We start from the raw sequence: 121,896 nt of genomic DNA, 5'->3' as shown, positions 1-121,896 counted from the left end.
ACTTATGCCGCAGAAACACCGACCACACCTTGCTGGTGGAATGGTGGGCCGTACAAGAACTGCCCCGGTAGAGATGAGAAGCAGTTTTGTTTGGAAGAATGAAATTCCGAGGCTATCATCCTAAATCCATGAGCAATAGTGAGACCAGTATAAACTGCTTCACTTTGCAGAGTGTCTTCAGTTTCTTAAAACCTTTAAAACTTATTTCTCCCCATTCGTCTGCCATGCCCCACTTGCTCCAGTCTGTTTCCATTCCAATGGAAAGACTGAAAGGTTATCACTATTCAGCTGTATTGAGAAATGTGTGCGTGTGTAGAGAGGAAAGGTTCTGCTTTGCCAAACACCTGCAACAGTCCCCGGCTTGGACTCCTTCCTCACCTGCCATGCTCTCCCTGTGGCAACATTACATAAAGTCTCCTTTCACCTCCCGCTCCAGCGGCTCCTTCTCCGCTGGGGAACGCGGGGCTGGGTGGGATGGCGGGGTGTGACGCGGGGGTGGGTCGCAGGGGTAGGACACGGGGTGGGGTGCAGAGAACAGGGGTAGAACGGGAGAGTGGGACGCGGGCGGGGGGTAGGGGGGGTCGAGATGCAGGACGCGGGTCTGAGATGCGGGATGCGGGACGCGGGTCCGGTACGCGGGATGCCGGCTCGAGATCCGCGCTCGCCGCTGAAGGGGCGGTGCGCGGGGCCACACTTCCGGCCCGGCGTTGCCGCCTCTCTCTCGAGAAGGGGCGGGGTCGCCGCTGGCCAATAGCGAGGCTCGGCGGGCGCTTGCGGTGGTCGCTGGTTGGTCAGCGCGGGTAGGGGGCGGGGCTCGGTGGCAGGGCCGGACCGCCGGCGGGGCCGCCCCGCAGAGGCGGCGCAGCGCCGCCCGGGACGGGTTGGGGCTGGGGCCGATACCGCCGCCGGGTCCGTACCAGGATGCGGCTGCGCTCGGGGGTGTTCGCCTCCTCCTGCCTCCTCGTGCAGGCCCTGGGCGTCGCGCTGTTCCTCCGCGGCTTCTTCCCGGTGCCCGTCAGGTCTCTGCCCCGCAGAGAGGCCCGTGCGGACTCTCCCGCCGAGCCGGCCCCGCCCGGCCCAGGTAACGCGAGCAGCCGCCCAGCGCGCCCTCTCCCTCGGTGCCGCGGGACACCTTTCTGGAGACGCCTTCGTGCTTCCAGAACTGCTTCCGGAGTAGTGTAGAACTTAGCTGGTTTCCATGTAGTTGTCGATTACTGCCAGCAGCATCTGCTCACTGTGGCAAAAAGCCTCCAGCGTCAGCTGTCATGTCTCTGAAGGGTTTTCCTGTCCTTTTTTTCCCCGTTCCCTGACGCTGATGTTGCCGTCATACCCCTCCTGTTTAATGGCAAGTTGTTTGCGTTAAATGATGCCGTCTCAGTTAAAACACCTGGGTGCTTGCTCTGTTAGCTCGCCGGTTGTGTTGTGCCCAAGAACCATCGTGTCTGTGATGCTTCTGTGTTGTGTGAGCGTCTTAACGCCACCTCGTTGGGATTTTAGCACCTCAGTAGCCACAAAGTGACTGTAGCAATGGAGGTTGCAACGTGCACGGTATCGCTGTCCATTACCATTTCTGTGAAATCACCGCCTTTACAGGTCCTGCTCTGTTCTGTAGCTGAATTGGCGAAACCGAAGTTTTCAAGCGTCTTTATAATGAGGAGTCAGTAGAGGACATGCTGATAATATAACTTTTTTATGTGTTCAGTCTCAAGTTGCAGTAAAGTAGTGCGAAGAAGAGGACTATGTACTTGAAGGAGTGTTCTTTCTTCACCAGTGTTTGGAGCTTGTAGGGTGAAACTTCAGGTTCAGTGGGCAGCTGAATGGAGTAGGAGTTATTTTGCTGGTACAAAGCTCTTACTTGGGACACCTACTTAGTAACTTTGTGGAACAGGACTGTACCTGCAAAACTGGGTCTTCAGCTGCTTGTTATTTGTTGTTATTCTTCCAAAGTGTGTGACTTTTTTTTTGCAGAACCACAGTATATTCTGAGTTGAGAGGGATCCACAAAGATCATCGAGTCGTTACTTGAATTGTGAGATGCAGTGGAGGGAAGAGAAGGTTGTGTAATTTAAAATGTGATGTACTGATACCAATTAAGCAGGAACAATGAAAGAATCTAATCTGGTAACAGACCTGAGTGGATTTTGCTGGATGGCAGGTTGCTTTTTAGCTGGAGTTTACCAAGACTGCCAGAGATGTTTGATAGGCTGCTGTGAGTGAAATGTTACATTCACATGTGATTATTGGCTGGAGACTAATGCAGAGGGAGACTGCTTGGGTGGGACGGAGATGTCAGATAACTGGGTTTTGGAAGGACTGATTTGTGCTGAACAGTGTTAGTGTGCACCACAGGGCTCTACAGGCAGTTTAAATTTAGGCATGTCACTAGTAATCCCAGGTGTAGTAGGCAAAAATAGAGTGACAGCGGAAGAACACTTTCTTTCTGTAGTTCTTGTGTTATGATTTGCTTGCACAGTGATCTCTTAGTCTGAACGATAAGCTATAAAGGCAAGGTGTTGCTTACTAAACACATGATGCAGAAGGCTTTCAACCTACTTTAGGTCTATTCAGGAAAGATTATTTCCCCAGTGTCTCTGTATTTCCTGCATGTTCCCTTTGTGAGTCCTGACTGCCATTGACTCCATGCAGTCTTGCCTGTGGGATGGCTGTAATAGTGAATCCTTGCAGCACCTCATTGTAGGAAGTTTTTGATAGAGAACCTGTGGTTTTCTTCACTGCTTGCAGAAGTTCAGCTTCATTTAAAGTAACTGTTCTCTAAGTAAGTAACCCTAAATAAGCATGCCACGTGCCAAGACTTGCACCATGTGTTGTTTTCACTGTCTTACAATAAGTATTTTCAGGTGGCTTGTGACTCAGAATTCATTTGAACTTCTCAATACTTTGACTTACTGACGAATTACACTGCAAGAGGAACTTAAGAGAAGGATGTATGTGTTTATGATCTGATCATTTTTGGTGTCCAGGAAGCTTTCTTTCACTAAGCAAGTGGATAGGAGTAAATTATGAGAAAGATTTTACCGACAGTACATCCAGTGGTGCCTTCTTGTTTTTCATGGAGAGCCGAAGCATGCCTTTTAGTTGATAATTCAAGTCCTGTTAAACCAAAATTATCAGTTTAATTAGGGTTGCTGGTAGTTAGCATTTTATTGTTTTTGAGATTTCCTTCTTCCCCCTGCTGTGCCCTCCTCCATCATTTTCTGATCTGGAAAAATCATTAGCAGTAACGAGTCTGTGAATATCAGTTTATTGACGCTTATCTGTGTACTCCAAAACACAGTTTCTGAGGTTTTTTTTTGTTTTTTTGGTGTGGTTTTTTTTGAGTTTCTTGTGTTAGACACACCACTATCTGTGACCTTTCCAAATTGTCAACCACTTATGCAGAAACAAACTTTATTCTAAAGGAGTGTAGAAACCCTAGCTTTATGTAATGCATGTGCTGAAAAGTCGATTAAACACAATATTGTCTGAATAGAGGTCTGTGGGTAGGATGCATTCTGCTTCCATTTTGCCCTTCTGTGTGTTTTCCTGGTAAAGAAATGAGACTTGTAGAGGGTGAGCCAAGAGCTTAATGTCATCATGTGGACCGAACTGAATGCAGATCAAGAGTTGCTGCAGCGAGAATTAAGTCTGTGCAAGAGAAGGGTGGCCCTGAAGGCATGACATTGCCTACTGCTTGATGCACAGCAGCATTTTGCTGTGCCTGCCCTTGTACCACGGTCTGGGAATTCTGGAATTGGATTTTGGCCCTGCAGCTGCCATCACCGAACTAGCCTGGCATACAGTCTTCTACCTTGAAGGGAACAAGTGTGCACAGATCTTTTACCTTCAAGTTTCAGTGAAATTGTCTATTTCTTTGTAATTTTCCTGCTATCTCATATTTCTTTGTAATTTTCCTGTTATCTTATGGTGACATTTGATTAAGAGGCATTGCTTGTGTTCTGATGTGCAAAATTGTGTGTTAGTACAAGTGAATGTAGCATCTTTTTTTAAAAAAAGTCTGTCAGATATATGTGTAGTTCAGCTTTAATGAATTAACAAGAGTGAAAGTAGCAGCTACCCCTTCTTATTGCTTTGAACATTCTCCATTTCAAAGCTTTTCCTCAGTTTTCCCAATTTCACATCACACATTCCATTCACATTTTGTTTTACTTCCTAGATGCTTTGTTGGAGTTGCAGTTGTGTTATTCCTGTGCTGGATGGCCTGAAAACCCAGCATCCTCTGATTACTTCTCACGTTGGCTGTTGTTTGCAATTTCTCATTTCCAAATGTAAAAATAATAAAGGAGTTGAAAGCACTCATTTCTGTGGTGAAGTTGTCCTTTTAACTTCTGTCTAGTCTTTGGTAAAATTTGTTCATGGCTTTTGTGTACCCTGTTTTTGTTGCTTAGGAGTGGTTTCCAACTGGACCAAGATTCCTGCACCGCTTTTCAATAAAGTTGTCATTGTGCTGATAGATGCTTTGAGAGATGACTTTGTGTTTGGATCCAAAGGGAAACAGTTCATGCCATATACTACGCAAGTTGTTGAAAAAGGGACTTCCTACAGCTTCATTGCTGAAGCAAAGCCACCTACTGTGACTATGCCTCGAATTAAGGTAAATGATTTTTTTTTTTTTCCCATTTCATTTGAGAAAATTTTGAAGTGTTTGTTTTGTATGCTGGGAGTTGGCATAAAGGACAGGTTTGTTGTGGCTGGATCTCTCTTTGCTGTAGGAGTGCATGTGATAGAGTCCTGATTTGCCATCGCCCAGAGGTTAAGGCCCTAGTGCATAATCTCTTTATTTGCAGTCATGGGAAGGCCAGTAGCTTCTCAGTTGTCAAGTTTCCCACTGGTCTTCTATCCAAGAACATTTTTATTGGTATTTCTCTGTGTTCTTGTAACTTGGATAGAAAATCCAGTTTAGTATTAAATTGTTTTGTCATAAGGATGTTTTTGAAGAGCTTAAAAAGGAAACTGTGTGAAGTTTTATGTAACTAAAAGATTAATTGTGGTGGTATCATCCAGGCTTGTCAGTGATGGATCTGAGTGACACCTCTGCATTGAAGAAGCTGGGGGAGTGATCTTTGTAGGTCAACTAGAAGGCCAGTGAGAGAGTGAGGGGGAAACAGTTTGGTAACTATTCATAGGTGGACTTCATTTCATTTCCTAGATGTGTCTTATTTAGTGTTTCAAATGTACTATCATTGTGAATGTTGAGTCAGTTTACTTAGACCTTTTTGGTGATTTAATGACTAGTAAATGAAACAAATTTCAGCTAAGTCATACAAAGTCATTTTGCTGTCCACTAGTTAAGACAATATTGTTTTTACCTTTTGTAAAGCCATCATCTCTGACATCAACTAGCACTGTATTGTGGCAGGTGAGGTTATGTGTCAGGACAGCTTGTGTTCCTTTACTTTGTTATGTTTCTTTACTTAAAGTATAATTTGCCTGCCATCTGGTTTATTGCTTCCTCCTGCTTACACTGCTACTGTCTTCTGATCCCTGGAAGCTTCTTGTTTAATGTTGTCTCTTTTCTTGTTTCATGTAGGCTTTGATGACAGGTAGCATACCTGGTTTCATTGATGTTGTTGTGAACCTCAATTCTCCAGCTCTGTTAGATGACAATCTGATATGGCAGGCAAAAGCAGCTGGGAAAAGAATAATCTTTTATGGTGATGATACATGGGTTAAATTGTTCCCAAAGCACTTCATGGAATATGATGGAACTACATCGTTTTTTGTGTCAGACTTTACAGAGGTGAGAGGCTTTGTATGATCCCAAGGTAAATAAAGTGAATACAAGCACACAGTGGCAACTTCTAAGAGGGAATGAGTAAAGCTATGCTTGTTCTGAAATAGGCACCTGGCAATTAAATAGAAATTGGATTTACATGTGTGGTTGGTATGGGCACTGTGGAGCTAAGCATTTCAGTCCTTCATGCTGGGAAGTGTTTGGATGATGCAGTTACTGTATAACTTTCCTAAATGTACGATTTTCTTACAAAACTTCTTGTGGTAGGAAGTTAGACCAGTTGCTTTGTTTAAAAATTCCACTATCCACGTTTCCAGTTTCCTATCGTATTTATATTAGTTAATGCCATCCTTAAGTGGCCAATTAATAGATTATCTTGGTCTTCTAGAGGCATACTTCTGTAGTATTGCATCACTTTTGTAACTGCAATAGGAGCAGTGTTTCATTATGTTATCAAAGAAGGAGCATAGAAAGTAAACGAAACAAATTGTGAAAATTCTTGCTCTGGACACACTAGAAGAGTAAATGCTTTGACAATTTTAGTTCATTCTTGAACCTTTATGGTTTGTTAAACCTCAGGCTGTTGACCCACTGCTACTGACATATTTTATTAACATGTGTAAGGCTGTTACAAAGGTCTAAATGGATTGGAAGACGCTTCTAACTGGTTACACTAGTAAGACTTGCAAAAGCTTCAACATGCAGTGGAAAAATGCAAGTATGCTGCTGGATCTGTGATTTTGTGACTCTCAAGCTCCTTAGGCAGTCTTTATCTATCTGAATATAGTCCCTTAAACACACAGCTTTTTATAGATTTTTTTTGGTATTTATATCCAGAGTCAGCAAAGTGATGTTGCATGTGAAATATTATAAGGATTTTTAATATCCAGGGAGAAAGTATGCAACTAAAAATGCATTGCCAACCTAAGCAGGAAAACAGGTAAGTTAGGCTCCAAATAGCACTTTTCAAATAATTTTACTTTCTCACTATGTTGCCAGTTCTTTCACTCGCAGCAAGTACAATCTTCTTGTATTTGCCTAGCAAAAACTGAGTCGAAAAAGCAAGTGTGGGTTTTTTGCCCTCCTGTGATTCCAAGCACTAAACAGAGGCTTTTCCCTGTGCTTACAATACTTTATGTACTTGACAATTTGTGAAGTGAGAGATCAAGAGTGTGAAGGATGAAAGTGGTTTAAGTTTCTGTGGAAGCTTGGCAACCTGTTTGCCTTGTTTGTATGTAATCTGATGCATCGTGACCAGAAACAAGTAATTGGGGTGAAGAATCTCTTTTGTAAGAGAAATATATTTGACTGCCTGACTTTGAACTAATTGGTCTGATTTTTTTTCTCTCATTAACGTTGTGAGTGACTGTAATTCTCATCAACTTCTGCAGAATTTTCATGGGTAGCGCGATCTAATTTCTCCATGTTTTTTACGAGAGAGAAGTTATTTTTACCTTTTAATTGTTTTCCTTTTCTTTGAGGTTGATGACAATGTTACCAGGCATTTGGATAGAGTGCTAAAGAGAGAAGACTGGGATATCCTAATACTACATTACCTGGGATTGGACCATATTGGACATATTAGTGGGCCAAACAGCCCATTAGTGGGACCAAAACTTCGTGAAATGGATAACATACTGAAGAAGATTCATATTTCTCTTCTTTCAAAGGTAATATAGCTTCCTCTTGGATCAGTGTCTTGTTAGTTGTGGACTGACATTAAAATGCTCGCTGGTTGTGGATGGTAGCTTGTTTATTCCTGGACTGAAGTTCTTTTCCTTCCCTTCCCAGGACATTCCCCAGTTAACAGTACCGTGTAGCGTTTTTAAGGATTTACTGGCTGACTTTAGTAACATCTCTTAAGAGCCTCCTCTGAGCAGCTGTGGGAAATAACTCCCTCTTGGTGTGCAGCAAGAGGAATGCATGTCAAAATTCTCTTATCACTCGTGAATTAGGACGGTGGTTGGTGTGCTTTCTAGTAATGAAATTCAACGGGAGGAGTAATGGGCATGTAAAGCTAATGGCTCTAATGTCTACAGTTATGAAGGCATACCTAATTCTTAGATATTTGAGAAATTCAAATGGAAATGGTGGTTGTAAACTACATTTTGTCTTATGCTAAATGCAGCACATCTGAACCTGTTTTTAGATTTGGATATGCAGGTTGTCAGTTACCTAAACATCCGTGTCTGGATGTTGAACTACCAAGTCCTAATTCCAAGCGGCCCGAAGCATTTTTCTTGTTTGTTTTTGGCAACTGCAATTCAGAACAGCTGCTCACAAAATTTCAGTAGTACTTTTAGACAAATGGATACTGTAGTATGAAAGGAGAGATTAAATCCTGTGTGTGGAAGCTTCATGAATGTTGTAGTGGTTTTGCTACAACTTTTTTAGTATGTTTGCTTTTGTCAACTGAAAACCTTTATCTCAGTTTTAGAATACAGGAGTAATAAAGGCACTTTACTTTTTGGGTAGAACAGGTACTGGTAATAACTAGAGATGACAAAAAACGACTTTGTTGTGGATTGACTGTTTATTTTCTGCCATCTTTGATTTGTTAGCTCAAAATTCTTGGGCAGGCCTCACTTATGCTTCTGTTGTTCTCTTTATTCAGAAACATCCACATCGTTTATCAGTCATGATCCCAAAAACACTTGAGACACTAGAGAGTATTAGAAATAGGATTATTTTTTCATATTAAATTGATATTATTTTACCATTTGCAATATTAATAAATTCAGCATGTATACTAACCACTCAGTGAAGGTGAAGAAAAGAAGTGGGAAATACTTCTCTGTTAATGCTGCTGTTCCTGGGCTCCTGATTTTCTTCCCGCAGTGTGATAGCCTTTATTTAATCTTTTGGTGAATTTCTTGAGACTGTAAATTAAGGGGTTTTTAAAGTTTGGGATTTTTTTTGGTGAGTTTTTTTCCTAATATATTGACAAGTCTGTTAGTAAGTATGTGCCTTAACTTCTAAAAATTACTATTACCGCACAACATTTAGCTGCAGACATCTCTTGTTATCTACCCCAGGTGTTGTGAGCAAGTTTAAAAAAATTAAATTCACTTTGAGACATATTCATGTTTGAAAATGATGGAGATGGTGAAGTGATATACATGACTCGTGTTAGTACAATAACTTAAATTTTTTTTCTGTGATTTGCAGGAAGAAGCTTCTTTGCCCAATTTGCTAGTTGTGTGTGGGGATCACGGGATGTCTGAAACGGGCAGTCATGGTGGTTCTTCAGAAGGAGAAGTGCACACACCTCTTCTGTTTATCAGCTCTGCTTTTGAAAAGAGAAGTGGTAAGGATCAAAGAACTTTTTCAGAACTGTCTTGGTTTCCGATGGAATAGTGTTAATTTTCTTCTTAGTAGCTGGTACAGGGCTGTGTTTTGGATTCAGTATGAGAATAACATTGATAACACACTGATATTTTAGTGCTTACTCTGAATCGAGGGCTTTCCTGTTTTCCCATGCTCTGGCAGGGAGCAGGTGCAAAAGAAGCCATGAGGGAGCATAGCTAGGACAGCTGACCTGAACTGGCCAAAGTGATATTCCGAACCATGGAGCATCATGCCCAGTATATAAACTGGGGGCTGCCAATCTCTACTTGGGAAGGGCCTGGACATCAGTCAGCAGGTGGGGAGCAATTTTATTGTGCATCATTTCTTTCTCTTGGATTTTATTCCTCTCCCTCTCTCCTTTTCATTGCTACTATTATTATAATATTTTATTTGTTTCAGTTATTAAGCTGTTCTTGTCTTAACCCAGGAGGTTTACCTTTTCTTTCTGATTGCCCTCCCACCCAGGGTGGGGGTGTGAGTGAGTGTGCTGTTGTGTGGTACTTGGTGTAAGGCTGCAGTGGATACCAGTGCACCCTCATAGTCTGAGAATACTACTACCGTATATGACTGTAACAGTAACAACAACAATAATTAGGTGTAGATTATAATAATTATTATTGTAATGAAAAGGAGAGAGGGAGAGGTATAAAACCCAAGAGAAACAAGTAATGCACAGTGCAATTGCTCTCCACCTGCTGATGGGTTCATAGCCTGACCCCAAGAAGCAATGGACAGCCCCCAACCAACTCCCTCCAGTTTGTGTACTGGGAAAGATGCTCTGTGGTATGAACTATTCCTTTGTCCAGTCCAGGTCAGCTGTCCCAGTTGTGTTCCCTTCCAGCTTCTTGTGTACCTGCTCACTGGCAGAGCACAGGAAATGGAAAAATCCTTGACTAAGGGTAAGCCTTACCAACAGCCAAAACATTAGTGTATTATCAACGTTATTCTCATACTAATCCAAAACACAGCCCTGTACTAGATGCTAGGAAGAAAATGAACTCTATCCCAGCTGAAACCAGGCCAAGGAAATATTGGCAACTCTGATTTATACTTGCTCTAGAATTCTTCCTGAAAAGTACTTTGATTTCTTCTACAGCTATCTGACAAGGCCCATTCTATGTGACCCAAAGCTCTGGTTTTAGCCAAAGCTAGCATCTATATCATGATAAAACCATGAGTTAAGCTTTGTAACCATTGAGAGAATTGTGTATTTTTTGGATGATAATTTTCTATAGTACTGCCCTAGCTGAGTGTTGAGAGCTAACAAGATCTGTTGTCAAGATCCTGGGCTACTGGTAAATAAATAGGTTTAGAAGCAAAATCCTATTTGAAGTGAGTTTTGTCTTTCATTTTCCAGAATATTTCCTTGGCCTCCATTCTTCCTTCTCAGCTAGGACAGAGAAATGAATTAGTTTCTCATACTGAGAGTTAACAGGCAGGAGGAAGAATTGCTCTGTGAAGGGATGAGAGGTGACAGCAGTGAAAACATGACTATTGATGGCTAAGCCTTAAGGAAAGAATATGGAACATGAGTGCATTTACTGTATTGGCCTAGTAGTTAATTTTATATCATTGATGTGAGTTGGTATGTTTCTGAAACTGATTTTCTACTTGTAGATAATAATGAAAGATAAAAGTAAGATAGTTTAAGGTAAGAGGTGAGAAGGAAATGAAGTGGTAGAAAATCTTTAGTCTAATTTCTGTAGTAGTGCTTAAAGAAACTCCTTGACTGAGTGAATTGGTGAAATGTGAAGTGATATTCACCAGAAGTGAATATTTTCCCTTACAATGCTTTCCTCTGCTTTTCATTCTGCCTCTTGCTCATTTTCATCCGATTTCTTTGCTTTTAAAACCTGTTTGCAGAACATTCGTTTGTTTATCTTGCTGGAGGTTCCTGCAGCACAGTAAAGTACATTTTTCTGTCTGTCATTTATAAGACTGTTATTCAACTGCAATAGAAAGCATTACTTGAGGACTCATTGAACTCTTCTTGGGTCTAAAAACAAAACAAAGTCAAGAGCGGACCAAAACTCTTGGATAAGCTTTTGCTTTGTGAATTTCACCAGTATGTGTTGACTGCCAGACCATGAGAGTGTAGATTCTGTAAATGCAATTTCCTGTTCATTGGGATTGCTTTCTGTTAGGTTTAAACTAAAGATGCTGTTTTTATAATACAGTGAAATATATCTCTTCACCTGTCTTTTGGGATAGAGTTTGTGATTTCGAATAATGCCTTTGTAAATATCCAGCAGTTTACTTCTCACTGGTACAATAATTAGGATTCTAGTGACTGCTCCTTATGATCCTACTGTAAACAAAATGTACTGTGGTTAATTTGGTAGACCTCAAAATAGTAATCCTGTGGGCTTTTTGCATTTAGTATGCTGTCAGAGTATTACTCGTGTAGCCTTCTACAGAGATGCGTCACCCATGATTGGCTAAATGCAGTTGGTAGTTTGGCTTTTTTTTAACCAGTTAAGTACTTGGCTTTAAAGATAAAATCTGAAAACTGCTGACATACAGGCACTCATGCAAAGACGCTTTATGGATTATAGATGGCATTCTGTACAAATATGGGATTAATCGGAGCTGGATAGATGAGAAATGAGAGAAGTTCTTATGCTCTTAAAGGGAGCCTTGAGAGTAATAAAAGCTATATAGAATTCTTTCTGTACTGTACCTAAGTTAAAACACTCAGTGCCTGGAGTTACAAGGAGGACAAAACAAAAGCGTAGTAGAAAAACACTGCTACGTAACTAGTTCAACATGCAAAGGAACAATTGGCACAGCAATCTTAAACAAAAGGTTACTTATGTTAATGAAATCATTCACATGTACCAATGTCTGTGGGACTGAAGGTTAATCCTGATAACTGCAGTGAGTTAATGGGATCCTGCACAGAATCCTTTAAAAATGACTGAGTTTGCCTGCATGCAGCTACAGATTTTGAGCCTCGGCATTCTTTTCCTGATCTCTAATTCTGTTTGCCTAGCAACCTGATATTAATTGAATCTTGAGCTGTTGTCATTATATTGAGAAGCTTCTAGAATGCTGTCAACATTATTTTAGATTCTCATTCTTTGTTCATGCATTAAATTAGTCTCCTCTAGTGGTTCCTGCTATTTCTAATGTAAAAGTTATGAAACCCTCTTAGGATGTGGGCTGCAACTTGATGTTAAGGTGATCTCCTGGACCATCTGTTTTCTTACTTGCATAACATTCATGTTGTGTTTACAGTAGTTGTTAGCATTGAAGAGTGATACTGGCTGAGAATTTAATAAATTTTGGATTTACAGCAGCAGAAGACAGCAGCTGAAAAAGATCAGTCAGCTCTCTGTAGACCACTTGAAATAGCTGAGCTAACAGCAATGAAAAAATTTTGAAACTAATAAGGTGCCAGCTGCCTCTGGAGAAATAGAATGGGCCTTTTATTGAAATACCTCTCTCATTTTTTCCCCCCCTGTTCTTTTCTTTTGTTGATTCTAGGTCCTCTAACCCAGCCTGAACGTGTGCAACAAACAGATTTAGCCAGCACACTGGCAGTAGGTCTTGGTCTGCCAATTTCAAGAAATAGTGTTGGGAACCTTATACTGCCAGTTGTTGGAGGCAAGACAATGAGAGAACAACTACGTTTTGTGCACTTGAATGGGTTCCAGCTTAGCAGGTTGCTGCAAGAGAATACACCTGCATATGAAAAAGGTAAATCAGCTATAAAAAAAATGTTACATAGATACTAAAAGAAGATTTTTAATTAAACAGTTTGGACTTTCAGATTCAAGAGTATAGCACGGTGCTGCAAAGTAGCTGTTCATATTTAAGAGCAATATTCAGAGAAATGATACTGAGTTCAGTCTTTGCTGTAACTTACTTTGATACACTGCCCCTGAATACAGCTTTTTTAATGACCAGTAGTACTCCTAGTAGGCAAAAGAGCAGAAATAATGATGAAGGACTAAGATTAAAGGAAAACTGCCAGTGTGGTTAAATCTCAGTGGTTTCGTAACTGCTCTTTGTGAGGTGTCCTACATAGGGCACTTACTCTGAGCTATTTGGAGAATTAGCACAGCGGAGTGAATTTTCTAGTTTAAATAAAAAGATTCTTCAAGTAAAATTTGGAAATAATTTAGGGTAGGTTATCTTTTTATTTCATTCTTAAGTACGAGTTTATTTGGAGTGAGAACCTAGAGAACTGCAGAGTTGTTTATTAAAAATACATGCGTGTGTTTTTGGAGGAAAGAATAAAAAACAAGTGGAAAAAATAACCCCAATCTAGCAAAACATAGTGTTTCGTTAAGAAGCACGATACAAACTGCAATATAAATAAGGAAGTTAATATGATAATTATGTGAAAAAATTGAGTCAGAGGATGAAGGAGAATATTTTACCACAGACCTTAGAAGATGTTGTTATAAAGTGGCTGTGAAGCTTGTCACTTGATTTATAATCTGTTGAATCATTAAAATAACCAGATGAGAATGCAGAGCTGTGTTGCAGCTATGAATAATTAAAATGGATAGCAATGTAAATTTTAGCAAGATGATCATTGTGGGTCAAGAATCAATTATCTTTCAACATCACAGCTTCTAGTTGTAACTAAACCCTGTCCAGGAACCGAACCAAAACTGCCACTTGTGGTAGCAATGTGTCAATAGCAGGACCCATGCTCCAGCTATTTCGATATTTTATTGGGTTTTTTTTTGCACAGATTTCCTCTCTTAACCCATTTGTCAAGTGAGGAACTTGCCCTGTTGGGGGAGTTCAGGGTATGGCTGTGTTGCTGAAATTTCTGTCACAAAACTCCATCTGATGGTGTTTCTTCACGCACTGGTGAAACAGACTGAAATTTCTACCAGCTTCTGGTTTATATCTTCACAAGCAGTCTTGTTTTATTTAGGGTGTTCTAGATGGGCAAGGCTGTTGCTTAATAATTTGGTCTTTATGATTAAGATTGGCAGGGAAAAGTTATGTGCTGTTTGTTTAATGTTGTTTGATTGATGGTGGATACTTCAGGCCGTAGAAATATTAAAGAAAAGGTCACTAACTCAGTGAGTAATATACGTAATTTAAAAGCGTGCTTGAATGGCCTTTTGTTTTGCATGGTTTTTAAGTGAAGATGAATGCCATGCCACCTATCCCACTACAGGCACACACACATGTATGCATATCTGTTGTGATTCCCATAGGAAGAGTTACCTTGCAGAGAAGTGATTATACTCTGTAATCTGATTCGCGTTTGAGAAGATTGCCCTGTTTTTAAAAAGGTTAAAAAGGAGGACTCTGGGAACTACTTAGCAGTAAGCCTCATCTCTGTCCCTGGTAAGATCATGAAACAGATCCTCCTGGAAGACATGTCAAAATGCATGGAAGACAAGAAGGTTGTTAGAGATGGCCAACACTGCTTTGCTAAGGGCAAATTGGGGCTGACTAATTTAGTGTCCTGTGATGGGATAAATGCATCAGTGGACTAGAGAAAAGCTATGTTTGTTATCTACCTAGGCTTCTATAAGGCCTCTCTCAACATTCCTGCTGCTATTGTTAGAGTGATACAGGTTTGACAGGTGGACTCTTTAGTGAATTAAGAAGTTGGATCCATGGCCATCTCTGTAAAGTCAGTGGCCCAGTGTCCAGTGGCTCAGGAAACCAGTAATGAGTGGTGATTTAGTGAAAGATGTCTGTTTTCACACTGCTAGGGGTGAACTAGATGATCTTTAAAGGTACCTTCCCTTTCAGCCTGAACCATTCTATAATTGTAAGTTGGGAAGGTGAAGAGGGAGAGTTGCCCTTTATGTGAGAGAGGCATGGAGCTCTGGGAGTGGATGTTGAAATGGTTGAGAACTTCTGGGTCAGGATTAATGCACAAACCAATATGGGCAATATTGTTATGGGTGTCTAATACAGACATTGTGATTGAGAAGAATTAGTAAGTTTTCAGACAGCTAGAGGAAGCCTCATATTCATCATCCATGGTGCTCATGGGGTGCTTCAGCCATCTTATTGCAGTTCAGGCTAGATAACTGGACAGTGTGGCTCAGATGCTGGGCTCATGTGATTGTTATCAGCAGCATAAAGTCCACACAGGCCAGTACTATTTAACATCTTCATTAATGACCTGGACGATGGGACAGAGTGCACCCTCAGCAAGGGGAGGACACAGTACAAAAGTGGGAGAAGTGCTTGATGCAGTAGGTGGGTCTGCTGTCACTCAGAGGTACCTTGACAGGCTGGAGAAATGGTCTGACAGGAACCTCTTAAAGTTCAGCAAAGGGAAATGCCAAATCCTACACCTGGAAAGAAATAATCCCATGCATCAGTGCGGATTGGGTACTGGCTAACTGGAAAACAGCTTAGTGGTGAACCACCAAGGGGTCCTTGGGGCACCAAGTTGAACACCAGCCAGCAATGCACCCTTGTGGAAGGAAGGCTGATAGCATCCAAGGCTGGATTAGGAGGACAGTCATCTGCAGGTCAACCCTTCCTCTTATCAGCTGTGGGGAGCCCCCATCTGGGGTCCTGTGTCTGGTTCTGGGCTCCCCAGAACAAGAAATAGTGAGAGCAGTGAATGGCCCATGAAGGGTGATGAAGAGATTGAAATGTTTGTCATGGAGAGGCTGAAGGTGATGGGACTGTTCAGCTAAGATAGGCGAAGACTCAACAGGGTTCTTATAAATGTAAGTAATATGTGATGGGAGGGAATAAAGAATGTTGAACCAGGGTCTAATTGGTGGTCCCTACAAAATAATTTGTTTGAATTAAAGGAGCTTTTTTTATGTCAGGTTTGTCAAGCACTGGAATGAGTTGCCCAGAGAGGCTGTGGAGGCTTCATATCTGAAAACATGCAAGACCTGACTGGACACAGATCTGAGCAATCTGCTTTAGCTCATCCTGCTCAGAGCCTTTGATTTTTATTTGTAGAACATCTGGACACTCATCAGAATTGTGCTGACAGGTCTTGAGCTATATAATTTCTGAATGCCACAGGCAAGGTCTGCTGCCAGGTTTTTTGAGGGAAAGAAATCTGAGAAGATAAGTCAGTTAGACATCTCACTCGCATTTGCTGCTGCAATTTCAAGCTTTCCAATGCAGATTCTCAGCTAGTAACAACTGGTGGATCATAACATTTCAGTTGAATGCTCAGAGAAATGTCTGTGATTGGAGTGGAAAGATACTTGCAGGGATAACCTAAGCCATGGTACTTCAAAAAAAATTATTATTATTTTCAACTCTTGAGGTCAAAAACAGTAGGCTTTTCTGAAGGGGAAAACATGGGATTCCTGTGGAGAGTATTTTAATTTACAGCACAGAGGTTATGGCACCAGCTATTAGGACCATGAGGATGATGACTGAATCAGTCATAGTAAGAAAAGTTTCAATCCATTGTAAGTTATAACATAACATATACATTCATTTTTGGTGCCATATGAATTTCCTTTTTAATGCAGTATGATGAAGTCAGACGTCAATTGAGTTGAATCACAGTCAGATGGGAAGGCAGGATGACCTTTATAAACTGTTTCATGAAGCAGCCATGTAGTTCCCTGGATTCAGCTGCTCCAATGTTAAGAGTAAACTGGAACAGTACACAAAAATATCTTCAAGTGTGTTTTAAATATATCTATTAATAAAGAGCAGAATGAAGGCAGGTCAGTAACTTTTTTTTTCCCCTAGTGTTTGTTATACAAATATGCTTTCTCTAGCCAAGAGGTAGTACAGCATTTCATGGGACTCAGATTTTGATTTATTGAGATACAAAGGACTCTTCACAGCTAAATCTGTCTTCAAGTAAATAAAATTTTACATGAGAAACTTGAAGCTTGACTAAGGGCTTTATTATTTTAAAAATAACTTTTTGAAAAATACTAATAAGTGCTAATGTCAGGCCTTAGTTTTTCTTTTGATAGAGATGGACACATGCAAGTAAGGAAGAAGTCTGTAAAAGGAGAATAAAAACAGTGAGGAAGTTTTGGCAAAAGTGGCAAAAGTGAGGAAGCTGAAAGGAGTATCTAAAAACACACTTTGGGTTTTTGAGCAAGTTCATACCTCAGTGTAAGGTAGGCAGCTCTAGGTACCTAGCAGTGCTTTCCTCATGTTCTAAACTTCTCAACATGCATGTGAAGGATAAACTAGGACTTTTTTTTAGAGTCGCTTCACAGTGGACTGAAGAGTCATACCTGAGAACAAGTTGGATGTTGTTATTCAAATGAGTGCCCGTTTTTCAATTTGGGGCTGATCCTGAACTTTTTAGATGCATGTGTTGATTGAAATAATTTTTCTGTTACTGGGACAGTTATATATTGAAACTGGAGAAGTCACCTTTACATTATTCAGTCTATTTTTAGAACTCTTTCTAAGTGATTGCTGCCTGTGACTGTAACTAAGTGCAGTTGTTGTCAGACAGATGCTTGTGAAGCATAGCCATCTGCTTGTGATCAGATGGTAGTGAGGCTCAAGCACAAATTGCCAATGTAATTCTGTGAAAGTAAACCATTGCTAGTGCTTTGGGAAATGTGTAGCTGGGCAAGCTCGCTTTGGATTTTTCCTCAAGTTTAACTTGTGTTACGAGTATCCCATGCAGGAGTGACTTGCCAGTGTTACCTGCCAGTTACCAACAACTTAGTGCCTGTGACCCCCCCTTCTTACTTTATACTTCCTGTGTACAATTGCACCATGGAACAGGTATCATAGGACTTCAAAGGGAAAGTTGGTAACTGTGGTCCTTTATTCCTGTCTGCAAGATCTTTAAATCATTCACTCGTATGTGTGTTTGACTAAACAGTCATCTTACATAAGATGGGCAGAATGAGTTTGGTGGGCAGTAGCATGGAAGGAGGTAGATGAGAATGAAGTAAAAATGCTGAAAGAAATGAAAAGGGAGACTGGGCAAGAAGCTTGAAAAGTGAGCAGAACAGGAGCAGAAGATGTGGAGGGAATTTATTTATGTATCAAAATACAGCTTGAACTCATTTCAGTGTTCTGTATAATGAAATAGTGTCATGTCAAATCTCAGTTTGATTAAAGCTCATTTTAGATGATCCTTTGTGGATGTTCTCAAAAGTATGAATATTTAACTCTTATTTCATGCATACTGTTAGAGAAACTTTGCAGGGAATTCATTTTTCAAAGAACTACAGGAGGGAAATAAAATCATCCATGTGTCCTGGCAGCTCTCCTGATATGCCAGTATTTGCTGCTGGCTGAATTGTACTTTCTAGCAGATACCTAAAAGCCTCCTGCATCGCAGGATCAGCATGCTTTGGAGTCTGCTAGAAGTCCTGGTAGAACAGTCTGGACACTGTGAGTTAAGCATTGGTTTCTAAAATTCTCACTTTGAATTCAGGAGATCACAAAGTGTCTTGTGTGATAAGAGACTTACAAGTGGTAGGCACAATTCTTTCATAACTGTGCAAGAATCGTGAATAGAAATGTTTCATTCATCTTCATTCACTTGAAATAAAATTAAAAAATGATTCTGGATTTAATAATGTACTTTTGCTGAAAAGACTTAACAAAAAATATAGTGGTTTTTTTCCACATCTGATATACTGTTCATCTACCAGGAGTAAAAATGAACTGTAACTTAAGACTTTCTGACACCAAAGTTATTTCAGTTATTGCTTTAACCTTTACTGTCTGAAACTGTACAGCAAATATATTACCCTACCTTTAGCTAAGAAGGGAAGAATTGCAAGTTATATAAAAATTTCCAAATTGACCCTTTTACACTTAGGTTATAATTAATTTTCAAGTGAAATTGCAGGGAAATAGCAAGGACTATTAATCTGAAGTGAAACTAAACATGTGTTTTTTGCAAAAAATACAGATAAATGTGAATATTCACGCACAGCATAATGTTCAGTGAGATGCAAGTTTTTGAAAGTTACACTCTTGCTTTCCATGTGTTGTCAACTGAATTTATATTGTGAATAAATACTATACTCAGTGATCAATATTTTAAAAACAGAATCACAGATTGGGTCGGGTAGGAATGGAACACTACAGGTCATCTAGTCCAACCTCCCCGCTCAGGCAGGGTCCCCTACAGAACTACTCAGGAATGTGTCCGGACAACTTTTGCATATCTCCAGAGAAGGGCTCTGCAACTTCTCTGTGCAACCTGTTCCAGTGCTCAGTCACCTGCACAGTAAAGAAGTTCTTCCTCATGTTTAGGTAGAACTTCCTGTGTTCCACTTTCTGCCTGTTGCCTTCTGTCCTGTTGCTTGGCACCACTGAGAAGCATCAGGCTCCATCCTCTTCACACCCTACCTTCAGATATTTGTATGCACCAAAAAGGTCTCCTCTCATTTGTTTCTTCTTGAGGCTGAACAGGCCCACCTCCCTCAACCTTTCCTCACATGAGAAATGCTCCAGTCCCTTAGTCATCTTTGTAGCCTTATGCTGGACCTGCTCCAGGAGCTCCTTGTGTATTATATGCTGAGCAGCCCAGAACTGGACACAGCACTCCAGATGTGCCTCAGTAGGGCTGAGTAGAGGGGCAGAATCACCTCCCTCGACTTGCTTGCAAAACTCTTCCTGCTGCACCCCAGGATCCCATTGGCCTTCTTGGCCACACAGGAACACTGCTGGCTTATGGACAGCTTGTTGTCCACCAGGACCCCCAGGTTCTTCTCCACAGAGCAGCTTTCCAGCAGGTCAGCCCCCAGCCTGTGCTGGTGCCTGGGGTTACTCCTCCCCAGGTGCAGGACCCTGCACTTGCCTTTGGTGAATTTCAGATGGTTCTTCTCTGCCTGTCTCATTAACCTGTTGAGGTCCTTCTGAAGTGCTGCAGAACCCTCTGGGGTATCAGCCACTCCTTCCAGCTTTCTTGTCAGCAAACTTGCTGAGGAGGCATCTGCCCCTTCCCGAAGTCATTGGTGAACAAGTCAAACTACTCTGGATCCAGTATCGACCCTTTGGTGACACCACTAGTGACAGACCTCCAACTGGACTTTGTGCTGCTGATTACAATCCTCTGAGCTCTGCCATTCCATCAATCCACCTCACCATCCACTCATCCAGCCTGCACTACCAACTAATGCAGTGTTTGTGTCTCCTTTGGTGTTTCTTCCAGAGATCGGCCAGTTGATCATTTCTCACTCAGCTTGTACAATATGCCCAGGATAGTCAGTGGTTCCAGTGGAAAACATTGATTTTGGTGTTTTTCTTTTTTTTTTTTTAAACAACATCTGAAGCATTTGAATTGTTTGTCCTGGCAACGCTTTGCAAAAGTGAATGGATATTTAAATAAGTTTTTCAATTGTTAGAGGTCTTGACATTTTATTAGTTTAGAGATTAATTGCTTTTATTCTGAGTAACTGGCTCATCATGGTATTGCTACAGGAAGATAGTGTGATTTGTAGGTCTGAAAAAAGCTTCAACCCTCATAGGAATTATATTTTTTTATATATTATACAAGCAAATATAAAAATATGATCACAACTCTAATTAATCCTCTTTTGTTCATGGATCCTTTTGCTTCTTTTCTTTTCTCCCACCCCCCAGATCCTGGATATGAACATTTTAAGATAGCAGAAAAATCCCACGGTAATTGGATCAAACTGTATTTAGAGGGGAATAATTCAGAAATACTCTTAAATCTTGGCAAAAAGGTCCTGAAGCAATACTTGGAGGCCCTCAAGACTCTGAGTTCTTCACTAAGCAAACAAGTGGCACAATATGACATGTATTCGATGATGGTGGGGACTGTGATCATTATGGAGGTACGAAAATAGATCTTTCACTGAAAAGGTTAAGTGTACAAAAGTAGAAGTATCTTGGTTTTGACTATTTAATGTATACACTTACTGGTCTTAAAAATTACTGAGTATGAATTCTTAGAGTTGGCTGACATTCTGCTTAGATGAGGTTAATACTCTTTTTAATGATCTGACCTTTATAATGATTCAAGAGCGCTTTTGATATGAACTACTAATGTTTTGGTGAAGCCAGTTACAGCAAATATGTGGATGTGCTACAGCTTAAATTACTCCCCTATTAGTTAGCCTTTTATTTCTGAGTAGCTTTACTGCATTTAAAGAAAAAAAAAAAAGTCTGACAAGTAAATTCCTACTCATTCCTCTTTATCTAACATTGAGTGTAGCTGCTCAAAACAGGCAATACCTTATACTGACAATTTTCACAATTCCAGGAATTGTTTTTCGTGCTGATGGGTTTAGATCCCTGAAATAAATACTTGCTGTGAGGTGCTGGGTTGCCACGTTGTATCTTCTGTAGGAATAAAGATAAGATATGCCATGTCTGGAATTTTAAGTGGATTTCTTCAACTGATCTCTTGGGCAAAACCCGAATGCTGGAAATAGCCTCAAAAGCCTGGAAATAGTGTAATGCTTTGAGAACCATGCTGAAGGAATAGCATGCCTGGACACTGAACTTCTATGTACCAGAGTTTGCACTGACCTTTTAGATTACAAGGTTGTCAACTTCTGTGAGTAAAAGCATTTTTCCATAGGATGGAGGTACCTACTACAAGCTTAGCTTAGTCCTTGAATGTGGTGCTGTACAAGACTGTTACTGTTCAGTGCCTGGAATAGATAACAATATGTGAGCAGCTCATTAATATTTGAGTCTCCTCTGTCCTGGCAGGGCTCTGTGCCTTGTCTCCTGTGCACTGCTCCCTGCATACAGAGTACTTCTGAAATGGCTTTGTGGTTAGACTGCTTGGTGGGGTTTGTCCCTCTGCTGATCACCTCACAGGAATGAGTTCCACTGTGCCCTTGGGTAGATGAGATAGCAGGTTCTGTTCCTGCTCTATGGATGGAGGATCTGGAGGTGGGCAAAGTTCAGTGCAAAGCTGAAGTGCTTATATTTGTTTTTTGTTCCTTTGTTTTGGAAACCTATGGATTCAAGCTGTGGACAGCTGAATCACTGGATTATTTTTTATCTTCTGAAATGCTTGTAGATGTTTTCTGTTTCTAGAAAACAAATCTTAGGTATTATACTCAGTGGGCCTTCGTCAAAGACACATGCAGCTTACTAACCATGGAAATGTTCAAATTTTCATTGAGCAGTGTGTGCTCAGCATCACTGTAAGACTTGCTGCAAAGAGGCTGGAGTTTTTTATTTTCTCCAGTGTAATACTCAAGAAACTGCCTTGCTTTCCAAAATCTTTTTGTCGTGATATGTGTTTTCCACCTTTGCTGAATAAATAACAGTAGTGACACTCACATGTCACTTCAGACTACACCGTGCTAGAAATGCTGTTTATCGGATGAGGAGGATACCTCTGGGACATGGACTGATAATACTGCACTTGCTCAAAAGACCTAAATTTAGTTTTGTAGATAACTAGTACCTTCCTACCGTGAGTGCTGTCTCTGTTTTAGTTTTAAGGGCTGTGTTGAAATGTAAGACCTAAGCCAGTTCGATACTCTGAAGCTGCATATTTTCATAACCAAATGAAATGTGGAGTAGAATGTGATGAAGCAGCAGATGAGTGCAATGCATTTGATATTTTTTGATCTACTTTACTGTATCTCACTGTAATGTGGGAAAAATTTAGGCAGAGGCCTTCACAAGTGGCAGTGAAAGATTACAGGTTGGCAGTGGTCTGTTTTGATCTTGATTTGTTTTAATCTTGCCCTGGTAGAGGCTGATTGAGGTCAGTGTAGTCCAAACTCCATCTGTTCAGCTTGCAAAGCATTTTAGCATGTGGCTGAAGTTTCTTATTTTTTGTAAAGGTTTTCATTGTATTATTCATTTCCACTGCTGCAGTTACCTGAGAGAAACCTTGGAATTCTGCCTGATCTGTGTGCAGGTTACAGCAAAGTTAAAGTAAAACCAATAAATCAAATTAAGATGAGGAGAGGTACAAAAAATAAATACTGGGAGAATTCATAAGCTTGAAATTCAGCATACATTTATGTGATAGTGTGAGAACTTCCCCTGGTTTGAGAAGCTATTTAACTCAGCAGGATCTCATATATGTGTATCTCTCATACAGGAGGTGAATTGTCTTTGATAGGGTGCATGTAACTTCAGGCATTTACAGGTGACAAATAATGGGTCAAATTTGTTTGCTTAGGAACTATTTTGATGTTGGGAGCTCTTACTTTTACAGAGAATAAAGATCATACATCTTATCAGTTACCACAGGTGAGGAGGCAAATGGTAATTTATTAAACTTGGGAACCTGTGTGTCCAAGCCCTTAATAAATGAAAACACCATCTTGGATTCTCCCATTTGTATGGTATTATCTTGCTGGGGGAAAAAACCCCCTACATAGTTCTTCACAGGGTTTTTGTTTGATGAAGTATGTGTACTAGCAGAGTGACATGGATGACTACAGCATGATTTTTTTGTGTGAATTCTCACTGTATGTTTTAGCTAACCCCAATTTTTAAAGTGTTAATTCCCTGTTTCTTTTTTCTAGGTTCTGCTGCTGCTTTTGCTCAGTGTTCCAAAAGCCCTGAGCAAGCGGGCAGAATTTGAAGTGCCCCTCTCCCCTCCACTATTCTCTCTGCTGTTTTATTTGATGTGTCTGATGCTGTGTGCAGTTCATGTCATTGTGTGCACGTCGGCAGAAAGTTTGTGCTATTTCTGCAGTATGTCCTGGCTAACAGCAGTTGGAGTGATGATGCTGATTTCCGCACTCATGTGCGCTATTTTATCTGCTATTGCAAAGATCTTTGAGAATTCCCGACTTCCACTGAAGGTGAGAGCGTGCATTAATTATGGTTCAAAATGTTTTGCTTTTCATGGTGTGCTTTCAGGTAAAATTTTGTTAAGTTTTTCTCTCCGTGTGCCTAGAGGAATTTTTATTTTGTAATGTAATTTGAATAATTTAAAGTTGTAGTTGAAATGTGGTGTTTTCACTGTGGCATGATACCGATTGTATAATAAAGATCACAGAAGTGCTTATTTTGCCATTACTTGAAGAAATGTTCTAAATATTGTAAAATACTTTGCAGTTGACTTCATGAGATCGGAAACAGTTATGCTGTGTACAAATTCTATGTTGTTACACAGTGATGTTTCACAATTGCAATTAAAGCAACATGTATGATACTTTGTAACAACATGCCCCAGTGATGATCTGTCCTTTCCCAAATACAACAGACATTAAAGCTCTGAGAAGAAAATACTTTGCCAGTACCCTATTTTCTTCAGTGCAATTCACTTCAGTATGTTGAAAGTGACGAAAAAAGGAGATGTTGATAGAACTTGTTGTATCATTCTTACTTTTATATTCATCGTTCACATGAGGCTTAGATGTGTCTGATCATTTAAGTAGACTGAAATAGATTAACAGGTCAGCTACAAATATCTGCTTTATCAAATCAGAGAAAGAAGTTTCCTCTCGGGTATAGCTGCTAACAGAATAGTCTTTGTAAGTGTAAATCACAGTTTGGTTTTGGTACTGAAGGTTTTGTGTCAAAGTCGTAGTAATGTTTTGCTGCCAAAGCTAGTGATGCTTGTGTGGGTCTTTTTTTAGAGTCAAATGAAAGGTGAGGGTAAAATTCATCAACATGAATGGAGAAATCTTCTGAATGAGATGTCTTGTTTTACAGTTTGTTAACAGAGTTGGTACGTAGGGGTGTGCTGTTTTTTAAGTAGACTCAGTTCACTTTTGCCATTTCTGATTTGTTCTCCTTAGGGTTCTTATTAGCTTTCTGTATTTTATTGTGAATGAGGTAGAAATTAGTCTTAGAAAAATAATATGGCCTTGGAATAATTCATGCTTCAGTGTGTTCTGTAGAAACCTCACGTTTACTTGCTGTTTTCCATCTTGTTACCAGTTTTTCTAATTTTAGTGGACAGTAGGAATCTAAATATGATGACTTTCTAGACTTGCATAAAATTTACAGACATTCCACTTCAGTAGCATTAAGACCAATGACAACAGGTGATAGGTTTCTTCTCCAGGTGAACAGTCTCAAAGAATCACAGAATCATGAAATGGTCTGGGTTGGAAGGGACCTGAAAGATCATCCTGTTCCAAACCCTTTCTCTGGTCAGGGATATCTTTCACTGGACCAGCTTGCTCAGAGCCCCTCTAGCCTGGCACTGAACACTTCCAGGGATGGGGCATCCACAGCTTCTCTGGGCAACCTGTTCCAGTGCCTCACCACCCTCACTTGAAGCAGATCAGCTGCTTCAAGTTGATTATACACAAATGAAGAGGTTTTAAGCAATGCTTTCCAGGTTTATGTGTGTGTTTGTTTTCTCAAGGCTGGGGCAGAGAGAAATAAAAAATACTCAATTCTCCATCCCAGCTCTGCCTGTGATCATATTCCTACTTGAGATATATCTGAAAATGTGGGAAGCTTGAATATGTCTTATGAAGTGCAGGTAATAGTAATTCTGATTGGGGCAGACATGACTTTTTATTCAGACCTGTAGAAATACCCTTTTGTCCTCCTGTCTTCAGTCCTATTCCATAGGTGACTGGGTTGCGGGATGTGTATCTCATCTCGTCAAAGTCAGGTAGGCTTCATTCCAGTCATGGATAAAAGCAGTGACCTGGTTTTGATTAACATTTTTTCCAGTTTGAGGGCTACTACAGCATGATATTGTGGGATTTTTTAGGGTCACTGCTTATACAAATATAGAGCCTGGAGAAGGTGAAAGGAGCAGCGTATAGTCTGGTGCTGCTTGCAGTGTGGATGTGTCCCAAACACTCACCTCCATTTTTCATCCCCTTTTCCAAAAGAACACCTAGACTTTGGGGGAGAAACTTGTTGTCTTTGTATGCTGCGTGTTGATCCTGAAGGGCCTTCTGCCTGAGTTAGGAGTACCACTTATGCTGAAGTGACTCTAAATCCAAGTGTGTGTGACCACAGTGCGAATCTGTGGATGGGGCCCACTTCTGAAAGAGCTATGAAGCCCTGATCTTCTGATGGCAGGAGTAGAATCCTGAATCACGGTCTTGCCAGTTAAAAAAAGCTAAAAAGCCTTTTCCAAGCTCAAGCTGTACGATAAAATGTAGGTATTTTAGAAGTAATTAAGATAAGCTCTCCTGTTAATGGCTTCAGAGCTTTTTTCCTTCAAATTGTTTCCGTTCACATCTAAAGATTTCTCTGAAGTGCTTCTCATTTGTAATGCTTTTTTTCCCACTGTGGCTGAATATAGAAACTGATTACCAAGTTCATGAATTTTCTGAAGACCAGTGCAGGCAGTGTTAACATCTGCTTCCTGACTGTTATTTATAGCTTCTGATTGCTATGTTTCTAGCAGCACCAGTCCCTTCTTTTAATGATACTTAAGGCTTTAAATAGTTCTGCAGCCCTTTATGAATTCCAGAAAATCATCAAAAATTTTAACTTTTTGTTCATAGCCTCACTGTAATTGCTTGGTAGTTGACCTAAGTATGGTATTTACTACTACTAGTTGTGGGTTTTTTCTCCCTGTTTCTGATAGAAATAAAAACTAAGCTTTTTTGAAACTAGAACACAAAAGTTAAAACTTGTCAAATACAGTTTTTGAGAATTTTCATTATGCAGAATTATAGTGGTTTTTTACTGCATAAACAAATTGTTCCTCTTTCAGTTTATTTTGAAGTACCCTGTTCATCTTACAATATTTTTGGGTTTCCTCCCCTATGTGATATTCTTGGTTAATTGAACAGTGATGCATTTTCATGGAGTTACATCTAAAATTTTTTAGCATTTTTTGACTTGAGGAATTAAAAAGATGATTGGGTGGTGTCTTTACCAGATAGCTTACAAAAATGATCCCAGACTGCTATAAAAATGTAGCAGCAAGTGTCATCTGTAGTACTTTGCGATGGGAAAGTTACCACCATAGGGAATCACAACTGGATTCAGGGAGCTCAGGTATCAGAAGGGAGCAAGCTGCTAAGTGTTTAGATTGTCAGTGAGGGTGGACATGAAAAATAAAATGTTTCCTATCTGAAAAGTGATTGCAAAATTCCCCAGGCATTAACTGTGGATGGTTAACATCACAGAAGCCAGATAACTGGAACTGGACACAGAAGATAGACTACAGGAGGTTTTATTTCAAAGTGAAGAAGTTTCAAAATTTACTGACCAGAGGTTCACATACTTTATCATTTATGGACTGGCATTTCTGCAAGCTAGCAAGATGTGTTCAAAGACAGGGCAAGGGGTCAGTTTCTGTATTAATTACTAATGCTGGTACATCAGTTGTTAAAGCTACCTTGGCTTGGGAGATGATATGCTTAGATTTGAAGCCTGGGACTTATAAATTTCTGGACAAAAGAGTCTGTATTAAGTTTGTTTGCCAAGATAGCAGTGAGTATCATACAGGTCTTCTAGTGTCTGGAGTGACTGCTGAGTTCCTGAGGATTGGATATGTTCAGCAGCTAGAAAGACAGAGCTGTGAATAGCAGAGTAAGACCTACATTTCTATGCCTTTAAACCACATCTAAGAACTAAGTACAATCTAAATAATCTAAAGTCAGACTGTATATGACACTGGACTCATGACATACCTAATAAAGCACAGTTCATATATAGGGGATTGGCAGTAAATTTAGAAAACCTCAATGGAGATATTTTCAGAATTTCTTAGATTATCAAGGCACAGGAGATTATAATTTGCAACATAATTTTTGATTCTGCATAGTGACTTAACTGATCTGAAATGTGGTTTATCAGTAAATGTCATTGGATTTTAATCCTTTGATGTGAATGTAAGAGTAATTTTTTTCTCTTTTCACTGGAATTGTGAGAGACAAACAGGCAATAAATACAGATTTTGACTCTGGGACATTTCATACTAATGCCATTGTTCTCATGAGAGTTTTGTATATTCCTCATTGATAAAGCATCAGTTCTTCAGTTTTCATATCAGTTGCTGACAATAACCGCATACAAGAGACCAGTTGTTCCATAGATTTTCTGTTATGTCTTATAAAGAAGATGAATTATATCAAAGACTTGTTCATTGTTATTTATTGAGGGTCTCAGATTTCTTTGTCTCTTCAAGCAGATGATACTTAAATGCTCATTATTTAGTTAGCCAAGATCTTTAAGGTCAGCATGATGGAATTATTGGAATTTAAACTTTCTGTAGTTCAGTCATATACTGTTCTTGTCTCAGCTTTGTGAATTTCATGCTCTTTGGTCTTTGCACAGACTACCTTGTCCTTTTATTCCAAATACCAGCTTATGGTATTTGCTTTTCAGAATAGAGTACTAAACAAACCAGAGTGGTCTTTCGAGCACCGAAGAAATATCAAATACTAGTAAATTTAGATTGGCCCTCAGGGTTTTTTTCAGTTTATTAGTATTTTTCCCCCCATTATTGTTGTGTGTAACCTCATGGAGACTTTTTTGGTTGTGGGTGGGTTTTTTTTTTCTTTTTTAAAGTGAAATGACTTTGGTGTAATGTATTCTTTAACAACAGAGGAAATGAAAGGGCTGTGAATAGGTGATAACTGTAACTATACCTCCTGCATTCTTTCACGTACATCTCTTAAAATTTTGATTTTGCAAAAGTTGTTTTCCCCAAACCAAAATTCCAGAGAGGGTTAACTAGGTTCTTGCATCAAGTGTGTTTGTTGTCTTCTCCATGTTACATGGTCCTGCTTATTAAACAAACGTGCATATGCTGCTGTCAGTAAGTCATAAACACAAGAGAGACTTGCATCTAAGATGCTCAGAGATACTTGTATTGTTTACACCTGCTTTCTTGTTACCTGCTCCAAGATAGTGAGTTTTGATATTCTTCTAACATTTGATTGAAACAGTTCAGGAATTGTAGTAAACTGTGCATTTTTCAATGTGAGTATATTCTCTGTGAATTTTATCTCTGTGAATGTTCACCATGTTTTCTTTGAAGTTTGTTCATAGGTCAAATGTGGGAGGATGATGTGGTTGAAATAAGCAGTTAAAGAAATTAATGTGACAGTAGGTTCAGAGATCTTTGTTCTGAAGTAAAAATGGCATGCAGTAGTTTCAATTTGGCTTTTAAATCGTTATCAGATGCTTAAAATACCATTCTAAGAAATAGTTTGTGATATTCTCTAATAGAGCAAAAATTGAGAAAATAAAATGGTAACGGATGATTTCAACTGTGTTTTTCTCAAAATACTTCACGAGTATGTAACCCTATTTGCTAAGGTATGTTAGGAGGCTCAGTCAGAAAAGTGCACTGACTGGCTCTTGATTATATGTAACTGGCTCCTTTACCCTTTCTCCTCTCACTTTGCTCTCTGCTTCCATCCTATTCCCTATCACCCCCTCTTCCTCACTTTTGACACCTTCCTGAAGCATTGCTTAAGGAGTTGGTCAGATATCAGATATGTGTAATACCTGTGGTCTGTCACTCACGCCTTATCTGTTATAAAGTCCAGACTGATGCTCTTCAGAGCTATGCCTGTGATTTCCTATCGGCCCATCAGTTAATGGCTGAAGAGCTCTGGTCATCTTTGTGCTCTCCCTTAGTGCTTATTTATCATGTTTGTGCTTCTCTGTGGTCTTTTTATGGCTTTCCCTGTGTGCTGAATGGTTCTTTACAAGGTAACATCAGTGAACTGGGTGCTCTCGACTTCCACATGCCCTTACGCTCTCTTTTTAGCCCTGTCATCGAGGGCAGTGATGATGAGGCAATTCCAATTATCTGCTGAGAACAAGAAATCGAACTAATGGAGGCATTAGACAAAAAATATTGTGGCTTTAGATAGGCACAGTGTGTTAAGTGAATAATAGATGGGTAAGATTTAAAGTAGATTTTATGAGGAAAGACACATTTTAAGCTAAGCAAGGTTAAGGGGTGCCATCAGACAATAACTTTTGAGTAGTGAAGGCTGTTACTGTATTGAGTTGAGGATATCACAGGTTTAAACTATTAGAAAATTACCTGTTATCTATATCTCAAGTTTGATTTCTGCAGGGTTTCTATTTTTACTTCTACAAGTGTGCAACAGAGAGTGAAGTCGTTTAGAACCTTCTGTCACGGGATGGTAGGGAATATGCACAGTTATGATGATTGTTCATAGAGAAGTTTGAGCCCTTAAACAGAATGCAATTATAGAAATTATTACTATGTTGTAATGCTAACTAAATATGCTACGTTGAAATGATTCTTGTGTAAGTTTTTGAGATTTATTAAGATAGAAATAACTTGTCTCATGATTTATTTTGTTTTCTTAGAGGAAATTGCTGTAAGCACACTGTGAGTACTTACACAAGAGAAATTTTTACACCCTTTCACCACTCCTGTGTTTTGTTTTTTTGTTTTCAGAATCCAGCTGTGTCCAGTTCTAGTTGGTCAGAAATAGATGTGCTGATTCTGGCTGGAACGATTGGCCATGTTTTGAGTTTGGGGGCAAGCAGTTTCATAGAAGAGGAACATCAAACTTGGTATTTTCTTATCAATACGCTTTGTTTGGTGCTGTGTCAGGAGCTTTGTAGAAATAATTTTCTTCTAAAGGAATGTGACCCTAAACATAGCACCAATATGAAGCAAAATTTTGATAGTCTTGGGGAAACCTCTGATTGCAAGAATATAGACATTCCAGCAGCAGATAGTTCAAAATTGGACAAGGCCACATCTTCATCTGAATTCATGAAAGGATCACACAAGTGGATAAGCTTAGCAACTCCATGGATCATCCTTATTTGCTGTCGGCTGCTTCGATCCTTGAATCAGACAGGTGTCCAGTGGGCTCATCGGCCAGACTTTGGACATTGGTTGACAAGGTAGGTATCTGATTTACAGTCACACTTTCTGCCTTATTTAAAAGTTAATGTATGCTTCATTTGGTGAAGTACATATGTATTTCTGTGCAGTCTGTGATTAGAACGTGCTGCAAACATGCAAAGCAGATAAATAGGGAGGTAACATAAGGAGTTTTTCACTGCTATTTCATGCAGGAGTGATTCCTTGTGTGCTATCAGTAGTTTATAATCTTTGCCCTGCGCCATGACTTATCTAATTAATGCCAATTATACACGATAGGTTTATCAGAAGCAAAAAGTAAATATTTTTCATATGTAAGTCAGGAGTGTCTGGTTTCAGAAATTAAAAATCGCTTAATAGAATTAAACCCTTGAAATTAAGACAGGAAGGTTCTGCATAATTCTGAATGTTATGAAATCACAGGAGAAGATACCTCACATAGAGTTTTTCCTTGTCTATCACAGGCTTTTAACGTGTGGGTGGAAAACTGAAGGAATTTTTTGAGTGTAATATGATAAACAAGAAGAGGAATTTTTTATAACTTGAAGTACACCAGAGGAGAGGTTCTCCTTTTTTCTGATACCTCTTAGTATTTTGCAGAACTACAGTCATTATTCAGTGATAAAAAGTATGTGATGTTTGAACTGTCTTCTGTACTTCAGTTGGTGGATGGAGAAGCGATGCCTTGTGACTGCCTAGTCAAGGTTTTGCAGGCAGCAGATGAAGAGGCTGTGCTGTGTAAGATGAATAGATTTCTTGCCAGTATCTTACAACACAGGGCTGAAATGTCATTCATCATTCATTAAAAATGACATGAGCAAATGGACTAATATGAGACTTGTTATTTATTGGCAACCTCACAGGTGAAAATGCTCATTGCTGTGACAGGTGTGAGCGCTGAAAGACATGAGTTAGGAGGGAATTTGTCACATTATAGCGATTGTTCTATTCTGGAGCTTTCACCATGCATTTGTGCTCTTGAGATGAGGTGAGGGATTGAGGAAAGAATGTTGTATTTTCAACATCAACTCCACATGATAGATAACTCCTTCGTTATGAGCTAAGCCAATGTGTGAGCAGGATGAGACGTGATTTGGTGCGGCCATGAGGATTTTTACAGTTAATCCTGAGCATCTGCCCAAAAACATCCTGAGCCAGATGTTTTCTTCAGACTGTCAGCCCTTTTCTTTGGAATGTGCTGATGCCACAAAGGCATGAAACAAGGACCTGATACTCTTGCAGCTGAAAAACTGTGTTTGTTTCAGATATATGCTTTTACTTATGTGGTCCACCAGGAATGTTTACTGACTCTTGCAAATGTTATCAGCCTTCTAAGAATTCTGTATGCATGTTTGGACTTCACTTCCAAAGATCCTGCTTCAGTTTAATGTGCTCCTACCTCTGATTTCATGGTGCTTAGTATGCCTGTAGAGCAACAAAATGTATTCCAGCCTTGGGCTGTAGGGTCTCAGGGAGATAGCACAGGTAGAGCATAGTCTGCAGATAAAGCAGGTGCTTCTAGGGCTTCCTGATTTATAACAAAAGCTGGGGAATCCCAGAAAATCCTGTATAGCTAGCTCTAACACCTACTACCTGTCAGGAGCTTTCAAGCAACCAACTCAGCTAAACCCAAGGCTTTTTACACCTGTTCTGGCTTCCTCTGGGGTTCTGTTGTTGTTTTTGAGGAAGGAGTGGGGAGAAGGGAGGGAGGAGGCTATTTTTGTGTTTCATTTTTGTGCCTATAATTTGGAATTTGTGTGAATTTGAATACGTCCATATCTTTCTGTACTGAGTAACCCGTAACTGAACCCAGGGTTGAACACCAGGGAAGAAACAGCCTTCCTCAATCTTCTGTTTAATGTTTTTCATGATGCAGCTCCAAATACTGTTGGCTGTCTTCGCTCCAAGGGCACATTGCATGCTGATTATCAAGTCAAGAGTTCATCAGTGTGCTCAGAGCCATCTCTGAAAAGAGGGTCAGCCACCAGCCTGTCCTGATCTGTGTAGCTATTTGTTCCAAGGTGCAGGACTTGCTTCTTGCCCTTGTTGAACTTCATGAAATCCTTGATGGGCCATTTCTCCAGTCTGTCGAGGGGCTTTGAATGTCAGCAGACCCACCTACTGCATCAACCACTGCTCCCAGTTCTGTGTTGTGTGCAGACTTCCTGGAGGGACACTCTGCCCGATTGGTCAGACATGTAGACATTAAACAGGACAGACCCCAGTGTGAAGTCCTGGGGTTGACAGCTAGTGACTGACCTTCAGGTGGACTTTGTGCTGCTGATGGGAACACTGTGAATCCAGCATTTGAGTAGTTTTCAGTCCACCTGACTGTCTGCTTTTCCTGGCCTGGACCACATCAGATTGCCAGTGGGGATGTTATGGGAGCTGGTGTTAAAAGCCTTGATAAAGCACAGATAAACAACAATGTCTGCTTTAGTCTCTTCCACTGAGCTTGTCATCTCATCACAAAAGTCTGTGAGGTTGATTAAGTATTCTCCTTCATAAAGCCGTAACAGCCGTGTTATTAAAGCTGTCTGCCTCCCCCTTCAGTAAGGCTGAAGTACAGCAGCTAGATATCAAAGAACCAAAAAGCTTCAGAATTTTACAGGTGAATTGCTCCCTGTATTCTCTATCAAATTATGACCTCACATTGGGCATATTCACTTGGGTCTCAAAACAAGTAGAAGAGAAAAGGTTCTACAGCTACAGTCTTAGGCTACGACTGAGTGTTTGGCTATAACAGTATATTGGAGGAGCTCTTACCATACAGAGCAAGGTACTTGCTGTCTTACTCTTCTCCTCACTGACACTGTATTTTACCTGTTTGCATGTCAGTATGGTGAACTAAATAATTGAATAGATATGACTGGAAAAATAACTCAAGATGGCATGGGAAACACTTGGCTTTCTGTTGGATCACATCCCACTCTGATTTACCATCAGGTTCCACAGGCAAATGGGCTGGCTAGTAACAGGAATACAGGAAGGGAAGAGTGTACAAATCAGCACTGCTGTTGTTGAAATTACTGTAGAAACAGAATGTGGAAGTATCTGCATCTTTTGAAGTGCTGCAGTCATAAACAGTTTTTTCTTTCTGCTGTTGTGAAGCATTCCTTAAAAGAACCTGCATGCCTTTCAAATATGATTGAGAAAGAAGCAATGATTCACAGACTTGTATTCTGGGGGGCTTAAAAACACTATGCAAAAGTCCAGAGTGCTGTGGCAGGCTAAGAATATATGTGATTAGGGCTGTAACACTTCTGCATTCACCCTTTCGTTGATATGTTTAGGGAGGAGGTGAAAAGAACAGAACCCTGGCAGCCCTGGCACAGGCTGGCTTGGGCTGCTGTGAAGCTGTATCCTGACTTTAACAATGGAGCAGCTTTTAATCTAACAGGAGAATACAATATGTCACCATGCTGATGTATACTTCATTTGCTTTATAGGATTAAAAGATTAACATCATTTGATGTATACAGATTTTGGACTAGAGTGATGGGATGGTAGTTGAGTTCTTGAGTTCCGTTGTGTTTCACTGGACAAGCTTCAGAAAGATCAGTCAATGATGCAACTAAATCTTTACACATCCTGGGGTTTGTAAAGTGTCAGTGAATTCCTATTTGGCAAACACGTTTGGATTTTCTTTGTTTAGAGGTTTTAATGTCTTTGTTCCTTCTCCTTTACAAGAGAACAGGGTGGTAGAGATGTCTGTTTCCCTAGTGTTTTGATCAAGATTGAGGTGATGTGTTTTCCTTAACAGCATGAATTAAAAGTTGGTGATAAGCTGAGTTGCGTAAAGCACTTATTCCTCTTCCCAAAATGCATTGCTAGTCTGTAAGGTTGATTGTTGTTTTATTTTTAGCATGAGTTTAATTTGCATAGTTATGTCTTAATAGCTCTCTTTTTACTAATAAGTATTTAGAACCTACTTATATCGTTTGTACCCCTGTTAGTTTGAGTTACAGCTACTCAGGCTTTTTCTAGACAGCCTTCTATTTCGTCTCTAAAATAAACTAATGAACAAACTGCCCTCTTTTTTTATTGCCCTGTATTGACCTTTTAGACATCTGTGCTCATGCTCAGACTAATATTTTGCCTATCTGGACAGTGCTTAATGAACTCAGCATTTGAGACAGAGACACTGTTGTCCAGGTTTGTCCGTAGAAAAATGTAAGTACCAAAGCACAGAAAATCAGTGTGCCTCTAGTGTCTTGAATTTGGCTACTAGAGATGCATTCAGCAGTGCTGAAATAAGGAAAATGTTCTTTGTTATTTGCAGACAGACTCTGTGAAATCTGCTACAAAGAGGAAAAAATACTTTGATGGGAAAAACAGCAAAAGAAAATCAGTAGATGAAGTGGAAGAGAACACTTAATCTAGATCTGACTGGAAGTCAGGTTTTCTTTTTAATTAGTTGGTATTCAATTAGCTTCATTTAGCTGGTTATCTTGGTCAGAACTGATACTTCAAAGGTGTCAGAGCTGCTACATGGCAACATCAGCTCCAAGAGAAGTGACAAGAAGCATCAGCATGAAAAGATGATAATATTTTCCTTTAATTATCTGAATAACTTAATAACTTAACCGTCCCCAAATTCCCTTCCCCCGAAGCTAGCATACCAGAAGTATGAGTGTAGACCACAAGATGTTACAGTAAGAAGATACAGCCAAAGTGTTCTTTTTTTCCTTCCCTCTCACCACATTTTCTCTCAGGAAGCTGTTGGTTCATTTTGTGGTTTGGGCAAAACCCACTACATTGCAGCTGAGACCAGAGTAGCATGTTTTGCTTGTATTTCTGAGTAGACTATCAAAATCATTTAGAACTTTGCTAAATGACTGGAGTCTCTGTGTCTGCGTTGGGCAACTATGATCGTGTCTCGAAATACGGGCTAATTACATATGCTTTTAGCTGACTAACTGGAGGAACCTTGGCTAGAAAACCTTGAAACTGTAGGTGATTTATGCTGACCTGACTTCACCTGTATAAATCTTTTTCTTCTTCAGCAAACTATGAAACACTGGGGCAGGTTTTTCTGAGCAAATTTATATGGTTCAAAAAAATTCCCCGAAGAAATCACAGAGGACTGTTACCCAAAAACCTGGACAGATTTGTATATAACCCCCTTTGCTAGCAGTCAAAAATGCAAAGTCGTGTGACTGATGTACACATTACTTTGAACATAACTTTTCAGTGCCCCCATTTTTTCAGGGGAAGGGTATTAGAGTATGATTTCAGATGTTCATTGTAGGAATTGCAGCTTTTAGTGAGTGTTTGGCTTGACGTAGCAATAGCAGTTACTTCTTACCGACAGCAATGGCTTTTTTAAATTTTTTGCATTGCTCTGTTAACTTTGTCTGCAAGAATCTCTTAACAAAAGTGAGTTTTTTAGATAAAGAGACAAAGATGATGATGATGTGATGTTATTTATTCCTGATTTGTCTTGCTCTCATACAATGGGTAGCCAAGGAGAATACTACCTGAAAACTTAAAGTTTTCAAAAATGTTCATTTGAAAGGTGCAGTGGCTACCAAAATAGTTTATTATGTGTTGATCATAAGAGATGGTGCTTGCACTATCTTCATGGGTTGCTGCAGGAATCTATTCACTGCTTCTGCTGACTCCTTATGTCGAAAAAGAAACATCAAGACTGCATTTTCTCTCCCACAGTGTTCTAGATCTTATTCCTCTCACTTTTCTCCAATGGCTTGCAGAGAGCACTGCATTTCTTGGGAGTCTTGTTAAGTTCTATGAACTACTTGACTGGGTCCTGCACAGAAGACTAGCAGGACAGTTTTTCTGCCCCATAACCTTCCCTTTGTGACTTTCCAAGTGCAGTAGCTGAAACAACTGTTGTTCAAACCCATGATAAATCAAACGCTAGGAACAGGAAAGTAAGCCTCTTTGAAGTACAGTAATTTTTATTAAATCAGAGATAAAACTGGAGTTTCATAAGTGTGATGGGTTTTATTGCAGATAATAGCCCCAGCTCACTCTTAGTTTTCTGAAGTTAGTGATCTTTTATCTTGGCATTTTGTATGTGGAAGACAGAAGATGGAGCCTTTGCCTCTCACACTCTACATGATGTCCTTAACAAAAATGTCTAACAAAATTAGTGGTTTTACATCATTTGGGATACTGGGAATATCTGTAGTAGGCTTGGGTTGGCAATTCTTGTGCTACAATGGGCCTTCTTAAAGTGTGTAGGTAGCTGTGGTAGGGGTTGGGTGCAGATCTTCAGTTTACCCCATTACATTTTGCTAATTCATAGTATTGAAGCTTTAAATACGTAACGTTTGGCAGCATGCTCAGTAAAATGACCTCTATTCTGGAATGAGTGTTACCTCTATCTAGGATGCAGAGGAACAAACAAACAAACTGTATCTCTAATATTCTCTGTCAATGATGCAAATTTTGTGTCTTTATCTCTCACATAGTACAAGGTGCTGTAGTTGCATAAGGGAATTGCATTGTGCTAATGAATTTGTATATGTGTGTTGTAAACTGTGTAAGTATATTTGTGGTCATTCTAGATAGGTAGTGTGTTCTACGACTAAAATTAATTAAACAAATCAAATACATGTATTGTTACTTCAAAAGACAGAATAGTTCTAATCCTGTAGGGCAACAATCTTTTTCATTGTGCTAGAAAATAAAATGCTGTGAAAATAAGTGAAATACACTGTTTTAGAATGTATAAACAACAGACCTCTAGTTTAAAAGTATTAGACCCTTTTCCGTGATGCAATATGCAGCTCAGTTTTTATTTAATTAACAGAATAACTAGCGTATGGTGGGACACAATAATTGCACTTTTAAATATGTATGCTTGAATAGAAAACCTTATTAATAACAGTGCTTTTCTAGAAATACTAAAATATTTTACCATACCTCTCAGCAACTTCATAACAAATATCAGTGCAGTGATTAATTTGGTGCTGCATTAATTAATACAGCTTATTAATTGATTAATATGATGCCGTAGCTAATATGTTTAGCTCTAATTTATGTTTTAAAAGATATTTTTTTTGTTTGTTTGTTTTTTCCCAGCTCTGAACATAAACCTGAACTCTCCCTCTTGGCTGCAGTCTCCCTACTTATGATCTTCTTTCTGGTTCAAAGGAGATGCTCCCTGGTTTCAAAAATTGCTATGGCACTCGGGCTCCTGGGAGTCTACAGTTACCGGGCAGCTGTTGGAAATGTCATATTTCCATGGCAACATGGTGGCAAAGATATTTCAAAGTAAGTTAATCAACAGATCTGTAACACTGTTTCTAGCAAGGTGTTAACACTTTGGATATCAGGGGATGAGGTGGAGGGGACATTATGTCTAGGTTGGAATTACATTCTTTTGAACGGAGCTCTAGTTTATAGGTGACCAGCACTCAGTTTTTGTTGTGTATGCTTAATTTTAAGCCCAAATAAGTGTCTTTTGACTGTGGCAGATCAGAAGCCAGTCAGATAAAAATATGAGGAAAATCTAGTAGTCATACCCTATATTTTTGCTAAAACAAAACTCCAAATGCGCCATCTCCTCTTGTTTTAGATGGACTTGCCATGTTTAACAGAGCACAGGCCAAGCTCATTTAGCTACTTCTTAGTTTCAGAAATGGTTAGGCAGTAGTTCAGAGAGCTGCTTTCCCATACCTTGTTTTTCCAGTTGAGTTTTCTGTAATATCTGGGCTTTCAAGATGTAACCACATCCTTCTTGAGGTCTCATCTGTGCAGCATACTGCATACTAAGGATTTTTAGGCTGACGTTAAGTTTCTTAGAGAACTAGTCTATAACTGTAGGGAAGCTATTAGCTCTTTCACCAACGACCCTTTTTAGAATGTGGCTAAATGGTTTTAGTTTTCTTATCATACTTTTCACTGTTGGATTGTACTTGGCTCTGCAGCCTCAAGTTTTGCTGAATGTCAGAGAGTTGTGAAAAATGTCCAGAGTCAGTTAGAACATTTGATGAGGGGGAAGAGACGTTTTTGAAACCATTGTCTTCTGGATGTAGTAAACTTCCTCTTGCACTCATGTTGAATTTTATATGGATACAAATGGTTTCTGTTGGAGCTCCTTAGTCAGGGACCAGAGATTCACAAGATGTGCAGAGATGGAAAAAACCATTCAGGGTAAGATCTTAGGACATATGGAAAATCAGGTTTGCTAACACAGCATGTTTTATAATAAATATTTGTAGGTATGTGTATCTGGATATATTTACATACGGTCCCTCTCTCCAAATATTGAAGATAATTCTGGTTATATACTAGTGTTAAACATTGTGTGTTAGTTCTGCTGCATGAGAAAGTAATGATAATCTTTACTTAATCTGGAGGATTTGGCTCTGTGTTTGAAACATGCTTGATTTTTGAGTGTAATCTCTAGTTTTGCTTTGTATTTTAGTAAAATCCTTAGAGAATAATACTGTCCTTGCAATGAGAATTAAAATACTGCAGCGTGGGACAGAACATTAAATACAGCAATTGAGCCACAAGTAAAATGCGATTGGAGAAATAAGTGGAGTACTTCAATACTGAAGTAAAACATTTATTTAAAACTTGGTCATTCTATAGTCAGCACAGCATATTGATACAGAAAGCATACAGGCTTTTCTATTATTTCACCTTAAATAAACAGTTCACATGGTGATTTTCTTAAATTATGTCAAAGCTTTATATAAACCCCAGGTGAATCTTCCCACGGCACACTGTGGCACATGGGTCCCATCTGAGGAGAGGTTCTGCCTCCCTCCCATACCATTGTGCCTTTCGTAAAAGCAAAACACCAAACAATCCAAAACAAACCCATGTGTCTACTGCTGCCAGGTCAGAACATTATGTCTGTCCTAGTACCTATCAGTTCACAACAGGGTGGCATAGGGGTTCCTGCCCGGTCCTCTGCAGCCACCACTCGTGCTAACACGTGGGCTTCTCAGGTGTAAAGTACAAGGCTGGACAGAGAGACATGGTTTACCCAAGATCACTGGCTCACCAAACATTATCTTCAGCAAGGCTCCCAGGACAGCATGTCAGAAAAGGTGGTAGACACAACTTAGTAGATTTCAGATGATAGGTGGTGTGTTGACATAGTGATGCTAGCTCATCTTTATGATCTAGCATCTTTATGATCAGGCATCTTATATGCCTGTTGTGATATATTTGGTAAAAGCCTACTTAAAATGCCACCAGGAACAAACCCAAGACTTTCTTTTACATGTGTCTAGTTAGTGTATTCATAATCTGGAATAGCTCCAGATCCAGGTGCAAGGTAGAGGTAGTTTTGTGTAATATCAGTTAAAGCTGTAGGCAGCCACTGCATTTTTCATGCATAATGCATTCTTCTCTAAGATGGAGACTCTTTGCTCTCAAACACTCCCTCTCTGTACCCTTTACTGCAGATTTTCTCTGAATGTGACAACTGCTGGAAGGTGGATGAGGGAGAAGAGGCAATATAAGTGTTCTTCGTTTTCTGTGGCTTACACTAAGAAAACCTCTAAATTAAAAAACGCAAAGAAGTAATTTAGCCTTCTGTTTCCCTCTCACTTATTTAAAAAAATTATAGTTTGAGCAATGAAAAAGATGAGTATATACTGTACTAACACAAAATAATAGTAGTGCATTTGCTGAGAAATATTTTTTTTATTTGAATTTTCATCAGCTGGTTAATTTCAGTTCTCATTTAACTCATTGAATAGACCAATATCCAAAGCTAGTTCCTAAAGTTTTACTTCTAAGTCATATGAATATGTTTGATGTAATTATTACCACAAAATGTAAATATTCAGAGTTATCAGAGACTCTGAAAAAGGTCACTGAGTTTCTGCATTAGCCAGAAACAGAGGAACTCTCTGAACTTTACTGTTTTTTACTTTTTTTTTTCCCCTTGAAGGAAAAAGCCAGTGGGCCTTACAGGGTTTTTATAAAGGCTTGCTATTTAAGGGAATAAAATAGTAAAGTCCTTTTACATGGGCCATTCGGTATAAATGTGAACCTTTGAAACCTAAACAGCAGAACAGTGTATTGTGTTCAAGTTTAGGAGGGCCACATCAGTGCTGTGTGGTGATTTTGCCTTTTTTTCTTGTTTCTGTGGATGCAAAAAGAAAATTGAACATGAAAATGCTCCTGCTTATTATTTCTCCTTGTGCTTTTTCTTTCCTGTTTGTGAAAAGAAAGATTGAATTCAAGCTTATTTCTTAGTAACTTGTTGAGAAGGAGGGTGACCTTGCAAAGACTGAAAAAATAATTAAAGTTTTAATTATTATTTATTTATAAAATTATTATATTTTTTGTTGATAAGATTTATTTTTAGAAATTTTGACTAGTGGTGTTTTGTTGTGGTCAGCTAATTACACTGTTTAGATGAGTATAACTATACTTTTACTATTTTTAGAGTCCTGGTCTAATCCTCCATATATTACTAAGTCCTGATGACTCAAGAATCCTCACTGCTGAGTGAATTATATTAACTTTGTAGGAGACCATGTTCACTCATTACTCATGTAAAAAGTGACTGGTAGTAAGAGTTTAACTGGTGGAGCTACACTCTACCATGCCTTGTACAAACAGACCCATCATCCACTTCACAAGAAGTAGTGGATCTCCCACCCTCTCACCACCAGCCAGAAGGACCTTGGAATGTATTGAGCTCTATGTTGGGATGGATGATGAGCAAATCAAGAGCTTATGGGTGAGGATAAAAGGGCAGACTAGTGAGGTGACATTGTGGGTGTTTGTTACAAGCTGCCTGATCAGGAGGAGAAAGTGATTGAGGACTTTTACAGGCAGCTTGAAGCAGCCTCAAGGTCACAGTCACTGGTTCTTGTGGGGGACATTAACCCTGACATCTGGATGAAACACAGCAAAGCACAAACAGTCCAGAAGGTTCCTGGAAAGCGTTGATGACACCTTTCTGAGGATCCCACAAAGAATGCTGTGCTGTTCAGCCTCATACTAACAAACAGGGAAGGCCTTGCTGGACATGTGAAAGTTGGAGGCAACCTTGGCTGTAGTGACCATGAGCTTGTGGAGTTCAGTATTGGATGAAGAGGAAGCAGGGCAGCAAGCAATCTTGGACTTCAGGAGAGCTAACTTTAGCTTCTTTAGGGATCTTCCTGAAAGTATCCCGTGGGCCCTGTGGGGGTTCAGAGCAGCTGATTGATGTTCAAAGATTACTTTATCCAGGCTTAAGAATGACACATCCTGATGAGCAAGAAATCAGGGAGGAGGAACATGAGACCCATGTGGATGAACAAGGAGCTCCTGTCACTGCTCAAGTGTAATCAGGAAATACACAGGATGTGGAAGCAGGGTCAGGTCACTTGGAATGAATGTAGAGAGGTTGTCAGAGTAGGTAGAAATGAGATAAGGAAGACCAAGGTCCATCTGGAGTTTAATCTGACCAATCAAGGTCAACAAGACAGGCTTCTTACATCATACATCAGTGAGAAAGGGAGAACAAAGGATAGCGTGGGCCCATCACTAAATGGACAGGGGACACTGGTGACAGAGGATGCAGAGAAGGCAGAGTTACCGAACGCTGCCTTCTTCGTGTCGGTCTTCACTGACAGGACCAGCCCTCAGGAATCTCTGACCCAGGAGACCAGGGTAGAGGAATGTTGAAAGAAAGACCTCCCCGTGGTCAAGGAGGATTGGGTTACAGAACACCTACACAAACTTGACATCCACAAATCCATGGGCCCTGATGGGATGCATCCCTGAGTGCTGAGAGAGCTGGTGGACACCACAGCGAGGCCACTCGTGATAACCTTTGAAAGGTCGTGGTGATCAGGAGAGGTGCCTGAGGACTGGAAGAAAGCAAGTGACACCCTGGTCTTCAAGAAGGAAGGTGCAGGGGACTACTGGCCACACCTCAATCCCTGGAAAGGTGATGGAACACTTCATTTTGGAGGCCATCTCTACCCACATGGATGAGAAAAAGGTGATCATGAGTAGTCATCATGGATTCACTAACAGTAAATTGTTCTTAATGAACCTGGTTACCTTCTACAATAGACAGCTACCTGGATGGATGAGAGGAGAGCAGTGGGTATTGTTGACCTTGACTTCAGCAAGACTTTTGACTGTTTCTCACGACATCCTCATGGGCAAACTCAGGAAATGTGAACAGTATGAGAGGACAGTGAGGTGGATTGAGAACTGGCTGAACGCAGATCCCAGAATGTCATAATCAGTGGTACAGGGTCTCATGGGAGGCCTGTCACTAGTGGTGTCCCCCAAGGTTCAATACTGGGCCCAGTATGGTTTAACTTGTTCATCAATGAGCTGGATGAAGGGGCAGATGGCTCCTCAGAAAGTTCACTGGTGATACAAAGCTGGGAGGAGTGGCCAGTACCCCAGAGGGCTGTGCAGCCCTTCAGAAGGACCTCGACAGGTTGGAGAGCTGGGCAGAGAATAACCAGAAATTCCAATAAAGGCAAATGCAGGGTCCTGCACCTGGTTGGGGGCCAACCTGCTGGAGGCTGGAGCAGAGGACCGTCTGTAGTCCCTTTCAACCTGACCCATTCTGTGTGTCAGTGATCCTGTGAAACCTAAGGATAATGTATATTAAATTACAGATTAAGTGTGTAGATAATGTGCATTTTTATCTTTTGCAAGATAAAAAAATAGATCTGTAACCACAGATTTTTCTCACGTGCTCATTTGGTGAATTCATTGGATTACTGCCAGCCTAGTGCACTCTAATGTGATCTGGGTTTTTTTGCCCAGAAAACATGAGAATATCACTACATTTTGACAGATATTTGCTTTCGCTTTCTTAATTTTTCAGACCTTGCTCTTCTAAAATAGCAGGTCACAGTTTTTAAGCTTACTAGTCCTTGTCCTTATCAGCTTTTTGGACTACATGCTGTGTTTTATTCAGAAGCTGCCTTTCACTGGTAATTAAGAGGCAAATGAATTAATAGGTGGTTTGAAAATAGCATAAATGCCAATTACACTTACTACTTAAAACTCAGGGTTTTTTTTGTAATGGAATTGCTTTTTTCAAATGGATTTGAAAAGTCTCTACACTTAAGGAAAAAATATGCTGGTATAAACCAGCACATATGTACATCTATGCAGCTATGTAAGGTGAGAAAATGTCTGAAGTGTGCAAAGATTTCAGACTGAAATAAGGATCTTCAAATACTCTCACTGTTGTTTTAGTGGGCTAAAAAGAAGCATATTTGTGTGAATGAGTTGTGAAAAATCACTGAATAGCTTAAAAGATATAGGAATTTTTAAGTCAATTTAATTTCTGAAATAAAGTTTCCATATCTCTCGAAGGAGTATTTTTTATTAACATTCATTATGCTATATAAATGGCATATTTATATGGATATATTTATGGATCTAGATCTTGAATAGTATTAGCATAAATTTATTTTGGTTACATTAGTTGTTCGATCCTTGTATGGGAGAGTGACTTAAGGGTTCGACTTGATGATCAGTGTGAGTCCCTTCTAACTCAGAATATTCTGTGAAATCTGTGAAATACAATTTTATTTTTATATTTTAGATTAGTTTAGTTTTTTTGCACAAGCTTTTTTGTTTGCTGAAGTCAATTTGGAGTTGTTTTAATTCAGGTATGAACCCTTCCTAGGGTTTTTGTACTGGAGAAAGCTCTCTCATGAAGTTGGCCAGTACCAGCCTTAGATTTTGACCTGTTTGGCAGAACTGGTTGGTCTTGACCTCTCTTAAAAGACTCTGTGGAGTAATTATTAGTAAATAACTCATCTTTTATTTATTTCTTTATTTATTCCAATTTTATTTTCTCTTTAGGGGGATCACTGAAGCTCGTTTTGTTTATGTCTTTGTTCTTGGCATAGTCTTCACTGGCACTAAAGATTTACTAAAGTCACAGGTTATTTCTGCAGACTCCAGCATGAAGAGCACAGGATTATGGGAAGTATATAGCGGATTGGTTCTGCTAGCAGCCCTTCTATTTAGACCTCACAATTTACCAGTCTTGGTGTTTTGCCTGCTGATTCAGACAATGATGACAAAATACATTTGGAGACCTTTGAAATTTGATGCGGCACAGATTACTATTATGCACTACTGGTTTGGCCAAGCTTTCTTCTATTTTCAGGTAAGATGAATACTCTCCGTGCTGCAGAGGTGGGAGCTGGAATAGTTTTTCAAAGAAATATTGCCCATTGTAAATAAAATGGTTACTACATATTAGGGTGGAAGAGTTTACTGAGTTCTCAGAAGGGTTTTATTTCTAATTGTTTTATTAATGTTTTGGTTTTAGAACCAGGGAAAGATGCATATCTTGATGTCTAATCCTCGAAACAGATTTCCAAAAGTATTGCAAGGATCAGATACCTGTACCAGCATGATTTTGGTTTGTTAATGGGCCTCATAAATACTACTGATAATTAATTAAAAAATGTCATCTGAGTTGATTAATACCGAGAAAAGACAGATAGCTATTTGTCACTGATTCTTGAACATTAGAAGGCTTTGGTTGCATCAAAATAGATATGCATACAGTTTAAGACTGTGGCATGTAGTATCTCTCATATCAGAACTGGTTTTCTTTGTTATTATATCAAATTGTATCTTCTTTCCTGAGGAGCCTTACTGATTTCAATGACATAGTTGTCTGCATTGCAAATAAAGTTGAAATTCCACAAAAACTTTCCTTAGCGTGGAAGGAAAGGACCTTTAGCGTTGGACCGGATCTTTCTCCTTCTAATAGCATTGGAAACAGTGTAGCAGGCTATCTAAAATTAAGTTTGTGAGGTTGGGAATCAGGTTGTTTCTGGTTTAGGAGGAGGGGTTTTCTGATTTGTCATGAAAGTTCAAGGTGAGGCCTGTGTTGACTTTGCTTCTAAGGCATGGCTGGGGATGTTAAAACTGTGGTCGAGCTTAGGATATGTCCTACTCCGTATCTACAGACTGAGGATTGGCTTGACTTTGCTCTGGGAGTACATGTGCAAATAGCATATTGCTGATGCAGGTAAGATCATCGTGGTTCCCAGTTTTCCTGCTCAGAGGACGTAACATTTACTGGTTGAATGGCTTTTGCACGCTTTGAATGTTACTGTTCACCAGTCAGCTTTGATTATGGTCTTCTGAGAGCAGCTCTTAGTGTGGCTGGCAGGAGGCTGAAGAGAAGGCCTTCTCAGTACTGAGGTACCAAGTGAAAACAGCTGCCAGAAATTTAATGGTGGGTAGGCTAGGAAGGCCGGGAAGAAAATCCAGGTTATGGAAAAGGGGCAATAAAGAATGTTATGACTATTTTTGTAAAGCAGTCCATTTTCAGTGATGCTGAATTCTTGGTACACTTGGCTGAGAATTTCAAAGAACCATGAAATTACAGGAGAGTTGAGGCTGGAAGATGCCTCTGGAGATCATTCAGTCCAACCTCCCTCTGTCTAAGAGCAGATCAAATAGATCAGGTTGGTCTGGACTATGTCCACTCCCTATTTTAAATATCTGAAAGGATGAAGACTCTGCAAGCTCTCTGGGCAGTTGGTCCCAGTGCTTGACCAGCCTAGCTATTAAAAAAGCTTTTCTTGCTGTTTAAACAGAATTTCTTGTATTTCAGTTTGTGTGTGTTGTTTTTTATCCTTTTGATATTCACTCTTGAGTGACTTGAAAGGTCAGAGTCTGACTGCATTTTCTGTACTACCCCCTCATCAGGTATTTATACACATTGTTATGATCCCTGCTGAGCTTTCTTCTCTTGAGAGTAAACATACCCAGCTCTTCTAGATAGTTGTTTGTATTACAGATGCTTTCTTCCCATCATCAGTTTTGTGTGGTGCTTCAGTGGACTTTTTCCAGTACACCCATGGCTTTCTTGTGGTAGCAAGCTCAGAACTGAACCCAGGCACCCAGATGTGATCTGAGAATAGAGGAATAGAAGGGATAGAGTATCTCCCTTAACCAACTAGTGAGGCTCTCCCTAATGTAGTCCCAGGTGCTGTAGGTCTTTGCACAAAGGGCAAATGACTGAGTGATCTCTTCCAAGTTGCTTTCCGTACAGTTAGTTCCCAGTGTGAGGAAAGGCATAGTTTTATTCCTCCCTAGGTGTTGGATTTGATATTTCCCTTTGCTGAACTTCACGAATTTCTTGTCAGTCCATTCCTCTAGTCAGTCAGGGTGTCTCTGAGTGGCAGCAGACCCACTTGCAGACCCATCTGCTGTATTAACCACTCCTCCGAGTTATGTATTGTGTGCAGACTTCCTGATGGGACACTGTGCCCCATTGTCCAGGTAATTAGTGAAGATGTTAAACAGTATCAGCCCCACTGTCAATCCTTGTGGTTCATTGCTAGTGATCGGCCTCCAAGTGGATTTTGTGCAGCTGATGGCAACCCTGTGAGCTCAGCATTTGAGCAGTAAGTCCACCTGACTGTCCACTTTCCTAGCCTGGACTGCATCAGTTTGTCCATGGGGATGTGATGAGAGATGGTCTTAAAAGCTCTTGTGAGGGGAAAGTGCATTAGATACATGTAGCCCATGTATGTGCAGCCATGGCATGATGGAATAGAAAATAAGGACTTCTTGAAAAAATAATTTTGTTGTGGTAGTGTAATGTAGCAGGCTAAATTTTTTGTCTTCTCTGATCTAAGTGATGCCAAAAATTTGGGAATAACTTTTCTGGAAGAATTTACCTGAACTTTGGAACAGCTGTACACCTTTTCCAGAAATGAGCTATTAGAGCTGTCAGGAGCTTGATATGTCTTTCCATTTGATATATGCCAAATTTTCATCTTTCCGTATACCAAAGGAGTTTTTCTACACCAATAAAACTGTATTTATGCAAGACAACAGATCTGATAGCACGTGCTATGGTTTTTTAGTGGTCTTAAACTAGTTTTAGTGGGAAGATGGAAATTTATTTTAAGATTTTTATTTTTCATTATTAATACTTTACACCTTCCAATACCCTTGCAATTGAGGATTTCTTTGGTTTTTAGAAGGCAGAAAGAAGTGATTTTCATCTTACTTGGCTACAGATTGTGTTGTGGGATATCCTGCAGTATCAGAGCATCCTCCCAGGCCCCATCACACTACTGGCAATTTTGGCATTTCCTCTAGAAGTGTTTTCTTTGGAAATAATAACTTCCAGTGTGATGCAGATTTCAGCAAACTTTGGGATATTTTAAAAATTAGCTCTGACAAGGAAATTTCTCGCTCATAGACTGCTGCTGAATCGCAGCATCCAAACCTCAGAAATGAGAAATTCTCCAGTGCTTTGTTGTGAGCCAGATTTCTAGGTGGGTCTTTTTGCATCTCCTGTAAGACCTGGTGAATAACTTGGGTGATAGTTACTTATCAAAACTTCTGGTAGAAGCAGGCCAAAGCTTTTGCCCCTGTGTTGTTTACCACGTTGGCTTATATGAAATAGAACAGACCCAGATAAGAAGCTGCCTTTTTGTGTCCCATCACATGCCTATAAATTCCAGCTTTGAAGAGAGATTTGACATGATTGGCATAAGTGAAACCTGGTGGGATGAGACCTGTGACTAGAGTGCCCTGTTGGACGGTTCCAGGCTCTTCAGGAGGGACAGGCAGGGCAGAAGAGGCAGAAGGATGACACTGTGTGTAGTAGAAAGGTCAGGATGATGGAGCTCACAGTTGGCAATGGCACAGTTGGGAACCTCTGGGTAAGAATCAAGGGGCAAACAAATGATGCAAATGTCATTGTGGGAGTCTACCACAGACCTCCCAACCAGGACGATGATGCTGATGAATTACTCTTTGAGGGACTAAGGGACACTTCCAGGTCAACTGCCCCTGTCCTTATGGGGAACTTCAACTTGCCAGAAATTAACTGGGAACATCACACAGCTGGTACAACTAGAGGGATTCTACAGGGCTCCATCTTAGGCCCTGTGCTCTTCAACATCTTTATAAATGATTCAAACTCAGGACTGGAAGGGATCCTGAGCAAGTTTGCAGATGACACAAAACTGGGAGGAGCTGTTGACTCCCTTGGAGGCAGGGAGGCCCTGCAGAGAGGCCTCGACAAATCAAGACTAGTCAATCACCAACCGTATGAAGTTCAATGAGGGAAAGTGCTGATTCTGCACCTGGGATGGGGCAACTCAGGGTGTTCGTACAGACTGGGGAATGAGATGCTGGAAAGCAGTGCTGGGAAAGGGCCCTGGAGGTCCTGGTCGATGGCAAGTTGAATCTGAGTCAGCAGTGCCCTGGCAGCCAGGAGGGCCAACCCTGTCCTGGGAGCATCAGGCAAAGCATCACCAGCCAGTCCAGGGAGGGGATTGTCCTGCTCTGCTCTGACCTGGGGCAGCCTCACCTTGAATATTGTGTGCAGTTTGGGGCACTGCAATATAAGAAAGATATGAAGCCATTAGAGAATGTCCAAAGCAGGTCAGTGAAGATGGTGAAGGGCCTTGATTTGAAGCTGTGTGAGGAGCGGCTGAGGGCACTTGGTCTGTTCAGCTGGAGGAGACTGAGGGGAGAGCTCATTGCAGTTACAACTTCCTTGTGAGGGGAAGAGGAGGGGCAGACACTGATCTCTTCTCCTTTGTGATCAGTGACAGGACCTGAGGGAATGGCCTGAAGTTGTGTCAGGGGAAGTTTAGATTGGATATTAGGAAGAGGTTCCTCCCCCAGAGGGTGGTTGGACACTGAACAGGCTCCCCAGGGCAGTGGTCACAGCACCAAGCCTGACAGAGTTCAAGAAGTATTTGGATGATACTCTCAGGCACATGGTGTGAGTCTTGGGGTTGGTCCTGTGCAGGGTTAAGGGTTGGACTCGATGGTCCTTGTGGGTCCCTTCCAACTCAGTATATTCTGTGACTCTGTGATTAAGCAACAGCTTAGCAAAAATTCTGAAAAGTTCTTAACTCTCTTTAGCATAGGACTTTTTATAAATAGTGGCGGTCTGAAAAATAAAAGCTAAACACGATCCCAGTATGGGGAAACTGGAATAGTTTATTGGACAAGAGAACACTATTTTAAAGGTATCTGAGGTTGGACATGTTAATGAAGGGGACGAGCTATGTTAATTAGGGAATTACACAAGTTTTTACTACCGTTGCCCAATGGGTTAAACATTTCCTTCAACCAAGATTACATAGGGGGAAAGGATTAAGGGGTTTAGACATGGTTTGATACAATCATCTCAAAAGTCTTTTCTGATATCTGATGGAGCCAGGCTTGATCAATGAGGTAGAACTTTAACAGGTCTTGTGAGAAGGGTCCAGCTCCTTCAGATCACGAGGTTTTGTCAGCCCTTGTTTTCCATTGCTGAAAGCTGGGTTTGGGCTCCCACAATAAATGTATCCATTTTAGAACATGACAACAGTCTTTTACAAAAAATTATTTTTTGTGTCTGTCTACTAAGGTGTGTGTGTGCAGTCACCATGCCCAAGACTGATTAAAATGGCAAACAAATTGTAGTAGAAGAGAAAGAAGAATTGTGATTGGGGCCTACTTCTCTATTTTCTCTCTTTATCTCTATTTCTCTTTTTTTTTTTCTATTTTCAGAACATCTTAGAGATGTTTCAGAAATAGAGAAATCAATTCTGCTAAAGGAAGAAGTGCTTTTAAGAGTCCAGACAGATGGGATTTTCTTTCACACCCCCTGTTCCTTAGAGAACAAGTTTTCAGTTCTCTTTTAAAAGTGTTGTAAGTACATTTACATTAGATGCCCTTTTTAGGATGGAGATTAAGAGTTTGACCAAAACACCAGTCTTCGGATGTTACCTTTGTTCTTTTATTCTCTGACAAAAAAACTGTTCTGAAGGCATGGAAAGAAACAAATTAAATCATACAAGGCTTAGAGGGACAGGTTTTTTTTGCTGTTCACAATCGAAAGCAGTTATCTGATGTACAAAATATTAGCATAGAAAAGCAGAATGGTTGAGCTGGTCGTTCATAAAATTACAGAGGTAACAAAGACCCCTCAGAATCTGATTAATGCTCTCTCTTCATTTGGTAAATTTCTCTCAATTTATTCTCAGAATAGCCTTTCCAGTCTGGGACTGTAGATCCAAGAATAGAAGAAGCTTCCTCCAGAAATTATGTTTGATTTCATGACCTTTTTACATTGTTTTGCTCAGTATGCAGCATTCTGATCTGCACTACCAGGTAAAATTAAAAAGCTGACAACCTTAAAAAAACCTCACTGGCTATTAATTGGGATTTTTTAATATATATACTTTTAAGTTTCTTGTTCCCTTTCCTTTGAGTTCAGAATGACTTGTTGCAAGGGAAAAACCACTCAGTTTGTGTAGCTTAAAGTAAGGATTGAAGTGTCTTATTGTTTTATTAGTGACACATTAATTATCTGACAATTATATGTTGATAATTAACTGTTAGTCTCTGAACTATAGATGCAGGATCCATATCAGATATACAACAGGTGAACATTTACCAGTTTCTGAGCCATTTTCTATAACTATTTTGGAAAAAAAATCTATCCCCTGCACTGGGACTTCCCTCTCCCAAACATATAGAGGTAACCTCCCCTTCAGGTGTGTTCCAAACAGTCTCTTCTCATGGCAGTGCAGTTTTCCTGTTTGCTCAGACCTCTTGTGACAAATGCAGGCAGTCAGACTTTAAGTATTTATTGTATATCTCAGGAGTACCATAGGCAAGTGACCTCTGGTGAAGCCATAGGTGATTTCATGTGGTTATGTACGTTTTCCAGCTTTTCCTTAACTGGGTGATGAAAGGTGGAACTCTGAAAGTACCCATGCTGGTTTAGTAACAGATTTTAATTGTTGGAATATGCCATTTAATCTTGTGGAAAAACCAGGGAGGTCTTTGCTTGGTGAAGGCTTACAGATCCCCTCCTTAGTTCTGTGCCTTCCAGTGAAGTGACACTGTTCTTACTGAGTAAAGTGCAGCTACCTGCAGTTACCTGTCCTGTCCATGACCACGACCATGAGCACTGAGGTCTTACGTTTTGGATGACTGATTTTTGATGCTAGAATTCTAAGATGTGAAGGAAGCACAAATGTATTATTAGGTATTGTGTGCACTGCTGGCATAGATTTGAATTCTTCCCTGACTTTTTTTCCCCACTAGTTTTGTGGTTCCTAGAGCTATCACTATGAAACTGACTGGGCTTAGAGTGGTGCTGGAGTTTTAATTTCCAGACAGGCATAAAGATCTAATGTATACATAAAAATGAGAGCAGGTTTATGGTTCAAGTACAAAAAACTGAAAACCACTGAAATTTGTTGTTGATGTCGATCAGATTGGATACTAAATTTAAACTGTGCTAGCTAAATGAGGCAGGAGAACAAAAATATAAGCTAAATATGAAACGCTTCCATCTGGAAATAGGAGAGAGATTTGGAAGACTGCTTTTTGCACATGTCTTGATGTGATTAGGAAGAGAATGAGACTTCTTGCCCATGTTGCTGAGCCTTATTAAATCTTGGTAGACAGGGGGGTACGAAATGACAAAAGCAGTAACTCTGTCTTGCTGAGCGTGGAATGGAAGTGCTGGCCCTTTGAATATGATACTGGCTAAAAATAGCCCTGTTCAGGATAGCATATTTAATGAATGAGGCAGTGTTCTTCCAAAAGAATACTGTAGGGTCCTTCAAGACTTTATGGAAGTAGAACTGTGAAAATCCTAAGTGTACAGAGTAAGCAAGGTTCATAGAAACAGATATTATTTTTCATTAATGAGCTGGTATAACTGATGAACATGGGGTAAAAAAAAAAAGTGCATGGGGGTGGAAGCTAATTTTTAAATTTTGAATGTAAGTAGGAAAAACCACCCCAAATTAAGGATAGGTTGAAAACAAATACTTTGATCTTACACTCAGTTTTGCATTCTGTGCTTCATCTGTGTCAGGACCCTGACTGCATCTCTGTCTTGGAGTTTAGTTAGCAGAGTTCAGTGTCATCTCCTTTGTAGGCAGGAGCTGTTGGGAGAAAAGCTAGAAGGGCCTGACACTACTTTCCTTTTTGGAACTGCTTTAATCTGATGCTTTACTGTCTGTGCTGTATCACAGCTGGGTAAGCAGGTGTGTCTGTGCTTGCCTTGTACTTCCTTGATCCTGACCTAGGCCTGGACCTGGTGGCTGGGCTTTTTGGCCTAATCTTGGACAGATTTGTAATCCCTGGATTATGTCTGGCCCTGATCACTGTCTCCAGATCCAGCCCTGATCTGGACTTTGCCACTGCACAGTCCTGACTTACTGCTCTCACCTGCCTTGTTTTCATGCTCATTTCACAGCTTACCTTCCCTTGTAGAACCAGCTGGCCTTTTCTGTTCTCTCACGATTTGAACCTAAAATGCAAATTTATTGAATAGTTGTAACTTAAATGGGAAAACTACACATTATCTCATTTTTCCAGCCTTTTAGCAAGATTTTTGTGAATAGTAAGCAGTGGAAAAGGTTGCTCACATAGGTACAGTCATCATGCTTGGAGGTTTTTAGAGATTGTCTGGATAAACTACCGTGTTATTTATGTGGAACTGGGTAAAACCAATTTGTTTTTTAATCTTGTTTTAGTAAGTAAGGTCTTTGCTTTATTAACACTTTGTGCAAAAGTTAAAGTTAAAAATACTCCAGTATTGTCAAAAATATATTAAATTAATGCATTTTGTCAGAATGCTTCTTATTTATTAATATATTGCAAGCTCAAGAACCTCTTGAATTTTTCAATGAACTTGAATGGTTGTTTGTGTTCTCTTAAGCTCTTGAGATGTCGTCCACATCTTGTCACTCATCAGTAACTTCTCAAAAGTATGCTGTATCTTTATCATTGCCACTTGCCCTTCAAATGCAGTGAGAATAGAAACAGATGAGTTGGTTGTTTCTCTTAACTAAAGCACCTCCTAAAAAAATCTATTTTGCAGCAACTATGTCTTAAAAATATTTTCATTACCTTGGATGAAAGCTTATAAATGAACAAAAATTCCACATGTTTATTTATTAGTGTGGGTTTGTTCCCATCCTTAGTGCAGTATATCTGCAGAACAGGAGAAGGAAAATACAGTCTCAAAACCTTTAAGACTTGTTTATACTTTCTGGTGCTTTTTATCATTGGAAGAAAAGAGAATAGGTTTGTACATTTTTAGAATAATTTATATCTAATTCATCTTACCTCTAGGTAAAGAGATGGACTGAGTGATGTTTTCAAATGGCTTGTAGCAAATGGCTTGTAGCTTTCTCTTGTTATGATTTCAAAGCCTTGTAGGGTGATTTACATTGGAGAGGACTCCAGAAGGCCCACAGTTCCACCCTGTTTTCAGAGCAATGTCAGCTGTGAGGTTCAAACCAGATTGCTTGGGGTCTTGAAACCTGCAAGGGTCTGTCTGCAGACAGCAGAACCTTGGCATCCTGGGGAACCTTTCCATCCCACTACCTGAGAGAAAGAGCAAGAATAAATGCAACACTGCAGTGCATGTCACTGGTCCTGCAGAACAGGGCAAAAAGATGTACTCCCCTTGGGAAGGTAGTGAGGGCAAGAAGAAGCCAGCAAGAAACAGTGCTATCCGCCCTTCTCCTCAACTCACTGAGTTCCTTCTACACTGAGTTCACTCCCTCTGTCTTTGACTTTGTTTAAAATGATGTAGGTGTAGAACAAGGTGGAGTAAACAGTGTTAAAGAGATGTTTCAGCTCTTCGTGCCATGAGCATGGTCTCCTGATGTCTCAGCTTTTCTACTCGCACACATCACGCAGAGAAAGGAGGGAGTGAAAATAAGTTGTGGTGGGGAAAAGACCTGTTGTTGTGGACAGGGACAGGGGCAAAAGAAGGCAGGTTCTCTCCCTACCTGTCCCTGTCAAACCTTTGTTTCGTTGAGGAGCGCACCCTGCCCTGCTTTCAAAGTGCTGCACTTGACCTTTCTGCTCTTGCCATGACCTCAGTCTATACCCCTTAAACCTGAGGAGTAGCCTTAATTTACAGCTTTCTTTTCCATCTCATTTTACACATTCTAGGGCCAGATATGCCTTTCTTTAGCTGCTCATCATTAGTTATTCTTTGCTCTGTTCCTGTCATTGCTTAAAATTACACTAAATGCATAACAGTAATTTATTACACTGGTGCAGTGTAACAGTAATTTACTACAGTGGTGCATGGTGAAATACAAAATGAGGAAGACTGTACGGTCATAAGTCAAGATTTTTCTGCTGTATGATGTCTTTGTAAAATTCATACCTTTCTGCCCTCTTTACAGCTTCAGACTCCCCTTACATGTTGAGGACATCTTCATGGTAGGATCCACGAGGGCAGTGACTACTTGTAATGAACTCTGAAGGGTTCTGTCAACATGGATGGCTTTCTCCTCTTAGATTTTAGAGCTGTTTCAGGAACAGTTTTTTTCTTTTTGCTGTCACTGGTGCCATCCTTAGTTATGTACCTGAAAAACTGCCTATTTTTGGTGCTTCTTCATGCACTCTGGGCTCTGTGACAGATGTGTATATGATGATAGCACTTCTTTCCTGGGGTAACTGGCTGTTCTGCCATAATCACAGGGTGTATTTGCTGCTTTAGGTATTTGAGTAAAGTTAAATACTTGGGGATTTTCAGTCAAAACAATTCCTTCAATTTTATGTTATTCCTTGGTATCTAGTGGTTTTGATCACTGGAAAACTACATAAAATACACAAGTCTTGATACTTTAATTGCTGTATGTTCCTTCTATTTTTCGTTTACTAGGTTTTAAATGTCTTTTATTGATGATTCAGGCTATCTAGGCTGACTTTTGGTCCATTTCAGTGCAGTCCTTTTGTGGTAATAAGACTTGGGTAGCAGAAACCTTTCTAAATTTTCCTGTCTTAATCTGTTTACATGCAGACACTTGTGCCATGGGACAGGCAGGTGGGCGATGTAATGTTCCATTACAGCTCTAAATTAGAGTCCTGTTGTCTCTAAGGGCAAGAAATATTTATTTCCTGGTGTAATTTTAGGCAGCAGTCCTAAAATCTTGTGTTTGAAGCATGTGTGATGAAAAATGCTTTTTTCCATTAGTGCAACTGAAATCAGAAAGTGTAGGTGCTTTCTTTAGATTATTTTTAATGTAATTTATTAAACAATAGTCATGTTTATTTGCAGACAAAATATGCAAAATAGCATGCTGTTTATGCCTTCATTAGTCTGTAAATCCTAAATAAAAGCATTTGTTTGGTATGCTGTTTTATTAAAATTCAGATGTAAAGAATATAGCTGTACTGTAAAGTGGCTTAAAGAGTAAGTGTTTAAATGGTGCAACAATTAATATTATTCTAATGTATTCTAAATGTGTCTTTGGGGATATTTGAGTATTTGCAATTTTATCTCTATTTTCAGGGAAATTCGAATGGCATTGCTACTGTGGATGTTTCAGCAGGTTTTGTGGGACTAGAAAGCTATGTGGAGATACCAGCTATCTTCCTTACGGCGTTTGCAACATATGCAGGACCTTTTCTTTGGGCCATTCATCTGCTGTGCTACTTAAGTTCTGAAGTTAGCAGGTAATCGTGCTTTGAACTAAAGTAATGCTCCTCTGTGTACTGCAGATATAAACACCATCCATAAAGTGTATGTTTTGTCAAAGAAATACTTTTTGGCCACGTAATTTTTTATTTTTTTTTTTTCCCCTTGGAAGTTAGTTTTCTATTAAGAAAATGCATGTTCTTTCTTTGGCATGAATTTGTATCACCCAGCTCTTCCAGTTTCATTTTATTTGCAGAAGTTTTGCGCTGGGAATACGCATGTATGTTTCACTAATTTTTTTTTCTCTGAATGCGTTCTCAGTTTGCTGTGCTAAATTACTTAAAATTTTATTACGCTTGTTGTGACAGCATGTTCTGCCTAAAAACATTCTTCTCGGAACCTATTGAGTCAGAGACCCGAGAAAGACTTTTTAAAGGAATAGAATAGGATTCACACTTAACTAACGTGGTGTTCTTTGAATGTCTGTCCTTCTTTGACATAGTGACATGCAACGTTTTATGAATAAACCGTACTTATATTATTGTATGTTACTGGTTATTGCAGTCATTTGTAGATAAAATATTTGTGCTTTGGGTATCTTGTGTGGCGGATAAGTTAGAATGAGTTAGTGCTTCAGAGTTTTAAGAAGACAGTTGAAAAATGCGTGGTAATTTAAGAGTGTACATGTAAAATTCAATTGGACTCTCTAAAATTGTTTTTAACTCATCATTCAGGGTACTCAAAGGGAGTGATGCAGAATGTTAAAATAGACAGAGGAGTTGTGAGTTCTTTATTGTATCCTATCAATGCCAAAATTCAAAAACCTGATATATTTTCACAGAAATAACATTTGACAGTGACTAAATTCTTACTATCTCAGAGTCTTTTCTCTGTTATCTGTGGAATTGAAATGCATTTTTTTTCTTATTGATGAAGAAAATGTCGCAGTAGGATTGGCAGGTGGGATTTTTAGGCAGTATTGAGTTTATCACAGGTTTTTGCCTTATGCATTGTCATCCTCTGTAAATCTCTGACTTCCTTTTATCTACAGTGTCATCCAGTCTCATTGTGTCAGTGCTTTTTGTTTTTTTGACTTTTGTCTTCTGCTTGTTTGTTTTGGGCTGTGCCTACACTGTGAACTTGTGTTGGCTGATGTGTGTTCATTAAAGGTGTAAGGATATGGGATCCCCAGCTGATCCAGCTGCACTGTCTAGGGGAGGTTTTTGGGCCAGCAGGGGCCTGTTCCAACAGACTAAATCCCTGCACAGTCACTGTGTTCCATTGTTCTGTATTAACAGGCACCTCTAACAGATATTCACAGTGATTAACCTTTATTGGCTTATTTGTCTGTCTGCTATATTGCTCTTTAAAGATGTCTAGAAACTCTGCTTGGTTGCTGTGGAATTATGCAGCCCAGTGCTGGACCATTGTATTGCTCTAGTAATGCATGCCTTAGTGTAGATTGAGACTCACTCTAGAACATTACCTCTCAGCCTGAGGCCAGCTAGCTTGAAGTCATTTTTGGTCTTACATAGATTGGTACAGTCTAAGTACTGGTGTTCTGGCTTCTGAAAGCCAGCCTTTTCTCTGTTCATTCTGATATTATTTTTGCTTCAGGAGGAGTAGATGTGGAATACACTAATGATTGATGTCTTGATCCTAAGAGACAAGAGATCCTTTTCTTGAATTTTCCTTACTGCCTGGTGACTTGACACCAGATTAAGTTTTAACTCTAACGCTCCTCAGTTTAGCTTTAGTTACTCCTTTGCTCCATCAATACATTTTTCTAGTATCCGAGCTCTTCAAGTTTTCTCTGTTCTTTCAACTCTCTTTAAGAAGGGTGCTCATGTACATATAAAAACTGCTGCCACTTGTCTTCTAGGAAACATGTAACCCATGGACCCGGGTATTGCTTGGATTCTGTTAATGTCCCGTTTTTCCCAATTCTTTTATACCTCTGCCATGCTTTGTTTAAAACAGTGCTGTATGGTTTCACTGTTCACAACCTTGTTCATGTCATGTTGGGTTTTTTTTAGCAGGCCCACTATCCATTCTTCACTATTACACTGTAGGTGCTTTGAAACTGACACTTTTTGCTTGTGCTTGGAGGACTCTGAGCACAGTAAACTGCTCATGCTATTGTTTGGGGAGGGAAGGGGAAAGAGTAAGAGTTCCCATAATTTAAAGAGCTGCAGTTTCAATGCAGACTGTGATGAACACTAACATACAATGAAGAGAAAATGATACCATATAGCATGTTTTTTGAAAGCTCTTCTAACAAAATAATGAAAAACTTTCTGTAACAAAATCTTTATCTGTACTTGTTTAATGTTGTTTCAAATAATATGCCTCTGTAGTAGTGTTGGTTGTTGTTCTGATGTTTTCTTGGTTGAATTTTTGCAGATTAAAAGCTCAGCTATTAGTGTTGCCAGGTACAGTGCTGGTTTAACCTGTGCTCAAGTGGGTAGCTACCCACATCACTTATGTAAGTAGATTCCATTGAGCAGCTTGTGTCTGTAGCCATTTTTAAGATTCATTTGGGTCAATTGGTAAGGTTGTTTCCTCTATGAAACAGTGCACAAGAATGGACTGGAATCTCTAGCTGCTGGGACTTACTTAAATTGGTATGTTAATCTGCTCAGAACTTGGTCTGTATACCTTTTATTTTACTCCTGTGCTTTGCCATTGCTGTCCAAATGATTGTCTCATTACCTTGTTGATATTCATTGGAACCAAAGCTGGAAATGCAGAAGGCAGAGGGTCATTTGCTTCATGTGTTTTCTTAAATGTATGGGACACTGAACTTCTTAAAAAAACTGCTAAGTGCTATAGGATCTTCTTTATAAAAGCTTCTTGATAACTGTCTTATAAGCAATGTGCCTTGGTCAGTGAAATTCAAACCCTTTTTAATGTGGTCCTGAGAACAAGATGAAGATCCTTTCCCCGCTTCCTCTAGATGGGAAGGTCTAAAAGAATCAGCTGCCCTCCTTTGTGGAGTATGCTGAGTGGGTCCCATTATATTGCCACAGGATGTCGTCAAGATTTCTGACCCATCCTGATACAGTCTTAGATGAATGGATGTCCCCAGAACCACTCAGCAGTGCCGTTCTTAGCAAAGAGCCCAGCATCCTGCAACCTCTTTTAGAGCAACAGCTCTAAAAGAGGAGGTTGACCTAGACAGGGAAAACTGACTTCAGGGCTATTTTTGTTTATTCCAGCTGCTTAGCAGAGCCCATGTAATTCACAGCTGCATCCGTTGTGTTGGCTTACCAGAGCTTCTTGACGAAGTTCTTTGAAGCTGAGTTCCTTGGGCATCACTGCCTAAGGGCAAGTACACATGTATACCTTTTCTCTGTCTTCATTTTGAATTTATGAAACCAGAGACTACTTGAGTACTTGGAGTCAAGCCCTCCTGTCCCAAAGGAAGGTCAGCTAGAGCCAGTAGGGATACTCCAGGGCCTCCTTGAGCAACCTTTCCAGTGTATGGCAACACTTGCAGTTAACCAGTTGTTTACTGGTGTTTAAGTGGAATTTGTTGTATATCAATTTATGTCCATTGGACTTTCACCCTTTCACTGAGCACCAGTGAGAAGAGTCTCAGTACACCTTCTTCACCTCTGACCATGAGACATTATGAACGGTTGGTGAGAACCCTGCTGAACTTACTCTACTCGAGGCTAACAATCCCAGCTTTCTCAACCTCCCACTATATGTCAGATGCTCCAATCCTTTAATCGTCTTTGTGAGCTTCAGTGGATCACTTCAGTACACCCATGTCTGTCTTTTACTGGGAGCCCACAACTGGATCCAGACTCCAGATGAGATCTCACCACTGCTTAGCAGAGAGGAAAGATCACTTTTTTCAACCTGCTGGCTCTACTTTTCCAACTGCAGCCCTGGGTTGTTTCATGGGAACAACTTGCTGCTCATGCTCAGCTTTTTGTCCAGCAGGAGTAACATATGCCCTCTGCCAAGCTGCTTTCCACATGGTCAGTCCCAAGCCTGTTCTGGTGCATGGGTTTACTTTTCCCCAGGTGCAGAATTTGGCATCTCCCTTTGTTGAACTACTTGAGTTTCTTGTGAATCTATTTCTGTAGCCTGTTGAGATGCCCCTGAGTGGCAGCAGACCCGTCTGCAGACCCACCTCTTGAACCGAGCACTCCTCTCTGTTCTTTGTTGTGTGCAGACTGGCTGAGGGGACACTCTGTCCCATCACCCAGGTCATTAATGAAGACATGAAATGGTATTGGCCCCAGTGTGACATCCTGTTGATCATTAGTGACTGGCCTCCAGGTGGACTTTGTGCGGTATCTCAATAATATTCATTCCACTTGACTATTCGCTTTTCCTAGCCTGACTGCATCAGTTTGCCTGTGGGCATGCAGTCAGAGACATTAAGAGCCTACTTGTGAGGTGGAAGTGCATTAGAATACATGTAAGCTCATGTATCTTTGGCCAGTATGGTAAGATGGAATAGAAGATAAAGAGGTTTTCAGATAATATATTTTCTGTGGAAATGTAGTTGGAAGTCCTTAAATAATTTGCTTCCATCTGATCAAACTGTAAGATATTTTCCTCATATGGAAGGTAAATATGTTTCCAAAATAATTAAGTGGCATGTGATAGACACTAACATGGATATAACTGCCACTTTTAATCCTTCAGGCTCTCCTGAGAAACTTGGCAGCTTAAATGTGATGGGATTTTCACAGACAGAAATAGAAAGAAGAATTCTTTAGGTTCAGTCTCCATGGAAACTGTGCAATAACTCTTGAAACTGTTTTTGAGACAGGGAGTACTGATTAAACTGATGCCTGAACTTAACCAAGTATTCTGTGTGTGACTTGCATAAATTCCAGGGAGCCAGCCCTCATTCGTGTAAAGGATAGTTTTTACAGTGGTCTGATCTGAGGTAGAACTTTGTATTTTTGGATCCTTGACTGGAAAGGGGCCATGTTGTTGGATCATCTGACCTATATTATATGGCCTCACTGTGCAGTACACTCCAGATGGATTCAGTTTTTCAAGTTCCTACCCAAACAAAATTGTTATGTGGGTGATGTTCACAGTATTCTGTAATTACAACTCTTCAGCTAGGCCTGTGGTAGTTTTTAGATTACCTGCACATTGGAATCTGCGTTTTAATTGGTTTCATGAGTTAAGTGTCAGGGTGAACTGGTGGCTGTTTCCTAGCATTGAAGGCTGCACGTGTATTGGCTTTTCTTCCTCAGTGATAAAAGTTGTAACAGTTTTCATGTTAGTAAATGGCTTTCAGATGTTGAAAATGGAAGTTATGCCCAGCAGGAGGGTGTTAATAGTTGCATAACTTTAATGTTATGCCTTGACTTTCTTAATGTGGGATTCCAGCACAGCAAACTTAAGTTTTGCTGTGAATTCTTTTATAATACTGATCTAAACACAATTAGGAAGGCATGCTAGCTAAAGGAATTTCAGCAGTTAATATCAGCTTTTGCCATTTTTAGCCTTGTGTGTTTGATTCATTGAGTCCCCCATTCACAATCCATGTTAATACATTAACCGTTTTTCTTTCTGACATAAACTGGACTTCTTTTTTTTGAGTCCTAGGCAGAAAGTGTAGCCCTCCTTAAAGACAAAGGAACGATACAAACATTTTACGCTGAACCCTTCAGTATTTTATACAAGTAGTTTTTTATTCTTTGGGTTTCACTCTATTCTCTCTTCTTAGGTTAATTAAAGCTGAAAAAATGTTTACATCTAAGAATATACACTACTGCATTCTCTAGAATGGTAATACTTTTTATCTATTGTGCTGCTAGCAGCCCCACTCTCTAAATAAATAAAAACAGTACAGAAGAAGTTATTTACTTGTTTGCTGATGTGCATGGAAATCTGGAAGTCATTTGATAAAGTTGGGCTGGGGTTTTATTGCCACAAGCTGGAAGAGTATTTCCTGAGATACTGTCATTGTAGAGGTAGCTGAAGATTCCTCTCATACTGCTCTGTGATGGATTCATTCCTTTGTCATATTGGGGAGACACTAACTTTTCCTGTGAGGTTTCCATCAGGCATCCATGACTTTTAGCATTGAAAAGTATTTTCTTATTAGAAAGTGATCCAGCAAAGTAGAGTTGCCTTTGTTATAAAGGAATGACAAGTTGCTTCAAAGCCATTTGCAAAACAGATGCCATCGTCTTGCTCCATGGACCAGCTTTGCAGCTGTGCTTTAGGAGTTGGAGCACTTTCTGTGTAAATATAAGGAAAATTGGCGCGCACAGATTTATAAATGTACACAGATTTGGGGTCAGGTTAGTTTATTTTTGCTTTCTGTAGATAGACAGTAAGCATCTGAACAGATTTATAACTTAAAAAATTATGATGTAGTTTTTGATAGAGTGAGCATATCCAACACAAGGTTTGTTTTCTAGTAGTGACTGATTCCCCTAATTGACAACTCATGCTCCAGTGTGCTAGCTACTGCCCAAATGCATTGTAGAGTTAGCCACTCAGCTTTTAAATGGTCTTATTGATGCTACATACTGCCATTGCTATGAGGTTGTTCTCATCAACAGACTGCAGGCTTGGGTAGAGATCATGTCACATATGCACATCAGATATGCTTTTTAATTAAAGTGGTCTGTCACTTTTTCTTTGTGAGTAGTATTGAATTGAAAGCGTTCTGAAAATCTTTTTTGTTTCTGCCCAAGCTCTGATTTGAGGTTGTCATGGTTACATTGTCTTCTTCCTCTTGCTCTTCTGGTGTTCATGTGACTTACAGAGATATGCTTAAGAGCGTATAGCTTAGTTGACTGTACAGTCTTCCAGTTTTCAGTACATCTGTAGAGCTGCAAACTGTCGCTTACTCTACCTAGAGTGCAGGTATGCAGTATCACTTTACTGTATTTGTCCTTTATTTTTATTTGGAATCTCTGTCTTGTGAGACAATATTTTTCTGTCATCCTGTATGGTTAGGTTTCCAAAAGCTGCTGACACAAAAAAGTTTATTCAATGTCAATACGCACATAAGCTTATTAAATATATTAAGAGAATCAGCATTAACAATGTTGAGCATGAGTAACCTAGGGGAAATTTTATGATCCAATGGTAAGCACACAGAGTATCCTCAAAGAATAATGACAGTCTAGCCAGAAACTGCTAGCAGGACTCTAGAAAGACTTAAAAAACCACTGAAAAGGTGAAAAAATAATGAAAGGAATGTTGGTTAAGTTTTGAATCTGTAAATCAACTTATGGCAGTTCTTTCTATTGTTACTGAACCATAGCTACTGGAACATAACAGAGGAAAGCTAACTTTCATGAGAATTGCAGGATAACAGGTGGTCATGGGGCATGTTATTTTCAAAAATTGTAGGTACTGGGTACAGAATTTTAGTCCATTCTGATGAAAGGGGTTAGGTTTGTCTGTACTGGCATCTAAGAAGATTTTAATTAGTCCACACAGCTGATAGTAGAGGAAGGGCTATGAAGCTTGGTGCTGCTATAAAATGAAGTTGCACTTTCCTGTGTGCTTTCCCTCTCTCTCTCTGACTCACCAGGACAGAAAGCACAGAATTACAAGAGTACATATTTATTCATGCACATGAGGTGTCCCAGCCAAACTGGGGCACCTGGGTGTGGTTTTACACAGCTTCTCTCTTGCTATCCCAGTCTCTCTCTCTGTCTTGCACTACACCTGTCTTCTCCCTGTATCCCCCGCCCCAGCTTTTCCTCTCTCTTGCTTTTCTAGCCTATCACAGACCCCTGCCCTCCTTGTGCACTTTCCCTGTCTCTCACGCCTGTGCTTTCATCATCCCTCATACTTGGATGTTCCCTGCCTTTTCTGTGTGCAGACTTTACCCACCTCTCACACGTTTGTGCTTCCCACCTCTCACATACGTGCTTCCTCTCCTCACAGTTGCTTACCTCCCTTCCATGGGCTTCCCCACTCTCCGGTTCTCCTCCCCAGTTCACTTCTGTCCCTCTCATACTTCTGTCCCTTTGCAAGCGTGCTTCCCCCAGTCTTATGCTTCCGCATGCGCTTTCCTCCTCACGTGCTTTCTCCCTCAGACTTCTCCTTTCATGACTATGCATCATGCTTTTCTCCTCTCTCATGCTCACTTTCTGCCTCTCCCAGCCGTGCTTTCTCCTTCTCACACCTGCGTTCTCTCTGCCCTGTGTGCTCTTTCCACTTTCTCTAATGCACTTCTGCCCCTCTCATACAGCCTTCCACCTTCTCTCACATACCTCTCTCTGTCTCTCTTTCATGTTTCCCTCACTTTTATGCTCTTTCCCAGGCTGACACACTTCTGTCTCTTCGGGTGCTCCTTTCCTCCTCTGTGTGTTCCCATCTTGCAGCTTCCTCCTTGCATGCTTCCCACTCTCATGCATGCATTCTCCTTGTGCATGCACTTTCTCCCTCTTGCATGCACGGGAATGCTCTCCTTCTTTCACTTGAATGTGCTTGTCTTTCCTGTGCTTACTTTCTTGTGCACATTTGGTCTCCTGTGTATCTTTGTCTTGTGCATCCTTCTCTCTCTTGTTTTTCCTTTTAGTGTCTTCCTTTCCCTTCTGTATCTTTTCTCCTTTCCTGCACGCTTTCCTGTGTCTCACAAGGCATTCCAGCTTGCACACAGACTCAGATGCTTTCAAATTCAAATTCCTTGCACTCTCCCTCTGTTCCACGTTAAATCTTTTACCTGAGTCCTCCTCCTCTCTCACATCTTCTCTCTTGCATACCTTTTCTTCCCCTAGCCCTTCCCTTCCTCATTGCCACTTTGCCTCTTTGTCTCTTACTTTCTGCTCTGTATGCTTTCCAGTCTCTGACAGACTTTCTCTTTCTTTCATACACTCTCCTTCTCTTAAGCTTGCAGAATCTCTCTTGTGCTTTCTCCTTCCCACTCGCTCCCTGTACCTTCTGTCTGTATAGCTTTTCCACTAAATCTGTAAAGCTTCTCCCAGCCATACCCTGCTTTTGGCTTGTCTTGAACCTGATCTTCTTCCCCTCAGATTTGCATTTTCCTTCCCTCAGGGATTTCCTGTCTCTGTCTTTGATGCTTTCTTAAGTCCTTCCACATACACAGTGGCTTCCCCTCCTTTCTTCCCTCTGTCATTGTCTCCTTGTTCCTCTTCCCCTTCCCACTTCTCTCCCCCTCTCACATTCCCTCTCATTCTGAGGCTTCCCCTCTCTTTCTCTCTGCACCTGTATTTCCCTCTCTCTGACAGCCTTTGCCTTACTCTAATGTGCTATGCCTATCCCTCTTCTATACCCTTATCAGTGATCTGTATGAGAGGATCAAGTGCACCCTCAGTCACTTTGCAGATGACACCAAGTTGGCTGGGGATGTTGATCTGCTGAAGGGTAGGAAGGCACTGCAGAGAGATCTGTAGAGGCTGAATTGATGGGCCAAGACAGTTGTATGAGGTTCAACAAGGTCAAGTGTCAGGTCCTAAAATTCAGTCACAACCCATGCAGTGCTACAGGCTGGGGGCAGAGTGGCTGGAAAGCTGCCCAGTAGAAAAGGACCTGGGGGTGCTGGTTGACAGCAGGCTGAACATGAGCCAGCAGTGTGCCCAGGTGGCCAAGAAGGCCAGTAGCATCCTGGCCTGGATCAGCAATACTGTGGCCAGCAGGACCAGGGCAGGAACTGCCCCCCTGTACTTGGCACTGGTGAGGCCTCATCTCAAGTTCTGTGTCCAGTTCTGGACCCCTCTCTACAAGAAAGACATTGAGGTGCTGGAGTGTGCCCAAAGAAGGTCAAAAAAGCTGGTGAAGGGTCAGGAACATAGGTGTTATGAGGAGCAGCTGAGAGAAACAGGGTTGTTTAGCCTGGAGAAAAGGAGGCTGTCATTCTCTACAACTACCAGAAAGTCCTAGCAAGGTGAGGGTTGGTCTCTTCTCCCAAGTGTCACGTGATAGGACAAAATGAAGTGACCTCAAGCTGTGCGAGGGGAAGTTTAGATTGGATATTGGGAAAAAATTTCTTCACTGAAATGATTGTCAAGCATTAGAACAAGCTGCCCAGGGAAATAGTTGAGTCAACATCCCTGGACGTGCTTAGATGTGTAGATGTGGCACTTTGGGACAAGGTTTAGGGGTGGACTTGGCTGTGCTGGGTTAATGGTTGTTAATATGCTCTGCTTCTTGCATGTATGTTCCTCTCATGCTTTCCCTGCTACCTGATGCTTGCTTTCTCCTGCATGTTTTGCCTCTCCTGCCTTTCACCTGTATATTGTGCTGAGCCTCTCTCATGTGCTTTTTTCCTTGTAATTCTGTACTTCCCTATCTCATTCTGTCACTTTGCCCTTGTGCTTTGCCCTTTGGCTCTTGTGTGTACTTCCCTCCACTTATGTGATTCCCCTTCTTGCATGCATTTTCCCCCTCTTCCACACTTCCCCCCCTTAGGGACATTTCACTCCCATGTGCATGTTTTCTTTGCATGCATGCTGCCTCTCTCTCACACACTTTACCTTTCATGTGAGCTTACCTTTTGTGTGCTCTGCCGTTCCCTCGTTTGCGCTTTGCCTCTCATGTATTTTACCTCTCTCCCTCACTCACTTTGCTTCTCCCATGATTTGTTTTCTCTTGTGCTTCCCTTTTTGCATGTGGATGTACTTTGCCTTTCTCTCTTTTTTGCTTGAATGCATGTTTTCTCTCTCCTCGGTCTTCTGTGCTCATGCTTTACCTCTTGTGCATATGAGCTTTGCCTCTTGTGTGCATGCTTTGCTACTCTCCTTCTCTTATATGCATTTTGCTGCTATCTTATGTGCCTTGCTGTCAGTGTGTCAATTTAGCCACTTTATTCTCCTGTTCTGTCTTGCTTTTGTGTCTCACGTTCTCTCCTGCCCTCTCATGCGTCTCCTGCCCTCTCATGCGTTTCCATCTCTCAGTTTTTCCCTGTTAGCACTTTGTCTCCCTCACGCTTTCTGTCTCTCACAGTCGTCCTTGTCTCACTTACTGTCCCAGTCTCTGTCTCACTACTCTCTTCTGCTCACTATCCCTCCCTCTCAATCACACCTCCCAACCATTCCTCTCCCTCTTGAACTTTCCATCTCACTCTCCATCTCTTTCTTCTCACCTTTCTCATCCCCATCAGTCTCTGTCTCCATCTGTCTCTGGCTTCTCTTCTTTGCTCCCTTATCTGTTCTGCTCTGTCTTCTATCTTTCCCCCTCCCTGAGATGTGCTTTTCCTCTCTCAGTTGTATCTCTGTTCCACGGCTTTCCTTCTCTTCCAGACATGTTTTACCTCTCTCTCTCACTCACTTTGCTTCTCCCATGATTTGTTTTCTCTTGTGCTTCCCTTTTTGCATTCTCCCTTGCTTTGCCTCTTGCACTTTCTCCATTCCTCATGTGCTTTGCCACCTCTTGGCACATCCTTGCAAGCACTTTCCCTCTCTCTTGTGCTTTCAGTCTCACTTGTGCTTTCCCTTCACTGCTTGCTATTTCTCTGTTACCCCCCCTCCCTCTTTTTTGCTCTCAGCATCCCACTCTCTCTCCCCCTTTCTATACACCTGTCTCTTGGGCTTTCCCTTTGTATTAGATGTGCTAAGACAAAGAACATCTGTATTTCTCTCTCCCCCCTCACAAATTACCCCCAATCTCACTTCTATATTTCTTCTCTTTGTTTAGCTTCTGCCTTCTTGTCTCTGCTTGCCTTGGGCTTTCTCTGGACTCCCTCTCTCTGCCCTTCCATTTGTCTCTCTCTCTCTTAGATATGTTGTCCCTCCTAGCAGTGTACTTTTTCACTGTCTTAATTCCCTCTGGCCTCCAAGCCTTTCCCTACCTCTTGGCCTTGTTCCTCCCCTCTCACAGAAACTCTGTCTACCTCTTGTAGGTGTGCTTTTCCCTCCCATTCTGCTTAGCCTCCTTTTTCACAGACCCTTCCCCTCTCCTACAACCTTAAACACATCTACTCTCTCTGATGTATGTTGCCTGACCAAATGCATCACTTCTCTCTTGGTTTCCTTATCTCTTACGTTCTTGTGAGCGTTTGTGCTCCTGCATGTTTCTCTTCTATTTTCCATTTCTTCCTCACTTTTCCTCCCTGGTGTCTTCCCATTGCTTTCTCTTTCTCTTGCTCTCACTTTTCTCTTGCTCTCATTTTTCCTGTGTGATTTTCTCTCTTCTACCCCAAGTTCCCCTTCTTTCTCAGATGCACTTTCCTTCTCTCTCTGATAGGTTTTTCCTCTTTCTCTAACATGTTCCTTTTTTTTGCAGTTCTCCTCTTTTGGTTTCACTTTCCCACTTGCTCTTTCTTTTGCTTGTGCTATTGCTTGCTGTCTGTTGTTGTCCCTCTCATGTTTCCCTTTTCCCTCACTTTCCCTCTCATCTTTCTGAATCCTGTACCCCTGTCCCTTCCTTGTTCTTCCTCATTTTCCCTCCCTCTCTTTTGCTTTGCTGCTGAGTCTTATTTTTAGTCACCCCTTGCACACTTGTCCATCTCTGAAACACATCCTTTATTGTGCATGGTATTTATGCTTTCAGTCTCTCTCTCATGCCTTCCGCTTTCTGTCGTTCATTATCCCTCCCTCTAATGCACAGCATGCCCCCCACTGTCCCTGTCTCTCTTGGCTGCATTTGGGTTCCTTACACACATTCTGACACTCTCTCATGCTATCCTTTTGTGTCTCATGTGCTTTGACTGGTTTGTTTCTTTGTTCTCTTGTGTTTCCTTCTCACTCTTGTGCTTTTTACTTCTCTACCTTGCATTCACGGTCTCTCTTTCCTTATCCTGCATGCTTTTCTCCCTGTTGCACAATTTTCATATCTCCTTCTTCCAGTTTTCCTTTTGTTCATGCTTCCTATACTTTTTCTCTCTTCCGCCAGCCCTTGCTAACCCTTGCTATCCGTATATCTATCTTTCTTCCCCCCTTCACTGTCATACTCTCCTGTACTCTCTCCCTTTCACACTCTTGTCTCTCTCCCATCTCAATTTATTTTCCTTTTACTTTCACTTCTTCTCTCTTCCCCCTTCATTTGCCCTCTCCCTCTCTCAAATGCTTTTTGCCTGTATAATCTTTCTTCTCTGGCATACTTTCTCTCCCTTCCCTCTCCTTTCCATAGTTTCCCAAAGTGACGTGCTTTCTTCTCTCTTAGCCTGCCTTCTCTCAGGTTCCCTTGCCCTGTCACATGCGCTTTGCATCTCTCCATAGTTTCTCAGCCTTGCATGTGCTTCTTCTTTATCTTGCACTTGCTTATCCTTCTCTACCCCTCTCCCTAACATGCGTTCTTTTGCACAATCCCTTTCTCTGCTGCTGGTACCTTCACTCCCTCATGCTTTGTGTATTATGCCCCCCCACCTTCTTTCACGCTACCCCTCTCTCCCACAATCCGTTTTTCTCAATCCCCTTCTTTCTCTCACTTTTTCTTCTCAATCTCTTGTTCCTCTTTCCTTGTCTCCCTTCCCCCTCGCTCTGTCCCTCCTTGGACATTCCCATCTCCCCACTCTGTGTCTCTCTTCACCCTCCTTGCTATAACTTTTCTCAGACATTTTTTTCCCATTCACTTTCCCTGTCTCATATGCTCTTCCTTCTTCTTTACTTTCTTTGCCTCTCTCACACTACCTCTGTCATGACCTTCCTCACTCTCTTGGATGCTTTGCCTTTCTTGAGTGCTGCTACTTTCTTTTGTGCTTCCCTCTCACCCCTCCCACTTCTCTCTGTCATTCTTTCCTCCCCTGTGGGTGCTTTTCCATCTAGGATACATTTTTCTACTTTGGTGCATGCATTTTCTGTATTTCTCATGCTTTCTTTACCTCTGTTGCTTGCTATCTCTCTTCTTGTTGCTAGCTACCCCTACTTCTTCCTAAGTATCCATATCTTTTGCCCTTGTTATCCTGCCCTCTTTGTCTCTATCATTTTCCCAATTTCCTCAGTCATGCTTTTTCTCTCTCTCTGATGTACTTGCTCTCCCCTTTCCCTCCAAATTTCTCTCTCAAGCATTCGCCCTGTCTTGCTCACCCCACCTGACATGCTTCATCTCCAGTATGCACTTTGCCTACCTTGTGCTCATGCTTTGCCTCATTCACATGCTTTCCTGCTCTTGTGGATTCTCTTTGCCTCTCTCACATGGAGTTGCACTCTCTGGCATACTTCCCTCACTGATGTGATTTCCGTCTTGCCTGTGCTTTCATTCTCTTAGGTGGGCTTTTCTTGTCTCTCTTATGCTGCCCCTTGCATCTCTTGCCACCCTCTCTCTGGTCCCTTCTCTCCTACTTCTACTCTCTGCCTCAATCCCTTTCCCTCACCTTGCCTTCTCTCCTTTCCCTGTTCCTAACTGGCATACTTCTAATGTCTCTGCCATCCCATGCATGTCTCTCTCTCATGGATCACACCTCTCTGTTTTCTTTCTCAGACATGCTTTACCTCCCTCTTTTTAGTGTTTTCCCTCTTACTTTCACTTCACTTAACTTGTTTGCCATTTCTCTTGTGTTTATGCTTTCTCAGGTGCTTCCCTATATCAATGTCTGTTGTTTTCAACTCTTCATCTTGCATTCCCCCTCTCCCATGTGCTTCATCCCTCTCTCACACACTTCTCTCTTTTGATTGCATTTTTCCTCTTGCTTGCATATTTACCTGTGCTTTTTCTTCCTCCCACTCCTGCTATCACTGTTTGCTTTGCCTTTCTGATGCTTCAGCTCTTTCCTTCTTCTGCACTTCTACTTTTGTCTCTCACACCTTCTCCCTTTCTCAGGCTTCCCACAGCCTTTCCTCTTTCAGTTGTGCCCTTTACCTCTGTGTGGTGCATCTTGTCTGTCTCAACAGCCTCCATTCTGCGTGCACCCCCTTTCTCTCATGTGCTTCCCCTCTCACATGAATTCTGCCTGTCATGCTTTCATTATCTCCTGTGCGTGCTTTCCCTTGCTTGCTGCTCTCGTTCTCTTGCACTCCCCGCTCTCACATGTCTTATTACTCTTCATTTCTGTGTCTTTCTCCCTCTCTTGCATGCTGTCTCACACAATTACCCTTCCTGTTTGTTCTTGCAATGTCACTCATGCTTTTTGTCTTGTCTAGTGTCATTCTTCCCTCTCTTCTGCTGTCACTGGCACTATCTCTCTGTCTTGCTTCCTCTCTTTTTCTCTAGCTTTCCCCCTCTCATGTCATTCCTTTTTTCATTTTGTCCTCAGTTCTCCCCTACCTCTCTCTTTCTTCAACTCCCACCCTCTCTGTCACTTGCCTCCTCTTCCTCACACACTTTCCCAGCAGCACATGATTTGCCTCCCACTCACCTGCAGTGCCTCTCTCTGTCATGTGCTTCTCCTGAACTTAATATCATTTGCTGATCTCATACTCCCCTCACCTCGTGCTTTCTCACACACACTTTTCCCATCTCCACCTCATATACCCTCTCTCACACACATCTTCCCTCCTGCTATCATGCAATTTGATTATCTAGCATGTGCTTTTTGTCTTTGTGCTTGCTCTCTCATGCTTTGCTTCTCTTGCATGTGTTTCCTTTTCCTTGTGCTTTACTGTTTCCCTTTTTAGCTCATGTAATGTCTTTCTAACTAACCTCCTCTCTCATGCTTTCCCACCTTTCTCACATTTTTCCTCTTTCTTGCATTTTTGCATTCACTTATGCTTTCAGAATCTGGCTCAAGCTTTCCCCATCTAGCTTGCTACTTCATTCTCTATTGCTCTCTGTCCTTGTTCCATTTGCTACTCTTCTCTAGCTTTATGTCACTCGCTGTACGTTTCCCTCTCTGTCATATGGCCTTACTGCTGTCTTGCATGTTCATGTCCTTTCTCTTGAATATGCATTCCTTCTGTCTTTAATGCACTCTCATACCTTCTCTTTCTTTCTGTATCTGTCTCACTTGGGTTGTCACCTTGCCCTTGCACACCTTGCCCCTTCTGTGTTAACTTTGCTCTTCTGCTGCCCCCCTTTCTTGCATTGCTGTACAAGGCACACAGTTCTCTCTCGTCCTTGCACTTCTCTTACACCTGCTGTTGGTTTCCTGTGTTTCTTTCCTCCCTCTCTCATGCTGTCCCTTTTGTTCTCTCATTATCTCTTCTTGCCTTCCCTTCCTCTTATTTTCCTTTCCTTCTCACATGCTTTCCTGTTCTTCCCCATCTTCTCTATGCTCTTCCTCCATCATGCTGTCTCACTTCACCTTCTTGTAGTTTTCTTCCTCACTCGTGTGCTTCACCATCTCTCACTTCACTTTACCCCCTGCACATTCTGTCACTACTGCTGCTTTCTGTCTCTCACTAGCATTCATCTCACTATCTGCTTGCTAGTTCTGTCTCTCTCTGCATTTCTCTCCTCCATAATTTTATTCATCTTGCTGCCCCCTCACTTTCCCTCTGAAATTTTCTCTTGCTTTCTTCCTCTCTTTGCCTCTCACATACCTTTGCACTCACTGTCACACACAGGTTCTGTCACTCTCACATACTCCTCCTCCACCACTCTATCTCTCTCAGGGTCTCTCCCTCTCTGTTGCACCCCTCTCTGGCTGTCCCTCCCCTCCCACCCTGACTGTCCCTTTGGCTCCCTCTATCAGACATCTCTCACACCCTACCTCCTTTATCACACATTTTCCTCTCTCACGTTCTTGCTTGCTTTCTCACACTTTCCTCACAGGGCTTCCCTTCCTAGCATGCTTTCCTTGGCTCTTCTGCATATGCTCTTCCCTACCCCTACTGCACTCCTTACATTTTTTTCCTTTTCTCGTGAGTTCCCTCTCACACATTTTGTTTCTCTTTTATACTTCACTGTCTTTAATGTTTTCCCTTTACCACATTTAGTTTTAGTTGAACAGTCTCCCAGTCTCTCTTGCTTGTTCTGCCCTTATGCACACTGCCTCTCTCTTCTTCCGACCTTCACTTGGGCTTTCTCCCCCTCTTCTCTTTTGCTCATGCTTTCTGTCCCTCTTTCACACATTCCATCACTTTCCTTTTAGTTAATGCTTTAGATTTCTAGAATGCCATCCTTCTCATGCGTGCTTTTACTTTGTTGCATGTGCTTTTTCTTTTGTCTAATGCAGTTTTCCTTGTTCATCTTTGTACACTTTCCTCTCTTGTGTGTGCTTCCCCTCTCTCTTTTCCGCACACTACCATTCATTTACTTTCTCTCAAGTTTTCCCTCTCTTGCATAAATGCTTTTCTTCTCTCTCTGTAGTGTCTCCCGCTCTTCTGCACGTGTTTTTCCTGTCATGCACACTTTCTTAATCTTGCACCTTCCACTTTCCCTCTATTGATTGTTCCTACCTTCTCTTTCTGGCTTGCACTTTCCTGCTCTTGGGCACCCTTTCCCTCCCTAATGCAGCCCTTTCCCTCCCTCTCTCTTGCTGACTTTCAGGCTTTCCCTCTCACTGTGCACCTTCTTGTTCTGTCACATGCTTTTGGTCTTTCACATGCGTATTCCATCTCTAATGAACATCTCTTTTTTTTTTTTTTTTTCTGTACATACATTCCCTTTCTCACATTTACCCATCTATTTTCCCATGCTTTTCCCCTTTCTGGCACTTTTTCATTCTTTCTGTTGCACCTTTCCTCTTCATGTTCACATTTCCTCTCACTTCCCTGTATGTGCACACCCTCCCCATGCACTTTCAGTTTCTTCCTTTGATATGCTTTTCCTCTTTTTTTTTCTGATGTTTTTCATCTTTCTCTCATGCTTTTCATATTTCTCTCAGGTGCTTTCCCTTACTTAGTGTTCTGCTCTATCATGCACATTCCCCTTGTGATACACTCTTTCACTTTCTCATACACACGCTTTACCTCTTGTTTGCTCAAGCATTCCTTGTTTCTACTGTACATGTTTATTACTTTCATGCTCTCTTGATCTCTCTCATTTAACATATGTTCCCCTGTTGTACCTACTTCCCCTCTTAAATAATTTCCTTCTTTGTTGAACATCTCTCTCACCCTGTTTCACTCCCTCTTGCATGCTTTCTCTTCCTCCCTATCGTGTAAGGTTTCCTTCCCTCTCTTATATGCTTTACCTCTGTCCTGTGCATCTGTTCCTCTCTTGGACACTTCACATTCTTCAATAATTTCTTGATTTCTCTTTCCTCCCCTTTCTCTTCTAACCACTTCTCTGTCATTCACTCTTCCTTTAATGTGTGAGCTTTCTCTTCCTCTCTGGCACACAGTACATAACCTCTCTCTCTTTCACCATCCCTCTCTCATTGATGCACTTTTCTGCTCTTTCTCTCTTGATTTCTTTCCCTTAGGCACATTTTCCCTTTCTCTGTCACATGCCTTACCACAATTGCTGTCTCTTCATGCCCCCCCTTTTTCCTTTGCCTGTTTTCCTGCTCGGTCTTCACTTTCCCCTGCACTTCATGTATCTTACATGTGTTTTTCTCACTTTTTCTTTGTCTACCTTGCACTTTCTTTTGTTAACACTTTCCCTTATGTTATACAGTTTCTCTTGTCAGGCTTTCTCTGTATCTCATGTTTACCTCCTGTACACACTTTGTTTTGCATTCTTGTTCTACCTCTCACACATTCTCTGTCTTTAACACTTTGTTATCTGTCCACTTTATTTATAGATTTTGTGTAGGTTCTGCTCTCTTGTGTATTCTTTCCCTTAATTTTGGGTGCTTCTCTCTCATGCGTGCACACTGTCCCTTTCTCTCACATGTAATTTTCCTCTTTTATCTTGTGCTCCCTCTCTGTTGTGCCCTTTCTTCTTTCTGTCATGTTCATTCCCTCTTTCTTGCATGTGAGGGCTTTCCCTCTCTCATGTGCACATTTTCTCTTGCATGCTGTTTCTTTCTGTCCTGGGCTTTCTTTGTGTCTTCCTTGTGCAATTTTCCTTCTTTACATCATGTCATCCTCACTGTCTTACCCGCTACCTCATTGCTTCTGCATCCTTCTCTCTTGTTCACTCCCTGTCAATCTCTACCTATGCTTTGCCCTTTCCTTCTCACTCTTCTTTCCTTCTTGCTTACCTTTGCTTTCCTTTCCCTCTGTCTGACTCATTTTATTCCTTGCTCACTCTTTTCTGTCTACTCTTTTTTCTCTCTCAGTCACACTCTGCTTTCTTTGCCCTGCTTCTATTTATATTTCTTTGCCTCTCCCTCACTCTGTCTATCCCACATACTCCTTTCCAAGTCTCTGTCACTCTGTCGCCCTCTTTTCTTTGCATATCTTTTTGTCTTACTTGTCCTTTCTTTCTGCCATTGCTGTCCCACTCCACCTTTGTATCTTCCTCCTTACTACCCTCTTTTTCATTCCCATTTTCACTCCTCCTTTCCCCTCGGTCCCCTCATCTCTCTCACACCCCCTCTACTCACTCCTCGTCTCTCCCAGTGTCACACCACCCACAGCACTACCATCCATTCTCTTCCATGCCTCTCTCTCTGCCTTCCTATCTCTCCCTCTTTCCTCTTACTCTGTGCTCCCTTCTTTCTCAACCTGTCTTCACCTCTTGTCCCTCTTATGCCAACCTTTGTTCTTCTGTCTTCTTCACTTTCTCCTTCCAGCCTTCTTGCCCCTCCCTCTCACTTGCCCAGTTTCTCTACTTTGCTTCTCTTATTTCCACTGCACATGCAGTTTCCTTCATGCATGGTCTCTTTCCACCTTTGTATTACTCTCCTTTCCACTCCTTTTCTCACTCTTTCTTTCTTTTCCCCCTTGTTTCTTTCTGCTCCCCCTTGTCCCTCTCACTCTGTTCCCGTTCCCTCTCTTTCCATTTATCTTTCCTTATTACTAGTCCTCTTTCTATCTTCTTCCTGTCCTCATTCTCTCATTTTATTGCTTTATCTCCCCCTCTCTTCTGCCTTTCTCTGTCAAATTTATTTTCCCCATTCTCTTCCCATTCTCTCTCCTCTCTGTCCCTCTTTCTCTATCCTCATTGTCTTTCTGTCTTCCTTTCTGTCTTCCACCTTCTTCTCCCTCTTTTTTTTCTTATCTCACCCTTCTTTTTCCCATTTCCCTTTTCCTCACCTTCTTTGTCAATCTCTCTTTATCTCTCTCCTTTTTTTTCTCTCAGTCTCTTTGAAGGTTTTTTCTCCATTGCTCTCTCCCCACCTCTTTCACACTCTCTTTCTGCATAAAGGCCCCAAACTTTTATCTCTTTCCTGCCCTCCTCGCTCTTTACCCTGTGTGTGCTTCTTCCCCCTTAGCCTTCTTTTCTGGGTTTCCACCTTTCTTTTATTTCCTCTTACCTCTACTCTTTCTCCCTTTCTGTCTCTCTCCTCTTGCCTCTCCCTTTTTCTTTACTTCTCCCCATGTCCTCTCTTTCTCTCTCTGTGTACCTCCATCTGGATCCACCTCTCCCTCTTTCTCCTGCATTCCCTCTCTTCCTACCTCTGTCCTCTCTCTCCCCTCTTTCACTGTGCTTGTTCCCTGTACCCTTCTCTCCTCACTCACACTCCTTTCATTTTCTGCTTATTCTCTTCCTCTCATTCTGCTTCCTCTGTCCCTTGCTCTCCCCCTCCTGCACTCTTCTGTCTCTGCTCCCCTGTCTCCCCTTTTTGCTCTCAAGCTCTCCCATTTCCTTGCTATTGCCCTCATTCTTTCTGTCTCCTTTTTCTCCCTCTAACAGGTGATGTCCACATTTTCCTCAGAGCTGTCTTTTAAGTTCCTTGGCCCTACTGAACATACTCAAACTGCAAAGTTAACATCTGCAATCTTCTGAAAGTTGTGTCCTGTCTGTTTGCTTTACATTTTCTGTGTCAGAGCCAAGATTACCATTAAAGTATCACGAAAGCTATGGCATGAAAAATCCTGTGCTGATTTGTCTGCCTTCTCGGCTTGAGTCCAGTGAGAAAGAGGGTCCACAGCTACTATATCAAGGTATCTTCCTCAAAAATCAAATTGATCTTGCACTTCATTTCTTGCCAAGATTAAACCATTTTTGTTTATTGTTCCTTTTATGCTTCACGGTATTAGCATTGTCTCCTCATTTGCAGACATCCTAGGGTGTGGATTTACAGATCCTACTGTAATCCATTTTTTTCCCAAGAGAAAGTGTGTGGAGCTCCACAGTCTTTATGCTAATGATGAGTATAGTTCTTTTTAATAATTCAGCTTAGTGTAAATTATTTGTAAATCCAACACTCCTTTAAACTTGCCAAAGTAAAAAGTGTGTATGATACTTGGGCTTAGTATGAGTATCCCTGTGTAATCCCAGAAGACCTCTCATTGCACCACAAGGAATAAAGAGTCTCTGTCCATTGTGCCAGAAAAAGTTATGAAGAAAGTTGAGGGCAGTATTCTGATACAATGCGTGAATTATACACAGTGCACTGAAGAAATTGTCCCCCCTTTCTCTTCAGTACTTTGGATATTCCTTCATTTTAATTCTGAAATGGATTGGAGCATAGTACCAGCTTTATTTCTTTTCTTAAATTCGTAAGAGCTGCTCATCAATGCTGGTCTCTTGGTGGTTTATGCTGCTATTTGAACAGATGCAGAGCCATTCAGAGGAACAATTCCAGAAGGAGGACCATATTTGTAGACTTTTGCTTCCGTCCTTCTTCACTGAAGGCATGTTTCTGGATGTAACCTGTACTTTTTGCTGTTAATGGCCTTGTTCTTACAGGTTTTGTGCTTTTTCGCCATTAGTGTTCCATACTCCTCAGATCTGGTTCTGGTAGCTGTGGATAGGACTGTACATGAGGTACTGTCCTTCTGCGTTTATCTAGGATTTTTCTGTCTCCTTTTCTCACACCTTTTCTTGAAGTTCACAAATTCTTCTTGAGTGTTTGTGTTTTTGCAGTGGCAGGAGTAATTTGAGGAGAGAGCTGTTATTTTAGTTGTCACAAGTTTAAAAATAGTTACTGTAATGGAAAAATAGAAGAAAGAATTGACTCTGCCCTCAGTGCAGAAGAGTGAGCATTGCTTCACAGAATAATAGAACAACCCAGCTTGAAAACACCCGCAAAAGATCATCTGGTTCAACCTTTCATGGGAAAGGGAGAGCCTCCATGAGATCATCTAGCATCCTCTCCAGTCTCATGTTGAAAATCTGCAGTGATGGGGATGCTACCACATCCCTGGAAAGATTGTTTCCATGATTGATTGTTCTCACCATAAAACATGTGTTGCTTATACTGAGATGAAACCTCTGCTGGTGCAACTTGTACTCATTGCCTCTTGTCTTCTCCGCATATTACCTGGTGAAGAGAGCACCTCCATCCTCCTTGTAGCCACATTTACGTACTTCAGTACTGGAATGCTGTGACAAAGTCTCCTTGAGCCTTCTCCATGGAGAAGAAACCTAACTCCTACAGTCTTACTTTGCAGAGCCCTTTGATCCTCTCCAGTCCTCCTTCAGACCCTTTCCAGTCTGTCCATGTCTTTTTGGAGTGGTGGGGGCCAAAACTGAACATTGTACAATGAACATACTTGTCAGGTATGGCCTGACAAGCCCCGAGTGGGATGATCACATCTCTCCCTGCTAGTAATGCCCCTGAAAATGCAGCCCAGACTGATTCACGTGTTGCTGCAGTAGTGCTCTGCTGATTCATTTTTGACTTGTTGACTGACACCCCCAGCTCCCTTTCAGCAACACTGTTCCTGAGCCACATGTAGCCTAACCTGTGCTGGGCTCTTTGGTTATCCTGGGCTGGGTGCAGAACTTTGCGCTTGTCTTTGCTAAACTTCATGCAGGTCTTGATAGCCCACTCCTCCAGCCTGTTCAGATGTCTCCCTTCTGACGCGTCCACCTCACCATCCAGTTTAGTGTCATCAGCACGTTGGTGAGGGTGCTTTCAATCATCCTACCATCTAGATCATTTATGAAAATGTTGAACAGTTTGAGGCTCAGTATCAATCACTGGGGGACCCTACTTGTTACTGGCTGCCAGCCTGAGTAAAAAATATTGATCACCACCCTCTGTGGCGTTGTTGGCCAATTTCCTGTCCATACTTGAATAATTTGTGCTTCACCTTTCTAGAAACGCGTTGTATCACTGTTGACGTGTCCTGTTAGACTGGCGTATTTTAAACTGATAAATTTTGAAATTAATTGAAAGACTTGATAACAGTCTGTGTTAAATTTGTTCAGACCCTGCCTGTCAAGAACAATTGCCGGATGCAATTTTTCTTTACACCTTTGGCTAAGATGATGAAGAATAACTGTTTACAAAGATGGGCAAGGAGCCCGCAGATGCAGCTTAACAGAAAATTGAGCTATAAATGTCATTGTTACTCCTTGCATGTATGATGCCAATGTAAAGTGGTTCAGGTTTTTTTCTACTGGAAGCCTTCCGAAATGTTAACTGAATTTTGGAAGAATATTGCAGAAAATGGGAATAACTATGATTTGAAATACTTACTATTTGTGTTTTGCTTGTTAGGAATTTTGATGATTTAGTTATATCTTGTTGCATTAAATTCTGGGCTGGTGTCAACAGGAATAGACTGATTCTACTTCTTTTTTTCTTGGATCTGAACAGAATAACACATGCTAAGGATAACCTGAAGAGAAACTTTGGGGAATTCTTGGAGCCATGATAACAGGCAGGAACAGTCACTGCATATATACCAGCGTGGGTCACCACAGAAGTAGTGAGGAAAAACATATCAAGCATAGCACTTGGGATTTCATGCAAATCCTGTGTTTGAAGAATGGCTGGAAATCAGAAATAACAATCATAGCTTACATGGAGAAAACTAGTTTCCTGAATCAAAGGTACCTACTGAAAAAGAGTAGCTTCTTATGAAGAAATCTAGAGATTGCATGGCCATGTTGCCTAGAGTGCAGTTTAGTTATTTCTTTGTCTGCAGTCCTGAAAAAGACTCAAGATGTTTGAGCCTGTGAACTGTTTTCTCATTTCTTTAAAGGAAGGTGAAGACCAATCAAGTAAAGCTGAAAAGCAGAGTTTCCAGTACTTTTAAAGGTGATTGCCACAGGATCAGTATTTGGAGAAATGAGCACATTTCCAGGAGTTTTAGAAGCCTTTACTAAACGTGCAGTTGTTTTCTTACCTGAGCTATTAAATAATGATAGCAGACATTCAGAGTGGCTGTTCAGACCTTCCGGCCCAATGCCAGCGTAATTGGATTTCTACTTACAGTCTAATATAAATCTTTGATAGGTATGCAATTTAGGGGAGTTCATTCAGAATGATTTTCAGTGGCCAAGCCTGGCTAAATACGAGAGAAAGGAATCTGAAACGTAATTGATACATGCCCTGTGTTTTAGATAGAGTTCTGTTCTAAGCAGGTTAGCTAGCAGTGGGTGCCATTGGGAAGAGTCAGCTGTTCTGTGTGAGTGAGACTGCTTATTTTGCAGACAGGACATTCACAGCACAACTGAGAACCTGCTGCACCCTGTATTGCAGTCCACATATGCTATAGTCCCCTGTAACTTACTGCCAGAGACACTTGACCTCGCTCGGGCAGTCGTAGCTTCTCTGCCTTTCTTACTTGGAAAGAGAATGCACAGGAAAATCAGTAGTCATCCCCAAGTTCCATAATTTCCATTTCTAACAGAATATACCTGATAGCCCTTTTAGCTTGCTGGCAACCACCCTTTTTTACATCTGTCCATTGATGGTGTTTGGCGACAAAAATTGTGACTTTATAGAATTAACATTGTTCTGATTGATGCTCTGTGCCAGAGCTGATCATGTAAATCTCCAAAGGACTCCAGGTTCCTTTGGAACTGTGTTTTTCCTGACAATGCAGGATTCTGTGCTGTAGTCTAAAAAGGCCTTGTAAGAATTAAAATGGGTGAGAGTGGGACGTGGGAGAGACGTAGCAAATTTGTTCTTGCTGATAAACTGATTGATATTCACTTAGATCAGAGAAATTTCATACAGATTGCAGATACTCTTAAGATGTTGCAGGCACTTGGAGGGTTTGTTTCTGATTGCAACCCTTTATTAGTATATACAGCACAAATTAACAAAACGCCAACTATTTTTCAGAGAGCACTAAAAAGGGACATCTTGCAAACTGAAACTGCAGAATGCCTGGAAAGAAAAGTGCCATTTAATACAGGAAAAAATGTTAATACAGGAAAAAATGTTAATACAGTAAAAATTGCCTTAAAATAGGCAAATTCAGTAATAAGAAATTATCTAAGCAGTAATATTCAGCTGAAACGCTTCAGAAACAACCCTCCTCCTCCAACTCTAGAAAAATTGCAATACTAGGGTATTCCTCACTCATATGCTTGCATGTTTCTAAAATGTTTGTTTGATTTGGTGGGTTGGAACAAGGGTGGGAACCCTTGTAAAGCAGTGTATTTTAAAATTCTTTGTGGATGCATTTGTAGGGCTGTTTGTGGAGCTTTTTGCTTGATTTTTAAACTACAAAATTTGTTGCCACCATCTGCCATGTATTCTATATAACTAGGAGATATATTTTCGCAAGAAAAGAGTTATTTTTCTTTCTTTTTTTTTTTTTTGGCACCATAATTTTTTCATTTTGCAAGCCTTGTATTTACCCATTTTAATGGCACCTTAGAGACAGATTGAGAGGTGAAAGATTTGTTGACAAAACATTGGCAATCAGGATTTCGGATATCCAAAGAAGCAGAAAACCTATTGATAGCACAATTTCTTGGCCATATTTTTCTATGTATTTAAGATTCAATTAAAAGAGATGATTTTTGTTGAAAGACAATATGTGCTCTAGACCATACTTAATGCTTTCAGTCTAAATATGGCATGTCTAGTGATGTGAATCTGTAGTATTCTTTGCTTCAGAAGCCTCCAAAGTCATTGTGTTTTTTCTGGATCTTGCATGAAGTTTGGATATGCTTTGTCATCTTTAACACTTGGATTTCTTATTCAAGTCCTCATAAGTGAACTTGCTAAATGAGCTCAGTGTTAGGCTGACTATTCCTTTTTTTTACTGCTTCTTTGTGCAGAGGCCTTAGTATTGGCCTGGTTTTGTCAGAACGTGGAGGTAGTGTGTCCAGTTTATGTCTCTCTATGCTCTTCTCCTTTAAATGAAGAAAGGCATTAATTGCTGAAGAGACAGTTTGGTATCGAGTGCTGACAGATTGATGCCTTAGATTTGTCCTGTGGTCTTCCATTATTTTCACTGCAACAGCAGTGAGATGTTGCAAGGTTATTCATTACTGGCTGATCCAGATCATAAACAGTAGGATACATGAGTGGCATGCCAGAGTGAGCTTTCTGTGTTCTTCTGGTGACTTCTTTTAGAATCACTCGGGAACCAGCTGAACTAGCTGTATTGTCATGGTGATGTTATCAAAAGCAGCCTGTTCCCTGTCTGCTGCCTTCCTGTGGCCTGGTTCCTTGTGGTCACTGTGTGTGTAGAATGAGCAGAAGGAGTGCACAAAGTCATTACTCTTCGCTGTTCAGCAGATTTTGTCCCTGGCTGAAGCCAGAAGAAAGGGTGGTGATGTGCTTGAAGAAGTAAGTTGTTGCTGTAGCATCAGAACAGCCAAGTTGGTCTAACTGGCTTGTGCTCAGTCATTCCAGTGATGTTTCCTCAACAATACATGTGTGAATCCTTTCACCACTTCCAAAATAAACCCCATTATTCTGCTATTGAACCCCACTGACAGTTTAACGTTGTGGATACAGTGTGCTTTTGTTACCTTCTCTAAATTGCACCACTGCACTATACTGTGAAACTGGCCAAGATTTTCCTCTGGAGGTGGCTGTCTATGTTTTTTTGAGAGGTGAAGTGAGTGCTGAGACCTTTTGGAAGCAAAGCTATTATATAAGCAAAAAACAGTCCATCATTTTGATGCAGGAAGAATTGTAACATTGACTTGGGGATTCTTTGTCAGTAATCAGAATATGAAAATGCAAAATTTAAGTGTTACTAGTAAAGATCCCTGTGTGCTCTCATTTCAGTGTAAAATCAAATATCTAAAATATTATGTTTACCTAATTTTTGAGCCAAAGAAGTGAAAAAAATAGAGATTCAATTCAAAATAAGCTTCTGGACAGTTTCTTTATAGTTAAAAAAATAGCCATTTAAAAAATTTTTAACACCATTGATTTATGATTAGGATCTTTTTCACCGTAATGCACTAAATGTGTTGTTAGGTGAGCACAAACTAGAGAAAAATATCTGAACTGTAATTTAATTTTGAAATACAGGGCTCTTGAAAGACCTGGATATGTAAGTCCATAGACACTCACTTCTTGCTTTTAGTATTCCCTTTAAAATCCCATCATTGAGCTTAATAAATGAGCTTAATAACCACTGATAGCCTTCATCTAGATGGTCTGTGAGGTGCATTTTTGGACTCTAGAAAGTGGTTTAAAAATTAGCTGTTTGCCCTATCTGACTCAAAAGCCATTTCCTTTGTCTATTCCGTTGTGTCATTCAACAACTGCTTTTTTTACTACAAATACTGTTTTTAAAACTCAGTGTGAAAATAGCTAAGACTGAGTGAACTGCAGGTTGTTAAATCGTTGTCAACAAAATTGGTTATTAAACGTAAAGCTGGTTATTTACACAAGCCCACTAAAGACTAAAATAGTTATACAGAAGCGGGGAACAGCCTAGTTCACTCCCAACTCACAGTTTCCTTGGCTAAACAGCAAGGGAAATACTTTTCTGTGAAGTAAATGTATGTTTTGCAGTCATTCATGCCTGCTGTTCTTAGTTGATTTTTCAACTCTGCTTTCAACATGACCTGTTCTTCCTTCCACTGAAAGCCTTGGGAATTTAAATCTTGACTTCACTGGAAAACAGGGCTGTATCCTACTTATTTTTATTTAAAGAATAAGAAATTTAATGGTTTATGTAAAATACTGCATTCTGTAGCTTACTTAGTCATAAGTGACTAATTTACATCTCACAGAAGTGCTAGTCATGTTAAATTTTCATTACTTGGAACAAGATCAGGATTAAAAACTGGGAGGAGCAGAACAGATTCTCAGATCAGGATCTCAGTGTAAAGCACTTCTGCATTTTGCCAGTGAGTTCTTTTGGGAACTGATGATGTAAAATGTTTTGATAGGGAGAGGAAAATGTTCTTATTATTCCAGCAAAATAGCTTTATTCCTTCCTTTTGTCTGAACAGGTAAACATCTGAATTTGGTCTGAATTAGCCTCTGCAGATGTGGTCTGGGGAAATTGGACAGGCACCAACTCAGCATCGTTGCTTTGAGTTGACACTTCAGGAGAGGGAGAACAATCAAAGTGCCTAAAACCCTTTCACTTCCTTTTTCATCTGACTCTTGTCACCCACCCACATCAACGTGGCAGATTTGGACCATGTGGGTTACACATGGGGCAGACATTTCCTGCGATACAGCAGACCCAGCTGAGCTAAAGCTGCTGCAAGCCTAAGAATATGGTGTTCCCTGGAGAATGTTATGTTAGCTAGCTTTGCAAAGCTTTCCAGCAGCACAATTTTTATGTTGTTTTGAAGAGTGTTACTGGCTATGGGCAGCAGTGTACTCTGGCAAGTCTTGTGCTCTTTACAAGGGGCACAGACTCCATCTGGTGATCCACTGAACAGGTTAGGAAGCTTTGTGAAGAGAACTATTCTCTTCCTCTTAACATTCAAATTCTGTGGAAAGGCACTGGAAGGCCAACAGGAGACAAAGCTATCTTGAAACTGCCTAATGGAGACTTTAACAGTTAGAACAAAATATATTAAAGCACAGAACCGTTTAAGTGTGAGGTGAACTACTGGGTACCTTTATTGCAATGACAGTTGCTATGCTTACACCTCACATACTTACATGTTATAGCACATATAGAGGTGATAAGAACAAGCTTTTTTAATTACATAATTGCATCAATAATCAGCTTTCTAACAAGAAATGGAGATCTGTGAGTATTCCTTGCGTTGCAAAATACTGCTCAAGAGTGGAGGAACTCCAATGTCTTTACTAAGTTTGCCTGAGAATAAACTCCTCTGTTTTTGTTACCAGGAATTCAGCAGCAGTGGGTCATGGCTGTTTCTGCTACGCTCTAATGCGCTCAGTTCCAGTTGCCATCTACGTTGTTTTGGTGACGGGTCTGCGGTACCACCTGTTCATATGGAGTGTCTTCTCTCCAAAACTGCTGTATGAGGGAGTGCATGTGTTCATCACAGCTGCTATCTGCCTGTTCTTCACAGCAATGGATCAGAACCACTTTCACAGAGTGCAAGATTGAAAAATAAGTGTGCGGTGTGCCGTTCCGCGTTGCAAAGTCTGGTGTCACTGGAATGGAAGAAGGAAAATAAAGGCTTTATTTGAAGAGAATTTGAAGAGTAACCTTGTTTATTCGGGTCAGGGTTTGAAGGGTCTGTCCTGTGTTAAAATTGAATTTGCTTTAAAAATGTTGAATTGAACTGTTTTTTTGACAACTTCTGTTCTGTAGCTGCCATTATAGCGCTCTCCAAATAACAGAATGGTAATATTACATGTTTTGAACCTTAAAATGTATATCTTAATATAAATACAGACCAGTGCCTTGTGGGCACTGAGAAAATCTTCTGCACATACAGTTTTTTTTACCTTCTTAGACTACAGGATCCTAAAAATATTCAGGACTTCTTGGTGCTGTTCACAAAATCTTCTGTCCATTAGCCTCAGGGGGTTTTTGTGTTTGTTTTATTTCTAGTGGATGCATTGAAATTATTACTAAATTATTGTTCTACAAATATCCCAGGTAAGTGATTTTGCTTGTTTTGCACGGGCAGCAAGCATTTGTATTTAAAGGCAGCATTTTGTTTGTAAGGTGAGTGCAATCATTATCTGTAATGGATTTCGATCTGCACTTCAGGCACTGAATAAGAAATGCTTATGGTCTAACAAAGTAATGAATCTTCTGTGGAGTCCCTCCACTGCTAAAATGTTGTGTTTCTTCTTATCAGCGTATAAATGTTAAATCAGGTTTGTGGCGGCCATGCTGAACATTTGGTCATGTTTTCCACACAATGGCAGGGAGTTGTGAGCAGTGAATAGGAAAACAGTTTAATGCACTAAGTTACCAGCAGAGTAAAAGGTGTGTTTGCAGTTTGCATCACCTTCCCCCAGTGACCTGTCTCGCCATCTCACTTGAATGTGCTGTAATTAACTCCTAACAATGTTGTTTTCCTTGCTTCTGTCAAGAAGATAAATGTTGATGACTACACTGACTATCAATATTCTTTATGTGTGTTTCTTTGCCTCATATTTTTGTCCATGTTAGTAGCTGATAGGATTTAATCTAAATATATTAGAGGTAGAGCAGAAAAGAAGTATAGAGAGAACTTTAATTTTTGTTATGAATCTGCAAAAAGAAAGCTTTCAAGACCTACAGAGCTGATAGCCCATTTGTTAGGCTCATTAATACACTTTGCGTCTCATACTTCAGATAAAGCAAATCTCAAAATGTAGGCCTTTAGTTTTTATGTATTAATAACAGGCCATCTTGATCACTAATAATGAAATTTTTTTCACCTATAAAGCAACCACAGTGTTCAGTATGCTGGCAACATATTGCCATTCCCTGTGAGCTGTTGGGAGATGTAAAATTAAATACTTCTAATAAATCACTTTTCACTGCAAAATATGGTGTTAATGTAGTACAAATTTATCATTTTTATCATTCCCAATATTCTTCTGGTTACCTGTTGGTGAGCAACTATGTGGGCATTACCAACATATTCTCTGTTTGCTCACTTGGTTAATTCCTAAGCAATTATCCCTAACATTCAAACAGATTATGTTTAAAAAATATTTGACTCAGAGAGAAAGAGTGCTAATAAATAGATGGAAAAGGTGGAGGGGAAGTTGCTTCTGGTGTACAGAATCCTAAAACAATGTGGGATGACATTCACAAGATCCTCTTTTCCTTCCTTGTGATAATTTTTGCTTCTAGTACATCTCTTGGACGTTTTATCAAATAGTGGAATCTTAAATACAGTGTGTGAATTAAGGTTGCAGTTCTTCAGATTACTTAGTTAAATAATAATTTCTCCTTTGAAGTTGGAAGACGTTCAGATTGCATCCAGGCTAAAATAAAAGGCCTGGGAAAACTGTGTTATATAGGTCTGCAAGACCAGGAAAGGAAGGAAGAAGAAGACACTGTGTCTCTATCTCAAGTTAACTCACAGTTTAGGGTATACATGAAAGAAACATGGTACTTTCAACTTCAGAATTGCCATTTTTATTCTTTTTCACCCTTTCCCTTTTGGGCTCAGGCAAATGAAGTCATATTTTAGCTTCATCAGCTTATGGGCAATAGCAATGCAAAGCTCAGGCAGTGAAGGAATGAGTTGGTTCTTGCCACAGGCAAACAGACTTTAACTGGGGAATTATGTAAAAATAGTTTTATTTTAAATCAACTTAAAGTTCTGGTATTTTATCTGAATGTACAGAGAATGCAAATGCCTCAACACAAATTCTTATCTCACTAGTTAGTTGTTCCACTTCCCTTCTCATCCAATCTCCCCATATCATTTTCAGCGTGTTCCGAACCCTCGGTCAAGGAGACAAGTGCTGTGGGAAGCAGGAATGCTATTTTTTGCCATTCTGAGCATACCAGTTCCTTCTGTCCAAGTCATCTGTAGTCCCTGCTCTGGTGTGGGATCAGCCTGGGCTTCAGTTTCCTCAGTAGTACCCTGTGCATGGGCATAGGTGCCTCCATAAATACCTTCTGAGCAGGAATGTCTTCTCAGCGTGGAGAAGGTTTTGACGTGTTAATTTTTTCCATTCAGCACCTTTCCTGTTGGCCAGGGCCAGGTTCAGCCATTTACAGTGGTCTGTAGCTTCCTTTACCAGATTCACCAGGTCACCGTCGGTCAGCTCAGCTCAAAGCTTGTAACATGTGATCAGTTCTACAGAGTCAGAGCATGATGAAGCTTCAGCTTCCTTCTTGTAAATGAATTCAGGTTTAAGGAAAAAAATATTAAATCTATTCATATTTCAGGTACTGTATATCTGTATTTCTGCTCTCTGAAAGAAAAAGCCTCCGTTTTCCTTGGCTCTGTATAAGCCAGCAGAAGATCCACAGTGTGCACCCCAGCCTTTCCAGCAGGCAAGGCACGTGTGCTAGGCTGCTGCACCTACACTCTGTGGAGAAGGGAAGAGCACTGGATGCTGGACAACTTTAGCAAGGCCTTCAGCATCAGGTGCTTGGTGGCCACGTGTTGAGCTGTGGATCAGTGGGCTTGAAGGTGAACTGGATCTTTGAGCTCTAAGGGTTGACTTCACTGGTCTGAGGTCCCACAGGGGGCTGATAACAGTAGTGCAGTGCTAGGGTAAGGCAGTTTAAAATCTGTCCTAAGTTGGGTGAGGGCATGGCAAGACCAGAGCAAATCTGGAAATGCTACCAAATTGGAGGAGTGGTGTATATGCTGGGGGGGAGGACCACCCTCTAGAGGGACCTTGGAACACTGGAGAAATGGGCTGCTGACCACCTGCAGTACCATCCAAGCAAATACCCCTGGATGGTAATGGTGCAGGATGGGGCCCATGGGCTGGTGAACAGCTCTTGAGACCCACTGGGCAGCAAGGGAGACTGTGAGCAGCCCTGACAACCTGATCTTGTTCCCCAGCTGATCAGTATTCAAGGAAAAACAAACACACGTATTTTCACAGATAGTTTGTCCAGCCCAAATCCCAGTGGCCTGCTCTGCTGCTGGCACCCAGAGGATATGAGCTATGCTCCTGTTACTGGTATCCAGACCTCTTCTCTTACTGGTGATTCCAACCTGAAGTTCACTGGTGTTCACAGGAACCTGCCAAGAGCAGAGGATCCACTCACAAAGAAGTAGAATTTAATGAGAGGATGGGGCACACAGTAGCAATGAAGTGGACAGAGAAATAACACTGACTGTTCAGTATAAACAGAATCTTGTTTACACTGAGCCAGTCCTTTTTATCCACATTTGCCTCTGCTTTCCCATGTTTATTCCTTCCTGAGCCATCTTGAACCTTCTTTTTCCCTACATTTGGTCCTTTCCCTAAGTGTTACATAATGACTGGCATGTTCCATCAAAACCCTTAAAAGCATGCCATAAGTTTTACAGAATCCTGAAGTGCTTTTCCCTGTGGATCTCATAATGACACCTGTGGTCCTTCAGGCTCCTTCGGTCTGCAAGGTCTTCAATGGGAGGAGTTTCTTTGGTTGACTAATCCTGGTGGGCTTCACACCAGGGACAATTATCCAATTGCTTACTGAGTGATTAGATAGTAATCTAAATAAATTACTATAAATTACTGATTAAACAATTAGGTTAGCAGGGATCCTCAGCATTTCTTGCCCATCTGACCCTCACCAGACCTTTATGTGACCATGACTTTAATCACCTAAGTTCATAACAATTTTTGCCCAGGGATGAGGAAGCATTCAGAGACCTTTTGGCGGCAGTCAGCTCCCAGGAGGTGGGGCATGGAGATAATGAAGGTAGACTCTTCTCAGAAGGGCACAGGTGGAGACACAAAGGCAACAGGCACAAGTTGCAATACAGGACATTGCCAAGAGGTCAGGGGACGCTTTTCTCACCTGAGTGTTTACTGATGGGATGAGGTTCAGTGAGACCTTCCAGCATTGGAGCAACCTCATTTAATTGCCCCTGCTGCTGGCTGGAAGTTGTAGTGTGAGCTCCAGAGGGGTCCTCCAAGCAACATTTTTCAAGCATTCCGTGGTTTTGTTGTGTTTGAAGTTGTCTCTGCCATTTCTTACTGACCATTTTTTTAGGCTACTTCCTGAAGTGAAAGAGCTTTGTCATTGATTTCATAATAAAAATATAAATAAATGAACCAACAGAAAATAAAACATCTGTGTCGTGTTTTTTTTCTGAAAGAGATAAGCATCACAGCTGAAAACTCCTGTTAATTCAGTTTTCTTTTATGTAGCTGTGCGTTTACACCTTAGATACCAGGAGTATCATCCGTGGAAGGTGAGGTTTAATGCCATCTGTCCTTAGCTTCAGGGGCTCCATAGCCTGAGGATTCTCAGATTTGATGATAAAAGGTGTACTGTTCTACCATCGCCTCTATTATGATTCAGATGGTTCCCCAAAATGTTCAGCTTGTCTATCAGGCCTGAAGTGAAAGCTGTGGCCTTGCTGTGATTTCTGCAGGCCCTTGCCAGGTACATTTGGTAGGACACATATAGGTGACTTACTTTCTGAAGTTGTTCTTCTGTTTTCAGATTGAGAAATAGGCCTATGGACAGTAATTCCTGTGGTTTGCTTGTTTGGGGACACAGGTTCATCCCAAAGGACCTGTTATATCTCAACATTTGATAAAAAACTTGGGTTGCTATGAGGAATTGCCCTCTTCCTTCAGCATTTGTCTCCACCACTCAATGTAACACTGTTGTCCTCCCCACTTGTAGGGTACTGAGGACAAATTTTAAGCATGACATTAGCTTAAGGTATAACTCAAGTTCAGTCTGTAGGTCAAAGCACAATGGTTTTGCATGACATTATTGTCACTAGAGATTGACTTAAGCATAATGCTTGGTCTCAATATGAACTATACATGGTAAAGCTGTATCTTTTTCAGGACTCTGATTTTATCACTGCAGTGGTAAAATCACCTGTCCCTTTTTCAGGACTCTGATTTTACCACTGCAGTGTGTTATATTGGGTGATGTCTATTGCAAAGACTACTGGTGATGCAGAACATGACACAGCACAGCTCACACAGCAAATGTGCACCCACTAGTGCATCGTTGGGGTACTGGTCACCAACAGGAAGACACGAGGTCCAAAACACTCAGAAGACCCTGGTTATCTCCTCTGATAAGATAAGCCTGGAAGACTTGAGCTTAACTTTTCTTGATAGTAGGAAAAAAAAAAAAAGAAAAAAGAAAAAAAAGAAAACTGCTGGTTTTGGAGGCTGTAGAATTTCCCAGTAAGTCAAAATAGCCCTACCTAGTCTCAACCTTTCTCTGATCTGCAAAAAGCTGTTTGTCTGGGGTGGTTCCCTCAAAAAACTGAGCCTGTGGTCACAGAGACAGCACTGGAGTGTGGTGTAGTGTCTGCAGTTGTTCAGGCTTACTGGTTTGGCACAAGTTTGTTTGTCCCCATTTGTGTACAGCAGTTGTTGAGCAGGCTTAGTCCTTAGTTCCTTTGGGTAACTGAGCATAAGATCAAATTAAAGAAAACATGCTGCTGAATCATACCTAGGGACAGTGCTGTTCATCCCATCTGCCCTTTTAACACATGTAGCACCTCTGAGCAGGCCAAAATGAATCCCTTTTATGAAAACCCCAGAATAAGAAAAATCAAAAAACAACCAAAAAAAAAAAAAAAAAGAAAAAATCAACCAACCAACCAAAAAACCTCAACCATAATAATCAAGACAGTTGCCTGACCCCAGTCAGGCAATAGTTCCACTACATGTAAACTCACAACAGCTGACTTCCAATATGCTTTCATCTCAACATCCTACTCAGATTTTTGCTGGTGGAGGAGAAAGGGGAACACAAGGAAACAAAATGTATGTGATCTTATTCATACTGCTGACCTGTTTCAATCAAGCCTGGAGCAACCTGGAGCAAAGCAGAGGTCATAGGATATCCTGAGTTCTCATATCTCTCAGCTAAACAGCAGCAATGTGTCATGGACAAAGATTTCAGGGCATGATCCTGCTACTACCTTCACTTCAGCAAGGCTTTTGACACTGTGTCCCCTAACATCCTCGTAGGTAAACCCATGAAATGTAAGATGAATGGACAGTGAGGTGGATCAAGAACTTGCTGGCTGGCAGAGCTCAGAGGGTTGTGATCACTGTAGCAGAATCCAGTGGGAGGCCTGTAGTCAGTGGTGTTTCCCACTGGCTCCAGTCCTATTCAGCCTGTTTATCAGTGACATGGACAAAAGGATAGACTGTACACTCAGCAAGTTTGCTGATGAAATGAAACCGGGGGGGAGCGGCTGATGCAGCTGAAGGCTGTGCTGCCATTCATCAGGACCATGATAGGCTGGAGAGCTGAGCTAAGAGAAACCTGATGAGGTTCAACAAGGGCAAGTGTAGGGTCCTGCACCTGGAGAGGAATGACCTCAAGTACCAGCACAGGTTGGGGGCTGAGCTGCTGGAAAACAGCTCTGCAGAGAAGGACCTGGGAGTCCTGGTGGATGACAAGCTGACCATGAGCTGGCAGTGTGTCCTTGCAGCCAGGAGGGCCACTGGGATCCTGGGGTGCACTGGGAAGAGGGTGGCCAGCAGGTTGAGGGAGGTGATCCTCCCTCTCTATTCAGCCCTAGTGATGCCAGGTCTGGAGTGCTGTCTCCAGTGCTGGGCTCCTTGGTTCAAGAAAGACAATGAGCTACTGGAGAGGTTCCAGCAGAGGGCCACAAAGATGATTAGGGGACTGGAGCATCTCTCTCATGAGGAGAGACTGTGGGAGCTGGGCCTGTTTAGCCTAGAGAAGAGAAAACTAAGAGGGGATCTCAGTAATGCAAATAAAGATCTCAAAGGTGGGTGTCATGAAGATGGTACCAGACTTCTTTCAGTGATGCCCAGCAACAGGATCAATGGCCATAAACTAAAATGCAAGAAGTTTCACCTCAACGTGAGGAAGAACTTCTTTACGTTGAGGATGAGAGAGCACTGGAACAGGCTGCCTGGAGAGATCATGGAGTCTCCCTCTCTGGAGGTATTCACAGCCACCTGGATGCATTCTGGTGTAACCTGCTCTAGGAGGCCCTGCCTTGGCAGAGGGGTTGGACTAGATGATCTCAAGAGGTCCCTTTCAACCCTAATAATTCAGTGATTCTGTAAAGACTGGGCAGTCAGGACTTAGCTGGTGTCCATCCACACAACAGCAGCTGCCTGACCAGTCCATACAGGTAGGCTTTAGGCAAATATAGATGTTGAGACCTGGCTTTGCTAGTTTCCCTGGTCTTTAAATGCATAATGAAGAAGCTACTACAAGGTCCTTCTTATTCTCCAGAGAGAGAATCATCTGGCAAATGTGCCTCAGTAGCAGAATTTTACTAGGTTGTGATGAAGGCCATGGTCAACACCTGCAGCTGTGCCTTAGCATCCTTGTGGTGGAGCCTGGACAGCAGCTGCGTGTTTTGGTTCCTGAGTACAAGTGCAGGATAGAGATGAGTCACCCTTTCCATCTTTCCCATCCTTCCTCCTCAGTGCCTGCACTGGATTCCCATCTCAACAGAAACAGAGCCAGGAGTGTCACACAGCCTGCCTGGAACTTGGACTGTGACTTGGGAGCTTTCACGAAGTGTTGTGGGGACATGACTGGGGGCTGTCTGCTACCAGAAGGGACACACAGTACTCTCCTGACTTGCAGATCAGCAGAGACACAAAGTCAAAGGTCAGTCTTTTTGCATTTCCTGGATAACACTTGCGCAGAGCCTGCTCATTTGCCCTAGGGTGAATTTTGCAGAGCAAACAATGATACCAAAAGTATACCATGTGCTATACTATGGCTAGGAGACAGATTGTCTTGGTTTAATGGCAATATGTTTGGGAGGTGAGACCTCTAATGAGATGAACCCTCCTTTTTTTTTTTTTTTTTTAATTTATTTTTAATTCCCCTCCCCTCAGAATAGACAAGATAAAAATTACCAGGAGTCTGAATGGAGAAGGAAAAGTAACAATTTTACTAAAAACAGAAAGAAACAAAAAAAACCCCCTGACAACAGCAGAAAAATATTACCTAGCTACTCCCCTTTCCTCTTGGTTAAAACAAACCCTGGAAGGACATTTCGCCTGAAGAAAAGTCCTGTGCTGGTGTGGTGGTTGGTCACACCGGGAAGGCTCAGCTGGGGTCAGGGTGACCTTGGTCTGATGCCAAAGCGGCCTCAGCTGAGGCAGGGTGGGCCCCAGCGCTCCAGCAGGCAAAAACCAGGCACCAAGAAGGCGATTCCACCACGTGCCTGCCTTTTATCTCCTGAGTTCCCAGAATGCTCCACTTCAGGGACCCACCGTTCCAGCATGTCCCGAGGCGCTGGGGACAGTCTTCCCCGATCCAGCTCGGGCAGGGGGTGGTCCCCCACGCTCCGAATTACCTGGTGGTATCAAAAAATTCACTAAGAATCCTTCCCATTTAACCACAGCTACAACGCAAGGTATGCACAAACAAAATATCTAAAGCCTGAAACTCAGATGATAAAATACTAGATGATCAGCAGAGTAATTTTACTCCATTTGTACCAAATGTGCTCATTTGCATGAGGAGTGCAGTGAACGTAGATTAGATGAAACAAAAGCTCAGAGATTGGGCAGCTTTCCTCTTTGATGCAAAGATTATAATTAGTCTGTATTTTGGTATGGGATAGTTTGAAAATGTCTTAGTGGAATACTGAGCAAGTGTAATGTCCCTGGAAGTGTTTCACCTCCTGTTAGGTGCTTAAATCAAATTGCTGGCTTAATCAGTCCAGTTAGATTTTCTTAGATTTTTACATGCGACATCCCCAGAAAAACCCTATAAACATACCATTTCATTTGAATGGGCTTTTAAATTTTATTGTTTAATGGCCTCGCTCCATTCCCACTGAAATCAGGGGAATTTTGCTCATGCTGCCAAGAGAGCCCTAAATTTCAAATAATTTCCAGTTGCCATCATTGAAGCCTTTTGTTTTCCTGATGCTGTACTGCTTAAGATTTCTTAAGTACTCTTAGAAAATAAAGGCCAAATCAGTTTTAATTCTGCATTTGAATTGTCAGTGTCATGCTGCTTTTATGTAGGCATATGCATATTGAGTATTATTTTCTGAGTGTAATTGCCTTAAGTGCTGTTGATCGTGCAAAGAGAATGATGCATTCTCTGACTCAAGGGTCTGAGAATCAGAGTCCCAGATCCTGAAAATGCTTAAGCATGCGGAGAAAGCCCTCTCAAGGGATGAGGCAGACATCCAATTACTCTTGTGTTCAAGGCTGGGGTCTGCATTTAGCAGATGGATACCAGGTGAAGCACACTGCATCTCATCCCTGAGCAGTGCTGGAGGGAGGGGTTTGGCGGGAGGGAAGGGCAAGGATGGTGAGAACAGGTGCAGGCAGGAGAAGAGCAGTGTGGATGGAGTGCTTGGAACCAGATGGAAGTAGCCAGATGGGACACAGAAAACACCAGGAAACAAATGAACAGAGGAAAAAGAAGAAGAATGAAGTTCGTGAATCCAGTGTCAGGCAGTGATCCTTCAATCTGTTGGTTGGTAACGTGAAAAAGCTGTGTGTAAATCTGTTTTCAAGGTGTTTGTAGAGGGCTTGTGACTAATTTCAATTCATTCTATTCCTGAATTGAAATGCAAAGAAAATAAAGGGGGGTATGAAAACATAGGCTGGATAAAATGAGCAGTGCTCGAAAATCAGTCTAATTTGAAGACCAGTAGCACTTACAAGAGCTGCCAATGCAAATTACCTGTTTTTATTGAGCACTCTTCCTCTCCATGTTGTGGAAGATTTAACCTGTTCTGCATTGGATGATCTCTCATGAGCAGCATCCCACATTACAATATTAGGATGCTGAGATCTCATAATCCATAGTGTTTTGTGTTGCCTGTTAATCCTTAGCCTTGCTTGCTGACTAGTCAGCACTTCGTGGGATCCTGTCATGATCATCCTCACAGCTTCAGATGTGTTCTGAGCAATGTATCTTGATGTGTGTCTTGGTGGTGAATGGTGCTGCATCCAGTTGGGATCCAGTCTCTAGTGGTGTCCCCCAGGGATCAGTGTTGGGCCCAGTTCTGTTTAATATCTTTTTCGATCATATAGATGAGGGGATTGAGTCCACCATCAGCAAATTTGCAGATGATACTAAGCTGCGAGGGAGTGTTGACCAGTTGGAAGGCAGGAGGGCTCTGCAGACGGACCTGGACAGGCTGGAGAGTTGGGCTGATTCCAACGGGATGAGGTTCAACCAAGCCAAGTGTCGGGTCCTGCACTTTGGTCACAACAACCCCCGGCAGCCCCACGGGCTGGGGACAGAGGGGCTGGAGAGCAGCCAGGCAGAAAGGGACCTGGGAGTGTGGACTGACAAGAAGCTGAACATGAGCCAGAGTGTGCCCAGGTGGCCAAGAAGGCCAATGGATCCTGGCCTGGATCAGGAACAGTGTGGCAGCAGGAGCAGGAAAGTGATTCTTACCCTGTACTCAGCACTGGTGAGGCCACACCTGGAGTGCTGTGTCCAGTTCTGGGCCCTCAGTTCAGGAAGGACATTGAGGGGCTGGAGCAGGTCCAGAGAAGAGCAACAAGGCTGGTGAAGGGACTTGAGCACAAGTCCTATGAGGAGAGGCTGAGGGAGCTGGGGTTGTTTAGCCTGGAGAAGAGGAGGCTCAGGGGAGACCTCATCACTCTCTACAACTCCCTGAAAGGAGGGGGGAGCCAGGTGGGGGTTGGTCTCTTCTCCCAGACAGCTATGAGTAGGACAAGAGGGCATGGTCTTAAGCTCTGCTAGGGGAAGTTTAGGTTGGATATTAGGAAGAAATTCTTTCCAGAGAGAGTAATCAGTCATTGGAATGGGCTGCCCAGGGAGGTGGTGGATTCTCCATCCCTGAAGGTTTTTAAGATGAGACTGGATGTGGCACTTAGTGCCATGGCCTGGTAACCACAGCGGTGTTGGATCAAAGGTTGGACTTGATGATCTCAGAGGCCCTTTCCAACCCAGTTGATTCTATGATTCTATGTAGTGGAGGTAGAAAGACAGTACGAGAAAGACTTGGACCTAAGCAGATCTGCCTAGTGGATCCAGAGGAAAGCCACAAAAATGATCAGAGGGCTGGAACATGTCTCCTGTGAGGACAGGCTGAGGGAGTTGGGGTTGTGCAGCCTGGAGAAGGAAAGGCTTCGAGAAGACCTTAGAGCAGCCTCTCAGTACTTAAAGGGAGTTTATAAGAAAGATGGGGACAAATATTTTAGTAGGGCCTGTGGCAATAGGACAAAGGGTAATGGTTTTAAACTAAAAGAGGGTAGATTTAGAATTAGGAAAAAGTTCTTTATCATGTGGGTGGTAAGGCACTGGAACAGGTTGCCCAGAGAAACTGTGGATGCCCCATCCTGGAAGTGTTCAAGTCCAGGCTGGATGGAGCTCTGAGCAGCCTGGTCTAGTGAAAGGTGTCCCTGACCATGGCAGAGAGGTTGGAACTGGGTGATCTTAAAGGTCCCTTCCAACTCAAAACGTTCTGTGATTCTGTGATTCTATGAGACCCAGACTAAATATAAGGAAAAAATATTTCATGATGAGGGTGATGAAACACTGGCACAGGTTGCCCAGAGACATGGTCGATGGCCCATCCCAGAAACGTTCACGGTCAGGTTGGACAGGGCTCTGAGCAACATGATAGAGTTGCAGATGTGTTTAAAGGTCTTTAAAGGTCCCTTCCAAGCCAAACCATTCTACAAAAAGCAGGAAGAGGGTGGGAAAGCTGTAAATGTAATGTACAAAAATCCATAGACATTACACCTGAGCATTGCTAGAGCTGATAGTACAGAGCAGTTTCCTTTTTCACGCGTGAATGTTTTACAAAACCCTCAATTTATGGCTCCTACTTCATGGAGTTTCTTGCTCCCTGAAGGTGACATCTAAAGAAAGGTCCGCCCACAGCTTGTGAATGAAGGAGAGAAACTTGTTTTAAGAAGGACCAAGCTGAACTCTGGAAAGTGGCTGGGAATTTCTTTGCTTTAAAGAGAGAAGGTTTTACTGGTGAAAGAAAAACACAGCAACCTGCAAAGAGGTAATATATCTGGAAATCCCTTATTTTCTGAACACAGCCTCCCAAAGGAACATGCAAGACCACTCCTAATGGAAGACAGCATGTGTATTTGCTTGTTTTGCTTATTTCTGTGACATTGCTCATAGCTTTCAGGCAACTTCTACTCTCTCTTGCTACAACAACTGTAGCTTCTGAGTCTTGGCATCACTCAGCTGCACACAAGCCAGCTTGTGGTAGCATCATCATTGTGTGCCTCTTTAAAGGGTGCATCTCACAGTTTTATGCATGCCTTTCTGTGTATGTGTTTGTTCATCTGCTGAATTTCACATACCTATGTTGAAAGAAACCAAACTAATCTTCAAGAGGGGACAAGAAAGCTCTTTTAGATGGTAGAGCTGTACTTGTACCTCCACAGGGCAATTACTGCTTTTTGGTATGTAAAGACATGGAGTGGAGGGGAGAGAGTGTGTGATCCTCTTCCAGTAAATAACAAATTAAATTCTTTTCCAAATTAAATGATAGAGACCAAACTCATTCTCTTGTGCACACTTCTTCATAACTACTGTCTGTCGTGTGAGACAACACTTACAAAAACTCGAGTATTTGAGTCTGGCAACTGATGAGTCCGGCAGCATGCCATGGCCTGGAAACTACAGCTGCTCTAGGTTCTGGTCCTGCAAAGAGGAGGATGAGGGGAAGAATTAGCTTATCCTTTTTTCTGCTGTGTCTGACTAATGTGTTCACAGGAAAATGAACTTCTACCCCTGCTCGGCTTCATTGGTCGAGTCCAAATACCCAACATTTATTTTATGGTTTTGGGGGGACGTGGAAAATTTTGGAGATCAGTCACCAAATGGGTGTGAAGACTGGCAGTAGCAGCTCTTTCTCCATCATCTTCTCTGATTAGAGCATGGACAACATGAGGGGACTGTTGTCTGAGTCCCTCCAGCTCTAAGCAGTCAGGAGCACTCACTCAAAGTATATTCGTATGTGTTTTTACCTTTGTAGTGGGTTGACCCTGGCTGGCAGTCACCAGCCAAAGCCACTCCCATCCACAGGTGGACAGAGGAGAGAAAATATAATGAAGTTTAATGAGTTAAGGACAGGGAGGGGTCATTCACCAATAGGCAAAAGAGACTCAGCTTGAGGATATTAATTGAATTTGCTAACAACAAAATCAGAGCACGATAATGAAAAGAAAAATAAGTCCTAAAAAACATCTTCCCCACACTCCTCCCTCCTTCTCAGTCTTTACCTCCTCCTCTCCAGTGGTGCAGGGAGATGGGGAATGAGGATTCTGGTCAGTTCATAATGAGTTGTTTCTGTCCTTGCTCAAAGAGAGGAGTCCTTCCCCTGCTCCATCCTGGGGTCCCTCCCATGGAAGACAGTCCTTCACAAATTTCTCCAGCGTGAGTCCATCCCATGGGCAGCAGTTTGTTGCAAACTGCTGCAATGTGGGTAATTTTTCCACGAAGTGCAGTCCTTCAGGCACAGGCTGTTCCAGCGTGGGTCCCCCTCTGGGCCACCAGTCCTACCAGGAAAACCTGCTCCAGCGTGGGCTCCTCTCTCCACAGGTCAGCAGGTCCCTACCAGGACACTGTTCCAGCGTGGGCCTCCCATGGGATCACAGCCTTCTCTGGGCATCCACCTGCTGTGGTGTGGGTCTTCTCCACGGGCTGCAGGTGGATCTCTGCACCCCTGTAGACCTCCATGAGCTGCAGGGGGACAGCCTTCTTCACCGTGGGCTTCACCACGGGCTGCAGGGGAATCTCAGCTCCAGTACCTGGAGCACCTCTTCCCCCTCCTTCTCCACTGACCTTGGTGCCTGCAGAGTTGTTCACATGTTCTCAGTCTGCTCTTCTCTGGCCACAATTACATCTGCCCAATAATCTTTTTTTGTTTTCCCTCTTAAATATGTTATCACAGAGGCATCACTACCATTCCTGATTGGCTCGGCCTTGGCCAGCGGCAGGTCCATTCTGAAGCTGGCTGGGATTGGCTCTGTTGGACATGGGGAAAGCTTCTGGAAGCTAACAGAAGCCGCCCCTGCAGCCCCACATTACTTCAAGGAGCCAAGGCGTGCCCAGGGATGAGACTGCAACTGAAATGGAAGATGAGAAGCTCTTAATTTCTGTAGCTAGCTTCTGCTCTACAGAAAGCCACCACTGTTTTCCTGGGTGTGTACATGCTGGGCTGGGAGATTTTATTTTTCAGAGTGTGAAGTTTTGGCACAGATGGGTTGTGAGGGAAGAGAAGCCCCATATCTATGATGTCGGGCACTGGCACTGCCTGGAGGTAACTATTGCTTCTGCCTCACAAGGATCTGTTTTGGGGTTCTCACACAGCAATGAGCAATTCAGCTTGAACATGGCAGGTAAGTCATGGGAGCATCTGAGATCCTCTGTGAGAAGGCCAGCCTCTGCAGATGTGGGTGGATGAGGTCAGGTTTCATTGCTTATACCGAGGAAGCTGCACTGCAACTGTATGAATGTGTAAAACTCAGCCCTGGGTTTCCACAGGGTGATTTCTGTGGATTTTCAACACGTCCTTGAAAGCAGATGCGTGTCCACGCACATTGTGGAATCATGGCCCCAGCCCCTGGCCTCTTGTCTTACAAAGGCTGCTTCAGGGACCGAGCAGCTGGAACTACCTGCATGGAGACTGTGCTGTGATGTCTTCTGGTGAACTGAACAGGTAAAACCCCAGCCTTTATGTTTGGTTGTCTGCTATCTGCTGCCATTAATCCACTTCAGATAACTTGGCAGCAGCAATCAGAATGAATTAATTTGGGATTTGCAGGCTGTTGAATGTTTTTCCTCAGGCAGCTTTCTGTTGAGTTGTGGACTTTGGGGATTAGCTGCTATTTAAAGCAGCAGCGTGTGAACTTCCCTGATGGCTCGTGCTCTGTCTGCCCAGCTGAGCCAGAGGAAGAAGTGATGCATGTGGGTGCTATTTAGTGCTCTGCCTTGGCTCCCCAGTCCCTGGTGAAATTGATCTTGTTGAGTTTCTAGGCTTTCAAATCTTTCCGTGTGCCGGGCTCTGCTGTTGTGCCAGGCACCTGTACAGTCTCCATCTCTCCAAGAAGGGGCTGTCACTGCTTGACAGCCACTTCTTTGGGGCTAAAGCAGCTCTTTCCCCCTGTTTGGCACAGGCAATTCTTTCTGCTGCTTCCACTTACAGAGTTCATCCTCTGCCCCACAGGAACCAATCTTCGGTGTTAGGAGTGAAGCAGTTAAATAGAAAGAACGAGTTATGAAAAAGGGGCAGGGGAGCTTGGGGAGTGGTGCAGGGACAAGGTGAGCTGCTGCCTGAGGGGAGGTGTCACCCATGCTGTTCAGAGCAGGAGCATGAGCCTGAGGCCAGGGACCCCGATGCACTATGCAGGGGCTGCCCTCTCGCTGACCCAGCCCAGCACCGGTGTGGGGGCAGCAGAGCCGCAGCAGCAGCACATCTTGAAGAGAATGTGTCGTGTTTCCCTGCCTGCCTGGGCATTTAAGCACGTGATTCATGCTTTTCACACCTGGATGTCCATACCTTTTTTTAACAGATTCTTTGATTAGGGTGGACACAGTGAGGGCAACTGGAGTCACACGAGGCTATGACAAAAGCCTGGAGTCTGGAAACTACTTATTTAAAGGCGGGTGCTTAGAACCTCACATTGAGTCTGAGATCTGCAGCCTGACTTTCAGATGGCCAGAGACTACGAGGTTTCCCAAAGGCTTGAGCTGAAACCATTTGGAATCAAAACAACAAAACTACCCAACAAAACTACCCCTAATATCCAGTTTTCACCTCCTTTTTACGTCCAGGTCCAGTTTTTCTTCCTTTCACACCACGAAGTAGCTGTTGCTTTGCTTTGCAGCAAGAATTTAACGGGAGAGCCAGGATTAAAACCAGGTGCATTGGGTCTTCTGATCTTGATCTTGCAAATGCACTTTTCTGGGGTGCTGCAGCACAAGATCTGTGAGATCCACATAAAAGGCTGTGTTTGACCACATGGGCACGACATGCCCAAACCTACACTGGCAGGAGCCTGACCATCAATCCTGTGTTCAGAAGTTATAGCTCAGTTTCCTAGCAAGGCTCTAGCAAGCCTTGTGCTAACTCCTGCATAGGCTTATCCTTTGACCTTACATGTAAGCTGTGTTTTAGAAACATGAACATGTTTTTTAAATACTTAGATAAAAATCAGTGCTCATCCCACACCTTTCTATTTTCAAACCAGGAATTTTTAACTGGACAGAAGTATCGGTCTGTGACAAAAGAAATAGCAGCTAGAACTGTCCTGGTGACTGATTTTGCATTTGCAAGTTACTGTAGAAAACTTTTCAATCCAGAAATATTTTAGCTGGCACTTGTTTAAATTGGATCCTCTTAAAATAGCATGAGTTATTTTAGAAGCCTTTTCTCCCTTGAGCTTCTTAGTATCTATTAGGAAATATTAAGTGTGCATTCACTATGCTAAAGGAATAATGGAGAACTCAGAGCAACCAGTTCTGTGTGGGATGCTTAAAGTATTAACATATTTTGAAGTGATTATTTCCAAAATAAGATTCCTAGAGTTGGAAGTGATCATAATGTGACTTCTGTGGTTGAAAGATATAGAGTAGGAAATGTAGAGAGCTGACAGCATATTTGTGTTTTGAATAAGGATTAGATGTTTCTGTGTGCACTCTCTCAGACCACTGCTGTAGCATTACTAATATTGATGCATACACAACAGATTTAAAAGTTATTCACTTTAAGAGTCATTTTCTGTGATCTGAGAACTTCATGGAGATACTAATTTCAGAAAATTTAAAGCAAATAATGTTGTTATTTGTTATTATATAGCTGGTTTTATTGTTTCTTTTTGTACATTGGAGGAAATTTTCTTTCCAATGGGAAAATTGCCACCGCTGCCGCAGCAGAGAGAACAACCCTTTGCCCGTGTCTTTATTTTGGATGGAGGGGAATATGCTAGAGAAAATCACATGATACTGGATGGGGATGCAGAGGGGTGAGTTTTTATCAGACATGGCTTTGGCCACCCCGCTGCCCCTTGGGAGCCCTGTGATTTTGGAAGCATTAATATTTTCTTCTCTGAAAACCCCAGGGAACTTCAGGATCCCCAGCTGATCTGGGACAGGAGCTCCAGCTAGTGACTGCAGTAACACCTTTAAGCTTTGACGTGCTTTTTCAGCATGCAGACATGAGGAGCTGCCAATTGCATGACCCTGGGAAAGCAGAGCAGTGATGCTGAGGTGGGGCAGCAGCAGCTAAGGGATCCCATCACTGGCTGCCTGCCTCCTCCCAGGCTGAGGCTGTAGTGCAGATGGAATGGTGGGAGTAGGAGGGACTCACACATCAGCCCAGTGTGGTAAGGTGGCACAAAGCAGTGTTGAAGGTAGGCAGGGGATAATTGTGTTACGCGTTGGAGCAGCAGCAGTCTGCAAGCATATTTTTGCAAGCTTCTGGGAGTAATTCTGAAAAGAAGGAAGTACCATAGGATGAGGCCAACCTGTAGGGATGATAAAACTAGTGCCTGTTTTCCCTGATGAGTCACAGGGGCCATCCCTGAAGCTCTTCTTGCAGCATCCAGAATGAACCTACCTCTTCTTATGTGATCACATCCTCATTTCTGGTCCCTTTTCTGTAAGGTATGTTCATAAAATGCTAATTCTCCCGCAGAAAAACAGAACACATGACAAAAAGTTCGGCATAAGCCACAGCATGGCAAAAATTGTATGCTCTTCCTTTTTGCTTGTCCTGCTGCTTGGAGACATCAGCTTAGGCACAACTCTCTGACTGCTCAGTCCTGAAGGACAAGTTTTCTGTCCACTGCTTGGGCTGCTGAAGCTCTTTCTAAGTCCACTTCATTACAGAAGTTGCTGCTACTTAGCCAAGAAATTCAGTGCAAACACACATCACATGCACATGCACGTGTGCATACACGTCACACACACACAAAATTCATCCAAACCCCAAAACAAAATATGTCTGATCTACATTTGTTCCAAAAAAATGATCCCTAGTCTACTGAATTAATTTATCTTCCTTATGCAATGAACTGCCAGACATGCTGTTAGAAATGAAGGGTGAGTCCTACACTTGTGGTTCCCTCCTTACAAAAAAATTGCATCGGCCTTCAAGCTCCTTCGTGTTGTGTTCAGTGCTCTGCAACAGTACCTCCATGTTTATCAAAGGGAATGTGAGGTTTCTGAGAGCACCCTGAGTAGTAGTGGAGCCAAACAGCTTCTGGCAGGTGTTAAAATGCTTTTCTAGTTTGAAAAGTTCATACAGCGGACATTTGTTAACAAACAAGAGCACTGGAAAAGCAGTAAAATCAGTCCAAACCAAACTGAAACCCATTATGCTCATGCCTTATCTGGCCCACATTAAATGGATCTTGAGAGAGTGTTTGAATACACCACTGTGGAAATTGTAGCCAAAATATCTTCTAAATGAAAAGACACTAAACAATTTTTTGTCTAAAAAATGTTTCCCAGTTCCATTGATGTCCCAGTGCCTAAGAGCTTTTTTGGGCTCACACTAGTACTAAGCAAAATCTTTAAACATGTAGTAAATAGGTGCCTTGGAGAAAATGATAATGAGGCAGAAAAGCCCTATTTGTGATCATGGAGTGGTACTTTTTTTTAACACTCCTTTATGACAGGTCAGGGAACCCAGGTGAGGTTTCCAAGCACAGCTTTACTTTCACAACACATGGAGGCACCCTCCTGTTCCTTTGGGCAGGACACAACTATGGGGCAGAGCTGGGACAGACCCTTTCCACGTTAAACAGCTGGAAATACCTTTGAGTTTTTTTCCAGCATCTAGGCACAGAGAGGGAATGTTAATCCACTCTCTTTTCCTCTTACTTAGCAAGGAGCCACCTTGAACTTTACAACAGTGATTGTGACATTGCTGCGGATGGATGCTGGATGAGGGCAGGACACAGGTTTGGAGACCAGCAGCTTGCCACCTTGGTCAAATCCTGGTTGTTACAGGTGTTCAAGGCATATGCATTGCCCATGATGCAGGATGATAAAACGAGATGGGTGCTGGGGGATACCACTTCCTTGTGAGAACTTCAGCACTCACATGATGATGTGAAATTGCTGGGCTGTGTCACTGCTCAGGGAACAGGTGCAGCCTGGCACAGCAGACATGGCAAGGGGACAGGAGCATGGATCCCACCTGCAGTGTTGCTCTTCTTTGGTGGTGAGGCCATGTCTGTGGAACCACTGCCCCTCTTCCTTGCTGTTGGCTTTTCATAAACAAGGTGCAGAACTGGGGCCTGAAATCCCACTCTGCCCTGGACAAACTGTTTTGTCCAGGAGGTTCTTCTGGCTGGTTTTACCATATTTCAGCCAACTATGATGTGGGCATGCTGGTAACATCTGCCCAGGAGCTCCTCTCAGACTGACAGCTAATGGGACAAAACTTACTGACGTGGCCTGGAATGTGTGCCAACAAATCACTCATCGCTGATAAGTCTGCCCTTGTTTCTAAGAAGAGAAGGGATCTGGGTGTCCACTTTACAGAGCCAGATAACTGTGGGATGTGGTGCTGGATTAGATAGAGGCATCAGGGAGCATAACAGAAATTACAAGAAAAAGACTGTAAGAAACATGGATTGGAAAAGGAAATAATTACTGAGAAAAGTCACTACTCTGTGAAAGAACCTGAAACCAGTTTGACCTGGGTGCAGACAAACCCTTTGGACAAAGGTCTTATCAACAGAGAAGACAGCCCATATTCAGCATGACAGAGCCTATGGTGGATATTCGCACAGAGGAGTATCCTAAAGCAAGGCTGGGACACAAACTACAGCGTTGGGGTTGAAGTATGGCAAGTGTCACCTCTGTGCTTGCTACTGGGGTGACTGCAGCAGAAATGCTGTGTCCAGCCCTGAGCCTGCACCTCAGAAACATGGGGCTAATCTGGAGGAGGTTTTGAGAAAAGGAATGAAAACAACCAGGAGACCAGAAAACTTGACTTTGTAACGAAAGAATTGAGAGTTCAATTTATTTGACTTATCACCCAAGAGGCCAGGGGCTGACTTGATGCAAATCTATAAATACCTGCGGGGAACAGGGATGTGATGACAGAAGGCTCTTCAGTAAGGCAGGAGACAGATAACAAGACCCAGTCGCTGCAGGTTAAAGCAAAACAAATTCAAAGCAGAAGTGAAGGGTAGTTTTTACCAACTGGGTTAATTGAGGGCTGTGGTGGGATCCCTTGCTCCAGAAGTTGCCCTTGAACCTCAGCACTCCTGCCAGTTGGAAGGTGGAATTAGGGGAGGAGCAATCCCTACCTTGCAGTTCACCTGGGGAAGCCTAGCAGGGCAGTGTGGGCTTGCTTTAACCCACAGGGTCATGCAGCACTGTGGATGGCTGCACTGGGGCTCAGTCTTCTTCCCCACAATGACTCACAAGTGTTGCATCTTACAAAGGAGGTAGAACAATCACATAGGAATGGAGTGGCAATGCCTCTCCTCCCTAGCTTATCTCAGGGCTTGTTTTACTGCTCTCTGGGGGTGTGGGGTGGGCTGGACCACTGGCAACCTCTGTGGTGTTGACACTGCAGGAAGTGCCACTAACCTGGTATGGCTTGGCCAGGGGTTCAAGGTGAAGGTACTGCTTCTCTGTTGATAGCCCCCATGGTGCCCAGCCTCTTGAACACTGGAGAAGGGACTACCTGCAGATCACAGAATTGTAGAATATACTAAGTTGGAAGGAAACCACAAGGACCATTGAGTCCAATCTTTAGCCCTGCACAGGACCAACCCCGAGAGTCACACCGTGTGCCTGAGAGTATCATCCAAATACTTCTTGAACTCTGTCAGGCTTGGTGCTGTGACCACTGTCCTGGGGAGCCTGTTCAGTGCCCAACCACCCTCTGGGGGAAGAATCTTTTTCTAATATCCAGTCTAAACCTCCCCTGACACAACTTCAGGCCATTCCCTCAGGTTCTGTCACTGGTCACAAAGGAGAAGAGATCAGTGCCTGCCCCTCCTCTTCCCCTCACAAGGAAGTTGTAACTGCAATGAGCTCTCCCCTCTGTCTCCTCCAGACTGAACAGACCAAGTGCCCTCAGCTGCTCCTCACACGGCTTCAAATCAAGGCCCTTCACCATCTTCACTGCCCTGTTTCTGACACTCTCTAATGGCTTCATATCTTTCTTATATTGCAGTGCCCCAAACTGCCACAATATTCAGGGTGAGGCTGCCCCAAGTCAGAGTAGAGCAGGACAATCCCCTCCCTGGACTGGCTGGCGATGCTTTGCCTGATGCCCCCAGGTTGGCCCTCCTGGCTGCCAGGGCACTGCTGACTCAGAATCAATTTGCCATCGACCGGAATCCCCAGGTCCCTTTCCATGGCACTGCTTTCCAGCATCTCATTCCCCAGTCTGTCCGAACATCCAGAGTTGCTCCATCCCAGGTGCAGAATCAGCGCTTTCCCTCGTTGAACTTCATACGGTTGGTGATTGCCCAGTCCTCAATTTGTCCAGGTCTCTCTGCAGGGCCTCCCTGCCTTTGAGGGAGTCAACTGCTCCACCCAGTTTTGTGTCATCTGCGAACTTGCTCAGGATTCCTTCCAGTCCTGTGTTCGAATAATTTATGAAGATGTTGAATCAGAGATCTCTCACCATGTCTCTTCACTCCTTTATCTCAGCATAATCTTTTGCTCTCGTAACTCCACCTGGGCCCCAAACCTGGTTGATCCAACTGGAAGGCAAGTCTGTACTGCTTTGGCTTATGCTGGTGAGAACACAAGGGAGAGAAGTAGAAATGGAGGGGGAAGGGCCACAGTTGGATGCCAGGTCCCCCATTTCCTCTATACTACTTCAGGGAGGTATAGGCTGTGCAGGAAGTACTTCCAAAGCCTAGTCAAAGAAGGCCATGGTCAGAAGAAGAATAGGCAAGACACATAGGATTATGACCATAAAGTTAAAGCCTAGCTTTGGTAGTGTGTATGTTTGGGCTGTCTATGTTGACACCACTCTAGGTGGTCTGCATAAAAGAAACAGCATCTCAGGCTAACTGAGACTCTTGTCTCTCCTGCTTGGGACTAGCACATCCACATTTCATGGCAGACAACTCTCCTGCCCTCTGGGTTTCATGCTGTGTTTTGTGCCCCTGAAACAGGATAACCTTTGGGGGTGGAGGTCTATAAGGTGATCACAGGGAGCTGTCCTGGGCACAAGGCACCCAAGAATGCCTGTCTGTCTATCTCTCTGGAGAGGATAATGGAAAAACTGACCTGTCAGCTGCGTGCTTGTTTTCTGCAAGAGTGAGTTAGATTGAATGAAATAATTGCTACCAATTATCTGGTCTGTGGGACCAGACTCTGGGAGTGAAAAAGTCAGAGTCTGGACTTGATCTGTTGATGTGGCTTTGTCTACAGCTGCATTGAAGTATCATTTTACTCCTATTCCTGTGATTGGCTCTATTAATGTTTTATAAGACCTTGCACAAAAGCTCAGAAGGGGGTTCCTTGCTAGCTGAATGGCCAAATTTTCATTGTTAGCTGAATGGCCAAATTTTCACTGTTATGCCAAGGACCAACTCTAGTGTTCAGACAGCTTTGTACAGTTCTTTCATAGCTGTGGAAGTCGCTACAAAAGTAGTAGGTACTGTCTCTGAGACACTCTATGACTTTTTGAATGAAAAGGGAAAACACAGAGATTTTCTGTGAGCTGCTCTGCTCCACTAGGCACTGTATTTGTTAATAACAAACTTCTTCTCCCTAGCAAAGGGTATTCTGCTCTTCTTTGTGAATATGCACTGTAACACTGAAGTACTCTAAAGAGGAGATTTTTTTGTTTTACAGGAAAAAAACTTTAAGACTTGTTTGGGTTCAACCTTTCCTCCCTTGAAGGGAGGTGAGAAGACTACTTGCATGCATGATACGAGTTGCTTTTATACCCAGTTTTTTCCCCTGTTTCATCACAGTCCTCAGAGATGATAACAAGAAAGGAGTATGTATTACCCAAAGCTGTAATGTTCTTCTAACTGGAAGTCTAACACTGGCTATCCCACTGTCATAAACATTTCAGTCTAGAAGCTGCAGACCCAAATGATGTCCCCTCTGCATGTGCATCTCCAGTGGCCCCAGAGCTGTGTATGCCAAGTTAGTGTTTTGGAGGAAAATGTCGTCCAGGTTTCTCCTGATGTTTGTAGTGTGGGAACAGACTGGCTGCAGCTCCTGTGATTTTCTTTCTCTTTCTTTACTCCTAGTGTTTCCCATGGTGGCAACCATCTTTCCCCACCACCCTGCTCTTGTCTGTACTTCTTCACCAAGCAGAGAGGAGGCAGCAAGTGCTGGCACACAGCAGGCCTCAGGGGACACTTACAGCTTCCTTTTATTGACTCCAGAGGCATCTCTTGAGTTTGCAATCTAAACGGCTTTGGACGCAAATCCTTCCCCGACAGACTCTCTGGGGACTGCTTGTGTGCTCAGGGCTTGAATCAGCAGAAAAAAGTTTAGTGACTCTTTTGGCTTTGAACAAGGCGAGGGAAATCTGGCCAGTGGTGACGGCAAGGAAAACCAGAGAGTTAGTACCTGAGCAGGAGAGGGAGAAAGGAAAGAGAGACAGGATCGCTCTTCTGATGTCCTCCATAAGAAATGCTGTAACAAAATTGCTTTCTGTAGCAAGAGAAACTGATTTTATAATGAGTGAGTAGGAGATTTCAGTTCTGGATTGTCTCAGTGCTTGTAAAACTGTTATGCTTCCAGCTCTTCCAGATATGCCATCTTTGCTGAAAATGATGTTTGGCTGAAATCTGCCTTCTTTGGATGTTTGCCCATATTTCCAGATGTTCAATGGCCTGGTCAGAGTTGTTACACAGAAATTTAAAGTCTGTGCACTGCAGATGAGCAGGTATGTGCTACACACTGAAATGAACGTGTTGAACTTTTTGTACACGATGTAGAGAAGGTCACTCAGCATGCCAGGGGATCATTGCACAGCCTTGTCTGTGGTGGGACTTGTTCTGGGCATAGAGACATAGAATCATGGAATGGCCTGGGTTGTAAGGGACCTTAAACATCAACTAGTTCCAAATCCCCTGCCATGGGCAGGGACACCTTTCACAAGACCAGGTTGCTCAGAGTCCCAACCAACCAGGCCCTAAACACTTTCAGGGATGGGGCATCCACAGTTTCTCTGGGCAACCTATGCCAGTGCCTCACCACTCTCACAGGGAAGAATTTCTTTCTAATACCTAACCTAAATCTCTCCTTTTTTTCAGTTTTAAACCATTCCCCCTTGTCCTATCACTGCATACCCTTTTAAAAAGTCTCTCTCTGCATGGGCATGATTTCTGTTATGGAAAACCCTGCATGAGGAGAAACACAGTGGGCCTGTTGGGGGGGAAGATGCATGACACTGAATGATTAAAATGCTTTCATGGTTAACAGGCTGTTGAAAGCTTCTACTTCACAAGATGAGAGAGATTATCTTCCCCCTGAGGCTAAGATCTCCCTTCTACATGTGAAGTCTATAAATCAAGTGGAGGAAAGGCTTCACTGGGAACACATACCAGAGATCACCCAGCTCCAGTATCCAGTCTTTGACTATGACTAGTGACAAACGTTCTACTGGACAGGGATAATATGGGAGATAGTATTTGGTGACATTTTGGCAATTCACCTAAAATCCTGTTCTCGACACCTCTGACAGCTCAGTTATGTTGAGTAAAAGAATTTTTCCTACTCTGTGGGTAGCTGCTGCAGAGTTCAGCGATGCTCTTGTTCTGTGATGTGAGAGCAGTGATTTCTGTCCCTCCGTGACTGTCATCGCCTCCCCCAGCTGTCGCTCTCACCTGAAGTCTGTGTGACCTGTCCTCACCCAGGGAACCTGTCCTTTCCCTGGCCCCACTGTTGGCCTCTGGTCATTCTGCCTGTCGTGGCCACCTGTGCAGCACCACGTGCAGGTCACCTCGTGTGAGCACGAGCGTTTACCACTCGCTTTTCCCAGCTCTGTGATCCTCACAGCACATCACCTCAGGCGTCTTCCAGTCATAGGTTTCCTTGCTGACCTTCGGAAAGTGAGCTTGGAAAATGTCTCTGATTTTCTGTGAGCTGAAGAGACAGTAAATTTTAATTACTCTCTGCAACCAATGGGTTGGTCAACCTCTCCCTTCAGCCCCAAAGCACTGTGCATTCTGTTCTGTAAATCAGGTGCTTTATTAGATTTGCTGTAGCAGAAAATGAAAGGTAAAACTGAGTGTAGACTTATTTTAGATGCAGTAGTAGCAGAATTAAGAAAGGAAATATCTTTGACTTACTGAGGGAAGTCATTTAGGAAGAAACTGGAATGGTTAATTAGAGAAAATTATCTCTATCTAATACCTGAAGGCTAATTTAAATGCTCCGGTCTTTTTCAGGTAAGGAAAAAATCTGTTTTAACAGCTTAGATTATTATCAAGGAATGTAAGTTTAGTGGTAGCAACAAATTTTCATGAATTTTCCACCAAGAAATATTGTTACAATGGCACACAAATATTACAACAGAGATGTAAAAATCATAGTAAGCCTCTTTTTTTTCTCTCCTTATTTTATTCTGGGGGGTGGGAGATTGGGAGCAGGGAGAAGACAGGGAAGGACGTTTATGAAGCTTTTCATGTACACCATAAGGGATAGAAATGCTGAGATCAAAAGCCATATCTGTGTGATTGCTGAATTCTAAAGTATCCAGAGAAACACTTAACCTCTTGACAAATCCCAGGATTCATAAGGGTTCCAGTAAAAATGTTTCTTTTACACAGTAGATATCATGTTGCAAATTCCCAAAACATGTTGTTCGGCTTGAACTAAGAAAAAAAAGTCTCACGTTGATTAACTAGTCTTCTTTAATTTAATCTTTTACTCAGGCTTCTTGTTGTTAAAGTAAGAACTTGGGAGTGATGTTTGACAACTTTCCCAAAGCAGAATTCTGGCTTTCACCTGCTGAAGACTGGAGGTTTTGCAGGTTGTGCTGTCTGTGAGGTAGTAGTAGGCAATCAGCTTGCAACTAGAGAGTAGCTGTGAAGACCAAAGTGAAAAACTCACTTGTCCCGTTACCACCATGTTCCAGCCTCCTTTGTCTTGGCTCGGTTCGTCTGTTGTTTCGTCTTTTTTTCTTTTGCTCTCTAGTGCAGCAGTTCTCTTCTTCTAGATGAAGAGACTCCCCTCCCCAGACACCTGGTACCTGGTTCCTTGTTAAAATTGATTGCTCCAGAGAAGCCTTGGTTTGGTTTTACTGATTTTCCAGTCACAAGAGGACATTGCTGTCTCAGTCTGACTAGTTTTCTGTGCTGCCCAGGCTGTCCCACCTGATGTAAACAAGGCAGTGTACTAGAGAAACAAAATAAAATAGCACTGGAGACAGACTGTGACTGCCATTATTACTGTGAGAGTGCCACACCAGAAGTCATTGTTGTGGGCACTGTAGTTTTTCTGCAACAGCACAAAGCATCTGGACACCAAATTCAGTTCCTACTTCTGTTTACCTTCATTCTTACAAGAACTAAAAGAAAAACACCCTCTCTCAGAAAACTCTTTTCCTTCTAAAATCAGTAAAAACCTATTGCATAGTTACACGGGCGAGCATTTTTATGGGAGACTACAGAAATTTGCCTTTAGGAGTCAGCAACATAGAGACCGCACAGGAGTAACCTTTTATTTTCTCCTGAGAGGTGGTAACCTATTAAGCTACTCTAGGATGCAGCTCTGCCTTCACACCTTCAGGAGGGATGAATGCCATTTAGTCTCTGGGTAGACAAAACATGTCTCATGACAGTATCTGCAATATCCTAACGAGAAGTTGTAGGTTGTTTTTTTCCCTTTGGGAGATACATTTCCAATGTAGTTATGCATCTCCTACACCAGGGGTGCTTTGCTTCGACTGGTGTAAATTCTGCTTTTCACAGCAATTTTTGCAAAGGAGCAGGACAGATTCTGCTATGTTCATCTAGAATAAATATGCAGTGATTTATACTTTCAGTAGAACAATGCCAATGCTACTATAATAAACTTGTGTTTTTTTGCTTTGTGTTGTTTTTGTTTTGTACAGCTCAGTTCTGACAATATTGAAAAATGTTACAAGAGTAGAATAATTTCCATAAAAGTTGTCAGTGCTCCTCTTCATATATATGCACAATGTGGCAGCTTTGGGACTAGAATACTGACTCCTGCAGTTATCTTTCTACCTACAAATTTTAATATTATGTACTCTAATGACAGTGAATTCCATGATGACTCCTTTGTACCAAAGCTGGTGAGGAGGGCATGTATCGTTCTGGTGACTTCATTCCCGAAAATTCATTAACATTTAGCCTGGTACTTTTGTAAACAGGGCCAAAACAGGCATTCACCTTAAATTACAAAAAGGAGTTATAAGAAAACCATCAGTACATTTAGTCCTATGCTTTCAGGCATAGATCATCCTTCAGCCTCCCTGGAGGCTGGAAAGAAAAACAATCTACAAGCAGCTTGCTTCATAATAACCCAATGCCCAAGACCTTCTTGCTTTCCATGGAGCAGTGGATTCTGGCCACAGGATTTTAGCTGGAAACACCACTGAAGTTTTCTAGTATCACAGATACTGTATTTACAAGTGCAACTAAAGACTTTTGGAAGGGATGATATAATAGCACATGGAAAAAAAACACGGGACACATGCAGGGCCAGGTTCTGATCTCATTTGAATTAAACTTGATGCAAAACAAATCCAAGAATTTAAGCAAGATTAGTTCAAGTACAGCTACTGTAAACTCAGTTTGCTCTAAGCTGCCACATGCCCTTCAGCCTTCCTCTCCAATGCTAACCCGATGCTGTTGTGCTGGTCACACACATGCTGTGTGTGGGATCATGCTTTCAGCACCTTCTTTGCTCTGTGGCTTTGCAGAAGTTGGGAGCCACCAGCCCAGATGCCTACAGCAGACCTAGATTCCTGCCAGCTGTCACCATCAGAGGGCATGGTAGCAATGAGGCTGTACTCAAAGTGACAGTCTCATATACACTCTGTGTGCATGTGTGATGCCCTAAATATGCCCTTCAAGTGCAAATTTGGATGGGGAAAGGGAACTTGCAGGGGTAGGATGCCGCTGCAAAAGCAGAGGAAGGCAGAAAAGGCTAAAGTGGCATGGCAGAGAAGAGGTGTGGAGGCTGGGTGTGAAAGGTAGGGGCAGAGAATATCAGGTCAGAGCTGGAGAAGGAAAGACAGCTGTTAAAGTGGCTTGAATCAGTGTGGAGAGCTTTCACTGAACAGGCCAAAGGGAGAAAGGGAAGTCTCTTCTCCTATTTTTAGCCAAGCAGCTGAATTACTCCACTTCCCTGCCCGCGGGGGTCAGGCAGTAATGGAAACCACCCTCTGAGCAGTTGCTGAGCAGGAGTAGGTCTGTGCTTTGCCTGCTGGTTTGCCACATCTCCAAGCACTACATGATGGCACGTGCTGCAGCACAGACCTCCCCCGAGCCAGAGTTCAGGAGAATAAAAATGCTAAGGGACTTGGCCATGGATGGGCATCTGCTGGCCATCGCAGGGGCTGGGGCATCAGGGGCTGTGAGGAGGCCTCTGCTCTCAACTGCTGGGAGACCACAGCTATGCCTGAGCAGAGCAGTGTCCCATCCAGCAGGTGAGCTCCCCACCAACGTTGTGCCGAGCAGCCAGTCTCCATTTCAGCACTCGGTGCAGTCCCTGTGCCTGTGAGCTTTCGTGCCACATCATTTTGGGTATGTCTGGTAAATCCTCAACTATCTAGAGAGATTATCTATCGTCAAACACCTCATTCTTTTCCAGAAGGCAATTCAGTGCAGCTAAATTAGGTTCCCGCCTTGCTTTGTGCTTTGAAAGAGCCTTTATCTCTGCCTAATGACTGCAGGGTTTATGCTTCCAGCTGACATGCTTAAGTAAGGTGATGCTGTATATATACTACTGATTATTCTTGGCCTTGTGAGAAGGCATCGTCTCAGAAATACAGATCAAGAATGTGCCTCACTGAGCAAACAGAACGGGAGATGATGTGTAAGGCTGAGGGGGATAAACGAAGAGAGAAGATCAGGGTAGTGTTGACATGAGTGTTAATAACACTTAAAAAGACCTGCCTGGATTTCTTTCTCTGCAGGGAATTCTTGGTGTTGTATTCCCAGGAGCCATTTTCACCAGTGGTGGTCCATGGGGAAGGATAAATACAGTTCATTGTACAGATTTTTTTTAAAAAAATTTATTTATTTATTTATTTATTTATTTATTTATTTATTTATTACTTTTTTTTCTTCCATCATCATCCTGAATTCGGTGTTTCAGGAAGAAATGGATGAACTGACATCATCTTTTTTTTTTTTTCCTTGAAGGGTCTGTGAAGAGAAGAGGAGGTGAAATGTAGCAGGTAATTCACCACTGCCAGGATCATATCTTCTTTGCAGAACATGTTCATCAGGTTTATTTTTTGGTTTTGCTTTTTTGAGATATTATCCACAAAGGGTGGGTGCAAGAGGGCCCCAAAGGATAGAGTTTTTGTGTCTGTTCATGGAGATGGTACTTTGCAGTTCAGCTTGTGGACTGTGCAAAGCCAGCTGTGGTTTGCCAAATGCAGGTGACAGCATGGCTTATTGCACTGTTGCTGGTAGTGACCTAGGAAAAGGCAGAGCTGATTCACTCCCCACGGATTAGGAGTGGTGTGAATGTGGTGACCACAACCTAAAGGAACAGAATCTAACAAGAAAGGGCCCTATGAGCATTACATGGTGAAAAATAAGGCATCTTGTCTTGCTGCCCTTGCTTAGTTTACACTTGAGGGCTTATGTATGGCTTATGGTGAGAACAAATGCTCTGGACAGGAGCTGACTGGAGGGAAGAAGGATGAGCTGGTGCTGAGTTACAGGCATCTTTCTTACCTTCCACTGCTTTGTGGAAACAAGAACCTCTGGCAAACATTACTCTTAAATCTGTGTCTGTTGTGAAATTGCTTTAGGCACTTCAAAGATATCATGTGCCAATGTCTTCAGGTCATTAGTTTGTCTAAGTGTTTCAGATCCATGTGTTGAGGAATTGGGGAGCACTCAGTGCTAGCTTCTCTCTGACATGTAGGAGGCAGCAATTGTATGAGGTGTCTGGCTAACTGTGTCTTCAGTCTGGTGAATTCTTTCCTACCCCAGGCCCCTTCAGGAGCAGGGTATTTATAACAATGCATTCCACCTTTAGTTACCTTGGCCTGGGGTGGCTGATGAATGTCGTCAACAGCATGTATTAAGCTCCATTGCAGCTTTATCCTTTAGTTTCCCTCAGCTTCTCATGCCTTTGTCCCAGGACAAAGCATGTATGAGGGCCCTGTGCTTTTCCCAGTCCCTGCAGCACGTACCAGCTCATACCAGGGTGCTGCTGGTGATTCCTTCTCATCCCCTGCAGAATGGCTGCACTGCTCTCTCTGATTTTGCTCAGAGCAGGACTGTGGGCCATTTGAGCAGTGACTGGAGCTAGAAGCCAGGCAGACAAGATGCAATGAGTAGAGTTACACTAGGGACTATCTGGGATTTCTGTTTACTTGGTATGTTTCTCTCAACTCATTTGCACATGGGCCTGAGAGTCACAAAATGATAGAATACCCTGCATTGGAAGGGATCACTGAAGTACAACTCCTGCCCCTCCCTAGAACAGCCCCAGGAATCACACCATGTGCTTGAGAGCATTGTCCAAACAATTCTTGAACTCTATCAGGCTTGGTGCTGTGACCACTTCCCTGGGGAGCCTGTTCAGTGCCCAACTGGGCAAGGACCTTTTTCTAATATCCAATCTAAACCTCCCCTGACACAACTTCAGGCCATTCCCTCAGGTTCTGTCACTGGTCACAAAGGAGAAGAGATCAGTGCCTGCCCCTCCTCTTCCCCTCACAAGGAAGTTGTAACTGCAATGAGCTCTCCCCTCAGTCTCCTCCAGCTGAACAGACCAAGTGCCCTCAGCTGCTCCTCACACGGCTTCAAATCAAGGCCCTTCACCATCTTCACTGCCCTGCTTTCGACACTCTCTAACAGCTTCATATCGTTCTTATATTGCAGTGCCCAAAACTGCTACAATATTCAGGGGGAGGCCGCCCCAAGTCAGAGTAGAGCAAGACAATCCCCTCCCTCACCCGGCTGGTGATGCTTTGCCTGATGCCCCCAGGACAGGGTTAGTCCTCCTGGCTGCCAGGGCACTGCTGACTCAGATTCAACTTGCCATCGACCAGGAAGCCCAGGTCCCTTTCCGTGGCACTGCTTCTTTAGAGATCATTAGAGATAATTTCTCAGGATCTTGGGGCTGTCTGTCCCTTTTCACTGTCTCCCGTGCAAGCCCATGGCCCTGGCACAGCTGCTCACCCCACAGGGATGGTCCCTCACAGAAGCTCCCACTCAGAGCAGAGGGATGTCTGTTTTCAGGGCCGGCCCAGTGGGTGCCTCAGGAGACTCCCCTGGCCCCAAGCCCCCACATCTCCCTCTCACCTGTGCAGGTGTGCAAATGGCTTCAGGTAGTGACTGCTCCAACCCCCATGTCTCCTGCTCCAGAAGGACACAGACTGACCTGCCTCCACCAGCCCCACTGGCAAGCAGCCATGGTGTTGCTCCTCTGTCAGACACTGCCCTGGGGGGCCCTGGGGCTGTGGGAAGCCCCTGGATGGGGCAGACCAAAGTGCCACCCAGGGTCAGCCGCAGCCCTACAGCCAGCAGCGGAGAGCAGTGGCCCCAGTCCCACCAGTGTGGGACACCCAGCACAGCCCTGCCAGCTCAGCCAACCCCTCAGGGACACCCCTGGCCAGTGGTAGCCCCTCAGACAGGACCACCCCTAAGGATTTGGACACCACCCCAGGTCCTGACATCTCACTGGCCAGTGATGTCCCCATGGATGAGGACACCTCGCTGAGGGGTGATACCTCCCCACCCGGTCACATCACTCCCAGCAACTCAGTTGCACTCCATGGCCAAACCATCAGGGACTCTGTGGTGACTCCAGCCAGTGACACTGGGCTGCATGAGAAGGTCCTGCTGAAAGGGACTCTGCGACACTTGGATTGCTCCCTGGGGGCAGTGGGGATCAGCCAGGATGTTCGCAGCAGTGTCCCCACACCCACGGACCATGGTGGCACCAGTGGCATCAGCCACCAGCACAAGGTCACCTCGCTCCACCTGCTCAAGAAGATGCCCCAAACTGACTGCAGTGTCCCTAAGACTTCCAAAGCCATCCTGAGCACGGGGCACTGCAACGCAGTCAGCATGAAACCTCAGGACCCACAGCAGGAGGTGGGGACAGACCTGCCAGCACCGCAGAGCAGTGTGTCACCACATGACATCAGGCTGGAAAGGTGAGGGACGAAGAGGAAGAGAGGCTCTGGACCAAGGACTGCCAGCAAGTGCAGGGCTCCCACAGCCCGGGCTGGGGCAGAAAGATTGGATTAGGCCTGTTAAGGGATAGATCGTTTGGGGTCTATCCCAGTTTGAGGGAGGGAGGGTGTTTATGTAGTGAAGATGTAGATATAGATGCAGTGAAGATGTAGATGTAGATGTTGTTGACTGTTTTCTTCTGGTTGTGAAACAGAAGATTTTATTCCCTAACCTGTGTCTGCCAGAGCTCAACTTTCCCTTGTTGAACTTGGAGATTACCCAGTCCTGTAGTTTGTCATGGTCTCTCGGCAGGTCCTCTCTGCCTTTGAGGGAGTCAGCTGATCCTCCCAATACCTACCTTGCATTTTGAATAACTGTTGCTCTGTATTTGGGCAACCTATCCCAATTGCTGCACTGGGTCTTTGAACTAGTGACTACACTGTCAGAGCAGGCAGACCTGAGTGTAATAGTCAGATGTCTCCTCCTGAGCTCAGAGTTGCTGACTGCCTGCTGGCCCCTGAGGAGGAAAGGTAGCTTCCCACACGTCCTGCTGAGCTTTACTGCAGTATGATTTTGCTGCAGCAGCTGCCTTTGTTGCTGAAAGACACCACTAGCTAAGGACCTGCTGGGATCTCTGACCCGATACTTCCTTCCTTCTCTGCCAGACAAACCAGCCTGCCCCTTCTGGAGCGCCACTGGGAGTTTAGTAGGTGTTACAGCTAATGGTTAGTAACTAGACACAAGCTGGGCACACAGCATACTGCTTCATCCCACTTCTGCTCTAAGGTCTGTGCTCTGTGCTCCAGTCCCAAGGTGGGGGCTGGTGTCATTCTTCTGCAGGGCAAGTTGCTGCAAAAGGAATGACAGGAACTCCTGTCACAGGTGAGGGAAAAGCAGATGAAAAGCAAAGTAAAAACAGATGTTCGAGTATCAGTCACTCAGCATCTCTGCCCTGGCTTAGAAAAACCCATTGAATGAGGGATCACACCACCTTTCATTACGATTTACCCTCAGGCTGATCTTGGGGGCTCCAAGAAAGTTCACTTCCCCTGGAAGAGAGCCAGGAAATTAATTTTCACTGGGATGACAGGCTTTAAGGGTAAGCAGTATGCCTTCCATTGAAAGGCTGGAGACGTGCTTATCTGCCTTCAAGAAAGGGCTGTGGGTGGCCTCAGGAGCAATGGAAGAATATCAAGGAGGTTTTGGAGCTGGCTGGTACAACTATTTTAATATTGCTGAGATTTTAGTATACCTGAGATGTGTTAGTGCACTGAGAGCCTTGGGCAGACATCTTTTTATTATTGTTTAAGCTGACATGATGAATCACCATTGGTATCTGGTCTCAGCTAGATCTGATACAGTGGCTGTCTGTACCTGCTGTTCTGGTTGTGCAGCTTTTTCCACTGTGCAGATTCTGCAGATAGGATCGGTGGTATGATTTGAACATGAGATATTGGGGGTACAGAAAAACAATGAGATTTCCAGGAAGTTGAAAGGTACATGAACAAGACTTCAGTAATGCTGCATGTTTGAATCTTGGCTCATTTGGAAATCCAGCAGATGAAAACTATCTTCCTCAAATTTTGTTTGCAGAGGAATCACAGCTGCACTTGGAGCACTTTCCCCTTTCTGGCTTTACTTCATAATTCCAGCCAATTTGACTGTCTTCTGCTTCAGACCTGCTGTTCCTAAGCCTGGGTCCTCACAGGCAAAGCATGGGTCGTGGTGGTTCACAAGAAGGTTTCTTTGGCTTCGTCTCAAACACTAATTCACCACATGCATTTTGAGGTGCAGGTCAGCAGATACCTCAGGCAAGCAAGAGAGTGACTAAGAGGCAAGGATGTGCTATGGATGCACCCTGGAAATGCTGCTATATTATGTAAGGAGGAGCTGGGCTTGACGTACACGTTAGGTCACAGCCTTGAACGCATCCCTGCCTTTCCCAGCAGGTTCAGGCTAAGCTGCTGACGTGCACAATAGTTTCAGTGTTGCTTCAGTGTCTGCACAACAGGCAAGGCTTAATGCACATGCTTTTATTGCTCCCTTGCTTAGTCCAACCCTAGGCACCGCCTTGTTTTTTGGGGACAAATCAGGAGTAAAGCAAATGAAGGCAAAATGAAAGAAGGCAAGAGGAACTGCTGATAACAGTTACTGTTCAGTTCAGACAGACAACAGCATTTTATTATCCTTTGCACGGTATCCAGGAGAACCTCAGGAGCTCCCTAGCAACAATACAGCAGGAAAAGGAAGTGTCTTAATTCCTGGAGCAAATGTGTTTGTTCAGGGCTGTTGGCCCATGAGCACTATCTGTCCTGGTTGTAATGGAATGAAGAGCTTCTACCTTGCTCCACAGTGCTTCCAGGCAGCAAAAATGGGAAAGGCTGTGATTTCTGGAACTGAGGAAAAGGAGCAGACATGGTCTAAAGAACCATGTGGTTGATCTATGAGCAAGGAAATTCTTCTCTAGTCAGTAACTGAGATGCAGGGCCGGTCTATGTATCTTACAGAATAAAGCTGTTGTGACATCTGCATTCTCCCTGCTCTCCTAAAAATCCACCTTCTCAAGTTCCTTCCCCCCTTTTTTATCTCCATTTAATAATCTCTTCATCCAAATCTAATGTTTCCCTGTTTCTGAAGATGACATGTGGGATCCTGCCATTGTTTTTCTTACTGCTCTGCTGTAAGTGGATCACAAGAAAACAGAAAACTATCCCCTCCATGTTCCCTCAGGATTGGATTTATAAAGGACCCCAAATTTCCTTGACAGCAAAGCTTTCAAAGACATAATGCAGCCCTCTAAAACAAGAAGGTACTAAGGTCCTTTAGGAACTGAGAAACCACTGACACTAAAGACAAATGGCTCCATGTGTAAATGTCACCTTATAAGATAGATTTTAGATTTTTAATTTCAAAATTCGGCTTAGGCATGTCTCCCCTTTATTATATAGGGCATCAGTGCATCTTTAATTTCCTCTGCATTTAGGATTTGTTCACCTGATGCTGTTCCCCTGAAAGGCACCAAGACAAAGTGAACTTTGCATGTGTTCAACTTCAGATGAAGGCAGTATATCTGAGAGTTGGTGTGTCCCTCCAGTTCTTCCAGCACTGTGCTTTGTTTCACTTATCTAGGCTGACACATCTGTAACCAAAACTGAGCTGTTAACAAAAAAACCCCTCATTCTCTCCTCATAAAGTCTTGAAAAAAATGACCATGTTACACTGTTACCTCCATATGTAAGCTCTGTTCTTGGCAGGCACAAGTGATAGGATCACTGGGAAAGAATTCATAGCTGATCCCAGGTGTCCATGGGACTGGTAGCTCCTTTCTGTTGCTCCCCAGGGTGTAATTGCTAGGCACGACGTTCAGGTAAGAGCTGCAGATCCCTAGAACAGAGTTTGCTTTTCTGGTTGGGAATATATGAGGCATTTTGTCTAAAACATTGTGTTTTTTCCTAGATTGTCCTGATGATTGGAAAGGGATGGAGTAATCCCTTCCCCATGGGTTACATTGCTTTCCCCTGTCTTGACATGAAACGTTTTCCTCACTAGAGGAAGCATGGACATAACTGGGTAACTTTGCTGTTCTCTAGAGCACTCTAAAGGTGAATAACATTTGCTTTACCACTGATGCACATTGCACTGCAGATACTTTGTCATGGTGTGTCTCTCCTCTGTTCAGTTCTGCTATGGATACCTGTGTATTATGTCAGCAGGGTATAATTTTGCCAGCTTCATTGGTATTCAGCATCTACTCTACTTGATCATTTGGAGATGAATCTGTGTCCCCACACCCAGTTTGGTGCTATGGCAGCATTTCCAGCCATGATGAGCTGAGCAGAACTTGGGCTGATGATTCATTACTGGAAGAGTGTTGAGCATACAAATGAGAGGGTACAATCAGCAGTGAGACTTGCTTTGAGTATTTCTGCTCTGCTTTCCATTACCAGTAGGAACATTTCTAAGACCAGCCTGCAATCTTCTGCAGCCCTGATGGCGGGCTCTCTAATGATGTAGCGCTGTAGAAACTCCTCTGACAGGTACAGGCAGCGAAAGGAGTCTTCTACTTA

General features: G+C 42.3%; 1 protein-coding gene across 8 annotated transcripts; it reads left to right on the top strand.

Annotated features, from left to right (window-relative positions):
* The first annotated feature begins 832 nt into the window (after positions 1-832).
* PIGG (phosphatidylinositol glycan anchor biosynthesis class G) lies at positions 833-86,445 on the top strand. 8 transcript variants are annotated; one of them, XM_032675441.1, is made up of 13 exons: positions 922-1,081; positions 4,407-4,612; positions 5,549-5,758; positions 7,234-7,422; positions 8,921-9,059; positions 12,587-12,799; positions 20,597-20,814; positions 23,485-23,766; positions 30,282-30,739; positions 37,770-37,961; positions 44,493-44,802; positions 55,960-56,123; positions 84,839-86,445. In XM_032675441.1, the coding sequence occupies exons 1-13, from the start codon at positions 922-924 to the stop codon at positions 85,062-85,064; spliced, it is 2,967 nt and encodes a 988-aa protein (XP_032531332.1). In that variant the 3' UTR covers positions 85,065-86,445. The 8 variants fall into 8 exon arrangements, 7 of the variants coding, with proteins under 7 accessions (XP_032531334.1, XP_032531335.1, XP_032531336.1 ...); XM_032675442.1 differs by lacking the exon at positions 84,839-86,445 and adding an exon at positions 77,734-80,271; XM_032675443.1 differs by lacking the exon at positions 55,960-56,123 and having other exon boundaries at positions 833-1,081.
* The last annotated feature ends 35,451 nt before the right edge of the window (positions 86,446-121,896 follow it).

Source organism: Chiroxiphia lanceolata, chromosome Z (assembly GCF_009829145.1).
Source record: "Chiroxiphia lanceolata isolate bChiLan1 chromosome Z, bChiLan1.pri, whole genome shotgun sequence".
NCBI classification, from domain to species: Eukaryota; Metazoa; Chordata; class Aves; order Passeriformes; family Pipridae; genus Chiroxiphia; species Chiroxiphia lanceolata.
This window is presented reverse-complemented; position numbering and strand designations above follow the sequence as displayed.

Coding starts and splice junctions, on each gene's coding strand:
- PIGG (XM_032675441.1), top strand. CDS start 922: ATGCGGCTGCGCTCGGGGGTGTTCGCCTCCTCCTGCCTCCTCGTGCAG. Junction 23,767..30,281: donor ATTCCCGACTTCCACTGAAG/GTGAGAGCGTGC, acceptor TTTTGTTTTCAG/AATCCAGCTGTGTCCAGTTC. Junction 44,803..55,959: donor AAGCTTTCTTCTATTTTCAG/GTAAGATGAATA, acceptor CTCTATTTTCAG/GGAAATTCGAATGGCATTGC.